Here is a 144,179-nt window from a genome sequence, read left to right as displayed (position 1 = left end):
GGAGGGAAGTGGCAGAGGCCGTCACCGCTGTGGCCCTGACACCACGGACAGGCACCCAGTGCCACAAGAAGGTGAACAACCTCGTCAGAGCAGGCAGGGTGAGCCTCCCCCATATCCCCCCTCCCCCATATCCCCCCTCCCCCATATCCCCCCTCCCCCATATCCCCCCCTCCCCCATATCCCCCTCCCCCATATCCCCCACCTCCCCATATCCCCCCTCCCCATATCCCCACCTCCCCATATCCCCCCTCCCCATATCCCCCCCTCCCCCCATTATCCCCCCTCCCCCATATCCCCCCTCCCCCATATCCCCTATATCCCCCCTCCCCCATATCCCCCCTCCCCCATATCCCCCCTCCCCCCATATATCCCCCCTCCCCCATATCCCCTATATCCCCCCTCCCCCATATTCCCCCTCCCCCATATCCCCCCCTCCCCCATATCCCCCCTTCCCCCATATCCCCCCTTCCCCCATATCCCCCCCATCCCCCCATATCCCCCCTCCCCCATATCCCCCCTCCCCCATATCCCCCCATATCCCCCCCTCCCCCATATCCCCCCTCCCCCATATCCCCCCTCCCCCATATCCCCCCTCCCCCATATCCCCCCCTCCCCATATCCCCCCTCCCCCATATCCCCCTCCCCCATATCCCCCTCCTCCCCCATATCCCCCCCTCCCCCATATCCCCCCTCCCCCATATCCCCAAGTGAATCCAGCCCTAACCTTAACCTCTGCAATGCACGCGCAACAGATGGCGTGCATTCATATACCTGCCTAACACTGTTGCCTTTTACCCCTGCCCCCCCCCCCCCCCACAGGAGAAGCGCGCACACAACAATAGGGAGCATGTGAGGACTGGAGGAGGGCCCGCTGATGAGAGGCCACTGACCGTACACGAGGAAAGGGCCCTGGAACTGGCTGGCGGACCTGAGGACCGGGAGGTTGCTGATGCAGAGATCGGGGGCGTACTAGCGAGTGAGCCACCGACAGCCCGTCCCCATATCCCCCCTCCCCTATAGCCCCCTCCCCCGTATCACCTGATCACTGCCTGATGTCTAACCATGCATGCTTTATTGTGTATCGCAGGACCAAACGTCCAGGCACCCATCCCCGCAGATGCAGACCGCCCGCAGGATGCCCCTCGGAGACCACAGGAGACGGAGAGACCCGCACCCTCCAGCATGCGATGCCCGCAGGATGCCCCTCGGAGACCACAGGAGACGGAGAGACCCGCACCCTCCAGCATGCGACGCCCGCAGGATGCCCCTCGCACACCACGGGAGACGGAGAGACCTGGAGCAACAGGGAGACGACACCCCCGTCACGTGCGGGAGCGACCACCCAGCGACAAGGGGGGCAGCCACAGACCCCCGTCACATCCGAGCCAGGACACCACTACCCAGGACACCACTACCCAGGACACCACTACCCAGGACACCCCTACCCGGGACAGCACTACCCAGGAAGACGAAATACCGGACAGTGACTCAGAGTGGATGGGTGGAGACGAACCCCCACCCCAAAGTGCCATGGACTCAGAGTGGGACGAAGAGCACGACACAACGCCACTGCTGTCACCAACACCCTCCACCATCGCAGAAACACTCACCACGGTTGGGCACTTTAGTGATGAGGCGTCTGGTACACTCACTGGTGCGCACAACACAGCCGTCCCGGTACAGCAGGTGGAGGTAGGAGCAGCAGAGGGACCGGGCGGTCGGAGGGCAGCCCAGCCCAAGCGAACATCTGCCGCCCAGATGGATCCCGGGTTCCTGCAGTTACCACACCCACACATAGATCCGATGCAACCACCGACCTGGAGACGAGCGAAGAGGGTGACGGGCGGCTTGCGGCGGCTGCGGTCGCAGGTGGAGGAGTCCACCCACGTCCAGGAGCTGGGAGTGGTGCCGGTCATGCGTGCCACCCAGGCCGACACCGCACGGGTGGCGTCCGCGGTGGAGGCAATGGGTGCGACGGTGTCAGACATGGGGAACGGTTTGCGAGGCCTGGGGCCTTCCGTGCAGGCGGCGTCTGTGGCCCAGGAAATGGCTGCCCTCTCACAGGAGGCCATGAGCCAGTGCCAGCGCCAGATGGCAGAGGCGCTCAATGCCATAGCCCAGTCTCAGCAGGCCATGGCCCAGTCTCTGCAGGCCATGGCCCAGTCTCAGCAGGCCATGGCCCAGTCTCTGCAGGCCATCGCTGAGGGCATCGGCGCCAGTGGCCATGTGCGAGCCGGCGTCGCACTGTCACAGACAGGGTTTGCCAACACCCTGGGCTCCATGGCTGCAAACCTGCAGACCCCTGTCGATACCAGCACGGGCCTCCAGGACTGGCAGCGCCAGATGTCGGGGGGGCGTCGGATGGCCAGTCCGTTCGCATCCCCCACCCATGTAGAGGCCTGGGGGCAATCGGGCACCCCGAGGGAGGAGGAGGTGGTGTGGTCCGTTCCGGCTCCCTCTGTAGGGGAGGTCCCGGTACACCGCGACACCTCGGACTCCCCCCCTTCCGTCCCAGGTGCATGGGGTGGGCAACGGGCAGGACAGGCTGGCAGCTCGCCATCCCAGTCGCCTGGGCCGCAGCCTGGGCCATCTAGGCCAGGACGCCCCAGGAAACGGCCGCCAAAGAGATCCAGTGTCAGAGGGCAGGAATCACAGGAGTCCACCTCCAGTTCTGCTGTACCGTCTGGGGAACCACGTAGAAGTAGTCAAAGGGCCCGTAAGGCCAAACAATTAGACACTGAGTAAGTTGGCACGGGTGCAGGGCACAGATGAGTTTTAGGGGCTAGGGCACGTGCATGAACTCCTTTGGTTATTAAAGTCAATGTTACACCTACCGAAGCTGCCTTTGTGCTCTGTCCAAAGTGTGCGGGGGTGTCATGTACGTTGAGCGCAAGTGTGTGTGTGAGGGGTGGTCTTACCTCAGCCCCAGGTGAGTCTGCCCCCTTCCCCCTGGGCCGCCATCAACATCCCCCGGGCAGAGGACGGGACCGTGCGCTGCAGTGTCACAGCTGCTTGCAGGGATGGTCCGGGTGGATGGTGGTACTGTGGCCATGGGTCAGACATAGTCCAACGATGTAGAGCCAGGAGCTCATCGCAGGGCGGGTTGTCATCATCCTCCATGGCCTGCGATAGACACGCGTCCACCCGCAACTGTGTGAGCCCGGCCCGTTGTGCCGCAGGTGGATCGGCAATGGGGGGGGGGAGTGGTGTGCATGCGGGTGGGGTGGGTGGGGTTGGGGAGGGGGGTGAGGGTGCTGGGTGGGTGGATGGGTGGGGGGGGTGGGTGGTCGGCTGTTGCCATGGTGTGCGGTCTGTGGCCATACTACCCGATTCCCACGCCCATCTAGTCAGTGAAGCAGGCGTCTATCAGTCTGTCCCGTGCCCGCTGGGCCAGCCGGTAACGGTGGACAGCCACCCGCCTGTGTCTACCCCGTCTGCCCTGACCATTGCCCCCATCCCCCTCATCTGGGGAGGACTGAGCCTCTTCCTGCTGCTCCTCCACTCCGCCCTCCTCTGCCTGCGGCACATCGCCCCTCTGCTGGGCTATGTTGTGCAGGACGCAGCACACCACAATGATGCGGCCGACCCTATCTGACCGATACTGGAGGGCGCCCCCAGAGAGGTCCAGGCACCTGAAACGCATCTTCAGCACGCCAAAGCACCTCTCGATCACTCCCCTTGTCGCTACATGGGCATCATTGTAGCGGTTCTCCGCCTCATTGCGTGGCCTCCGTATAGGCGTCATCAGCCACGATCGCAATGGGTAGCCCCTGTCGCCCAGCAACCAGCCCCTCAGCCGGGGATGGCGTCCCTCGTACATGCCAGGGATGGATGACCGCGACAGCACGAATGAGTCGTGTACACTGCCTGGGTGACGGGCGCAGACGTGCAGGATCATCATGTGGTGGTCGCAGACCACCTGTACGTTCATCGAATAGGTCCCCTTCCTATTAGTGAACACGGCCCTGTTATCTGCAGGTGGCTGCACGGCGACGTGCATCCCATCGATCGCGCCCTGGACCATGGGGAACCCGGCCACGGCAGAGAAGCCCACGGCCCGGGCATCTTGGTTGGCCCGGTCCACGGGGAAGCGGATGTAGCGGTGCGCCATGGCATATAGGGCATCTGTCACTGCCCGGATGCACCGGTGCACCGATGTCTGCGATATGCTGGACAGGTCCCCACTCGGTGCCTGGAATGACCCTGTTGCATAAAAGTTCAGGGCCACCGTAACCTTGACGGACACGGGGAGAGGGTGTCCCCCGCCAGTGCCACGTGGTGACAGGTGAGCCAGCAGGTGGCAGATGTGTGCCACGGTTTCCCGGCTCATCCGGAGTCTCCTCCTGCATTCCCGGTCCATGAGGTCCTGGTATGACTGCCGGGGCCGGTACACACGGGGCGCCCTCGGGTGCCTCCGTTGCCGTGGGGCCGCGATGTCCTCCTCCCCCTCCTCGTCCTTTCGGTCAGGTGTCCCTCCAGCCTGGGCGGCTGCCGCCTGCCCCTCTGCGGCAGCCTGCACCGTCTCTCTGGCACGCTCCTCCTCCTCCTCCTCATCCAGGGCAACATAGACATGAGCGGCTGCCACCACGGCGGCCAACATCGCTGGATGATCTGAAAACATGACGGCCTGGTGGGGGGGAGGGGAACGACGACATGTCATCATTGCCCATATCCCCTCCTCCCCCCAGCCAGGTGGCATGGACCGCATGGGTCCAACTGTTGGAGTCTGGCACCTGGCCAGGTGGACCAACTCACTTGCCCTCCCATCCCCCTCCTCGGCACGGACCCCCCCCCAACCTCCACCCCAGCACGGACCCCCCCCCAACCTCCACCCCAGCACGGACCCCCCCCCCCCCCAACCTCCACCCCAGCACGGATCCCCCCCCCCGCAACCTCCACCCCGGCACGGACCCCCCCCCCAACCTCCACCCCGGCACGGCACGGACACACCCCCAACCTCCACCCCGGCACGGACCCCCCCAACCTCCACCCCGGCACGGACCCCCCCCCCCCAACCTCCACCCCAGCACGGACCCCCCCCCAACCTCCACCCCAGCACGGACCCCCCCCCCCCCCCCAACCCCCAACCTCCACCCCGGCACGGCACGGACCCCCCCAACCTCCACCCCAGCACGGACCCCCCCCCAACCTCCACCCCGGCACGGACCCCCCCCCCCCAACCTCCACCCCGGCACGGCACGGACCCCCCCCCAACCTCCACCCCAGCACGGACCCCCCGTCCCCCGCAACCTCCACCCCAGCACGGACCCCCCCCAACTTCCACCCCAGCACGGACCCCCCCCCAACCCCCAACCTCCACCCCGGCACGGCACGGACCCCCCCCAACCTCCACCCCGGCACGGACCCCCCCAACCTCCACCCCAGCACGGACCCCCCCCAACCCCAATCTCCACCCCGGCACGGCACGGACCCCCCCCCCCCAACCTCCACCCCGGCACGGCACGGACCCCACCCACCCTCCACCCCGGCACGGACCTCCCCCCCCCCACAACCTCCACCCCAGCACGGACCTCCCCCCAACCTCCACCCCGGCACGGACCCCCCATCCACCTCCCCGGCACGGACCCCCTCCCGGCACTCCCCCGGAGCCCAGCCTACTCTAACCACCCCACCCCCCCCCCCCCCCACCGCACACACACACACAACCCGAGACACACCTCTCCTCACGCATTCAGACTGCGGCCACGCCATCGCCTGACCAGAGCCAACCCCCCAGGCCGTCACTCACCTCCACGCTGGTCGGCGTGAGCCTGGAGCACCGGGTCACGCCGATGAAAAGGAGGTTTAATTTACGTCGACGTGAACGGTCATCACGTCGACGGGACTTCGGCCCATCCGGAAGGGAGAATATCGGCAGGCCGCAAATCAGCTGCCTTGCGCAGACCCGTGACATTCTCCGCGGCAGCGGCGACATCAACGCCCCGCCGACTTTTCTCCCTTCGGAGACTTCGGCGGGCGGCGGGGGCGGGATTCACGGCGGCCAACGGCCATTCGCCGACCCTCTGGGGGGTCGGAGAATGACGTCCCTTATAACTCAAACCATCAAGTCCCGGCAACATCCTAGTAAATCTTTTCTGCTCTCTTTCCAGTTTAATAATATCCTTTCTATAATAGGGTGACCAGAACTGCACACAGTATTCCAAGTGTGGCCGTACCAATGTCTTGTACAACTTCAACAAGACGTCCCAACTCCTGTATTCAATGTTCTGACCAATGAAACCAAGCATGCCGAATGCCTTCTTCACCACCCTGTCCACTTGTGACTCCGCCTTCAAGGAGCTATGAACCTGTACTCCTAGATCTCTTTGTTCTATAACTCTCCCCAACGCCATACCATTAACTGAGTAGGTCCTGGCCTGATTCGATCTGCCAAAATGCATCACCTCACATTTATCTAAATTAAACTCCATCTGCCATTCGTCGGCCCACTGGCCTAATTGATCAAGATCCCGTTGCAATCCTAGATAACCTTCTTCACTATCCACTGTGCCACCAACCTTGGTGTCATCTGCAAACTTACTAACCATGCCTCCTAAATTCTCATCCAAATCATTAATATAAATCACAAATAACAGTGGACCCAGCACCGATCCCTGAGGCACACCACTGGTCACAGGCCTCCAGTTTGAAAAACAACCCTCTACAACCACCCTCTGCCTTCTGTCGTCCAGCCAATTTTGAATCCAATTGGCAACCTCACCCTGGATCCCGTGAGCTTTAACCTTCTGCAACAACCTACCATGCGGTACCTTGTCAAAGGCTTTGCTAAAGTCCATGTAGACAACGTCTACTGCACTGCCCTCATCTACCTTCTTGGTCACCCCCTCAAAAAACTCAATCAAATTTGTGAGACATGATTTTCCACGCACAAAGCCATGCTGACTGCCCCGAATCAGTCCTTGCCTCTCTAAATGCTTGTAGATCCTGTCTCTCAGAATACCTTCTCGCAACTTACCTACTACAGACGTTAGGCTCACCGGTCTGTAGTTCCCAGGCTTTTCCCTGCTGCCCTTCTTAAACAAGGGCACAACATTCGCCACTCTCCAATCTTCAGGCACCTCACCTGTGGCTGCCGATGATTCAAATATCTCTGTTAGGGGACCCGCAATTTCCTCCCTAGCCTGATGGTACAGGGACTGGGGACATGGATTTGAGGTTTTGAACAGGAGAAGTATGCTGAATTTGAACCACCTTCTTCTCATACAGTATAAAGTTGTTGTTTCTCCTGACAGAGGTATTGTGTGAATTGTCCTGGTGAAACAAGACAAAAAGATTTGACAAAATGTCTTTTTTCAGCAATACTCAAGTTCTGTACGACGAAACACCTATATCTTACAGTAGTTAATTACAAAGTAATCTGCATTCAACTGCTAGTAATGAGTGGGGTGATATAATTTGATAATGCAACTGTTGCATTGTATCCTGGAAGAAAAATGACTTTATTGTGTATGTTATACCTCTCCTCCCAGCTTATTCACCAATAATTATTTTGGGAAAAAATACTATCAAAATAAATGAGACTTCACTCTGCTCTTTTTCGCCATGCTTTGTGCATGTTTGAACGGATGTAACTGGACATAATGGGTGGGATTCTCTGAAAATGGGGCTATGTCCCCACGCCGGCGGGAAAACTTGCGCCAACCACTCCGGCATCAACAGCCCCCGAAAGTGAGGAATTCTCCAATTTCTCGGGGGCTAGGTTGATGCCGGAGTGGTTGGCGCCGCTCCAGCCAGCACCGAAGGGCCGGCGCAAGTTTGCACATGCGCAGAACGGCCGGCGTGATTTCACTCTTGCGTGGACCGGCCGGCATATTTCCACGCATGCGCCCCCCTTCTCCGCATCGGCCCCCGGGCAATATGGCGGAGCCCTACAGGGGCCCAGCGCAGAGGAAAGAAGGCCCCACCCGGGGTTGGATCCCGCCGTGCCCCCCCAGGACCGCCCCTGCACAATTACCTGCCAGGTCCCGCCGTGTGTGGGGTGAGTAATTCACGCCGGCGGGACTGGGCAAAACTTTACGACCATTCGTCCCATTGGGGCCCGGAGAATCACCGGGGCGGGGGGTCCCACAGTCTACCATGAGGGACCTTGTCATAAGGTGGGAAAGTGGAGTTCAGGATTATCATTTCAGATCATCGTGATCTAATTGAACGGCAGAGCAGATCCGATGGGCCGAATGGCCTAATTCTGCTCCTACATCTTATGGTCTAAGTCCCCTTAGACTGTTACATGGTGGAACAAGATCACCTCTCGTTCTTCTAAATTCCAATGAGTACATACACAACTTGATATAAATGCATTGGATGCGGTTCAGAGGAGGTTTATTATTAGCTTGATACCTGGAATGAGCAGGTTGTCTTATGAGGTAAGGTTAGACTGACTGGGCCTTTTTCCACTGGAGTGAGGGGTGACTTGATTGGTTTCTCCATTGCAACTTTCTAGATCCCCATACCTTCCTCACACAATCACATCCTCTTGTCTCTGACCACAGAACAAATCTGAAGTACCTAACCTGGGGATTTGTATGTGTGACTATCTCCAGGTAACATTCCTCCTCCCTGATGCAGGATGGAGTCCGAAACTCGGACTCCAGCTCATCAATTCTGAGCCGAAGCCCCTTGAGCTGCAGACACCTACTGCAGTTGCGGTTGCCGTGGATCACACTGGTGTCCATTAGCACAAAGTACAGCCAATTGCATTCTTCAGCTGCAACATCACCTGCCCTGCATCTTTATTTTGTTTTTATTTCACTAATTAGGTTTAAGCTTTGAACATCACTCAATGATTATCCATAATTATATTATGGAGTTTAACTAGTTACACTATAAAAATTAATATATTTATATCTCCCCAGTACCAGTTTAAACTATTGCCTCAGTTCAGAGGTGAAAAGACTTAAATCTCACCAATTACCCGCCTGCACACCGAATTAATGCTTCATAGATATATCAAATGCCTAAGCAGTTAGACTGGCCTCGAGTTGTTCGCACTTCCATGTCTTTCGAGATATTTCTTATATTCAAGAATCTACTATTTCCTGAGCTATCATTACATTCACATAAAGGCTGGTTTTGAACTAGTCTCATTATACAAATTGTATAATTGATCATTTTTATAGAATGCAATTGGCTGTACTTGTGCCCTTGTTCCTCCTCCTCCTGGATATTTACATGGGAGTTGGGACGGGGTGCGGGGGGGGAAACCATACCTGCTGATGTTGCTGAGATTTGTTGATATGGTGTATGTGCATGAGTTTGTGGTAAAACAGGATTGAATTGGGGGGTTCCGGATATGGTGGAAAGCAGGGATTAAGAAGATGGGGGATATGTTTATAGAGGGGGCTTTCCGAGTTTGAGCGCACTGGAGGAGAAGTTTGGGTTCGCGAGGAGAAACAAATTCAGGTATCTGCAGGTGCGGGACTTCCTACGTAAACAGGTGTCAACCTTCCCGTTCCTACCGCGAAGGGGGATTCAGGACAGGGTAGTTTCCAGAGGGTGGGTAGGAGAAGGGAGTGTCTCGGACATTTACAAGGAACTTATGGGGTCAGAGGAGACGCACACCGAGGAGCTGAAGCGCAAGTGGGAGGAGGAGCGATAGAGGATGGTCTATGGGCGGACTCATTGAGTAGAGTCAACGCGTCCGCAACATGTGCCAGGCTAAGCCTGATACAATTCAAAGTTGTTCACCGGGCTCACAGACAGTGGTCCGGATGAGCAGATTCTTTGGGGTGGAGGACAGGTGCGCAAAATGTGTGGGAGGACCAGCGAACCATGTCCACATGTTCTGGGCATGTCCGAAGCTTAGGGGATTTTGGCAGGGGTTTGCGGATGTCATGTCCACGGTGTTAAAAACAAGGGTGGCGCTGAGTCCAGAGGTGGCGATTTCCGGGGTGTCGGAAGACCCGGGAATCCAGGACGAGAAAGAGGCAGATGTTCTGGCCTTTGCTTCCCTGGTAGCCCGGAGACGGATACTATTAGATTGGAGGGACTCAATGCCCCCGAAGTCAGAGACCTGGCTATCGGACATGGCTAGCTTTCTCTGTTTGGAGAAAATGAAGTTCGCCTTGAGAGGGTCACTGTTAGGGTTCGCCCGGAGGTGGCAACCGTTTGTCGATTTCTTTGTGGAAAATTAATCGTCAGCAGAAGGGGAGGGGGGGTGTTAGTTTAGCTTAGAGTAGGGGGTTAATTAAGGTGGGACCTGTAAGGGAGGGAGATGGCTTTTGCACTATGTTTATAGTTTCATGTACATTGTTTATTGTGTTGTTGTTATAATACCAAAAAATACCTCAATGAAATGTTAATTTAAAAAAACCCAGGATTGAATTATCTCCTTCATCAACTGGTGTTATATCCCCCTTGGATGCCTGGAAAGACCATACAGCATAAAAATCGAGTCACAATGGCCTTCACAAACCAGGGCAGAACACAATCATTACTTTACCGTAGTATCATCATACACTACATGTGTATGTCATCAGTTGCATAAGGATGGGTGCATTTGTACTATGGAGTAAAGCTGAAGGAAGGAGATGTACGTGTTTCCTATTGAATCCTTCAGTCAAGGTGTCTCAGCAAATGCTGGATGGAAGCTGTACAAATCTCCAGCAGAACAGAGGGACATCAGCTGCAGTTATCCCCCATAGACTATCACCAAGTGACTGGCCAAGCCGGCTGCGGCTATGCAGAGCTAAGCCGCACGATTTGGCAGCTCCCGCAAAAACGGACTTTCGGGCTCGATAGAAGAGCCCCAACGGAACTTTTTTCACAGCCAACCCCATGGGGAAGAGAGGAGAGAGGTCCCCTACTAACTTGTATGGACCGGACCCGCAGCGAAACGGCCAAAAAAGTGGCATTGGAGCAGCGGGAGAAGAGAGGGAAAACAAGCAAAATGGCGGCGACGGGGACAAAGAGGAGATGCAGGAATTCATCAAGCACTGCTTTGAGGAGCTGCGTAAGGAGATGGTGGCGCCTATGTTGGCAATAATTGAAGGACTGGGGGCAACCCAGAAAGCCCACGAGGTGAAGATCCAGGACAAAGTGAGTGAGAATGAGGACGAGCTCTTGGGCCTGGCGGTGAAAGTGGAGCGGCACGAGGCGCTACGCAAGACGTGGGCGGGAAAACTCGAAGACCTGGAGAACAGGTCGAGGAGGAATAATGAGGATCCTGGGTCTCCCAGAAGGAGTGGAGGGGGCTGATGCCGCGACATATGCGGGCACAATGATCGGGGTGCTGATGGGCGCGGAGGCCCCCCCCGGGATTGCTGGAGCTGGAAGGGGCGCACCGAGTGCTGGCGAGGAAGCCCAAGGCAAATGAGCCGCCAAGGGCGATGGTGGTGAGATTTCACCAGTTTACGGACAGAGAGGGTCCTGAAATGGACCAAGAAGGAGCGGAGCAGCAAGTGGGACAACGCAGAGATCAGAATATACCCGGACTGGAGCACGGAGGTTGCAAAACGGAGAGCGGGTTTCAACCGGGCCAAAGCGGTGCTGCATCGGAAAGGAGTGAAATTTGGAATGTTGCAGCCAGCGCGACTGTGGGTTACACATAATGGCCAACACCACTACATCGAAACGCCCAAAGAGGCGTGGACCTTTATACTAGCTGAAAAGTTGGACTCTAACTGAGGGTTTGTGAGGGTGGGGGGTGTTTGAGGGTTGAAGTACGATGGTTGTTGTATATCGGGGGTCAATCACGCGCAGGGAATGTTATATGGGCTGGGGGAGAGAGACAAGGCCGCGACAGGAGCTGCGCCAGAGGGGGCGGGGCAGGCATTGGAAAGCGCGGGGTTCTTTTCCCGCGCGCGGGAAGAAAGGCGGGAAAGGGAACGCAGGAACGTATATTGAATGGGAGACTCCCACACGGGGGGGTCAAAGGGATGGCGGGGGAAGCCGGGGTCAGCAGGTGTCAGCTGACTTACGGGAGTGATATGGGGGGAGCAAAAAAGCTAGACAGGGGTCTAGCGGGGGGGGGGGGGGGGGGTGGGGGGGGGGGGTGAGAGCCCCTCCGATCCGGCTGATAACGTGGAACGCGAGGGGCCTGAATGGGCCGGTGAAGAGGGCTCGAGTGTTCGTGCACTTGAAGGGACTGAAGGCAGACGTGGCTATGCTCCAAGAGACACACCTGAAGGTGGCGGACCAGGTCAGGTTAAGAAGGGGATGGGTAGGACAAGTATTTCACTCGGGACTGGATGCGAAAAATAGAGGGGTGGCAATTCTGGTGGGAAAGCATGTGTCATTTGAGGCCAAGACTATCGTAGTAGATAATGGAGGGAGATATGTGATGGTGAGTGGTAGGTTGCAAGGGACGTGGGTGGTGTTGGTAAATGTATACGCCCCGAACTGGGACGGTGCTGGATTCATGAAGCGCATGTTGGGACGCATTCCGGACCTGGAGGTAGGAGGACTGATAATGGGACGGGACTTCAAAACAGTGCTGGATCCAGCACTAGACCGCTCCAGATCAAGGACGGGAAAGAGGCCGGCGGCGGCCAAGGTGCTCAGGGGGTTTATGGATCAGATGGGGGGAGTGGACCCATGGAGGTTTGTAAGACCGCAGGCCAGGGAATTTTCTTTCTTTTCCCACGTGCACAAGGCCTACCCCTGGATAGATTTCTTTGTTCTGGGCAGGGCGCTCATCCTGAGGGTGGAGGGGACGGAGTATTCGGCCATAGCCATTTCGGACCATGCCCCGCACTGGGTGGAAATGGGGCTGGGAGAGGAGAGTGACCAACGCCCACTGTGGCAGCTGGACGTGGGACTGTTGGCAGATGAGGTGGTGTGTGGGAAGGTGAGGGGGTGTATCGAAAGGTACTTGGAGGCCAACGACAATGGGGAGGTGCGAGTGGGGGTGGTATGGGAGGCGTTGAAGGCGGTGATCAGGGGAGAGCTAATCTCCATCAGGGCTCATAGGGAGAAGACAGAGGGCATGGAAAGGGAGAGGTTAGTGGGGGAGATTTTGCGAGTGGACAGGAGATACGCAGAGGCCCCGGAGGAGAGATTACTTGGGGAAAGGCTACGGCTCCAGAGGAAGGCGGAGGCACAGTGGAGGAAGGCGCAGGGGGCGACCTACGAGTACGGGGAAAAGGCCAGTCGGATGCTGGCACACCAGCTCCGTAAGAGGACGGCAGCAAGGGAAATAGGGGTAATCAAAGATGGAGGGGGAGCCACGGTTCGGAGTGCAACGAAAATAAACAAGGTATTCAAGGCCTTCTATGAAGAGCTGTACAGATCCCAGCCCCCAGGGGGGGGAAGAGGGGATGAGACGATTCCTAGACCAACTGCTGTTCCCAAGGGTGGAGGAGCAAGAGGCGGCTGGTTTGGGGGCACCAATCGTGTTGGAGGAGCTGAGTAAGGGTCTGGGGAGTATGCAGGCGGGGAAGGCCCCAGGGCCGGATGGGTTCCCGGTGGAGTTCTATAGAAAGTATGTGGACCTATTGGCCCCGCTACTAGTGAGGACCTTTAACGAGGCAAGAGAGGAGGGGATATTTCCTTGATTCTGAAGCGAGACAAGGACCCACTGCAATGTGGATCGTACAGGCCGATTTCGCTCCTCAATGTGGACGCTAAGTTATTGGCAAAAGTGCTGGCCACGAGGATTGAGGACTGTGTACCGGGGGTGATACATGAGGACCAGACGGGATTCGTAAAGGGCAGGCAATTAAACACTAACGTGCGGCGGCTCTTAAACGTGATGATGACGGAGGAGGAGGGAGAGGCGGAGATAGTGGCAGCTATGGACGCGGAAAAGGCCTTTGACCGAGTAGAGTGGGAGTACCTCTGGGAGGTGTTGCGTAGGTTTGGGTTCGGGGGAGCGTTTATTAGCTGGGTTAAGCTCCTTTACAGTGCCCCCGGTGGCGAGTGTGGTGACGAACCGGCGGAGGTCGGAGTACTTTCGGCTGTACCGAGGAACGAGGCAGGGGTGCCCCCTGTTGTTTGCATTGGCAATTGAACCCTTGGCCATAGCACTGAGGAAGTCTAATAAATGGAGGGGGTGGTCCACAGGGGAGAAGAGCATCGCTATATGCGGATGATCTGCTGTTGTACGTGGCGGACCCACTGGAGGGGATGGTGGAGGTCATGCAGACTCTGAGGGAGTTTGGGGAGTTTTCGGGCTATAAGCTCAATGTAGGAAAGAGTGAGCTTTTTGTATTACAGGCAGGGGACCAAGAAAGAGGGATAGGGGACCTACCGCTGAGAGGGGGACGGGGAGTTTTCGGTATCTGGGGATCCAGATAGCTAGGAGTTGGGGGGCCCTACACAAATTGAATCTGACGAGGTTGGTGGACCAAATGGAGGCGGACTTCAAAAGATGGGACATGTTGCCGCTTTCGTTGGCGGGTAGAGTGCAGTCGGTCAAAATGGTGTTCCTTCCGAGGTTTTTGTTTGTGATTCAGTGCCTTCCCATCGTGATCACCAAGGGCCTTTTTAAGAGTAAGTAGGAGTATTATGGGGTTTGTGTGGGCGAATAAGACCCTGAGGGTAAGGAGAGGGTTCCTGGAACGCAGTAGGGACCGAGGAAGGTTGGCGCTGCCAAACCTAGGGAGCTACTACTGGGCAGCAAATGTGGCGATGATCCGCAAGTGGGTTATGGAGGGAGAGGGGGCGGCATGGAAGAGGATGGAGATGGCATCCTGTAAAGGAACGAGCTTGGGGGCGTTGGTGACGGCACCGCTGCCGCTCTTGCCGACAAAGTATACCACGAGCCCGGTGGTGGAAGCAACGTTAAGGATCTGGGGCCAGTGGAGACGGCACAGGGGTGCAGTGGGAGCCTCGGTGTGGTCCCCGATCAGGGGTAACCACCAGTTTGTCCCGGGGAAGATGGACGGGGGGGTTCCAGGGCTGGCATCGGGCGTGGATTAGAAGAATGGGGGACCTGTTCATTGACGGGACATTTGCGAGCCTAGGGACTGGAGGAGAAGTTTGAGTTACCCCCGGGAAATGCATTTCGATATATGCAGGTGAGGGCTTTTGTGAGGCGACAGGTCAGGGAATTCCCGTTGCTCCTGGCACAAGAAATTCAAGACAGGGTGATCTCGGGTGTATGGGTCGGGGAGGGCAAGGTTTTGGCAATACACCAAGAGATGAAAGAAGAGGGGGAAGCCCTAGCAGAAGAGTTGAAGGGTAAATGGGAGGAGGAACTGGGGGAGGAGATCGAGGAAGGTTTGTGGGCTGATGCCCTAGGTAGGGTTAATTCCTCCTCCTCGTGTGCCAGGCTCAGCCTGATACAATTTAAGGTGGTTCACAGAGCTCACTTGACGGGTGCGTGGTTGAGTAGTTTCTTTGGGGTAGAGGACAAATGTGGAAGGTGTTCAGGGAGTCCGGCGAACCATGTCCACATGTTTTGGTCATGCCCGGCACTGGAGGGGTTCTGGAGAGGAGTGGTGGGAGCAATATCTCAGGTGGTGAAAGTCCGGGTCAAGCCAAGCTGGGGGCTAACAATATTCGGAGTAGTGGATGAGCCGGGAGTGCAGGAGGCGGAAGAGGCCGAGATTCTGGCCTTTGTGTCCCTAGTAGCCCGGCGAAGGATCTTGTTATTGTGGAAGGAGGCCTGGAGGCCTGGATAAACAACATGGCCGGGTTCATTAAGTTGGAGAGGATTAAGTTTGCCTTGAGAGGGTCTGCGCAGGGGTTCTACAGGCGGTGGCAACTGTTACTAGACTATCTCGCGGAGCGTTAGAGGAAGGCCGGTCAGCAGCAGCAGCAACCCTGGAGGGGTGGGGGGGGGGGGGGGCAGAGGGGGGGAACGAGAGACTGTTTGAGGGGATGGATGAGCGGGAGATAACATGGAGGGTGGGGGAAACTGGCACGTGCGGGCGAGAGCCAGTGTATAAAGCTATGTAAATATACAATTTTGCCATGTATATATCTTGCTCAATGCGATTTTGTGTTATTTTGTTACGGGGGGGGGTTAATAAATATATATATTTTTAAAAAGTGACTGGCCAAATCGGATTCTTCTGGCAGAGGCTCTTTTGTAAACAGAGGCAGAGATTGTGGGACCTTCAGATTTAAGTAATAAAAACAACAAGGACAAGTGTCCTTTGTTAGAGAAAAAATATTCCTGAGAAGCAAACTCTCCATCTGTCCCTGGCTTGCACCTTTTATTTTGCTCCACTCCACCACTCACTGTTAGTCTGCATTATCACCCGCTACAAACCTATCCAGCAAGTTGCTACATTCCAGACCAACTGCTGATAACACTGAGTAACTGTGAGAAGCACTTGTCAAATCCTGAATCACTTACGCAAAAAAACTGAGTTAAAAAAAATCGAGATTCTGCTTGTGACTCAGCGGTTACACCAGTAAATAGTCAAATCAATCAGAGCACAAGATTACAGCTCCTGTTCTCAGTTAATGTAGTGTTAACTGAGCTAGCATTTGGGTATTGCAATAGACCTCAGTCCTCTCAGCTAGCCAGCTGAATATCTTGTCTGCATACATGTAGGGTAAGGAAAGGATTGGGTTCTGCTGTGATGCCCCTCCTATTCGAATAATTACCCAAAATTCACTGTCTGGGCTTTTACATAAAGAAAGAGGCAGCGATGTGTTGGAGGGCAAATCAATTTCCTCTGGTGGGGGCACTTAGGCAAAGGGGCATAACGTCACAGTTAGACCTGGGCCATTCAGGGAGATGTCAGGAAGCGTTTCACACAAACTCTCTCCCCTGAGACGCTATTGAGACTGGAAGTGAACTGAAAATTTCAAAACTGACAATTGACAGATTTTTGTGAAGTAAGGTTATTTATGGTGTTGTGGAAGTAAGATGCCATAATCCAATTGAATGGCAGTGCAGGCTGAAAGGCCGACTCCTGTTCCTCTGTTACTTAACTAGGAGCAGATGGTTTATCCTCCTGCGTGTTTTGTTTTATACAGATCCAGTACCACTAAAACCACAAGTGTGTCCCATCCACCCAAATAATAAGAGGTACTAATAAAATGATATGGAAGAACTGTGTCAACTAAAATCAATCCCATGCCATTTCCAAACTACAAATTGCCTGATTCAAATACAAAAAAACGGAAAGTGCTGGCAACTCAGCAGGCTGACTGCATCTGTGGAGAGAGCAACAGAGTAAACATTTCAAATAAGGCAAAACTCTTCTTTAGTATCATATTCAACTACAAACAACAACTATGTTTGTCTCTCCACAGATGCTGCTAGCCTGCTGAACATTTCCAACACTTTCTGTTTATATCTCAGATTTCCAGCATCCGCAGCATTATACTTTTCTTTTAATTGTCTGATTCAGTTTAGTGATGCAGAAGTTACTCAGTCATCTGCCTTGACACATTATAAAAAGTCTGAAATTGGGAAATGCAAAGGTGGGCATCTCCACCTGGTGCTCTGGGCCTCTGTACAATTGACATCGCCAAGCTCAAGGGATAAGTGTACCAGAAATTAGACACGTTTGCTTTAATCTCAAGGGGGTTGCAATTCAAATGGGAGGAAGTTATGCTTCAATTGTACAGAGCTCGACTTAGACCTCTTCTGATGTACTATATTCAGTTCTGGCACTGCACCTCAGGAAGGATATACTGATCTTGGGTGGTGTATGGCACAGATTCACTGGATGGTGCTGGGGTTTAAAGTGCTAAATCATAAGGGCAGGTTGGATAGATTAAGCTCGAGTAAAGAAGATTAAGGGGTGATTTAATCTCGGTGACCAGACAAGATAGGTTGGGGAACAATCCGACGCAGGAAACACTGTTTCACATAAAGGATATGGCAAATTTGGGACTCTCTATCTCTCTCACTCCCCAAAAGACTGTCTGCATGGAGTTGGAAGAGTGGAATTTTTTTGATTAATGAGGCGTGTCAAAGGAAGCACTAAATGGTGCAGATCGATCCTGGCAGTCATGGTGTGATTGAATGGCCTCCTGCTGTGCCGTCCAGCCCGAGGGTGAGTGAGGGGTCCTGGTGGAAGTGACTAATGGACATCAGTCAAATACTATGGGGAGAACACAGGAGAAAGTGGGTGGCACAGTGGTTACATAGGAATTAGGAGCAGAAGTAGATAATTTAGCTCTTTTGAGCCTGCTCTGCCATTTAATCAGATCATGGCTTATCTCTTCTTGGTCTTAGATCCACATCCTTACCGTTCTCCAAATCCCTTTGACCCATTTTAAAAATAAGAAATATGTCTATCTCCTTGAAACCATTCAAGTTAGCCATGCAAGTTAGCACTGCTCCCTCGCAGCGCTAGGGACCAAGTTCAATTCCCACCTTGGGTACTGTCTGTGTGGGGTTTCCGCTTTCTCCCCGTGTCTGCGTGGGTTTCCTCCGGGTGCTCCAGTTTCCTCCCACAGTATAAAGATGTACGGATTAGGTGGATTGGCCATGATTAATTGCCCCGTAGCCTAAAGGTATGGGCTAGTTTAGCTCAGTGGGCTAGACAGCTGGATTGTGATGAAGAACAAGGCCAGCAGCGTGGGTTCAATTCCTGTACCAGCTTACCCGAACAGGCACCGGAATGTGGCAACTAGGGGCTTTTCACAGTAACTTTATACTTGTGACAATAAAAAGTTAAAGAAAAAAAGTTAACGATCATGTGGGGTTCAGAGGTTGGTGTAGACTCAATGGACTGTATGGTGTCTTTCTGCACTGTAGGGATTCAATCATATGGCATTGAGAAGAGGATCAGCCATGATGATATTGAATGGGGAAAGCAGGATGGAAGGGCCGAATGGCCTGCTCCTCGTTTCCATGTCAACACAAAAGACGCGCGATTCTAAAGTCTCCCAATTGAAGCATGAGTGGGAGATGAAGTTGCAAGGACTACGTTGGTCAGAAGAGTAAATCCGAAACTGTACCTCACTGCCCGCCTGAATCCACCACCACAACAACAACAACAACAAAAGACCCTAGCAACTACCCCTGGACGGAAGTGCGTCAGCCGGCAATCGTCACTTCCTGTAGCGCAGAGCTCGAGGTAGGTGCCGTCGGTTGGTGCTCTGGCGCCCAGCTTTTGTTTTTTTTCCATCCCTTTCCCCCTTCTTCCCCCTCCCCCTTCAATAGTTTGAAGCAATTCGTTTTCTTAGCTGCCAATATGAGTGACACCGAAGAACAAACCTATTTGGAGAGGGTGAGTTTTTGTCGAAGTACTGTCAATTTTTTTTCTAAATTCATGTCGGTCGCTCTCGGAGGGAGGGAGGGGAGGGTTGCTTGGCGAATGTTCTGGTGAGGACCCGCCCCTCTCCTTCGCGCCGATTGGCTCGCGCCAGAAGGCCGATAGATGCGCGCGACGTCTGGGGAGGGGGCGGACGTGATTGGTCTATGCGGGAGCCTGTCAATGCCGGGCTGCACCAATGAAGAAGCGGAGAGGCCGGCCTCCCGAGGCACCTTGCGCTCTTGCGCCTTGTGATTGGCTGCATGTGGGTGAGGGCGGGCGCGCGCGCGCAGCGATGGTGGAGCTGGCTGGGCTCGTGGGGGAGCCACCTTCCTTCACGCCTGACTCGTTGTTGCTGCATTTCGGCGCTCGTCGGTGCATTCATTTAAAAGCCCGTTTAAAAAAAAACTGTCTCCTTATTTAATACGGGGTGGAGTTTTGTCTTCATTATTTATGATTGGGGGGGGGGGGGTGTTGTAGGTTTTGTTTTATTGTGGGAAACGCCGCACCCCCCTGTGCAGTCGTGATCCACGTGCAAACCAGCTGCGTTGCAGCATCAGTTCATATTGGCAACAGGCAATAATCTAAGGGGAGTCTCCGTGATTTTGTTCCCTGAGAATAATTAGGGGGTGAATTGCAGTATTTCGATTAAAATATAGTTCTGCTTTTCAGATGGGACTCTTGAGGGATGTAGAGGAAAAGAAAACTTAACCATGCGTTTCCTGTGTTTTTGTTTGTGGGGATGGGGCAGGTTGGAAAGGAAGCTGCAGCAAGAATTTGCAAGTGATGGCATAGCTTTCCAGCTTTTTGCAGTGTACCAGGATCCTTGGGATATAAACCAAATTTAGTCGAGTCTTAATATTGTTTTGGTAATATCCAGAACTGCCTCCTGAAGTTGTGTAACTAATTGAAGGGGGGGGGGGGGGGGTTGATGAAACATTAGTTCGACAGTGGAAATAAACAGTAGATGTTGGCAGTTGGTGAATGTGGCTTGTGGGAAACCAGAAGTAAAACATTAAAATTCTGTTTTATGGAGTTGTCAGTTTGCAGAGTATTTAACCTCAAGTGCACAGGTTTACATGATTCAATAATTTCCCCCCAAAGTAACTAGCTTTTTAAATCCTGTATTAATATACCTTGTTTATATTTTATTTCTAATTAAACCTCATTAATATTAATGGATGGTATGCATTTTCTTCAGTTATGTTCCTGCCCTGGACATGCAAAATAATGTTAGAAGTCTAGGGCTTGATGGGGGGGGGGGCGGGGTGCATACAGATTACATTTATGCTGCCTTGAATCTGCAGTTGCAATCTGAAAGCAAATTTAATTTGGGTTTAGTGCCAAACATACATTTAACAGGTTTTGCAGCTTTTAATCTTTAAGATTTGAATACTGAACCGTTGTACAATACCTGCAAGGAGCAGTTTCCATGATTTTTACTGACAAATGTATTTTACCAAATCACTGTGCGAATATTTTTCTCTTTAACCCCCTTTTCCCAAAACCCTGATATATAACCGAAGCTACCGACAATAGAAGACAAGGGGGAGGGAGTTCCAAAATGTAAGTAAGATATTAGGGCTCAGCGTTAATACTTTCCATTTAAGAATAGCAGTTGCCCACTTTCCTCTGGGTCTTCTGATGCTTTTGTGAAAAGTTGAACTCAGCTGTAAAGAGCTTTCCCACCAGCGGAAAGTGCTTATACTCCGCTCGCCCCCTTTTCGCAAAACAACATAGGTTGAGATTAGGAATTTGTAGTATTGGTAATTTTTCCCCTGCCCCCTGCACTTTGCATGTCCATGTTTTGTTTCCTTTGCACAGTGTTGTAACTTCATTGTGCCCTGACTGCAACTTGCAGAAGAACCTGGACAGTCACTATTTCAAATATTTTTTAAAAAAAAATAATTGGTTAAAATTGGCCTTGTATTTCCTTCCAAATGTATTGCTTTGAAAATTTGACATGTGAATCCATGCACCAAGCCCAACAATAAATGCGCCAGAATATGGTTGTGGAAATACTTGCTTGTATTTTTTTACCACTGCGCAAGATCTTATTTTGATCCGACCCTGTTCTTCATATGTCTGGAAGTTTATTTTTTGTTATCCTGCATATATAGAGAGGCTTAAAAAATGTTGGAGCTCTAGTCCCTAAAGTGTTTGTCAGAGCTTCCTGTTATTTTACATTTATTAGTAGTGTCACTGACATTGATGAGGGAAGAGTCCCAAGACAAAAGAAGATAGAAGCATTAAAGGTTCGTTGTTTTTATTTACATACTGTACTATAGGTTGATATTAATTTTAAGGTTTTCAGTATTTGTGTACTTTGCAATTGTTGAAATCGTGGCTCATTTATTTACCCACTGAAACCACTTAGAGTTAATTAAATTTGGTTCCTTTGTGGTAATCTTGTTCCCTGAGACATGGGAAAACTTTTAATTCCGAGTCCTTTTTCAAAATCTGTTATTTCAGCACATGTAGAATGCACTTTACAAATGTGCATCAAATGTCTTCGGTATTGATACCGTGGTCCAAGCAATTAAAATTTGAACTAGTTTGCACTGCTTGAGAAATTTCATTAAACATACAAATGCTGGAAATCTTTAATAATAGAAAATGGTGGAAGCATACAGTGGGTCAGTGTAATCTGGGAATCAAGTATTGATGTTTTTAGATGGAACCCATTTTTAGAATTGATGAAGTCTGAATTTTAATGAAGGTTTATGCCTGCAGTGTCAGTCATCTTTCTCTTTCAGATACTATCTGATTTGTGCAAAACCATTATTTTCTATGTTCATTTTATGGACAGTATAATGGACTCTACCTCACCATCAGGGCTACTGATTTGCTGTGACCAAGTCAAATCCGATGTTTATTGCACAGGAATTTTACCAGTGTTTTGGATCATAATCTGCAAACCCTTCATTATTTAGTTGTCACACTCCAGGATATTGTCACATTTTTCTGTGAAAATGTAAATGGAAGTCTTTGGTCATGATTTATCTCTGGTCTCACTGAAGCGCAGAGCTATGAGGTCACTCATATAACTTAGCGCGTTCGGTGGATTGTTTTGTTCCAAGACATTTTTAATACGTTCTGATGAAAGGATATGCTTATATTTGTGTAGGATATTATTTGAAGATGACATGAGAGGAACAGGAGCAGGCCATTCAGCCCATTGAGCCTGCTTTGCCATTGAATATGATCATGGCTGATCGGACACTTCAATATTTTTACACCAACTATCCCCATTCATTGATGGCTAACCTGTCAATTGGGTATTAGTTACAGGGCACACTCATATTGGTGGCTATTTTTGAGAATTCTGGGAGAATAAAGGTAATCTGCGTACATGCTCCATACTTTACAGTGATGAAATGCAGAAAGGGAAAAAACATTGCATATATTGAAAATCTGAAAAAGAAAATGCTGAAAATACATGTTAGGCAGCATCTGCAAAGAGTAAAGACTATGACATTTAATGCATTTAATCCTTCATCAGATTTAATGGTTGAGGTGAACATACATTTAAGAAAAATTGGAAAATTTAGTAAGGTGGACAGAACCGGCAGATATCATAGATTATCATAGAATTTACAGTGCAGACAGAGGAAGGAAGAATGGACTGTGATCGATTAATTTACAGTTTTTGGTGAAATTACGTTTCAGTTCGCTAATCTGTGCCTCATTAACATTTGTACTGTACAGTTTATTTTTACTTTTGTTAAATGGGACATGTTTTCACTTCTACACTAATCTCAATGCACTACCTTGCCTTTGTCCTGACATAGCCATAATTGTCTTCCTGACATAGGTAGTCACGACTGTTAGTTAAATGATGTACAGTATTTAAGACCATATTAAAATAAAGAATTGGAATTTTTCTGCATTTAGTGTAGTATGTATATTAAGACAGTATTTGGCGTAATTCTAAATGCATGCAGCAGGCAATATAATTTTCTTTCCCCTGATAATTGCTAGTCCTTCCATGGTAGTAAAATATCATTTAAAAGTTGCCAATATCTCCTTTATTTTACAACATGGGGACTTGTTGCCTGCATTGGTGATGTAGATACAGCATGATTGAGGCTTTTATCTACAATGGAACAAGTAGATCTGTCTCCCAAGAATTGATATTGGTAGAAACCGTGTTCGAATCGTGCAACAAGAGTATTGATGACTCGAGGGTGAAAGCAAATGTCATTCCATTTTGGAGCCCCCTCCCCCACAATTGCATTCTCACAAATTTGGAATTCAATTTTACCCAGCCGTGAACCGTATCCTGTAATATTAAATGGTATTTACAGACATGGCCATTATTCCCTGTGTACATTGCAGTAGTTGGGCACAGTGCATTCATACAAGGGCCAGAGAGAAAACAGATCTTCAGTGGTTTTGCACGTTGTTTAAAATTCCTCCACATACACAAATAACACCAATTTCTCAGATATTGATTGTCTATGGGTACAGTAGAAAAAAATGTAACTTTTCCCCCATTTAGTGAATGTGGCTGTCATTGACAGCAATGCATGTTGCCATGTTCGTCTTGAGTACAAATAATATTTCGTAACTGGGTGAATAAAAAATATAACTTGACAAATGTAAGATCAGGATCACTTGGTATTAATGCTGATTTGGAGGTTATTGCATCTTTCTCTGAATTGAATACCTATGGTTCCACAGCTTTCCATGTTTCTAAGTATTTGACTTTGGGGTGTTGTGAAGTGTTACACTTTGAATTTTAAAAAGAGTTCAAATTTTTAGAGATAAAGTATTGCTAATTATGAGTCCAATGAGCCAAGTTTCCCTAAGGCTCCTCTGCCCTTGCTCTGAATATCGTAATTTTCTTTCTCCCCATATGTCTACAAAATTATCGACCATGAGGCCGATCTCCTGCTATCTCACCTCTGTTTCCAATAAACTGCTGATCACCCATTTTAACTGATACTGCTGCTATGTCTCGCTGGTGATTGTGACAAGGGTAAGCTATCTCTCCTCATTCTTAAGAACATAAATTTACGCATAGAAAGCGAACATTTAGCCCACTGTGTTGGCTGAAAAAGAGCTTTCCATCTTAACTGGTTCATAGGAATTAGGGGCAGAAGTAGGCAATTCAACCCTTTGAGCCTGCTCCGCTATTCATTCAGATCATGGCTGATCTCTTCCTGGTCTCAAATCCACCTGTTCTCCATATCCCTTTAACCTGTTTTTAATCAGAAATATATCTAGTTGATTGGTAAACTGCAGCATACAGTTTAATTTACGCACATGCCATTCTGAATTGGAACTATACTTCGTCACTGGGTTAAAATCCTGAAACTCCCTCCCAACAAGCACTTTAGGAGCACCTACACCACAAGAACTGCAATGAATCAAGGTTGCAGATCCCTACTACCTTCATGGATAGATAGAGATTGACAAATGTTGCTTTATACATTATGGGGTAAAAACAAAAAAAGCAATATAACAATCTCCCTCAAAAATTGGCATTTCATCCAGAATGTTTACCCATCAGTTTTTAACTTGCATATCATGGCAATTTCAGCAAACATATCAACGTCAAAATTTGAGGAAAAGGCCAAATGGGGAGGGGTGCAGAGTTAATACAGAGGAGGACTGTGACAAAATATAGGAAGGCATAAATAAACATGCAGAATGGACATCTAATTGGTAAAGGGAGCCACTAGTCCAGGTGCACAAATCATTAAAAGTGGCAGCACGGTGGCGCAGTGGGTTAGCCCTGCTGCCTCATGGCGCAGGTCCCAGGTTCGATCCCGGCTCTGGGTCACTGTCCATGTGGAGTTTGCACATTCTCCCTGTGTTTGCGTGGGTTTCGCCCCTACAACCCAAAAGATGTGCAGGCTAGGTGGATTGGCCACGCTAAATTGCCCCTTAATTGGAAAAAATGAATTGGGCACTCTTTTTATTAAAAAGAAGTAGCAGCACAGGATCAGGCCATCATCAAAACCCTCAACGTAAGAATTGGGGTACAGTTTTAGAGGAATAAAATTCAAAAGCACATTGTTATGTTAACTTGTACAGAGTCATAGTTGGACAGTTCTGATCGCCATATTATAAAAAGGATGTTGAGGCACAAGAGAAGGTGCAAAAGTGACCAGAAGTGTGAGGTTGTACCCATCATGAAAGACTGAACAGGCTGGGGCACTTTTCTCCAGAAAAGGGGGGTGAGTAGCCCATTAGGTTCTGACGGGTCGAGTGAATATCAAAGTATTTTTCTCATACGGGGAGGGTTTATGTCTCTGTCACAAATTAGGCTGAGAATTCTACCATATGGGTGAAAATATTTCTCCTGACCTTAACTAATCATGAAAATCCGGTAAAAAAGCAAGCTTCTGAAAATGTATGTTAGGCAGCATTTGTAAAGAGTAAAGACTGTCTATGACATTTCATGCATTTGATCCTTCATTAGATTTCTGTCAGTTACTTTGCCCCATGGTAATTCGTCTCCCTGCCAAGGTGGAATATTCGCTATCATCAATTAAATCTTTTTTCAGCCTGTGTTCCAAAGAAAATAACTGCAGCCTATTTGATCTTTCAACCTGTCTAAAATCCTCCTTCCTTGCAACATCTTGTAATTCTACTTTGTACCCTTCCCAGTGTGATCATATGCTTCCTGTAATGTGGTGACAGGAACTTAGTGCAATAATTTAGCTGTGGCCTAGCTAGTGTTTTATACAGTTCAAGCATAACCTCCCTGCTCTTATATTCTGTTTCTTGCTTAATAAAGAAAATTATTCCATGTGGATGTGCTCGCCAAAGTCTTCTTACCTGACATTTGAATATCCTACCATTTTGTGTTTGTCTTCTGCAGATGCATTACTTGACACTTCTGGCTTGAATTCCATTTGCCACTTTTCTGCCCACCTAATCGGTCTTTGATATCTTCCAACACACTTCCTCACTATCATCCATGCAACCACATGTTGTCATTTGCAAACTTCTTAAGTATGCCCCTGCAAGTCTAAATAATTGATATATGCTGTGAAAAGTAAAGGATCGAGCACTGAGACTGCTGCTTCTTGCCCCTGAACCAATTTTGGATCCAGCCTACCACTTGCCTGTGGGTCCTGTGGGCTCTTAGTCTGGCCAATCTATAATGTGGCACTTTGTCAAAAGTCTTGCTGAAATTAGGTGGGCTACACTAATTACACTAAGTGTTATCCCCATCCCTCCACATAACCTTCTCAAAATATATCAAGTTAGTCAAGCACAGCCTTCTCTTAGCAAATTATGCTGGTTGCCCTCCATTAATCTGGACTTTTCTGAATGGTGATCTATACTGTTGCAGATTTTTTTTTCAATAATTTCGACACTGGTTGACTGGCCTGTAATTAATCAGGCTATCGCTTGCTTACCTGGGCTTCCCTTTCCTCCCTTGCTAAACAGGGGTGTAATATTTACACTCTTGCGGCACTCTGCCAGGAGCCGGAGGGTTGGAAAGTAATGGCCAGAGCGTCTGCTATTTCCTCCCTTGGCAGCCTGGGATGTCTCTCATATGGACCTGGCAAACTATCCACTTTCAAAGATGCTGAACCTCTTTAATATTTCCCCCTCGCTATGTTTATTCCATCCAAACATCCTCAAGTCCAATGACTGCATCGTCCACCTCTTTTGTGAAGGCTGATGTTCCTTAAATGCATCTCACTATGCTGGCATTTCAAATAGCGATTTCAAGTCCACTTTTGTCAAGTCTTTGGCTCAGTAAAATTATTCTTTCCCTAATTTGGATTGTTTATTCTTAGTCTATCTTTATTCCTTTCCATAACTATGCTACAACTGAATTATTACCACTACCATCAAAATATACTCTGACTGATGACAGTTTCATTCCCTAAAAAGTCCAGAATTGTCCCTTCTTGTTGGACTTATTATGCATTCGTTTAAAAATTCTCCTGAATGTATTTTCAGAATTCTGTGTCCTCTGTACATTTTACACTGACTTTGTGCCAGTTAATAATGGAATTGAAATGCCCTATTACAACTGCGCTGTTCCCTCTGCATTTTTCTGCGCTTTGCCTGTATACTTGCTCTTCTATTTCCCTTTGTTTTGATATGTACTGCACTCCTAGCAGTGTGATTGCGTTTTGTGTTCTACACTTCAACCCACAGAGCCTCATTAAAAAATTTTTTTTAATTGTAACAAATTCATTTTTTCCCAATTAAGGTGCAATTTAGCATGTTCAATCCACCTATCCTGCACATCTTTGGGTTGTGGGGGCGAAACCCAGGCAAACACGGGGAGAATGTGCAAACTCCATACGGACAGTGACCCAGAGCCGGGATCGAACCTGGGACCTCGGCGCTGCGAGGCAGCAGGGCTAACCCACTGCGCCACCGTGCTGCCCCACAGAGCCTCATTTGATGATCCTTCCAGCATGTTATATCTCCTCATAGCAAGCTTGTTTCTTTAACCAATATTGCAATTTCCCCACTCTATCTGAAACCCTCTGACTGGGAATGTTGGCATGCTGTTCTTGCCCTTGCTGGCTATATCTTCCTTTCCTATGTGCCCAAGCCTTATTCACCAGTCTCCTTGTTTTAAAATCTATAACACTGTTCACTGACAATTTCTTTATCTAGTTTCTCGCCTTTATTTAGCCTGCCATCCAAATTCTCTTGCTAATTTTCTGCCTTCAAATTCCAACTTTGCTTCTGCTCTTTCTGAATTCATGCTTGGGTTTCCACTCCCTTCAAACTAGTTCTACCTATGTCGTTGGTACCAAAGTGGACCACAACAACTGGATCTTTACCCTCCCATTCCAAGTCCCTCTGCAGCCCAGATGAGATATCCTGAACCCGAGCACCAAGTAGGCAACACAACCTTCGGGATTCTCGATCCTGGTCACAGAACAGTGTCAATGCCCCTAACTATACCATCCCCATTAAGTGTTTTCAAGATAAAGATAGGTCGTTTTTTGAAGAATAAAGGTGTTCGGGTGGGAAAGTAGAGCTGAGTCAACACAAGATCGGCCATGATCTCATTGAATGGCGAAGTAGGTTCGAAGGGCCAGATGGCCTACCCCTGCTCCTAGTTCTTATTATGTTATATTTCCCCCCCACTTGAATGGCTGCCTGTGTCACGGTGCTGTGGTCAGTTTGCTCAACCGTCCTGCAGTCTCCATTCGTGTCCACACAGGAAGCAAGAATCTCAAACCCAACTCCAAAATGCACTCTCACTCAGCCAAAGCGGCACTCCCAGTGCAGACCAGGGCCTCGACAGGATGGACATGGGAAGGATGTTTCTTCTGTGGGCGAACGTTTAAGACAGATGAGGAATTTTGAGGTTCATGTCTTTGATCAAAATGCAGTGGACACGGAGTCTTTGAATATTTTTGAGGCAAAACCAAGTAGACTCTTAATAAGCAGGGGGATGGAAGATTATCGGGCATGGTTGGAATGTGGGGTTTAATTTACAATTAGATCAGCCATGATCTTATTGAATGGCTCGAGGGGCCTACTCCTCCTAATTCGTATGTTTATATGTAATCGCTCTACCTCTGGCAACAGGTTTTCAATGCCTGTGCCCCAAGTCCCAGAAAAGGCTGACCATTTGTCTCTTCCCCCTTCAGACACCGCTTAATACTTAACCACTTTGACCAAGCTTTTGATCAACTGTCTTAATATCTCCTTTATGTGCCTTTGCATCATTGATTATTTGTTAGGCACCTTGGAACATTTTCACTACATTTAAAGGCCTTATTTACATATAAATTGTTAGATTAATAATTTAAATTCTTTCTCTCTGCCATTTTCCTCCACCATCTGAGTCCAATTTATAGAATCAAAGAATTTACAGTGCAGAAGAGGACATTCGCCCCATCGAGTGCACTGGCCCTTGGAAAGAGAATCCTACTTAAGCCCACGCCTCCACCCTATCCTGTAACCCAGTAACTCCACCTAACCTGCACATCTTTGGACTGAGGGAGGAAACCAGAGTACCGGGGGAAGCCCACGCAGACACGGGAATAAAGTGCAAACTACACACACAGGCTGGAATTGAACCCTGGTGCTGTGCGGCAGTAGTGCTAACCATTGTGCCAACCCCCAGTTGGTGTTATTTAATGGAATAGCATCTTGTTCTTTAATCGCAGGCACTTGGGTCTGAATGCAGCAGAAGTTTGTGGTATGTTCTTGTTCTCTCTATATTCTATACTAAAATGATGGAATGGAATGATCAGTTAGAAATTAGCTGTTTATTAAATCAAGATGGCTGTCTTCCGTATTGGCAGGGCTGTGATTGATTCCATCTCATCTCCTTTCCCCAAACTCTTTTCGCAACGAGCAATGGCCATGCAAGATGGCTGCCAATACCTGACTGCACATGCGCAGTGGTCCACACATGCGCAGCAATCCATCAAGTCCTTGTGGGACAATGTCGACATCAATATCAGAATTTAATCCCCCACAAAGACACAACCTCCTTCACTTGCCTGGGGAAGACCATGGGAAATGTTGCAGCTGAGGAGCAGTGATATTAATGTTGCAGCTGGAGCGCAACACGGTGGCACAGTGGTTAGCACTGCTGCCTCACAGCGCCGAGGTCCCAAGTTTGATCCTGGCTCTGGGTCACTGTCCATGTGGCGTTTGCACATACCCACGCAAACGGGGAGAATCGCCTCCACAACCCAAAGATAGCCATGTCAGATAGCCAGATCTCCGACTTCGGGGGCTTTGAGTCCCTCCAAGCTAATAATATCCGTCTCCGGGCTGCCAGGGAAGCAAAGGCCAGAACATCTGCCTCTTCTGGATTCCTGGATCTTCCGACACCCCAAAAATCGCCACCTCTGGACTCGGTGTCACCCTTGTTTTTAACACTGTGGGACATGACATCTGCAAACCCCTGCCAGAATCCCCTAAGCTTTGGACATGTCCAGAACATGTGGACATGATTCGCTGGCTGTCCCGCACACTTTGCACACCTATCTTCTACCCCAAAGAACCTGCTCATCCAGGCCACTGTCATGTGAGCCCGGTGAACGACCTTGAATTGTATCAGGCTGAGCCTGGCACATGTTGTGGACGCGTTGACTCTACTCAACACGTCTGCCCAGAGACCATCCTCTATCTCTCCTCCCAGCTCCTCTTCCCACTTGCGCTTCAGCTCCTCAGTCTGCGCCTCCTCTGACCCCATGAGTTCCTTGCAAATGTCAGAGACCCTCCCTTCTACCACCCACCCTCCGGAAACTACCTTGTCCTTTATCCCCCTTGGTGGTAGGAGCGGGAAGGTTGAAACCTGCCTATGTAGGAAGTCCCGCACCTGCAGGTACCTTCATTCGTTTCCCCTCGCCAATCCAAATTTCTCCTCCAGCTCCCTCAGGCTAGGAAAGCTTCAAAATATGCATTTATTTAGTACTATGTTGAAGCTGAAACAATGGACTAATAAGGTCTCATGCAATTATAGTAATAATGATCAACATTCCTATTACAGTTAATATTACATTAAATTCCAAATTTATTATTTCTATTTCCTAATTTATACAAGAGGATTCACATTGGCAGGATTCAAAACTCATTAAGACAGTGAAAAAAAATTCAATTTCTGGTTTCCGGCCCTGATTAAAACATGGGAACTGCATGCATGGCGCTGGCAACAAATTCAGCTGAACAAAATGGTAGCTCCATTGGTGTTCTTACTAAGATTTGGAGCAGATGTTGCCTTGAATTAATATTTCATCCAAAAGTTCAAGTCTTATTGGCTGAGTGGTAGGAAGCAGAGGGTGATGGTCGAGGGGTGTTTTTCTGATTGGAAGCCTGTGTCCAGTGTGGTCCTGCAGGCATCAGTGTTGGGGCTCATGCTGTTTGTAGTTTATATCAGTGTTCTTCAAACTCTGGGGTGCGACCCGCGGGTGGGTGTCGGCAGGGTCGCGGAGCGGTCCTTCACGGCGCTCCAGATCGCGCAAATCCCCGGGCAGCAGCTGGCTTTTAATACGCCGGCTGCAAGCGGCCTTTAAAATGGCCGCGAACATGTAAAAAAAATTCGCCCGCAGTGCACATGCATGACCATCGGCGCTCATGTGCAGTGCAGCCGCTATTTTTTTAAACGGTCCCAGCTTTTTGTTTTACAAGTTCGGGGTTTTTTATTCACTTTTTCATTTATTTTATTCATTTTTGTTTTTTTATACAAGTTTGGGGGGGGGAGGTTTATTTGATAAAATTTTACAGGAAATAAATGCAGAACTTTGGACAGATGGAGACTCCATACTTTCTGACATCGGAAGGCTTCACCTTCATCCAACAGGTTCCATTGGAGGAGCGTGTACGAGGGCGAAAGGGAGCCAAAACCATTTCCTCCATTTTTATCAGCAGCAAACAAGGTAAGAGAAAATGGTGGGTCGCGAAGGTCGGCTGGCGTGGGTCGCGAAGGTCGGCCGGGTTGGGTCCCGAAGGTTGGCCGGTTGGTTAAAAAATGGGTTCCCGGAAAAAAAGTTTGAAGAACACTGGTTTTTATGAATTATTTGGACATGAATGTAGGAGAGTTGATCAGTAAGTTTGTGGATGATACAAAAATTGGTGGCGTAAATAGTGAGGAGGGAAGATTACAGGAAGATATAGATGGGCTGATGAGTGGCAAATGGAATTCAATCCGGATAAGTGTGAGGTGATGCACTTGGGCAGGACAAACCAGACAAGGGAATAGATGATGAACGGCAGGGCCCTGGGAAACACCGAGGATCAGACGGACCAGGATATGAATGTACACCATGTCCCTTAAGGTCGCAGGGCAGGTGGATAAGGTGATTAAGAAACTATTAGCCGAGGCAGAGAGTTTAAGAACAGTGGATTATGCTAGAACAAACATTGGTTAGGCCACATCTATTGTGTGTAGTTCTGGAATTCACATTTCAGGAAGATGTGGTAGCACTGGAAAGGGGGAGAAGGTTTCCCAGAACGTTGCCTGGGTTGGAGAGTTTATTAAGAGAGACCGGATTATCTGGAGTTGTTTTCCTTGACGCATTTCCCCTTGGTGGAATGATCCATGACCAGAGCCCATAGATTTTAAAGTAAGGGGCAGGAGGGTTAGAGGGGATGTTCTCACTCAGAGGATTGTGAGACCCTGAATCTCACTGCCTTGAAAGGGTGGTGGAGGCAGCATAACATTAATTCCAAGGCATAGAAATCTTTGGATTAACTGTTGAAAAATGGGATTAGAATAGTTGGTTGTTTCTGACTGGCACAGGTGTGATGGGCCAAGGGCCTTTTCTGTGTTGTAGACCTCGGCGACTATGGTGTTGGACTCTGAAGTGAGGTTATTGCTAACTGAGACAACCTGAAACGGAGGAGGGAGGTGGTCAGTGAAGAGTGTTTTCTACGTGAAAACTAGCACTGTTCCAGTGCAGTGAAGAGAATAATGCCCCAATGCTTTATGTTCAGAGAGGCTTTAGCAAAATGTTGTCCCAGGCTGCCTTTTCCCAACAGTATAACACTGAATTCCTGCATAGCCAGCCCTGTGTGTGTTTTTACTTCAAATGAAATTACTAGCAAATTTGTTCTCTACAGAGCAGTTTAGCTGCAGAGACAGTGTATTATGTTTTAAAACTAGAATTTGCAGTAGTTTTCAGGAGCATAAGTTTCTGCAGGTTAAAATGTGATGCTGTAAAATGGAATATGTTGCTCAAATGGATTTGAGCTATTTATATTATCTGAATCTTGCTGACGTGTTCTTAACAAACAAAATTATCTTTGAGCATTTTGATAGAATTAGGGATTTGGGAAAATTCAAATAGAAAAGTAATTTTTTTTAAATGCAGTAAATTTCACAACTGTAAAATGCCACCAAAATCATTAGCAAAGTCAAGAACCTCATTGTGTCAGCTGAAGTTAAGTTGGTGTTAAACTTTTATTGATATTTGACCTCTGAATTTACATTTGTGAAAGCTATTTTGAAATTGGTCAACAAAATTTAATTCAGTTTCTATGGGGAAGGTCTCAAGGTTACAGCATTTGTTAATGCTCTTCATGTCACTTCAGTACATTCAGACAGGTTCATTTGAGATTGGTATAGTCAGCAAAATAAATTGGTAGGGACAGTGAAGAGCCAGTCAGCAAACCATGTCCAGCTTGTAGAATGTAGTTAGTTTATTGCACAGTTTTTCTTATCTCACTTTTCAAGCAATTTCTTAAAGTAAGCAAACTACCTGCATGGTACTCAGCAGATCTCTTCATATTTACAAGTACATATTTCCAAATGGTATGTTTATCGTATAAAGTCCCTAGACATGTTTAATACTTAATGAGGTGGTGCTGAGAGTTGCTGCTTTGTTGCTTCGTTTTGTTGTTTTCGGCAAGAGTTGAGACCAGTGGTGGGTAGCCTGTGGACAATTTGGGTTCTCAGTGCGACCCACAAAGCATTTTGTTGACCGTTCTGCTGATTTCCATCTGCATAGTTTTTTTCCCTTACTGGTGTGACTGAAGTGATAGGCACGTAAAGCAAGGGCAAGTGAAATAGGTGCATACTAATTGTATATGCATTGACTGAGAGTCGTGCACTCCTGTGTCCAAAGTGTAAATCAGTAAGAAGTCTTACAACACCAGGTTAAAGTTCAAGAGGTTTGTTTGGAATCACCAGCTTTTGGAGCACTGCTCCTTCATCAAGTGTTTTGAGCAGGTTTTAACCTGGCGTTGTAAGACTTCTTACTGTGCCCACCCCAGTCCAATGCCGGCGTCTCCACATCGAAGTGTAAATGTTACTTTTGTTTTTACCATTTGAAGCTGATGGGTTTACTAAAATATAAACGATTAAGCATTTTATATAACTCGTTATGAAATATCGGCGTGTATTTAATCTTATTTATGTGCACATGGTTAGGGAACACACCTGATTTCATTCTTATGGCCCACTGAGATGAAGGATGGCCACTCCCTAGTCTGGGTTTCCCGTGACTTAGACTGTTTGAAGGGTGTGTCTGGCTGAACTCCAGTGACCCATTAATGGTAACTTTCCAGTGGGTCAGCAATGTCCTTTGAAAAATACAGAGACTTCAGCAATTTGGCAAGTGGTATAGCAAAGCAGTGGATTCTTTTTTAAATTTATTTGCTTATGTGGTCGAAACAAATTCAAAAAACTGAAGTATTTTTTGGCTGGCTTGGTGTTTTATTTTCTCATGGCTCTTTTATTGCTCATATATTTCAATTGTTATAAAAGTTGAATAAGGGCAGCACGGTGGCACAGTTGTTAGCACTGCTGCCTCACGGCGCCAAGGTCCCAGATTCGATCTCGGCTCTGGGTCACTGTCCATCTGGAGTTTGCACATTCTCCCCGTGTTTGCGCGGGTCTCACCCCCACAACCCAAAGATGTGCAGGGTAGGTGGATTGGCCACACTAAATTGCCCCATAATTGGGAAAAAATGAATTGGGCACCGTAAATTTATGAAAATAAATAAAAGTTGAATAAATAGCTTGAGTGATTAAAGATATGTTGCTCTACTATGATTGTTTGCTAAACCCACCACAGCAGTAGGTTCAGAACTTGCAATACTGACTGCTCAAGGCCTGTCCTTGGCTAATGTTTGGTACACTATTAAACCGAAAAATAGTGTTACATAGCCACGTTGTACGACGTGCACCACATTAGTCAAATAATGGTGCAGATTGCTGTTACTGGATCAAAACTCAGCAAATCGAAAGCTTTTAAGAGGCATTCTCTGCCATATCAGAAGCATTGGTGCAATATTTATTTATTTTAAAAATAAATTTGGAGTACCCAATTCATTTTTTCCAATTAAGGGGCAATTTAGCGTGGCCAATCCACCTGCACTGCACATCTTTGGATTGTGGGGGTGAAACCTACGCAAACGCGCGGAGAATGTGCAAACTCCACGCGGACAGTGACCCAGAGCCGGGATCGAACCTGGGACCTCGGCCCTTGAGGCAGCAGTGCTAACCATTGCACCACCGTGCTGCCTACATTGGTGCAATATTGACCATTTCTCCACCACTAATACAGCAAACTAAAACTAACACAGCTGTCATAGAATCTACTGTGCAGAAGGTGCTTGTATATTATCAGCTATAATTTAAAAACAGAAAATGCTGGAAATATTCAACAGGTCTGATGACCTCTGTGGAGTTAATGTTACAGGTTGTGATGTTGACTCAAAAAATCATTAATCTTGAGTGTTAACTCTTAATTTCTCCGTAGTTGCTGTCTGAGCTGGTGAGTCTTTCCAGCGTTTCCTGTTTTTGCTTGGGATTTCCAGCATTTTTGTGTTATAACTTTTATTGAAAAGAAGTCTATGCATTTGATGTATACTCTGAACAAATCTATGCTTGGGGTGACTGTTCTCAAGCTGGATCCTTGTGGCCCACTGTATGTGTTCATTTTTTGGTAAACCACAAATCTTTGTTCCTTGTATTTCAGTCAGTTTAACAGAAGTTTACTGAAAAGGTCCTCGCTGGTTCTGTCAGACAAGTCAATAAGCTGGTCTACAACTACATGTTACTAGTAGGAATAAGAGAAAATATGCCCCTGAAATCCAAGCTAACCTGAATTTGGACTGCTTTTATCGGTCCTAAGATTATAGTCACCCTGTTTTCTTTAAAACAATGGAATTCCAGTTGGTCCAATGTGTTGATTTTCATTCCCATCCACCTTTCCTCAATGGGAAGCATCTTTCTATGAAATTGGATCTGATCAACGTCTATGAACTTGGATTTGTTCAGATCAAGTAGTTGAATAAAGAGTACATAGTGTCCCAGTCTGAAGAAGTCAACTCATTTTAGCAGTTGTATAGTAAATTTATTGTACAGTCAATTTATTCATAAACCTCCTTCACTGGCACACTGTTGAACAACTTAAAATACATATGGCTGAAGTAAAATTAATGGTTCAAATTAATGATCTAACTTGCTTAAAAAAAAATTAGTGTGGAACAATTTTCTTGTTTTTCATTCACAGAATGCTGCACAGATATGAAATCTTGATTACAAAGAAAATAGTGCAAATCTAAAGTTGTCTTCGGACTAAATTTTGGTGCTAAATTTGTACTTAGTTTATTATGTTGAAAGGGTTACATCAATTTGAAGTGTGGCCACTGCTTTCAGGATATGACACTAGCACTCAACTGCATGATGCATGTACTTCTAAACTGTTTGTTCAGTGACATGCTAATTCCAAGGTGAATGATGAGGGAGTGGTGCAGGCCTTTTCTTTTGGTGCCATGAAGATCTGGTTCTATGAATAACTGTTCAGCTGAAATGAGTTGCTCTTCAGTTTAAATTATGGTTAACGGGTTTTTAACATTTCAGCATTGTGTGCACCTCCAGGTAAGAAACAAATGGTGTAGGAGATTAGGAGATGGTGAGTATCAGTCTGATAACATGTTTACAATGACCATTGACCATTTTGGTGATTTATACTGGCATTAAGGTCTTTAGGAGCTCTTGACCCCAAATTGGAAGGTTGAGACAATCTGAGTTGCCTGTCAATCCAGTTTGTATGTTATAATTCATCTTGAATTGTACCTCATACTTGCTGACCAGAGTGAAATTGACAACTGGTGTGGGGAAGCCCATTCCCAGATTGTTCAACTGGAGGAGGATGCGTGAGATGCAAACAAAATCAGAACAATAGCTGAGATGATACCATTCTAAAGTTTAATCATTGCCAGTTACAGACATTAAAGCACGAGTGTCTTGGGTCACTTAGTTTGTAACTTGAGTACCCAAGTGTTCACCTTAACCATTTTGTTGCCCAGTTAATCCTGCCTATGGCTGTTACTAGAGTCGACTGGCAGACTTTTATTTCCTATAACTACAGTTGTTGCAGATGAGAATCTTTGAAAGTTTCACTGGTTGTTACTGGTTAATCTCAGCACAGGTTTTCTCTGCAATTACATGCCTCATCCTGTTCTTTTTTTGTTAAGGTTAATGTTCATGAAGAAAAGAAATGTGGAAGAAGTCAATTGACAAGTTTTGTATAATAATTGAAGCTCAGGAATAAGTGAAGCTGAATTGGGGAAAAAAAAGAATGCATGCTAAAAAAAAAAAAGACACGAAGTCCCACAAATAGAATGTGTGCAGTGTGTGAAGTGGGAAGATGAACCAAGTGAGAATTTGAAACTGAAGAATGAAGAAAAGAAATAGAATGAAGTTAAGATCAGAAGTATCTGGAATCAGAAAGCACTACGCTAAGTAATTTCTAGTCTGTTTATGTGTACGTGCGGGGCTTGCGGTAGTCTCACGAAACCTTGAGTGAAACTTCACTCGAGGGACTTTTTATTTTTGAGTGAAATTTGGTTAAAAGTAGCATGAAGACGAGTTTAGCTTCTTGAATACTTTCACATGGCAGAACTTTAATTTTAAATTGAATTGTAATATCTTAATAAATTCACTCGAATCGTTCAGCTAACGTAAGCCCGTACCTGTATATTGTACTTTAAAAAAAAAAAAAAGAAAAATGCATGCACTGTACAAACCAAGGTAGAAGAATACACCCTAGGGCTGTTAGTGCATTCTAGGATAGTATTTAATGCCTGGGCAATCCTAATTGAAACTGCACGGGCTAAACAGTGGGATACAAGTTAGGTTGCCTGTTTATTCCATTTCAGATACTTTGAGTTTAATCACATTATACTTAAGTTAATGGAACCACCTTTTAGACTTCTAAAAATTTAATACATTTATCTTTAAATATAGGATTCACGTTCCCTTTCTAAATCACCAAGTGAAAGTCTGCATGGATCTGGCAAGTCTGCCAGTCAGTCTCCAGAAAATTCTGCTGAGCGCTCCCGTTCCAGAGATGGATCGAGACACTCCAGGTCCAAGTCACGATCTCGCTCAAGATCCAAATCGAGGTGAGTGACTGTTTTACTTTGCAACTGCAAACCACTAGTGATTTGTTTTGTCACAATGGTGCAGAATCTGACTGCCATTTGCTTCAGTACAGCACGTTACTACAGTGAAGCCCAGATAGTAGAGCTCGGAGAAAAAATCTACCACAACACAGTAATTGGTTGTTTCACATGGAAATACTGTTCAACAAAGAGCATTAAGGAAAGAACGAAGGGAAATTAGTCATTTTGATCAAATTCTAAAGGGGATGAAGGAGCAGAGAGACCTGGACGTATATGCACAAATCATTGATGGTGATAGGGTAGACTGAGAAAGTGATTAAAAAGGTGTGCAGGGGAATGTCTGGCACAGCATGTAATGGAGCGGCTGTAAAAAGGGGAGCTCCGTCCAACCGGCAATGGAATGTGCACCCAAAACTTTTTTTTTTTTTTTTTTAAATATTTTATTGAAAATTTTTGGTCAACCAACACAGTACATTGTGCATCCTTTACACAGCATTGTAACAATACAGATAATAATGACCTTTTTAAATTTAAACAAAAACAACAACAAATAAATAAATATTAAATAACAAAAAATAAAAACTAGCCCTAATTGGCAACTGCCGTGTCTCAGGCCACCACCCCCCCCCCCCACCCCCCCCCCCCCCCCCCCCCCCCCCCAAGTCCTGGGCCGCTGCTGCTGCCTTCTTTGTTCTCCCCTATCTATCTTTCCGCAAGATATTCGACGAACGGTTGCCACCGCCTAGTGAACCCTTGAGCCGACCCCCTTAGGACGAACTTAATCCGCTCTAACTTTATGAACCCCGCCATATCATTTATCCAGGTCTCCACCCCCGGGGGCTTGGCTTCTTTCCACATTAGCAATATTCTGCGCCGGGCTACTAGGGACGCAAAGGCCAAAACATCGGCCTCTTTCGCCTCCTGCACTCCCGGCTCTTGTGCAACCCCAAATATAGCCAACCCCCAGCTTGGTTCGACCCGGACTCCTACTACTTTCGAAAGCACCTTTGTCACCCCCATCCAAAACCCCTGTAGTGCCGGGCATGACCAAAACATATGGGTATGATTCGCTGGGCTTCTCGAGCACCTCGCACACCTATCCTCCACCCCAAAAAATTTACTGAGCCGTGTTCCAGTCATATGTGCCCTGTGTAATACCTTAAACTGAATCAGGCTTAGCCTGGCGCACGAGGACGACGAGTTTACCCTGTTTAGGGCATCCGCCCACATCCCCTCCTCAATCTCCTCCCCTAGCTCTTCTTCCCATTTCCCTTTTAGTTCGTCCATCATAGTCTCCCCTTCGTCTCTCATTTCCCTATATATATCCGACACCTTACCGTCCCCCACCCATTTCTTTGAGATGACTCTGTCCTGCACCTCTTGTGTCGGGAGCTGCGAGAATTCCCTCACCTGTTGCCTCGCAAAAGCCCTCAATTGCATGTACCTGAATGCATTCCCTTGGGGCAACCCATATTTCTCGGTCAGCGCTCCCAGACTCGCGAACTTCCCATCCACAAATAGATCTTTCAGTTGCGTTATTCCTGCTCTTTGCCACATTCCATATCCCCCATCCATTCCCCCCGGGGCAAACCTATGGTTGTTTCTTATCGGGGACCCCCCCAGTGCTCCGGTCTTTCCCCTATGTCGTCTCCACTGTCCCCAAATCTTCAGTGTAGCTACCACCACCGGACTCGTGGTATAGTTCCTTGGTGAGAACGGCAATGGGGCTGTCACCATAGCCTGCAGGCTGGTCCCCCTACAGGACGCCCTCTCTAATCTCTTCCACGCCGCTCCTTCCTCCTCTCCCATCCACTTACTCACCATTGAAATATTAGCGGCCCAATAATACTCACTTAGGCTCGGTAGTGCCAGCCCCCCCCTATCTCTACTACGCTGTAAGAATCCCTTCCTCACTCTCGGAGTCTTCCCGGCCCAAACAAAACCCATGATACTCTTTTCTATCCTTTTGAAAAAAGCCTTCGTGATCACCACCGGGAGACACTGAAACACAAAGAGGAATCTCGGGAGGACCACCATCTTAACCGCCTGTACCCTCCCTGCCATTGACAATGCTACCATATCCCATCTCTTGAAATCTTCCTCCATCTGTTCCACCAACCGCGTCAAATTTAGCCTGTGCAATGTGCCCCAATTCTTAGCTATCTGGATCCCCAGGTAACGAAAACCTCTTGTTACCTTCCTCAACGGTAGGTCTTCTATTTCTCTACTCTGCTCCCCTGGATGCACCACAAACAGCTCACACTTCCCCATGTTCAATTTATACCCTGAAAAATCCCCAAACTCCCCAAGTATCCGCATTATTTCTGGCATCCCCTCCGCTGGATCCGCCACATATAGTAGCATCATCCACATATAAAGATACCCGGTGTTCTTCTCCTCCCCTAAGTATTCCCCTCCATCCCTTGGAACCTCTCAGCGCTATCGCCAGGGGCTCAATCGCCAGTGCAAACAGTAATGGGGACAGAGGACATCCCTGCCTTGTCCCTCTATGGAGCCGAAAATATGCCGATCCCCGTCCATTCGTGACCACACTCGCCACTGAGGCCCTATACAACAGCTGCACCCATCTAACATACCCCTCTCCGAACCCAAATCTCCTCAACACCTCCCACAGATAATCCCACTCCACTCTATCAAATGCTTTCTCGGCATCCATCGCCACTACTATCTCCGTTTCACCCTCTGGTGGGGCCATCATCATTACCCCTAACAACCTCCGTATGTTCGTGTTCAGCTGTCTCCCCTTCACAAACCCAGTTTGGTCCTCATGAACCACCCCTGGGACACATTCCTCTATTCTCATTGCCATTACCTTGGCCAAGACCTTGGCATCTACATTGAGGAGGGAGATTGGTCTGTAGGACCCGCATTGTAGCGGATCCTTTTCCTTCTTTAAAAGAAGCGATATCGTTGCTTCTGACATAGTCGGGGGCAGTTGAACCCTTTCCTTTGCCTCGTTAATGGTCCTCGTCAGTAGCGCGGCGAGCAAGTCCAAATATTTTCTGTAAAATTCAACTGGGAACCCGTCCGGTCCCGGGGCCTTTCCCGTCTGCATGTTCCTAATTCCTTTCACCACTTCTTCTACTGTGATCTGTGCTCCCAATCCCATCCTTTCCTGCTCTTCCACCTTGGGAATTTCCAGCCGATCCAAAAACTCCATCATTCTCTCCCTCCCATCCGGGGGTTGAGCTTCATACAATTTTTTTATAAAATGTCTTAAACACTTCATTCACTCTCTCCGCTCCCCGCTCCGTCTCTCCATCTTCGTCTCTCACCCCCCCTATTTCCCTCGCTGCTCCCCTTTTCCTCAATTGGTGTGCCAGCAATCTGCTCGCCTTCTCTCCATATTCATACTGTACACCCTGCGCCTTCCTCCATTGTGCCTCTGCAGTGCCTGTGGTCAGCAAGTCAAATTCCACATGCAGCCTTTGCCTTTCCCTATACAGTCCCTCCTCCGGTGCTTCCGCATACTGTCTGTCCACCCTCAAAAGTTCTTGCAACAACCGCTCCCGTTCCTTACTCTCCTGCTTCCCTTTATGTGTCCTTATTGATATCAGCTCCCCCCTAACCACCGCCTTCAACGCCTCCCAGACCACTCCCACCTGAACCTCCCCATTGTCATTGAGTTCCAAGTACTTTTCAATGCATCCCCTCACCCTTAAGCACACCCCCTCATCCGCCATTAGTCCCATGTCCATTCTCCAGGGTGGACGCCCTCTTGTTTCCTCCCCTATCTCCAAGTCTACCCAGTGTGGGGCATGATCCGAAATGGCTATAGCCGTATATTCCGTTCCCCTCACCCTCGGGATCAATGCCCTACCCAACACAAAAAAGTCTATGCGTGAATAGACTTTATGGACATAGGAGAAAAACGAGAACTCCTTACTCCTAGGTCTACTGAATCTCCACGGGTCCACCCCTCCCATCTGCTCCATAAAATCCTTAAGCACCTTGGCTGCTGCCGGCCTCCTACCAGTCCTGGACTTCGACCTATCCAGCCTTGGTTCCAACACCGTGTTAAAGTCTCCCCCATTATCAGCTTTCCGGTCTCTAGGTCTGGGAAGCGTCCTAGCATTCGCCTCATAAAATTGGCATCGTCCCAATTCGGGGCATACACGTTTACCAACACCACCATCTCTCCCTGTAATTTGCCACTCACCATCACGTATCTGCCCCCGTTATCCGCCACTATAGTCTTTGCCTCGAACATTACCCGCTTCCCCACTAATATAGCCACCCCCCTGTTTTTCGCATCCAGCCCCAAATGGAACACCTGCCCTACCCATCCTTTGCGCAACCTAACCTGATCTATCAGTTTCAGGTGCGTTTCCTGTAACATGACCACATCTGCTTTAAGTTTCTTAAGGTGTGCGAGTACTCGTGCCCTCTTTATCGGCCCGTTAAGCCCCCTCACGTTCCACGTGATCAGCCGAGTTGGGGGGCTTCCCCCCCCCTTGCCGGTTAGCCATCATCTTTTTCCAGCTTCTCGCCCAGTTCCCACGCAGCTGTATTTCTCCCAGACGGTGCCCCCCCCGCCCATCCTTTCCTGTACCCACTCCCCCCTTTCCCCAGCAGCAGCAACCCAGTAATTCCCCCCCCCCCCCCCCGCTAGCGTAATTACTCCCCCCATGTTGCTCCCAGAAGTCAGCAAACTCTGACTGACCTCGGCTTCCCCCCGTGATCACGGCTCGCCCCGTGCGGCGCCCCCTCCTTCCTGCTTCTCTATTCCCGCCATAATTATCATAGCGCGGGAACCAAGCCCGCGCCTCTCCCTCGGCCCCGCCTCCCATGGCCAATGCCCCATCTCCTCTCCCTCCCCACCTCCCCCCATCACCACCTGTGGGAGAAAGAAAAGTTACCATACCGCAGGATTAATCATACAATCCCTCTTCGCCCCCCCCCCCCCACTCGTCCCACCACTTTGTCCAAACGTTCATTTTCGTAGTCCAATCATTCCAATTTTTCTTCTACAATAAAAGTCCACGCTTCATCCGCCGTCTCAAAGTAGTGGTGCCTCCCTTGATATGTGACCCACAGTCTTGCCGGTTGCAGCATTCCAAACTTTATCTTTTTTTTGTGAAGTACCGCTTTGGCCCGATTAAAGCTCGCCCTCCTTCTCGCCACCTCCGCACTCCAATCTTGATAGACGCGGATCACCGCGTTCTCCCATTTACTACACCGAGTTTTCTTCGCCCATCTAAGGACCATTTCTCTATCCTTAAAACGGAGGAATCTCACCACTATGGCTCTGGGAGCCTCTCCTGCTCTCGATCCTCGCGCCATAACTCGGTATGCTCCCTCCACCTCCAACGGACCCGTCGGGGCCTCCACTCCCATTAACGAGTGCAGCATCGTGCTCACATATGCCCCGACGTCCGCCCCCTCCACACCTTCAGGAAGGCCAAGAATCCTCAAGTTGTTCCTCCTTGCGTTATTTTCCAGTGCCTCCAACCTCTCCACAGATCGTTTCTGGTGTGCCTCCTGTATCTCCGACTTCACCACCAGGCCCTGTATATCGTTTTCATTCTCTGCTGCTTTCGCCTTCACGACCCGAAGCTCCTGCTCCTGGGTCTTTTGTTCCTCTTTCAGCCCTTCAATCGCCTGTGATATCGGGGCCAACAACTCTTTCTTCATTTCCTTTTTTATCTCCTCCACGCAGCGTTTCAAAAACTCTTGTTGTTCAGGGCCCCATATGAAACTGCCACCTTCCGACGCCATCTTGGTTTCTGCTTGCCTTCCTTGCCGTTGTTCCAAAGGATCCGCTGCAATCCGGCCACTTTCCTCTCCTTTTTCCATCCGTGTCCAGGGGGAACACCCTTCTGGTTTACCGCACGGTGTTTTCAGCCGTTAAAATTGCCGTTGGGGCTCCTATCAAGAGCCCAAAAGTCCGTATCACAGGGAGCTGCCGAAACGTGCGACTCAGCTGGTCATCGCCGCACCCGGTACATTCACATGACAATCGCTAGTTCTGGACTCCCCCACCATTGGAAACATTCTTTTCGAATCTACCCTGTTTAATCCTGTTTGAATTTTATAAGTTTCTATGAGATCCCTACTCTTCTGAACTCCAATGAAGATAATCGTTTAAAAAAATTTAGAGTATAGTATCCAATTATTATTTTTCCAATTAAGGGGCAATTTAGCATGTCCAATACGCCAAATCTGCACATCTTTGGGTTGTGGGGGTGAAACCCAGGCAGACACTGGGAGACTGTGCAAACTCCACATGGGCAGTAACCCAGAGCCGGGACCGAACCTGGGACCTCAGGGTCGTGAGGCAGCAGTGCTAACCACTGTGCCACCGTGCTGCCCTCTATGGACCAAAGTTAATTGGTTCCTGTAAAACAATAGTTTAATAGATAAGAGCACAGATTTGTTAACGGTAAATTGTATTTGACTAACTTGATCTCTATTGAAGTAACTTGAGAAGTTTGATTAAGGTAAAGCGGTTGATGTTTTAAATACTTTCAAAGTCATTGAATAAAATACCACTTATTAGTGCAACTAAAATGCATGGGGTTAGAGGAACATAGGTGTTGTGGATCCAAAATTGGCTCAGGGACAGAAAGCAGGTTATGGTGAATCTGTGCTTGTTCCGACTGAAGGAGTATACAATGGTGTTTCCCAGAGGTTGGCATAAAAACTACCAAAGGGTGCTGTATTGTTCTTTGTTTTATTGTTCTATTCTCTGACGTACATTGATAACCTAGATTTAGGTATACAGGTGAAATTTCAAATGCCTTAACTGAAGTCGTCATAATTTAAGTTGCACATTATCTGTCAGCACAACTTGAGGAAATTAATTGTTTGAAGATGGCTGGACCTTTGTGTCAAAGTATGTGCAGTATTTCTTTTTTTTGTTAATATAAATATTTTTATTCTCCTTTTTCACATTTTCTCCCGAATTTACACCCACCAACAATAAACAATAATAAGCAACAGATATGTCAATCCCCATAACAATAACAACGATCCCATCCTCCCACCAACCCCCAAACATCAGCCCGCATGTTTACATAAACAAATGACAAAAAGGAATCAGAAATTACCCATAGTCATCCTTAATATACACAGCCCCCCTCTCCCCCCAAACTAATGTTCGATGTTATCCAGTTCTTGAAAGTGCATAATAAATAGTGCCCATGATTTGTAGAACCCCTCCGAGCTTCCCCTCAGTTTGAACTTCTCAAGGGTCAAGTATTCCAACAGGTCCCCCTGCCACGCCAGGGCACAGGGTGGAGAGGCTGCTCTCCACCCCAGCAGGATCCGCGTTCGGGCAATCAACGAGGCGAAGGCTATGATATCCTCTGCACCCGTTTCCAACCCTGGCTGGTCCGACACCCCGAATATGGCCTCCCGGGGACCTGGGTCCAGTTTGTATGTGTAGTATTTCGATCCCATTTAGGGGAATGCTGTCTTTTCAAAGTATATCTCTAAAATGTTGATGCATATGATATTTTTTAAATGTTAAATTAACCTCCTTACCACTTGTTGACTGGGATAAAGCTGTCTTTAATCCAGGAGGTGGGGATTTTGTATGACATTTCTCATTTTGTATTTGGACTGGATTGAAGGCCAGCCTGGAGCTGCCTGATCCCAGGAAAGCATGCTACACCCTTGAGCCTCTGGTTCTTGCTGAAGTGTATGGTATACACCCCATCAGTGATATCTCAAACGAATAGGGGCTGCTGGAAAAACTCAGCCGGTCTGAGTGATCGATCAGGCAAGAAAGAGTTCATGTTTTGAGTTCATAGGCTCTTCGTCAGAGTAATATCTCAAAATGACTTTGGAAAATAGATCAGAAAAAGGCATATTGTAAATACTTTTCAAAAAAAAAAAATTAAAAATGTCTGAATGTTTTTCTTCATAAAAGATTGAAGCAAAGAAAACCTTCTTGCCCCATCAACTTTCCTTCTCTCTTCAGAATAACTGCCATTTGTATCTCGAACTAACAATGCACTGATTTTCTAGGTCTGTATCCAGGAGGAGTTCTCGCAGGCGTTATTCAAGGTCTCGATCCCGTTCACGTTCTCGACGTAGGAGATCCAGGAGCAGATCCTATAGCCCTGATTATAGGCGCCACCGCAGCCATAGTCGATCTCCTATGTCAAATCGAAGGCGTCATATTGGCAATCGGGTATGAAGCAAATCTACATTTATTTTTGGAGTCCTATGGTCCCTTCGTATATATTTATGTTCATGCAGGAGCTTTTTACTCCATTCACGCTTCCTCCCATTCTTCATCTAACCTCTTCAAATATCCTTCCATTTCCTTCTCCATATGCTGATCTCACATCCGCTTAAATGCTTCTATGCTGTTTGCCTCAATTACAGTGGTAGTGAGTTTCCATTCCAAAAACAGAGTACAAAGGTTTCTCCTGAATGCCCCTGTTGGATTTATTTGTGACTGTCTATTGTTATGACCTGGTATTCAGTTAGAAACAATTTAGCCTATCAAATCCTTTCAAAATGAAGAACGCCTATTAGGGCTCCTCTCCTCAGTTGTTTTGTTTTCTAAGTAAGGAAGCTTCTATCAATATTTCCTGATGGCTATAAGTTGGTTCTGTAATATTTTTAATTCGTTCATGGGATGTGGGTGTCATTGGCTGGACCAGCATTTATTGCCCATCCCTAAATACATTTAAGAATTAACCACATTGCTGTGGGTCTGGAGTCACACGTAGGCGTAATCGGGTAAGTGACAGATTTCCTTCTCTAAAGGACATTAGTGAAACAGATGGGTTTTTACAACAATCAACTGTTGTTTCACAATCATTAGACTTTTAATTCTATATTTTTATTGAATTCAAATTTCACCATCTGCCAGCATTACCCTGGGTCTCTGTATTGCTCGTCCAGTGATGAATCCACTATGTCACTGCCTCCCCATATCATTCTAGTAAATCTTTATTGCTCCTTCACCAGTGCCTCTGTCCGGACAGGACTCCCAATTTCTATACAAATTTAACTAGAGCCTTCTGATTTTCAATTTTGTCCCTCTTGAAATGAACCCCAGTGCTTTCTTTGCTGTTTTATGACCATATTAACCTGCATTGCTACTTTTAATGTGTGTTGAACCCTCAGGTTTTTTTTTCATTCTTTCACAATGTGTTCTTTGCTGGCTGCACCAACATTTGTTGCCTGTTCCTACTTGTCCTTGAGAAGGTGGTGGTGAGCACTGCCTTGAACTGTTTACAGTCCATGCCTCTGTTCCTCCACCACATTTGGGCACTTATTTTTCTAGGAAACGGTGACCTATTCCAAAAGGTATCACCTCTGTTTATCTATATTGAAGTTCATTTGATAATTGCATACACATCCTGCAAATTATTTCAACGTCGTCTGTATTTTATTGCTGTTCTGTTTGAACCACATCCCCGCAATTTAGTATCATTTGCAAAAAATTGAAATTGTACTTTGATTCCCAAGTCCATATTGTTTATGTAAATGGTGCACAGTATTCCACAAGGGCCATTGCCACTTCCCACCTTTTGCGAGTCTGAATAACTATCTTTTAACCGTGACTGTTCATTTTGTAGCTAACTTACAACCTATTCTGGTACTTTTCTGAATTCCATATTCTGACCGTAGTCCTGTCTACTATGTGATACCTTATCAAAAGCTATTAAATTCAAATACATTACATCTATATAATCTTTATTGTCACAAGTAGACTTACGCTAACACTGCAATGAAATTACTGTGAAAAGCCTCTAGTCGCCGCATTCCGGCGTCTGTTCGGGTACACTTGAGAATTTAGAATGTCCAAATTACCTAACAGCATTAAACTTGTGGGAGGACTTCATTACCCTTATCTACTTTCTGTTTCTTTGAAGAATTCAGTAAGGTTCATCAAAGAACTTCCCTTTTGGAATCGGTGTTGACTTTTTAAAAAATAAATTTAAAGTATCCAATACTTTGTTTTCCATTAAGGGATGATTTAGTGTGGCCAATCCACCTACCCTGCACATCTTTGGGTTGTGGGGGTGAGACCCACACACACACACTGGGTGAATGTGCAAACTCCACCTGGACAGTGACCCTGGGCTGGGAGCAAACCCGGGTCCTCAGCGCCGTGAGGTGACAATGTGTGCTGACTATCTTTAGCCTCCAGGTGATTTGAGTAAGAATGACATTGTTCCTACCATTGATGTTCAGCTGATCTGCCTGTAGTTCCCTAGATTTGTTTAACCTCATTTTAAAAAAAATTAGGAATCAAATTAATAGTCCTTTGGTCCTCTGGCATTATTTTGTTTTAACAGATTTTTCCATATGTGGAATAGTGCCTCCTCTATCTCCTTCCTTGTGTGCATGGATGCAAATGAATAGTCAGGTCTAGAGGTGACAGTGAATGAGTTTCAGCAGCAGATTAGCTGAGGAAGTTGGACAATGTAATAGAGGTGGGAAAATAATGGTTTTGGCGATGGCACAGATATGTGGTTGATTGCTCATCTTGGGATCAAATGTGACACCATTATTGTAAACAGTCTGGTTTAGTTTTGTACTGTTGGCAGGGAATGGGGCAGGGATTCAAGGTGATGGCTCAATAATCCTAGTATTTAATTAGAAGAGCTGTCTCCTCATCCAGTACTGATGCTGATAAGCAGCCAGATAATTTAGCAACATTGGAGGAGGTGGTGATGAGGTAGAGGTTTGACATCGTACATGTGGAAGTAACACTTATATAAAAAAATAAATAAATAAATAAATGTTTTTTAAATGATGTTGCTGATGTCGTCATTTGCAGCCCGAAAAATAAGGGTCAAGGATAAATCCATGGACACCAGAGGTAATGCTGCAGGAAGGATAAAATAAACCATTGCAAGTGATACTGTCTGGTGGCCATTAGGTAGATCAGAATGAAACAAGGTGGGAGCAGTCCTGCCCAGCTGAATGGCAGTGATGAGGTTTGGGGGATGGTGTGGTCAGCTATTTGCTGACTGATTCAAACTGGTGAAGAAGGGTTGTTTGTCAATGCTAATAGTTAAATAAAGTCATTTGTGACATCTATTGGCGTCTATGAAGGAGTAAGTCGCACATTTGGTGGCTCCTGCTCTGGTCGTACTTTTGGAACTTTTCGCCCAATTTTCTACCGGACTTGAACTGTAAAACTGAAGACTGAGGCAATTGTGTACTGAATTCCCACATCGGTGCATGGAGAGAAGGACTAGAAGTGTTCGTAAAGGCAGAAACAGAAAGACAAGAGAAGGCTTGGGCTGAAGTTGCAGCGGGAGACAGCATGGTGGAGGACCGGACCTCTGGTTTGTCGACCCAGCGGTCAACGGAGCAGCTGATGCAAATTATTCAGAAAGGCTTTGCTAAGCAGAAACGGGACTGCTTGGACCCGATAAAAGTGTCGAGTGAGCGGTTGGAGCTTGGATTGGACGGCCAAGATTGGGCGATCCAGAAGGTGCTGGCTGAGCAGGAGGAACATCAAACTGCAGTGGAGCTGGAGCTCGGGATGCTGAGAGACCAGCTCCCGGAGGGGTCCAAAGGAGCTGACGCTGGGGCATACATCGCAGATATGTTCGAGAAGCTGCTGGAGGATGGGACATTCTCCCGGCCCTTGGAGGTGGACAGGGCTCACAGAGCACTTGCGAGGAAGCCGCGAACGGGAGACCCCCCCGAGGGCAATGGTGGTGAGATTCCACAGGTACTTGGATAAGGAGCGCATTCTACAGTGGGCCAAGCAGACATGGAGCTGTAAGTGGGACAATAGTATCCTAAGTTATTACCAAGACCCGAGTGTGGAGGTGGCCAGGACAAGAGCAGGCTTCAACCAGGTTAGGTCGATCCTTTTTAAGAAAAAGGCGAAGTTCGGACTGCTGTATCCGGCCCTTCTCTGGGTCACGTACGAGGAACACCCTTTTTACTTCAAGTCGCCTGAGGACGCGCTGGACTTGGTGGAAAGGAAAGGTTGTTTATCTGTCCTTTTTTTTAAAAAAAAAACAAGTTTTTCGTTCTGTATTGATTTGGGAGCAGTGGCAGAGCTGAGTGAGTTAAGGTTTTAATTTGCGCTGTTGGGGGATGGAGGTGTGGTGTGCTTGTTTAGATTTTGGTGTTTTTCTGTCATGCTTGTGTGGGGATTGTTTGTCATTGGAGTATGTTTGTATGAGCGGGCGGGGGCGGGGTGGACAGTAGGTGGGAGACTATCCGGCGCCAGGGATGGGGCCACCAAGCTAGCTGGGTGGGCTAGCTCACGGAAGCACAGTGGGGCGGGGGGTGCATATGTTCGGTTTTCAAAGGGGTTGGGTTACAGAGTGTTGTTCCTGGGGGGGGTGGGGGGAGAGCGGGGTGAATGTTCTGCTGACGAGGGAGGGACTTGGGCCAAGGGACAGAGAGGAGGTTGGGCCGGTGGAGGCCTGGAGCATGGGCTGGAGGCGGGCCCAAAAAAGGGAATGGCTGATCGGCGAAGGGCGGGGGGGGGGCAGGCAGGCAGGCAATGAGCCCACAAAATGGGCTGATCACCTGGAATGTTCGAGGGTTCAATGGATCGGTCAAGAGGGCATGTGTGTTCGTGCTTCTTACGGAACTGAAGGCGGACGTGGTAATGTTGCAGGACACGCACCTTCGAGTAACTGACCAGATTAGATTGAGGAAAGGCTGGGTCAGTCAGGTCTTTCACTCGGGACTGGATTCAAAGACTAGGAAGGGTCGCGATCCTGATCAATAAGCGAGTGGTGTTTGAGGCGGTTAGAATAGTTTCGGATGTGGGAGGTCGATACATTATGGTCAGTGGGAAACTGGAGGGGGTGCAGGTGGTAGTAGTAAATGTGTATGTGCCAAATTGGGATGATGTGGAGTTTCTAAAAGAGGATGCTGGGGACGTTACTTGACCTGGACCCGCACAGGTTGGTCATGGGAGGGGACTTCAACACAGTTATTGACCCTGGCTTGGACCGATCAAGCTCAATGGCAAAGGAACGAAAAGGGTTCATGGAGCAAATGGGGGTGGGGGGCTGGATCCATGGAGATTTGGGCAGCCGAGGGTGAAGGAGTTCTCCTACTCACATGTGCATAAAGTGTACTCCTGGATCAATTTCTTTATTTTGAGCAGGGCCTTACTCGCAGGGGTGGTGGACACTGGGTACTCGACGATCACAATCTCAGTCCGTGCTCCGCACTGAGTTGACCTGCAGGTTAGTAAAGACAGTAACCAGCGCCCGCACTGGAGGTTAGATGTGGGACTTTTGGCTGACGAAGGGGTGTGCGTGCGGCTGAGGAAATGTATTCAGAACTACCTGCAGGTCAACGACGCGGGGGAAATTTCAGCAGGGATGGTCTGGGGAGCTGATCTCGATACGGGCCCATGGGGAGAAGATGGACAGGACAGAGACGGACCGACTGGTTAAGGAGATACTACAGATCAATAGGAGGTATGCGGAGACCCCAGAGGCAGGGCTTTTAATGGAACGGCGGAGGCTACAGGCGGAGTTCGGCTTGCTAACCACAGGGAGCAGCTGAGAAAGGCGAGGGGGGTGATCTGAGTATGGAGAGAAGACCAGCAGAATGCTTGTGCAGCAGCTCAAAAAGAGGGGGGTAGCCAGGGAGATAGGGAAAGTAAATGACGGAGATGGGAACCTGGTTGGAGATTCAGCAGGGGTGAATAAAGCGTTTAGGGATTTCTGCAGTAGGCTGTATGGGTCAGAACCCCCTACGGGGCCGGAGGGGATGAGGCCCTTCGTGGGGGGGGGAGGGGCTGAATTTCCCAAGGTGGGCGGGGAGCTGGTAGAAGGGCTGGGGGCCCCGATCGGGTTGGAAGAGATAGTGGAGGGTCTGAAGGCCATGCCGGCAGGTAAAGCCCGCGGCCGGACGGGTACCCAGTGGAGTTTTATGAAAAGTTCTCCGGGATATTGGGGCGGATGTTGATGAGGATGTTCAATGAGGCAAGGGAAAGAGGGGTGCTGCCCCCAATGATGTCACAGGCCACGATTTCTCTGATTCTGAAGCAGGGCAAGAACCCGGAGCTGTGTGGGTCCTACAGGCCGATATCCCTGTTAAATGTGGACGCCAAACTGCTGGCCAAAATGTTGTCCTCCAGGATTGAGGATTGTGTTCTGGAAGTTATTGGGGAGAACGAAACGGGGTTGTTAAGGGTAGGCAGTTGGAAGTGGAGGTAATGCTTGCCATGGATGCAGAAAAGGCTTTTGATCGGGTAGAATGGGATTTTCTATGGGAGGTACCGGGACGGTTCGGATTTGGGCAGGGCTTTATTGACTGCGTCATGTTGCTGTATCAGGCTCCTGTGGCAAGTGTACGGACGAATAGCACAACAGTGGACTATTTTAGACTGCACCGTGGGACGAGACAGGGATGCCCCCTCTCATCACTGTTGTTCGCGCTAGCTGTAGAGCCGTTGGCAATTGCTGTGAGAGCCTCAAGGGGCTGGAAGGGGCTAGTCTGGGGTGGGTGGTGGAGCGCAGAGCCTTGCTCTATGCAGACGACCTGCTTCTGTATCTTATTGGACCCATTAGAGGGGATGGAAGAGATCATGAGGATTCTAGGGAAATTTGGCCGGTTTTCGGGGTATAAGCTAAATATGGGGTAAAGTGAGATGTTTGCGGTCCAGGAGAGGTGATTGGGGGAGCTAAGTAGTGGCAAGCTTTAGGTACCAAGGCATTCAAGTGGCGCGGGAATGGGACCGGCTGCATGAATTAAATCTGGCCCGGCGAGTAGACCAAATGAAGGATGATTTTTGGAGATGGGATGCGCTCCCGTTGTCATTAGCTGGGAGAGCAGACGGTGAAAATAACTGTCCTCCCGAGATTCCTGTTCGCGTTTCCTGTTTACGTTAATGATGGAAAGGGATAAGTATACACCGCAGGGCAAGAGTTATAGCTGGGGGAAGGGCAATTATGATGCCATTAGACGTGACTTGGGGGGGATAAGGTGGAGAAGTAGGCTGCAAGTGTTGGGCACACTGGATAAGTGGGGCTTGTTCAAGGATCAGCTACTGCGTGTTCTTGATAAGTATGTACCGGTCAGACAGGGAGGAAGGCGTCGAGCGAGGGAACCGTGGTTTACCAAGGAAGTGGAATCTCTTGTTAAGAGTAAGAAGGAGGCCTATGTGAAGATGAAGTGTGAAGTTTCGGTTGGAGCGATGGATAGTTACAAGGTAGCGAGGAAGGATCTAAAGAGAGAGCTAAGACGAGCAAGGAGGGGACATGAAAAGTATTTGGCAGGAAGGATCAAGGAAAACCCAAAAGCTTTCTATAGGTATGCCAGGAATAAGCGAATGACTAGGGAAAGAGTAGGACCAGTCAAGGACAGGGATGGGAAATTGTGTGTGGAGTCTGAAGAGATAGGCGAGATACTAAATGAATATTTTTCGTCAGTATTCACTCAGGAAAAAGATAATGTTGTGGAGGAGAATGCTGAGCACCAGGCTAATAGAATAGATGGCATTGAGGTACGTAGGGAAGAGGTGTTGGCAATTCTGGACAGGCTGAAAATAGATAAGTCCCCGGGACCTGATGGGATTTATCCTAGGATTCTCTGGGAGGCCAGGGAAGAGATTGCTGGACCTTTGGCTTTGATTTTTATGTCATCATTGGCTACAGGAATAGTGCCAGAGGACTGGAGGACAGCAAATGTGGTCCCTTTGTTCAAAAAGGGGAGCAGAGACAACCCCGGCAACTATAGACCGGTGAGCCTCACGTCTGTAGTGGGTAAAGTCTTGGAGGGGATTATAAGAGACAAGATTTATAATCATCTAGATAGGAATAATATGATCAGGGATAGTCAGCATGGCTTTGTGAAGGGTAGATCATGCCTCACAAACCTTATTGAGTTCTTTGAGAAGGTGACTGAACAGGTAGACGAGGGTAGAGCAGTTGATGTGGTGTATATGGATTTCAGCAAAGCGTTTGATAAGGTTCCCCACGGTAGGCTATTGCAAAAAATACAGAGACTGGGGATTGAGGGTGATTTAGAGATGTGGATCAGAAATTGGCTAGCTGAAAGAAGACAGAGGGTGGTGGTTGATGGGAAATGTTCAGAATGGAGTACAGTCACAAGTGGAGTACCACAAGGATCTGTTCTGGGGCCGTTGCTGTTTGTCATTTTTATCAATGACCTAGAGGAAGGCGCAGAAGGGTGGGTGAGTAAATTTGCAGACGATACTAAAGTCGGTGGTGTTGTCGATAGTGTGGAAGGATGTAGCAGGTTACAGAGGGATATAGATAAGCTGCAGAGCTGGGCTGAGAGGTGGCAAATGGAGTTTAATGTAGAGAAGTGTGAGGTGATTCACTTTGGAAGGAATAACAGGAATGCGGAATATTTGGCTAATGGTAAAGTTCTTGAAAGTGTGGATGAGCAGAGGGATCTAGGTGTCCATGTACATAGATCCCTGAAAGTTGCCACCCAGGTTGATAGGGTTGTGAAGAAGGCCTATGGAGTGTTGGCCTTTATTGGTAGAGGGATTGAGTTCCGGAGTCGGGAGGTCATGTTGCAGCTGTACAGAACTCTGGTACGGCCGCATTTGGAGTATTGCGTACAGTTCTGGTCACCGCATTATAGGAAGGACGTGGAGGCTTTGGAGCGGGTGCAGAGGAGATTTACCAGGATGTTGCCTGGTATGGAGGGAAAATCTTATGAGGAAAGGCTGATGGACTTGAGGTTGTTTTCGTTGGAGAGAAGAAGGTTAAGAGGAGACTTAATAGAGGCATACAAAATGATCAGGGGGTTGGATAGGGTGGACAGTGAGAGCCTTCTCCCGCGGATGGAGATGGCTGGCACGAGGGGACATAACTTTAAACTGAGGGGTAATAGATATAGGACAGAGGTAGGTTCTTTACGCAAAGAGTAGTGAGGCCGTGGAATGCCCTACCTGCTACAGTAGTGAACTCGCCAACATTGAGGGCATTTAAAAGTTTATTGGATAAACATATGGATGATAATGGCATAGTGTAGGTTAGATGGCTTTTGTTTCGGTGCAACATCGTGGGCCGAAGGGCCTGTACTGCGCTGTATTGTTCTATGTTCTATGTTTCAATGTCTCCCCATCTTTATTCCTTGGTCCTTTTTTAAATGGGTCAACAAAGTGATCTCTGGTTTTGTTTGGGCGCACAAGACCCCGTGGGTAAGGAAGGTAATGCTTGAGCGGAGTCGGGGAGAGAGCGGGCTGGCGCTGCCGAATTTTAGTAACTTACTGGGCAGCGAATATAGCCATGATCAGGAAATGGGTGGTGGGGGAGGGATCGGCATGGGAGCTTATGGAGGCGGCTTCATGCAAGGGCACCAGTTTGGGTGGGTTGGTAACTGCGCTTCTGCCGTTCCCGCCGGCATGGCACTCCACCAGCCCTGTGGTGGTGGTGACCCTGAGAGTCTGTGGGGCAATGGAGGAGACATGTGGGAGCAGAGGGAGCATCGGTCTGGTCCCCAATCTGTAGTCCCAGTTTGCCCTGGGAAGTATGGATGGGGGGTTTCGGATGTGGCAGAGAGCAGGAATTGAGAGGATGAGGGATATGTTTATAGAGGGGGCTTTCTGGGTATGAGGGAGCTGGAGGAGAAGTTTGTGTTGGCGAGGGTAAACAAATTCGGGTATCTGCAGGTGCGGGACTTCCTACGTAAACAGGTGTCAACCTTCCCGCTCCTACCGCTAAGGGGGATTCAGGACAGGGTAGTTTCCCGAGGATGGGTCGGAGAAGGGAGCGTCTCTGACATTTACAAGGAACTTATGGGGTCAGAGGAGACGCGGACCGAGGAGCTGAAGCGCAAGTGGGAGGAGCCATAGAGGATGGTCTATGGGTGGACACGTTGAATAGAGCAATGCGTCTGCAACGTGTGCCAGGCTCAGTCTGATACAATTCATGGTCGTTCACGGCTTACATGACAGTGGCCCGGATGAGCAGATACTTTGGGGTGGAAGACAGGTGTGCAAAATGTGTGGGAGGACCAGCGAACCATGTCCACATGTTCAGGGCATGTCCGAAGCTTAGGCGATTTTGGCAAGGGTTTGCAGATGTCATGTCCACGGTGTTAAAAACAAGGGTGGCGCTGAGACCAGAGGTGGCGATTTTCGGGGTGTCGGAAGACCCGGGAATCCAGGAGGTGAAAGAGGCAGACGTTCTGGCCTTTGCTTCCGTAGTAGCCCGGAGACGGATCCTATTAGCTTGGAGGGACTCAAAGCCCTTCGAAGTTGGAGACCTGGCTATCAGATGTGGCCAGCTTCCTCTGTGGAGAAAAGATAGTTCGCCTTGAGTGGGTCACTGTTGGGGTTAGCCTCCCTGAGGTGGCAACTGTTCCGTCAACTTCTTCGTGGAAAATTAATCGTTAGCAGAAGTGGGGGTGTTAGTTTAGCTTAGAGTAGGGGGTTAATAAAGGTGGGACATGTAAGGGAGATGCTGTTGTTTGTTTGTTGTTATAATAGCAAAAATACCTCAATAAAATGTTTGTTTTTTTAAAGTCATTTGTGACTGATTAGAGCTGATTTGCTGTGTGGGACAGAAACCTCAGTGGAATGATTGAAACTCTATTTTGTGGAAGGATGGACACAAATTTTGGAGGCTGCAAAATGTTTCTAGGGTTTTGGAGTGGAAAGGGAGCTTTGAGATGAGATTTGAGGGTTTGCAAGGTCAGAGGCAGCTTTGAGGGTGTACCTGCATAAAAACAGATTGCATTTTAAAGGTAGATGTAAATGAAGACCTCTTTGGGATGTCATGGGAATGCTACATAGAAACAAATTAGTTTCATAAGGTTCTAGCTGCATGCTAGTGTAACAGTTAATTTGCTTTTTGACCTGCTTGCGAACTTTGGATCTACTTGTAATATTTTATGTAAAAATGTTATTACTTTGTTGCCCATTCTGTACAGTTAGTTCAGAAAGTCATAGTGGGTTTCCAGGGAAACAGGAATTTATTATATATCGATCATTAAATCCCCCATTTGCTTTCCTATTCTTCTTAATTAATGGGAAAGTGCTGTCGCTGTAAATTGGGTGCAACAGATCTATTCTAGGGATGTTTAGTGGGTGGCTGGGAAGTGTCTGGTTTCTGTTTTTAGCTTTTTAGAGGGAACAAAAGCCCTGAAGCTGGTGACGGTGTTACCGTTAGCATCATTGTTCCTCCACAGCTGTAACCTGGTATAAACATCCAAATAGTATTCAGCAATTACAGTTCAAAAGTACATGGTTAATTCTAAATTGTTTATAGCTGTCTTGTGGTTGTGCAAGGCCCTGTACAAACTGCAAGTCTTTAATTATTTTGTTGATGCTGCTAACTGTTTTCATGCTCAATTTATCTGCTTTTAAAATTTACTTATGATGAGGACCAACTCTGAATTGAATTCTCATGGTCATGGTCCCAAGGTGTATGGTCCAAATGTTTAGTTACTTCAAATTAGCTTCAGGCCAGTTTCTTGAGAGGATTTGTTAAACTTCAGATATACCTGCTGAGGTACCTTTTGCAATGTTATCTATTGGTCCCTGTAGTTCAGCTTGCAGCCAGTTACTGTTGCATGGCAAGACCTTTAATAGTGGGTGTGGCGACCGTAGGTTGGTTGGCCGCACTCTTCAGTCAGGTTCTAGTCCTGTTACAGAACTTGAGTGCAACAATCTAGGCTGACATTCCAATGCAGTACTGAGGGAGTGCTGCACTCAGAGCTGCCATCTTTCAGGTGAGATATGAAACCGAGGTCCCGTCTGCCTCTGGTGAGTCTAAAATATTTTATGGCCACGTTTAAAAGAGCAGGGGAGTCATTCCTGGTGTCTTGGCCACTATTTATCCCCGAGTCGCTATCACAAAATTGCGGAGTATCTGTTGATTATCACTTTGCTGTTTGTGGGAGCTTGCAGAGCATAAATTTCCTATATTATGATAACGGTGGTGACGCTTCAAAAGTATTTCATTGCATGAAATGTACTTTGGACGTCCAATAGTTGTGAAAAGCAGCATCTAAATGTAAGTCTTCAGGGCGGCACGGTGGCTCAGTGGTTAGCACTGCTGCCTACAGCGCTGAGGACCCGAGTTCGATCCCAGCCCCGGTCACTGTGGAGTTTGCACATTCTCCCTGTATCTGTGTGGGTTTCACCCCACAACCCAAAGATATGCAGATTAGGAGGATTGGCCACGCTAAATTACCCCTTAATTGGGAAACAAAAATAATTGGGGGGTACTTAAAAAATGTAGAATTTTTTTAAAAATGTAAGTCGTCTTCTATTCTGGATATACAACACTCTGCTCCAACAAGAAACGTCTAAAGATCAATTGGACAATATTCTGGGGGCTTCCGGTTGCGGCTATGCCTTGGTAGGTCGCATGGTCGGCAGCTCCCGCCGATAACGGACTTTTGGGCCCTTTTTAGGAGCTCCAGCGGCATTTGGACGACGATTCCCGGTGAGGGAAGGAAACAGTGAGGGTCCCCCAGCACTGTATGGAGCGGAGCGGTCAAAAAAGTGGCTTTAGAGAAGAGAGGAGAACGGGCGCGAAGAAACGAGATGGCGGCGGGCGGTGATCTGGCAGCGTCACCGCGGGCCCAATGGTCTCGGGAGCAGCAGGAGTTTTTGAGAAGCTGCTTTGTGGACTTGAAGGCGGAGGTGTTGGCCCCTATGAAGGCATTGATCGAAAGGTTGGTGGAGACCCAGAAGATGCAGAGGACGGTGATTAAGGAGGTGCAGCAGAAGGCCTCTGAGAATGAGGACAGAATTCTGGGCCTGGCGGTCGGAGTGGAAGCGCACGAGGCGCTGCACAAAAAAATGGCAGGAGAAGCTGGAGAACCTGGCGAATAGGTCGAGGAGGCAGAACCTGCGGGTTCTGGGTTTCCCTGAAGGTGTGGAGGGGTCGGATGCTGGGGAGTATGTGACCACGATGCTGATGGGCGCCGGGGCCTTCTCGAGGCCCCTGGAGCTGGATGGGGCGCACCGAGTCCTGGCCAGGAGGCCAAGGGTGAACGAGCCGCCAAGGGCTATGGTGGTACGGTTCCACCGCTTCACCGACAGGGAGAGTGTCCTGCGATGGGCGAAGAAGGAGCGGAGCAGCAGGTGGGAGAACACCGAGATCCGGATTTACCAGGACTGGAGTGCAGAGCTGGCCAAGAAGCGGGCAGGACTCAATCGGGCCAAGGCGGTCCTCCGCGGGAAGGGGGTGAAGTTCGGGCTGTTACAGCCGGCGAGGCTGTGGGTCACATACCAGGACCGACACCACTATTTTGATATGCCGGATGAGGCGTGGACTTTCATCAAAAATGAGAAGTTGGACTCGAATTAATGGTTTGCAGTATGTTATGAGGGTTGTGGGTGAGGGAGATGGGGTGGGGTTTTTTCCCCGCGTTTATTAGGTCTGGGTGGGCCTGGGGCCCTCTGGGATTGGGGCGAGGTCGCAGTTGGGAGGAGCTGTCATAGGGGGTGGGGTCGGCCCAGGCAGGGAGTGCGGCTTTGCTGTGCAATGATGGGGGCGGTACCAGAAGCGTGGGGCGGTACTGTGTTCGATGTCCGCATTGGTTTATATGGAGTGTAGGGGAGGGGGGTGGACTCTTTTTACCCCACTTAGGTGGGAGGGGGGGGCTGGAGATTTGGATGGGGAATCCAAAGGGGCATTGGAGGCAGAGGCGGGAGCGGCCGGGGTCAGCATGAGTCAGCTGGCTTACAATTGGGGGGGGTGGGGGGTGGTGTTTGGGAGTGGGGAACTGGGTTGCTGCTGTGCTGATTGAGGGGGAATCGATGGTAAGAGGGAGAGTCGGGGCGGGGAGCCTCCGCCTGGGAGGCGCGGGCACGTGGCTGGCCTAAAAAAGGAGATGGCTAGGAGGGGGGGGGGGGGGGGGTCGGGGAGCCCACCGATCTGGCTGGTGTCGAATGTGAGAGGCCTGAGTGGGCCGGTCAAGAGGGCCCGGGTGTTCTCGCACTTAAAGGGGCTGAAGGCAGACGTAGCCATGCTACAGGAAACACACCTGAAAATTGCGGCTCAAACCAGGCTGAGGAAGGGATGGCTGGGACAGGTTTTTCACTCCGGGCTGGATGCAAAGAACAGGGGGGTTGCAATCTTCGTGAGTAAGCGGGTGGCATTTGAGGCGGTGGGTATTGTGGCAGATAAGGGGGGTCGATATATTATGGTGAGTGGCAGGCTGCAGGGGGCCTGGGTGGTGCTGGTGAATGTGTATGCTCCGAACTGGGACGATGCGGGGTTCATGAAGCGGATGCTGAGTCGGATTCCGGATCTGGAGTCACGTAGTTTGGTAATGGGGGGGGGGGGGGGGAGGGGAGAGAAAGACTTCAATACGGTCCTGGACCCGACTCTGGACCGGTCGAGGTCAGGTAAGCGGCCGGCAGCAGCCATGGTCCTGAGGGGGTTCATGGACCAGATGGGGGGAGTGGACCTGTGGAGATTTGCCAGGCCAAGGGCGAAGGAGTTTTCCTCCTTCTCCCATGTGCACAAGGCTTACTCGCGGATAGATTTTTTTGTGCTAAGCAGGGCGCTGATCTCTAGGGTGGAGGGGACTGAGTATTCGGCCATTGCGATCTCGGACCATGCCCCACACTGGGTGGAGCTGGGGGTGGGGAGGAGCGAGGCAAACGCCCGCTGTGGCGAATGGACGTGGGACTACTGGCGGACGAGGAGGTCTGTGGGCGGGTCTGGAGGTGCACCCAAAGATATGTGGAGGCCAATGATAATGGGGAGGTGTCGGTGAGTGTGGTCTGGGAGGCGCTGAAGGCAGTGGTCAGGGGGGAGCTAATCTCAATCAGGGCCCACAGGGAGAAGAGGGAGAGGTTGGTGGGGGAGATACTGAGGGTAGCTAGGAGGTATGTGGAATCACCCGAGGAGGGGCTGCTGGAGGAGCGTCGGAGCCTCCAAACGGAGTTTGATTTGCTAACCACGGGGAAGGCTGATGCCCAGTTGAGGCAGGTACAGGGAGCAGTGTATGAGTATGGGGAGAAGGCAAGTCAGATGCTGGCGCATCAGCTGCGGACGAGGGAGGCAGTTTAGGGAGATTGGGGGAATTAGAGATTGGGGGGGGGGGGGGGGGGGCACATGGTGCGGAGTCCCGCTAAAATAAACAAGGTCTTTAAGGATTTCTATGGTAAACTGTATGAGTCAGAACCCAGAGGGTGGGGAGGGGATGAGGCAGTTCCTGCCCCAACTGAGGTTCCCAAAGGTGGTGGAAGGGCGGATAGAGGGACTGAGGGCCCCGATTGGGATGGAGGAGCTAGTTAAGGGGTTGGGGAGTATGCAGGCGGGCAAGGCCCCGCGGCCGGATGGGTTCCCCGTAGAGTTCTATAGGAAATTCTCGGAGGTGTTGGGCCCGCTGTTGTTGAGAACTTTTAATGAGGCTAAGGAAAGGGTATCCTTCCCCCGACGATGTCGCAGGCTCTGATCTCGCTTATCCTCAAGCGTGATAAGGACCCGCTGCAATGTGGCTCCTATAGGCCGATTTCACTTCTTAATGTGGATGTCAAGCTCTTGGCCAAGATCTTGGCCATTGGGATTGAGGATTGTGTCCCGGGAGTGATTCATGAGGATCAGAAGGGGTTTGTGAAGGGCAGGCAGCTGAATACGAATGTGCGGAGGCTCCTGAATGTGATCATGATGCCCTTGGAGGGTGGGGACGTAGAAGTGGTAGTAGCAATGGACGCGGAGAAGGCCTTCGATCGGGTGGAGTGGGAATACCTCTGGGAGGTGTTAGGCAGATATGGATTTGGGGAGGAATTCATAGAGTGGGTCAAATTGTTGTACCAGGCCCCGGTAGCAAGTGTGTCGATGAACCGGCTGCAGTCAGGGTACTTTAGGTTATATCGTGAAACGAGGCAGGGGTGCCCTTTGTCCCCCCCCCTGCTGTTTGCCTTGCCGATTGAGCCGCTGGCCATAGCGTTGTGGGAGTTCAGAATCTGGAGGGGATTGGTTTGGGGGGGGGCGGCGGGGAGCACCGTGTTTCGCTGTATGCGGATGACCTTCTGTATATTGTGGATCCGGTGGAGGGGATGGGGGAGGTCATGCAGGTTCTTGGGGATTTTGGAGACTTTTCGGGATACAAGCTAAACGTGGGAAAAAGCGAGCTTTTTGTGGTGCATGCGAGGGGCCAGGAAAAGAGGTTGGGAGAGCTACCTTAAGATGGTGGAGAGGAGCTTTCAGTGCTTGGGCATCCAGGTGGCCAAGAGCTGGCGGGGGGTCTTGCACAAGCTCAACTTCGCGTGGCTGGTGGGTCAGATGGAGGAGGGCTTTAGGAGGTGGGACATGTTGCCACTCTCCCTGGCGGGCAGGGTGCAGTCGGTAAAGATGGTTCTCCCTAGGTTCTTGTTCGTGTTCCAGTGCCTGCCCATTCTCATCCCAAGTCCTTTTTCAAGCAGGTAAATAGGAGTATCATGGGGTTTGTGTGGACAAATAAGACCCCGTGGGTTAAGAGACTGTTTTTGGAGCGCAGTCGGGTGGGGGTGGGGTGTTGGCACTGCCGAACCTGGGCAGCGAATGTGTTGATGATTCGGAAATGGGTAATGGAGGAAGAGGGGGCGGTGTGGAAACTGTTGGTGGTGGCGTCCTGTATAGATAATAGTTTGGGGGCACTGGTGATGGCAGCGTTGCTGCTTCCGCCGATGCTGTATACCACGAGCCCGGTGGTGACGGCGACACTGAGGATTTGGGGGCAGTGGAGACGGCACCGGGGGGAGGGAGGGGCCTCAGTTTGGACCCCGATATGGAACAACCACAGGTTCGTTCCAGGTAGGATAGATGGTGGGTTCCGAGGCTGGCACAGGGCAGGAATCAGAAGGATGGGACTTGTTTATCGATGGGACTTTTTGCCAGTCAGAGTGCGCTGGAGGAGAAATTTGGGCTACCCCCGGGGAATACCTTTAGGTACATGTAGGTTCGGGCATTTGTGAAAAAACAGGTGGGGTAATTTCTGCTGCTGCCTGCCCGGAGGATACAGGACAGGGTCGTCTCGGGCGTGTGGGTGGGGGATGGCAAAGTATCGGACATATACCAGGAGCTGCAGTCGGGGGAGGAGCTGGATGACGCCCTGGGCAGTGTCAATTCCTCCTCCTCTTGCGCCAGGCTGATCCTGGTTCAGTTTAAGGTGGTGCACTGGGCGCATATGACAAGGGCGAGAATGAGTAGGTTTTTTGGGGTAGAGGACAAGTGCATGAGGCGTTCAGGGAGTCCAGCAAACCATGCCCATATGTTCTGGACATGCCCGGCGCTTAGGTAATTTTGGAAGGGCTTTGCAAAGGCCATGTCCAAGGTCTTGGACACTCTGGTGAAACCGAGCTGGGGAATAGCGATATTTAGGGGATCGGACGATCCGGGAGTGCAGGAGTCGAAGGAGGCCGGAGTCCTGGCCTTTGCCTCCTTGGTAGCCCGGAGAAGGCTCTTGTTAATGTGGAGGGACGCGAAACCCCCAAGCATGGAGGCTTGGGTCAATTACATGGCGGGGTTTCTCAGGTTGGAGAAGATAAAGTTTACCTTGCGAGGGTCTGTGCAGTGGTTCTCCAGGCGGTTGCAACCATTCCTTGACTTTCTCACGGAACGTTAGGTGGAGGTCAGCAGCAGCAACTGGGGGTGGGGGGGATTTCATTTTATTTGTAAGGGGCGGATGCCCTACTTTGCTTTGTTTTTGTTTATTGAATTCTTAGTTGGTTAGGGGGTTAAGTTGTTTTGTTGGCACAGTGTTTTGCCTTTTTTGCATTATATTTTCTATTGTCGTGTTTTGTTAAAAAAATTATGGAAAAATCTTGAATAAAAACATTTAAAAACATTTTTTAAATTGGACAATATTCGCTCTAAATTTTCTTTTGATGTGGCCTGTTTATTTCAGTGCAAAGTAGCGTTAAACGTTTTGAGTGGCTGCGCTCACGTAGTATTTTGCAGGGAATAGGTTTTGAGCAGCCAATGCGGTACCTGCCGGGTTGCTGCACTGTTGTGCCTGCTCCCGGAAGCCTAATGGGAAAACCAAGTGGAGATGGGTCACGTGGTTGGGTGTTGAGGAGTTGAAATCCTTGTGCCACCAATTTATTTGGCTCGATTGAGCTTGAAAGGTGTCCATGGGGTCAGATTTTATACAAACAATACTGTGGATACTGGAAATCTGGAATAAAGAAGAGAAATGGTGGAAATACTCGGGTCAGGCATTATCTAGAGAAAGGCATTTTGGATTGATGACCTATTGTCAGACGAGCTCTGATGAAAGGTCATGGGGCTGAAACCTTAATGGTTCCTGTCCACGCAGTTGGCCCTTCTACTGAGAACCCATTTGGTCATAGAATTTACAGTGCAGCAGGAGGCCATTTGGCCCATCAAGTCTGCAACGGCCCTCTTTCCGAGCACCCTACTTAAGCCCACCCTAGCCCAGTAACCCCACCTAACCTTTTGGACAGTAAGGGGCAATTTAGTATGGCCAATCCACCTAACTTGCAAATATTTGGACTGCTGAGGATTCACTCCATATGGCTACACTCCTTTAGGGCATTTCACTCTAGCTAGTACCTCAGCTGAGCCCAGAGTTAATGTTGGTGTGTAGCAGTTCGTTTTGAATACTGATAAAATGATGGTATGCAAGCACCATTAGATCCAAAATGAGTCCTGGAAATATGAAAATTTGCTTCTTAGAAGAGCTTTGCTTTACTAATTCAGTGTGTATTCTCTGTGCAGGCTAACCCTGACCCTAACACTTGTCTGGGTGTGTTTGGTCTAAGTCTATATACCACTGAGCGAGATCTGCGAGAGGTCTTTTCGAGGTACGGTCCGCTTGCAGGGGTTAATGTCGTGTATGATCAACAGTCAAATCGTTCCAGAGGCTTTTCTTTTGTCTACTTTGAGAATGTAGACGATGCTAAGGAGGTAAGAGTGTAAAAGAGTGTTCTTGAAAATTTTCATACCACCATTGGCTTACTGGGTTCAATCTAAAACCCATAAGTTGTAATAAGACACTAATTGGGCCTCATCTGGAATGCTGGGTCCAGTTCTGGGTGCGACACTTTAAGGATGTGAAGGCATTGCAGAGATTACAGAGGAGATTTACAAGCAGGATTCCAGCGATAAACAACTGTAACCTATGGGAATAGATTGAAACAGTTGGGTCTGTTTACCTTAGAGAAAAGAAGACTGAGGAGACTTCATAGAGGTATTCAAAATCCTGAGCGGTATGGCCAGGGTAAATAGTGAGAAATTGTTCCCTCTCGGGAGTACATCAAGTACTAGAGGGCACTGATCCAAAGAATGGACAAAAGGAGGAGGATCCTGAGGGTGGTTGAAGCCTCGATGGAATTTTCTGAGGTGGTAGAGGCAGGTTCGATGGAGTTATTCAAAGGGGAATTGGATTGCTATTTGAACAAGAATATGCAAAGTTATGGGGACAAGGCAGGGGAGTGGGACTTTGTAGAATGCTCTTTCAGAGAGCTAGTGCAGAATTGATGGGCCTCCAAGAATGGCTTCATTCTGCCCTGTAAGGATTCTGTGATTCTATACATGGGGCAGTGAATTTTTGAGTGTTATTAAATTTCTGTTCCACCACATAACCAGAGCAAAAGCTTAATTTTCAATTGATCCTTTCGACAGGCTAAAGAACGTGCCAATGGAATGGAATTGGATGGGCGTAGGATTCGTGTGGATTTCTCTATTACTAAAAGAGCCCACACACCGACTCCTGGAATCTACATGGGCAGACCGACCTAGTAAGTTGATTTGATTTCGGGGCGGCACAGTGGTGCAGTGGTTAGTACTGCTGCTTCACGGTGCTGAGGACAGCGGTTCAATCCTAGCCCCAGGTCACTGTCCGTGTGTAGTTTTCACATTCTCCCCGTGTCTGCATGGGGGTCACCCCCACAACCCAAAGATGTGCAGGGTAGAATTGGGTACTTGAATTTTTTTTTTTTTAAGAGAAAACGTTTATTAGAAGTTTATTTGATTTGACACTTGCCAGAGAGGACAAGATTAGAAATCAGTGCGCCTGTTGGTCCTAATAAAATAATTCAGTTAATGATTATAAAGCAATTATATTAATGTAAAGGATATTAATCATATCCGTACAAATTTTTCAAATAAATTATATAAATACGCACATGCAGAAAATATGGCATGACAATTTGGCTGACTGTGCCGTCCTTTAGTCTACCATCCAAGAGATGTTGTGTTGGGGTGTGCTCAGTTAAAATGGTGATGGGTTTGAGTCCTGTTATGTAGGCGAAGTATTGAACTGCCGAAAAAACTGCAAGCAGGTGCCTTTCGCAGGCAGAAAATCCTTGCTCAACTGGGTCGAGAACTCGTGAAGCGTATGCTACGGGACCTAAACGATCTTTCTTGGAGGAGCACGGCCAAAAGGGTTTGGTTGGTGGTGGAAACTTCAATTGCGTATGGGGAGAGTGGATCTGGGACCTGTAATGCGGGAACTGTGCTGAGCTAGTTTTAATATATCCACGGCATCCGTGTGCTGTGGAAGCCGTTCCCATGGTGCTTGCTTCTTTAGGAGTTCGGAGAGGGGCGCTGCCTTTATGGCAAAACCGTCGATGTGATTCCTGCAGTCCCCAACCAGTCCTAGAAATGACCGGAAGGCTGTGACATTATGGGGCAGGGGTAATTTGACAATGGAGTCGATGCATTTCTGCTCTATCTTGCGTTTGCCATGGGTGATCACTGTTCCTAACAAATGGTCATTGGATAGACATATGGACAATAAGGGAATAGTGTAGATGGGCTTTAGGGTGGTTTCACAGGTCGGCGCAACATCGAGGGCCGAAGGGCCTGTACTGCGCTGTTATGTTCTAAATAAGCTATTATTATTATTTGTGTAGATTGTATAGTACAAGAGTGGTAGTAATTTAACTCTTGTTATACGTGGAGTATGATGTTAGCTTTCCACACAGCTGGGAACCTGTCTTGTTACTATTTTCAACTTTGCAGTGCACAAAAGTGTCATGAGTTAACTCTTCGATGTCTGTCTCTGGAGCTGTGGCATGACCAAGCGTTTGTCTCAATTCACGTGACAAGTCCTCACTTAGCCTTGATTCAGTCAACATTTTTATTATAATCTTTACTGTCACAAGTAGGCTTACATTAATACTGCAATGAAGCTAGTGAAAAGCCCCTAGTCGCCAGATTCCGGCACCTGTTCAGGTACACTGAGGGAGAATTCAGAATGTCCAATTCACCTAACCAGCACGTCTTTCGGGACTTGTGGGAGAAAGCCAGAGCACCCGGAGGAAACCCACGCAGACAGGGAGAACAGGCAAAACGTTGCTGACGTGAAGGGAACGTATGTCCCTTTAACATTGTGACATTTGCTGTTATTTTGTTTGCCAGTGGACCCCACAAGAGAATTTGAATATAGATGTTGGTCTCACTCTTTATTGAATTCAGCGGTCACAGAATTTAAAGCACAGTTTTAAATCGTTGTCATCGGTGAATAACTGATTTTAATTTTATTTATTTAGTCTGTAAGTAAGGAACTTTCTCCGAAACAGACAGAGGACCTGATAGGGATAGACACACAGGCAGCGAATCCAACAATAAAACTCACCCAAACTGTCGATAACCAAATAACAACTCAACTCACTTTCCTTTTTTTTTTAAAAACCAAACATTTTAAGGTATTTATAACATTTTAACAATAATTTCAAGAGGAAAACCTCCGGTCAAACCCTAACATCGATCCTCTCAGGGCGAACTTGATCTTCTCAAGCCTGAGAGTCCTGGCAATGTCACTAACCCATACCCCTGATTTCAGGGGTTCGGAGTCCCTCCATGCCAATAAGATCTGTCTCCGGGCTCCCAGGGAGTCAAATGCTAAAACGTCAGCGCCTCTCTCCCCCTGAACTCCTGGGTCTTCCGACATCCCGAATATCGCCACCTCTGGACCACCCGTACCATCAATACCATGGACATGACATCGGCAAATCCTTGCCAGAATCTCCGAAGCTTCAGATATGCCGAAAACATGTGGACACCGCCCACACCTATCCTCCACCCCTTCAAAGAACCTGCTCATACAAGGCACAGTCATATGTGCCCTATGGACCACCTTGAATTGTATCAGACTAAGCCTGGCACACGACAAGGACGCGTTAACCCTACTCCATGCATCCTCCCACAATCCCGCCTCTCACTCCTTGTCCAACTCTTCCTCCCATTTTCGCCTTACGTCTCCTATTGGGGATCCCTCCCATTCCATGAACTCTTTATAAATTTCCGAGACCTTCCCCTCCCCCATTCCCATTTTTGACACGACCTTGTCCAGTATCCCGTGGGGCGGTAGGAGCAGAAAGGTCGAAACCTGCCTCCGTGCAAAGTCCCTCCCCTGCAGATACCGAAACCCATTCCCACCTGGCAGCTCAAACTCCTCCTCCAAGCACGGGAAGCTGCCGTCAATAAATGGGTCCCCTAACTGCTCATTCCCAGCTTGCTGCCACCTCCGAAACCCCCCATCTAGCTCCCTGGCACACTGGTGATTGCCACAATTAGAGCCCATAACTACACTCCCTCCACTCATGTGCTTCTGCCACTGTCCCCACACCCTCAAAGCCGGCACTACCACCGGGTTTGTGGAGTACCGAGCTGGTGAGAACGGCAGAGGTGCCATTACCAGTGCTGCTAAACCTGTGCCCCTAAATGATGCTGCTCCCACACCAACCCCCCCCCCCCCCCCCCCCCCTTGCTCCAGCAGTACCTTCTTTACCCGTGGGGATTTACCCGCCCATATGAACCCAGAGATCACCATGTTCACCCTCTTAAAAAAGCCTTTGTGATTAAAAATAGGCAGGCACTGAAATGTAAATAAAAATCTCGGGAGAACCGTCATCTTTACTGTCTGCACCCTCCCTGCCAGTGACAACGGGAGCATATCCCACCTTCAAAAGTCCTCCTTCATCTGCTCCGCTAACCAAGCCAAAATTCAACTTGTGTAGCTGCTCCCAATCCCGCGCCACCTGGATTCCCAAATACCGAAAACTCCCTCCCACCGCCTTGAACGGCATCTCCTCGCCTGAATCGCAAAGACCTCTCTTTTGCCCATATTTAATTTGTACCCTGAAAACCGGCCGAATTTCCCAAGGATCCCCATAATCTCTTCAATCCCCCAGCGGGTCAGAAATATACAAAAGTAGGTCTTCCACATATTATGAAACCTTGTGCTCTCCCCATCCCCCGCACTATCCCCTGCCAGTCCTTTGATGCTCTCAGCGCCATCGCCAGTGGCTCTATAGTCAAGGCAGACAACAGTGGGGAGAGTGGACATCCCTGCCTCAGTCCCCCGGTGCAGCCTAAAATAATCCGAGCTCACTCGGCTCGTCTGCACGCTCGCCACCGATGCGTGGTGCAGCAACCGGACCCAGTCCACAAAACCCTGCCCAAATCCGAACCAACCCAGGACCTCCCACAGGTATTGCCACTTCAGCCAATCAAAGGCCTTCTCCGCATTCATGGCGACCACCACCTTCACCTCCCATCCCTCGGAGGGCATCATAATCACGTTCAGCAGTCTTCTGACGTTGGCCGTTGGCTGCCTCCCTTTCACAAATCCCGTCTGGTCCTCCCCTATCACCCCTGGCACACACTTCTCTATTCTCGAGGCCATGGTCTTGGCCAGCCATTTGGCATCTACATTTAGGTGGGAGATTGGCCTGTATGACCCACATTATTCCGGGTCCTGAACCCGCTTCAGGATAAGAGAAATTGAGGCCTGTAACATCGTTGGGGGGGGAAATACCCCACGCTCCCTAGCCTCATTAAACGCCCTTACCAGCAAGGCCCCCCAGCACTCCTGAGAACATTTTATAAAACTCCACCGGGTACCCGTCTGGCCCTGTGGCCTTGCCCGACTGCATAGCCTCCAGCCCATCACCACTTCGAACAGCCCAATCGGGGCCCTTAGGCTCTCCACCAGCTCTTCCTTCCTCGGAAACTCCAGTACCTCCAAAAACCGCCTCATCCCCTCCACTCCGGCTGGGGGTTCCGACTTGTACAGCCTACCATAAAATTCCCCAAACATCCTGTTCACCCCCAATGGGCCCAAGATCATGGTCTCTCTCTCTTCTCTCCCCCCCCCCCCCTGGATTTTATCCTAATGTTTGTGCTTGAATGCTGTTCACTGCCCCCCCCCCCCCCCCCATTTAATAATTCTATTCTTGCCATCAGTTTGTTCAGTGGTGAAACCTTTGAATAATTGAAATTGCTTATGTTTAGAAATTTATATGACTTTTAAAAGTTATTTCATTTAGTAATGTTCTGTACATGCACAGTAGTGTTGCATGTTTTTTTATGACAAGAAATGACCAAAACACACCAACTCTAGTTAATCCATCAGTTAAAAAAAATCTGATTTGTTTACTATAGTTTTGCTTAGACGCACTTTTTGAGAATGTAACTATGGCATTGAGGAGTTACTTTGGTTTATAAATTGCGTGAGAGAGGAATCTGTTTAACAATTCATGTGTTTATTTCACATTGCAGTAGTTCACGCCGCAGAGACAGTTATGACCGATATGACAGATACGATGACCGAGAGTATTGCAGCAGATCTTACAGGTATGCAGGCAGGCATGAAGCAACTTTTTTTGCGCGCGCATGGTGGGGGGCTTCACGTGCAATTCCAATGTTGCCTCATTTAATTACACCTCATTCTGTTCAGTGTTTATTTTTTAGAAACCAGTGAAGTTGCAAGACTTTGAAATCTGTATTAATGCACTAATTGTATCCTATGGTGTTTTTTTAAAAAAAAAATGTTATTCAAATTTTTTGGCCAAACAAAACAATACAAAGGTTTTCCTTTTTACAACAGTAAAACAGTATAAATAACAGTGGCCGTTTTTAACAAATAAATAAATAATATAGAAACTAAATTGCAACTGCCCTATCAAAAATAATAACTCTCCAAAAATAAAATCAAACAATCCAATATACATAGCCTAATACAAATATTTATACAAAAACACCCCTGAGGACCCGCCCGGGCCCCCCCCCCCACCCCCTCTCCTGGGTTGCTGCTGTTACCTTCCCCTTTCCTTTATCTTTCTGCGAGGTAGTCAATGAACGGTTGCCACCGCCTGGTGAACCCTTGAGCCGAACCCCTTAGTGCAAACTTTACCCGTTCTAGTTTTATAAACTCTGCCATATCATTTATCCAGGTCTCCACGCCTGGGGGTATGGCTTCCTTCCACATAAGCAATGTCCTTCGCCGGGCTACTAGGGACGCAAAGGCCAAGACATCAGCCTCTTTCGCCTCCTGCACTCCCGGCTCTTCTGCAACCCCGAATATAGCCAACCCCCAGCTTGGCTTGACCCGGACCCCCACCACCTTCGAAAGCACCTTTGCCACCCCCACCCAGAACCCCTGTAGTCCCGGACATGACCAAAACATGGGTGTGGTTTGCTGGGCTTCTCGAGCATCTCCCACACCTATCCTCTACCCCGAAAAATTTACTGAGCTTTGCTCCGGTCATATGTGCCCTGTGCAAAACCTTGAATTGTATCAGGCTTAGCCTGGCGCACGAGGACGACGAGTTTACCCTACGTAGGGCATCAGCCCGCAGCCCCTCCTCAATCTCTTCCCCCAGCTCCTCTTCCCATTTCCCCTTCAGCTCATCCACCATGATCTCCCCCTCATCCCTCATTTCCCTGTATATATCCGACACCCTACCATCCCCCACCCATGTCCCTGAGATCACTCTATCTTGAATCTCCTGCGTCGGGAGCTGCGGGAATTCCCTCACCTGTTGCCTCGCAAAAGCCCTCAGTTGCATGTACCGAAATGCATTCCCTTGGGGCAACCCATATTTTTCCGTCAGCGCTCCCAAACTCGCAAACGTCCCGTCTACGAACAGATCTCTCGGTTGCACAACCCCAGCTCTTTGCCATGCTCCAAATCCCCCATCCATTCTCCCCGGGACAAACCTATGGTTATTTCTTATCGGGGACCGCTCCGAGGCTCCCGTCCTTCCCCTATGTCGTCTCCACTGCCCCCAAATTTTTAGTGTTGCCACCACCACTGGACTTGTGGTGTATTTCTTCGGGGAGAACTGCAACGGCGCCGTCAGCATTGCTTGTAGGCTGGTTCCCTTGCAGGACGCCATCTCCAATCTCTTCCACGCCGCTCCCTCCCCTTCTCCCATCCACTTACACACCATTGAGATATTGGCGGCCCAGTAGTATTCACTTAGGCTCAGTAGTGCCAGCCTCCCCCTATCCCTGCTACGCTGCAAGTACCCCCTCCTCACTCTCGGGGTCTTCCCGGCCCACACAAAACTCATGACACTTTTCTCAATTCTCTTGAAAAAAGCCTTCGTGACCATCACTGGAAGGCACTGAAACACAAAGAGGAATCTCGGGAGGACTACCATTTTAACCGCCTGCACCCTACCCACCAGTGACAGGGGCACCATGTCCCAGCTCTTAAAATCCTCCTCCATCTGTTCCACCAATCTTGTTAGATTAAGCCGGTGTAAGGTTCCCCAACTCCTGGCTATCTGAATCCCTAAGTACCGGAAATCTCTTGTCACCTTCCTCAGCGGTAAGTCATCTATTCCCCTGCTCTGCTCCCCCGGATGCACCACAAACAGCTCACTCTTACCCATATTCAATTTGTACCCCGAAAATTCCCCAAACTCCCTGAGTGTCTGCATTATCTCAGGCATCCCCTCCACTGGGTCCGCAACATTCAGCAATAAATCATCTGCATACAAGGATACCCGGTGTTCTTCTCCTCCCCTGAGCACTCCCCTCCACTTCCTGGAGCCCCTCAGTGCTATGGCCAGGGGCTCAATCGCCAATGCAAACAGTAACTGAGACAGGGGACACCCCTGCCTTGTCCCTCTATGAAGACGGAAGTAGTCAGACCTCTGCCTGTTCGTGACCATGCTCGCCACCGGGGCCCTATACAGCAGCTGTACCCATCCGATATACCCTTCTCCAAAACCAAATCTCCTCAGCACCTCCCACAGATAATCCCACTCCACTCTGTCGAATGCTTTCTCGGTGTCCATCGCCACCACTATCTCCGCCTCCCCCTCTGGTGGGGGCATCATCATTACCCCTAGCAACCTCCGTATGTTTGTGTTCAGCTGTCTCCCCTTTACGAACCCAGTTTGATCCTCGTGGACCACCCCGGGAACACAATCCTCTATCCTCGTCGCCATCACCTTGGCCAAGAGCTTAGCATCTACATTTAAAAGGGAAATGGGCCTGTAGGACCCACACTGCAGCGGGTCTTTTTCCTTCTTCAAAAGGAGCGATATCGTTGCCTCCGACATAGTCGGGGGCAGCTGCCCCCTTTCCCTAGCCTCATTAAAGGTTCTCGTCAGAAGCGGGGCCAGTAAGTCCATATACTTCCTATAAAATTCCACCGGTAATCCGTCTGGTCCCGGGGCCTTCCCCGCCTGCATGCTCCCAATCCCATTTACCACCACCTCCATCTCAATCTGTGCTCCCAGTCCCGCCCTCTCCTGCTCCTCCACCTTAGGGAATTCCAGCTGATCCAAGAAACACATCATTCCCTCCTTCCCTTCCGGGGGCTGAGCCTGATATAACCTCTCATAAAATGCCTTGAACACCCCGTTCACTCTCTCCGCTCCCCGTTCCATCTCTCCCTCCTCATCTCTCACCCCACCTATCTCCCTCGCTGCTCCCCTCTTCCTCAATTGGTGGGCCAGTAGCCGACTCGCCTTCTCTCCATACTCATACTGTACACCCTGTGCCCTCCTCCACTGTGCCTCCGCCCTACCCGTGGTCAGCAGGTCAAACTCCACATGTAGCCTTTGTCTTTCCCTGCACAGTCCCTCCTCCGGTGCCTCCGCATATTGCCTGTCCACCCTCAAAAGTTCTTTCAGCAATCGCTCCCTTTCTTTACCCTCTTGTTTCCCTTTATGTGCCCATATGGATATAATTTCCCCTCTAACCACCGCCTTCAACGCCTCCCAGACCACTCCCACCTGAACCTCTCCATTATCATTAAGCTCCAAGTAACTTTCGATACACCCCCTCACCCTTAAACATCCCCCCTCATCCGCCAATAAGCCCATATCCATTTTCCAGAGTGGGTGCTGTTCTTTTTCCTCTCCTACCTCCAGGTCTACCCAATGTGGGGCGTGGTCCGAAATAGCTATGGCCGTATATTCCGTCCCTGTCACCTTCGGAATCAGTGCCCTTCCCAAGACAAAAAAGTCTATCCGTGAATATACTTTGTGAACATGGGAGAAAAATGAGAACTCCTTACTCCTAGGCCTACTAAATCTCCAGGGGTCTACCCCTCCCATCTGCTCCATGAAGTCCTTGAGCACCCTGGCTGCTGCCGGCCTCCTCCCGGTCCTGGACCTCGATCGGTCCAGCCCTGGATCAAGCACCGTATTGAAATCTCCCCCCATTACCAACTTTCCTGCCTCCAGATCCGGGTTACGTCCCAACATACGCCTCATAAAATTTGCATCATCCCAGTTCGGGTCATATACGTTCACCAGAACCACCGCCTCCCCTTGCAATCTGCCACTCACCATCACATATCTACCCCCACTATCCGCCACTATGGTCTTTGCCTCAAACAGTACCCGTTTCCCCACCAAGATAGCCACCCCCCTGTTCTTCGCATCCAAACCCGAATGAAACACCTGCCCCACCCATCCTTTACGTAGTCTAACCTGGTCTATCAGTTTCCGATGCGTCTCCTGCAACATAACCATATCTGCCTTTAATTTCTTTAGGTGTGCGAGTACCCGTGCCCTTTTAATCGGCCCGTTCAGCCCCCTCACGTTCCACGTGATCAGCCGGGTTGGGGGGCTCTTTACCCCCCCCCCCCCCTTGTCGACTAGCCATCCCCTTTTTTAACCCGGTTCCCACGTACCCGTGTATCCCCCTGACGGCGCCTTCCCGCCTCGACCACCCCATCCCATAACAGCTCCCCCTTCTCCTTAGCAGCAGCAACCCAGTGAACACCCCCCCCCCCCCCCCCCCCGGCTAGATCCCTTCCTAGCGTAGTTGCACCCCCCATGTTGCTCCCAGAAGTCAGCGAACTCTGGCTGACCTCGGCTTCCCCCCTTGTCCTCGGCCCCCACTGTGCGAGGCCCCCTCCTTCCTGCGTCCCTGTTCCCGCCATAATTACCATAGCGCGGGAACAAAGCCTGCATTTCCCACTTGGCCCCGCCCCTAATGACCGGCGCCCACAGTTCCTCATACTCAGTCACCCCCCCCCCCCAAACATGGGGAAGAGAGAAAAGTTGCAGGATTGCAAGATTAACAAACTGAAAAATCATCTCTTCCCCCCCCCCCCCCCCCCCTTTTCCACGCCCCACATAATCACCCCACCACTTTGTCCCAAAAGTTCTTTCTCTCGCCAGACTATTCCAGCTTCTCGTCCACAATGAATGTCCACACCTCTTCTGCCGTCTCAAAGTAGTGGTGGTTCCCTTGGTGTGTGACCCACAATCTCGCCGGTTGTAACATTCCAAACTGGATCTTCTTTTTGTGAAGCACTGCCTTAGCCCGATTAAAACTTGCCCTCCTTCTCGCCACCTCCGCACTCCAATCCTGGTATACGCGGATCACCGCGTTCTCCCACCTGCAGCTCCGAGTTTTCTTCGCCCATCTTCGGACCATCTCTCTGTCATTATAGCGGTGAAACCTCACCACTATGGCTCGAGGTATTTCTCCTGCCCTTGGTCTTCGCGCCATAACTCGATAAGCTCCCTCCACCTCCAAAGGGCCCGTCGGGGCCTCCGATCCCATTAGCGAGTGAAGCATCGTGCTCACATATGTCCCGACGTCCGCCCCTTCTACGCCTTCGGGAAGACCCAGAACCCTTAAATTCTTCCTCCTCGAATTATTCTCCAGTACTTCCAGCCTTTCCCCACACCTTTTGTGCTGCGCCTCGTGCGTCTCTGTCTTCACCACCAGGCCTTGTATTTCATCTTCATTTTCAGCAGCCTTTGCCTTCACGACCCGAAGCTCCAGCTCTTGGGTCCTCTGCTCCTCCTTTCGCCCTTCGATCGCCTGTAATATCGGGGCCAACAGCTCCTTCAATTCCTTTTTCAGCTTTTCCACACAGCGCCGCAGGAACTCTTGTTGGTCTGGGCCCCATAACAAGCGGCCACCTTCCGACGCCATCTTGCTTTGAGCTTGCCTTCCTTGCCGCTGCTCCAGAGGATCCTCCGCAATCCAGCTGCTATCCTCTCCTTTATCCATGCGTGTCCGGGGGGATTCCCTTCTAGTTTACCGCAGTGTTTTTGGCCGTTTAAATTGCCGTTGGGGCTCCTATTAAGAGCCCAAAAGTCCGTTCCACCGGGAGCTGCCGAAACGTGCGACTTAGCTGGTCATCGCCACACCCGGAAGTCGGCTCCTATGGTGTTTTTATTTCTCGTGAGGGTCTGAGTAGTAACTTAGACTGTGCCAGTTTGAGCTGCTTTCTCCCAGATGAGCGCCGCACTGCGCATGCGTGCAAAACTATGCGCACCGATGATCGGGCACGCATGAGCAGTGCGGCTGCACTTTTTTATACTGTCGCAGCCTTTTTTAACACGTTCAGGAGGCCAAAGGGACCCAAAACCATTTCCTCCATTTTTGTCAGCACCAACAAGGCAAGAGGAAATGGTGGGTCACGAAGGTCGGCCGCGTTGGGTCGCGAAGGTTGGCCGGTTGGTATAAATGGGTCCCCGGAAAAAGTTTGAAAAACACTGTCATTGCCATGGACAACAGGTCCAACTGCATTTGCAGCTTTTTCCTGCATGCCCAAAGCTCTGTTGGAGGATCACTCGCAAACTCCCGATCCACCAACTCCTGGCTCTCCTGCCTTGCCTCCCTATTCATATGAGCCTTGTATGCAATGACCTCCCCACAATCACCGCCTTTAATGCCTCCCACATGTAGATGGCAAGACATTCCGGTTGTCATTCCATGCCACATTGTACCCAATGACCCTAGAAATCTTGACACAAAACCTGAGGTCGGCCAACAAACCAACATCCAACTACCACCTGTACGCTGTGCCTGACCCACCTACAGCTTCAGATCCAACCAATGTAGCGCATGGTCTGAGAGGGCCACTGCTGAATACCCCAGGGAGCAAAGTCTTACCCATAACTAAGAAGCCGATCCTTGAGTATATGTTGTGTGCTGGCAAAAAAAAACTAAAATTCTGTACCCTCGTGATCCACCCCTCCTGCCTCGTCCATAAATGCAGACAACATCTTTGCCATTCCTGAAAGAGACCGTGACCTAGCCCTGAAGCTATATAACTTTGGATCTAAAACACAGTAAAAATCCCCCCTAAAATCAACTGGTGTGTATCCCAACTCCGGAATGGCAGCCAACAACTGTTTCATAAACTTAACATTGTCCCAATTTGGGGCATATGCATTCACTAGCGCATTGCCTTACCCTCCGGTGTACCCGTAGGCATCATACAATGACTCCCGGTTTACCGTCAGCACCTGAAAATGAACCCTTTTACTAATCAAAATCGCCACACCCCCTTGACTTACTGTCGAACCCAGAGTGAAAAACCTGGCTCACCCACTCTTTCAGCAACCTTATCTGGTCCTGCACCCGAAGCCACCTCCCTTGCAGGAATACCACATCGAGCCCCAAACCTTTTGAATGGGGAAATTCCCCAACCCCCCCACACTGGTTAATGCTATACTCGAATCAACTGTGGGCAGTTTTACGTGGAGGGAACTAGAATAATGTCTGGTCATTGACAATATTTAAAATGTTAATCTCTCTGCTATTTGGTTAACCCCCCCCCCCCCCCCCCCCCCCCCCCCCCCCCCCCAAAAAAAAAAGTGGCAGGCCGGTCTTTAGGCTAAAAGTTGCTAGCCACCCTTTTGCCGTTGGTTGTAACAGATGCAAGCGCAATCTGTTCCTGTGAACGTGAAGGTTGCCGTTTACCTGGGCAATAAGATTAATCCTGTACGTCATATAAAACCATACATGAAAGGTCTTGCAGTTAGTGACACTATCAGAATAGCTGTTGCTGGATAATCTTGGAAGAAATTAGATCTATCGTCCATCCCGATTGTCAAAGCAGTTCCAGATTTGCCAGACACTAGCACAAAAACATTATTTATTGGCATCAGAATAAGCTGAGATCCCCGAGTCACTGTCTGTGTCGAGTTTGCACATTTTCCCCGTGTCTGCGTGGGTCTCGCCCCCCACAACCCAAAGATGTGCAGGGTTGGTGGATTGGCCATGCTGAATTGCCCCTTAATTGAAAAAAAATATTTGGGTCCTTTAAATTTATTAAAGAAAACGAACAAGCTGAGATTCCGTGGCTCATTAACCACCCTTGTGTTATAAAATACAAATTGTGGCAACTTTTCGTCCTGTTGCAGTAGACCACCACTACATTCCATTGCCACGAGTTTCAGGTATGTTGCATTTCCTCTGGTATCGTGACTAATGAGATTTTTTGTTTCAGAAGACGTTCTCCCTCTCCCTATTATAGCAGGGGTGGCTATCGTTCTCGCTCAAGGTCACGTTCTTACTCTCCACGTACGTTCAATGTTCGCTAATAGATAAGTACTTGTTATGAATGATTTTGATATAACGATACAGCCATTTAAGGAAGTTGGGGAAGACCGAAAAGAATCTGGTCAAGGTTCCCTTGCTCCATCGTGGGGGTGCGGATGGTGTAGGAACAGGTCATTCTCCAATCCTGAGCACAAGTGATACCAAGTAGAATTGGTTTACTCTGATTGGGGGATTAGTTAAGGTGACATACCATGTTTATGGCTTAAATTATATTAATTTCAGAATCTTCCTGTATGTACCGAAGCAAATTGTACAGAATATCTTTTCATTAAAATTAAAGCAAATTTGCTTTCTGCTAATAAATAGTCTGAACAATTCATTCACTGTGAATTTAAAATCTCACTCCAGACTGTGCCAAAACAGCTGTTAGAACTTCACTCGCCTCCAATGGTAGCCATGCAAATTACATCAAAAGAGAAAATCTGGGTTCACCAAACTGGCTTAGTCCTTGAACCCTGGCACCTCAGTCCTGGGTCTCCTTGCATTTCTTGGCTTGTCCTATAAATTTTGTGGCCTAAAAATTAAAGCCAAGTCTAAGCAGAATATATTCTCAGTAATAGCTTGTGGTTATAGAAATTCTTAGGATTTTAACTTCACACGCTACCTCGGAGGTGCTATGTTACTTAAATTCCGGAGATGAGAAGCTTGGATAATCTTGTACTGATACAAGAGATTTTAATGCTTTGAATGATATCTCTTTCAGGTCGCTACTGAAGATCTGATGTATTCAACTTTCAACCTTTAAGGCCAGCTGACCTATTTGCTGAAGATTTCTTTTATATGAAACAAATTTTTTAGTCATGTTTGTGTAAAGTTTTTTTTTCCTTTCAAAAAGTGTTTAGTAATGTTCTGGTTGTATTAGGTTGTTATCAATAAAGCGACCATTGTTACACCTTTCCGTTAGACCAACATAAACTTTGTTTTCCCAATCTTGAGCAGCTTTGAGTGTAGATAGGAACATAATGCGATGGTGAATGACTTTGTAGCTGCTATTGTCTCATTTAATAAGATGTATTTTCTTTGAAGTTTGGTGATGGGAACTAAAATTGGACTTGTGTAGGACTTGACATGTGTGCAGATTCCAGATGTGTACTTGTAGCAACATTGGTTTCCCATGCTCTCATTTAGTCCATGAACTCAGTGAAGGACTTTTTTTTACTATAGTGTGGAGTAAATTAAAATCCTAAATTTTAAACTGGCAAAATGGTACTTTCAAGAATTACATACTAGTAATTGAACAAATTAAATGGAAACTATATGTAGAAAATAGTGTTGGATTTCTGACTGAAAGATTTTTTTAAAATTCCACATCAAAAAGACATGTTTCACCATCAGCCTCAAAAATACTGGGGACATGCAGCACTTAAGCCTGGCCTTAACACTCAACTAATTGTGATTAGCTGAATCCAGTTAACTACTGATATTTTTTAGTTCCTTTAGATTAAGTTATTTGATCTTTCATGGGACTATTTCCGTATCCCATCAGTAATATTCGTGTCCATAAATCTTCTGGATTCATGTTGTGAAGAGACTGTTCAGTTAAATGAGGATTTTTGTATCAGTGCAAAACCTGTGGCACTGAATAAAAGTGTGTGAAATGCTTTTAAATATCTAATGCAAAATGAACATTAAACTTCAGCAAAAACTGCCTTTTCTTTGTTTCATGTTTCTCTTATCTGCTACAAGGTCGTCATTTTATTAGTTGAACTAGCCCTTTACAATCCTTGCAAGAGTTTATTATTCTCCAACTGAAAGAGAAAATGCTGGAAAATCTCATCAGGTCTTGCAGCATCTGTAGGAAGATAAAAGAGCTAATAATAATCTTGAGTCATAAATAGACTTACATTAAATAGACTTACAATGAAGTTTCTGTGAAAAGCCCCTAGTCACCACAGTCCGCCGCCTGTTTGGTTACACCGGGAGAATTCAGAATATCCAATTCACCTAACAAGCACGTCTTTCGGGACTTGTGGGAGGAAACCGAGCATCCGGAGGAAACCCACGCAGACACGGAGAATGTGCAGACTCCACACAGATAGTGACCCAAGCCGAAATCGAACCTGGGACCCTGGTGCTGTGAAGTAACTGTGCTAACCATTATGCTACCGTGCTGCCCAAAGCTTTGACAAAGGGCCATCTGGACTCGAAACGTTAGTTCTTTTCTCTCCCTACAGATGCTGCAAGACCTGCTGAGATTTTCCAGCATTTTCTCTTTTGGTTTCAGATTCCAGCATATACAGTAATTTGCTTTTATTATTCTCTAATAACGTTGAATAAAAAGCAGTGTAATAGTTGGAATAATTGACTGAATGCCAAAATAGTCTTGAGTTGCCAGTGTCAGGTGAATCTTTTGTTTAGATTGTGCCTTGTTTACTGCATGACTAGCAGATTTATATTTTGTTTAGTCGGGTACTAAGGATGTGGACTCAATGAACAGGGCTTGTGCAACATCAGGGCAAATTTGCCATGGCTTCCTTGACTTGTTTTTTTGTGCCATGTGACAGCTACCCTGAGACACAAAATAGAAACCGGTGCAAAACCACACCTTGCTATTGTCTTAGTCTACTTTAGTACTACTTGAAATGCTTTACATATCCACTTGATTGAATTTGTTAGTACAGATGAGATCTGATCCCTGTGTGGAGACAACTTCTTAAACAGAATCTGTATGCTTTCGAAATGGTTATTGCATATAATTTTGTTTCTACAGAATCCAGACGAAATATTACTTGATTTCTTCCCCTTCCTATAACTCATGCAGTATGTGGTATTGTTGTTTGAGCAGTTCAACCCAAATGCTCATAAAAGTAGCATTGGGATTGCAGGATTGGTTTTACTGTTTGTGATAGTAGCAAGGGCAGTACATCAAACACTTGCATTAAACTACGTCAAACTCCATTGTCAATGTGCATTTTTATTGACTACTAAAGCACCAAAAAGTTTTACTTAATGCTTGATTGAATTTTTTCTTCCCTCCTGAGCTACTGCCCTCTACACTCCTCTCTGCATTCATTACTCTTGGAGTTCAGAGTCCTCGTAAACCTATTGCAAGAACACTTGGGTGAAGTAGTAGTAGGTGTCTAGTGGAGACTAATTTCGGGCTGATAAATGCAACTTCAGTAAGATGTGGTTAATCCTTCTGTGTATTTGACTGTCTCCCCTCAAATACTTTGACTCTAGAAATGAGCAGGTGTCTACCTCCACTGATATCAGTCGTCTAGGCAAGCTGTTTGTACTAATAAAGCAACTTGCATCTGATTCTGTCTAGGTGCCTGCTAATCATTAGTGGGAATGTTGTAGCTCATGTGTTTTGTATGCTGGCTCCTGCTTTTGCTGGGTAGATTTCTAAGTATTGTTGTTCTATTATGCCTTGTTAAATTTGTTTTACTGCTGTTACTTGGCGGACCCAAGACAATGGGTAAAGATGCATCCAGATCAGTGGTGAATGGCTGGATAGCAGATGTCCAAACACAGTGAAGGGAAAAAAGCTAAACAAACTGAACCAGCAAAATAATGGAGGTAGAGGTTGTAATCACTGTTTTGAGTCTAGAAGGCTAAAGAGCCATGCTGAAAGCTGAGGTGCTTTTCCTCCGTTGCATTGAGTCTCATTGGAATGTTGTCACCGGTCGAGGGCAGAAAGGTGAGTGAGCAAGTGTAAAATTGAAGTAATATACTACAAGAAGTCTAACTGGCACTGTGGTCTCAGTTCCATAGACAATGGACAGGTTGGATCACACGAAAAGTCGTTCCAGATACCATACTGCAAAAAAGAAAGCATTAGAACCAGGCTTGCTGCACTTAATGTGAAATTGATCTAGTTGATTTAGCTAGGGAATTGAGATTTACAACCCAGAAAGGGCTTACAGGGATCTCATTGAACACCAAATCTTCCAGTTGAGAATGATAGAGGCAAGGTTGGTCATATTCTAAGGAAGTAGAGAATTGGAAAGGGGTGGCACAGTGATTAGCACTGCTGCCTCACAACGCTAGGCACCCAGGTTCGATTCTTTTACAAAAAATTAAAACAATTTTTTTTTAAAGAGTACCCAATTCTTTATTTATCCAATTAAGGGACAATTTAATGTGGTAATTCACCTAGCCTGCACATCTTTTGGGTGGTGGGGGGAGCGGGGTGAAACCCATGCAAACACGGGGAGAATGTGCCGGGTACGATTCTGACCTTGGTTGACTGGAGTTTGCACATTCTCCCGTGTATGCATGGATTCCTCCGGTTGCTTCGCTTTCCTTCCACAGTCCAAAGATGTGCAGATTAGGTGGATTAACTGCTAAATTGGCCCTAGGTGTGGTTACAGGGATATTGTGGGGATTGGGCCTCTTTCAGAGTGCCGGTGCAGACTCGATAGCCTGCATAGTCGTGATTCTATGACTTCAGTGGATTTTCCGAGGGAAGAATTGAGGTACCAAAGGGATAAACTTTGACCGGCCTAATGCCTTAACATTGCCCATTCTTTGTTTCAGATTGGTGAAAAATCTATATCTGCAGTGCCCGTTGGCCATTATTTAAGTATGCAGTCCAGTGCAAAATGGTGCATTGGATTACACGCTCAGTGATGGGAGAAGAAGTAACTTGCCTGTCACATGACCAAAGAAGCTGATCTTTGGATCAGAGTAATGAGCAGTTGCTTTATCCAACTGGAATTTCTAATGTGCACTCAAGACACAAGCTGCCAATGTTGTACTGGTGATGCTTTATGGTTTTTCGCTGAGGCAGAAAATACTTTTGGCAATATACTGCATCTGCCACTAATATGTTTCAGTCAGGTTTTAGTGCAATCTTCAGCCCAGTACAGATTACATCTTTGCATAAAATTGCTTATGGAAATCTTTCTAGTGCTTCCTTGAAATGCCAGGATATGCTTGGAGTCCACATGGTGATACAAAATGGTGAATGGGATGCCCTCAAGTTCTTGAGTTATGTTCTCCATTATTCTTGATGTGGATCAGTGAATGAGATCCCAATGGCCTCCAAGAATGACTTATTCACATTGTTAGGTTGGTTAAAACTTGGAGCCCCTCTGATAGTCTATTGCTTTTTCTATGTTCCTCACAATGTAACTCGGCTTGTTCTGTTATTCAGTACACGTGACTGATCATCTGTCTCAACTCTATTTTCATCCTGCTCCTGTTTCCATTGATTTGGTGAGGCACCAAAAATCTATTTTCTTGACCTTCAGTATAGTTAATGGAACATTCGCAGCTCTTTGACAGAGAATCCCAAAGATTTACAACCCTTGAGTAAAGAACTTTCTCTGTATCTTACTCTGGTTGACCCCTCATCCTGACTGGTTCCCCAGCCAGTTGAAACAATCTGCCTATCCATGGCCAGTCCTTTCAAAATCTTGTATGTTTTGAAAAGATCACCTCTTGCTCTTGAAAACGTGAGAGTTTGGGCCCAACTTAGCCTCTCATCATGGGACAACCCTCATCCCAAGAACCAATCTACTGAATATTGGCTGTACTACCTCCAGTGCAATTATATCCTTTGATCTGGAGGTTAAAACTGCACAGTATCCCAGATGTATCTTTGTTGAAGCCCAATACCATTGTAGCAAGGCTTTATTTTGTACTTCACTTTGTTGTACCTGCTAACTTTCAATCATTGAATCCCTACAGTGCAGAAGGAGGCCGTTTGTTTCATCTAGTCTGCACCAACTCTCTGAAAAAGCCTAGATCCACTCCATTGCCCTGTCCCTGTAACTGAACCTGCACAGCTTTGTTTTGTGGGAGGAAACCCACTGAGAACGTGCAAACGCCCCACACAATAACCCAAGGATGGAATTGACCCTGGGGCTGTCAGGCAGCCGTGCCAACCACTGCCCAAACATTTTGAAATTTCATGCCTTTAGAGCTTCATCTGGGTGCAAAATTATTTTCTGCTGCTCAAAAGTTTAGTGCTGAGGTTACAGCAAGTTACTGTACCATGCTACCCCAAATTTTCTTTCTTTTTTATCAAATCTTTTTATTGGCATTTTCAACCTTATGTACATTGACATTCATGTTTATTTATTGTACAGTGTAATGGAAAAAGGCTTTTTATCTTGCTTTACTTTATTTACAGGTTGCTGCCGTCTAGTTTGGCGTGTCTCCCCCGCCCACCCCCTTGCTGTCCCCTCTGGTTGATACGGGGTGTTTTTTGTTTTTTTTGCCTCCCCCACACCCCTGGGTGCCCTCCTTGCCCGTCTCAGACTTTCTGCCCCTCTCCCTTCCAGGGTTGTGTCCCTGGCGTTGCTCCTTGTCTTTTGTTTTTTTCCCTTTCTATTCTTTCCAGTTCTCCCCCTCCTGGCTGTTGCTGGCCTCAAACAGGTTTTGAAACAGACCGACAAATAGCCCCATGCAGTAAGGAAGCCTTCCTCCGACAATCGGATGCCGTATTTTATCTTCTCCAGGTGGAGAAATTCCGAAAGGTCAGCAAGCCAATCTGCAGCTGTGGGTGGTGCTGCTGATCGCCAGCCAAGCAGGATTCTCCGGCGTGCGATTAGGGAAGTGAAAGCTGGGGCGTCGGCTCTCTTCCCCATGCGTATCCCTGGCTGCTCTGATACCCTGAAGATGGCCACATTTGGGCATGGCTTTACCCACAGCCCCACAACCTTGGACATTGCCTCCAAGAAGCCTGCAGAACCCGGCAAGTTTGGGGCATGTCTATAACATGTGGGTGTGGTTGGCCGGGCCCCTCTGGCACCTTTCACATTTATCCTCCATCTCTGGGAAGAACCCACTCATTCGGGGGTCTGGTCAGGTGTGCTCTATGCACCACTTTGAACTGCATGAGGCTGAGCCTTGCGCAGGAGGAGGTGTGGTTGGCCGGGCCCCTCTGGCACCTTTCACATTTATCCTCCACCTCTGGGAAGAACCCACTCATTCAGGGGTCTGGCCAGGTGTGCTCTATGCACCACTTTGAACTGCATGAGGCTGAGCCTTGCGCAGGAGGAGGTGGAGTTGGCCCTGCTCAGAGCCTCGCTCCAGAGTTCCCACCCCACTTCTGTCCCCAGATCGTCCTCCCATTGTCCAGTGGTGTTCGGGCTCTGTCCAATAGCTGTCTGTATATTTTCCCCACAGAGTATCCCCATCTTGCTATCTGTGGTCATCAGGTCCTCTAGTAGTGTGGTCCCCAGGGCACTGGGGTATCCTTCTGTCTGCGGAGGAAATGTTTTATTTGTAATGTCTCATTTCCTGTCCTGCCGGCAATTCCCATTCCTTGGTCAGTTCGTTCAGCTTCGCTAGTCTGCTCTACGTAGAAGTCCCTGACATGAGTGTTCTCCTGTCCTGTCCATTTTTAAAATGTTGTGTCTAGCATAGCTGGTGGGAATCTGTGGTTACCGCAGATGGGGGCCATCGGAGACATCCCGGTCAGCCCGAAATATTGTCTTAGTTGACCCCACGTTTTCAGTGTGTCCATTACCACTGGGAGAATGGGAGTGCGTTCCATCTCTGTAGGTCCTTTTTGACTTCCTCTAACCAGGCTGGTCAGGTTCCATTTGTGGATCTGTGTCCAGTCTCTGGCTATTTGGATCCCCAGGTATCAAAATCTGTTTTGGGCTATTTTGAACAGGAGTCCCTCCAACTCTGTCCCTCCCCCGCTTGGGTTCACTGTGAATGCCTCGCTTTTGCCCAGGTTGAGTTTGTAATCAGAAGATTCCAAACTTTTTCAGGATCCGCACGATTGCTTTCAGTCCTTCCTGCGGCTTTGAGATGTACAGGAGCAGGTCATCTGCATAGAGCGAGTTTCTGCTCTCTGTCGTTTCAATGGCTGCCCTTCCAACTTTTCGCACCCGGTCGGGCTATTGCCAAGGGTTCGAGTGCTAATGCAAACAGGAGTGGGCATCCTTGCCTTGTGCCTCTTTGTAGCTGGAAGTATTCCGAGCTGGTGGTGTTAGTTCGGACGCTCACCGTGGGAGGGTTGTACAGGAGTCTCACCCAGCTGGTGAATCCTGCTCCTAGCCCAAACCGTTGTAGTACCTCGAAGAGGTATTTCCATTCGACTCTGTCGAAGACCTTCTCTGTGACCAGGGAGACGATCACCTCTAGTGTTCTCGCCCCAGACGGGTCATTGTTACGTTCATCAGCTGCCTAATGTTCGAAGTGAGTTGCCTACCCCAGACAAAGCCCACATTCAGCAGCGAAATGGGACTACGTGATCTACATGCCGTCGGGTCTTGTCTTTTTGGGGGAATTAGTAAGATTCTGGCCTGCGCCAGCGTAGGAGGCAAAGTGCGCCTTGCCAGAGAGTCTGCAAACATGTCCCTTAGATGTGGGGGCCAGGGCCGGTGCGAATTGTTTGTAGAAATCCCCCGGGAACCCATCAGATCCCGGTGCCGTCCCCGCCTGCATCGAGCTGATGCTCTCCATGATTTCTCCCAGGTAATATAATAATGTTTATTGTCACAAGTAGGCTTACATTGCAATGAAGTTATTGTGAAAAGCCCCTAGTCGCCACACTCCAGCACCTATTCGGGAAAATTCAGAATATCCAAATTACCTAATCTCCAAATTACCTAACAGCACGTCTTTTGGGACTTGTGGGAGGAAACCGGAGCACCCGGAGGAAACTCATGCAGACACTGGGAGAACGTGCAGACTCCGCACAGACAGTAACCCAGTTGGGAATTAAACCTGGGATCCTGGCACTGTGAAGCCACAGTGCTGACCACTGTGCTACCGTGAATATAACCCTAACCAACTAAACCTCTCCTCATATGTCAGACCCATCATCCCAGAATCAGTCTTTTAAATCTTTGCTACACTCCCTGTATGGCAAGAACATCCTCCCCCCCCCCCCCCCCCCCACACACACAGCAGAGGAACTGTTTCATCCCTGCGCCCCATCGGGAGGTTCGGAGGTGTACAGTCCCCAGTAGGGTCTCAAATGCTTGATTGACCTCTTGCTTTCCTGGTCCCTGACTGAGTGTTCTCCTGTCCTGTCTCCATCTTTTAAATGTTGCATGTAGCACGGCTGGCAGGAATCTGTGGTTACCTCAGATGGGGGTCATGGGAGACATCCCGGCCAGCCTGAAATGTTGTCTTAGTTGACCCCACGTTTTCAGTGTGGCCATTACCACTGGGAGAATGGGAGTGCGTTCTATCTCTGTAGGTCCTTTTTGACTTCCTCTAACCAGGCTGGTCAAGTTCCATTTGTGGATCTGTATCCAGTCTCTGGCTATTTGGATCCCCAGGTATCAAAATCTGTTTTGGACTATTTTGAACAGGAGTCCCTCCAGCTGTGCCCCTCACCCGTTTGGGTTCACTGGGAATGCCTCGCTTTTGCCCAGGTTGAGTTTGTAATCTGAGATGGTTCCAAACTTTCAGGATCCGCACGATTGCTTTCAGTCCTTCCTGTGGCTTTGAGATGTACACGAGCAGGTCATCTGCATAGAGCGAGTCTTTGCTCTCTGTCTCCTCTATGGATGCCCTTCCAGCGTTTCGCACCCCATAGGGCTATTGCCAAGGGTTTGATTGCTAATGCAAACAGGAGTGGGGGCAGTAGGCATCCTTGTGTTGTGCCTCTTTGTAGCTGGAAGTATTCAGAGCTGGTGGTGTTAGTTCGAACGCTCGCCTTGGAAGCGTTGTACAGGTGAATCCTGCTCCTAGCCCAAACGTTCCAGTACCTCGAGGAGGTATTTCCATTCGACTCTGTCGAAGACCTTCTCTGGTGTTCTTTCCCCAGAGGGGGGGGTCATTGTTACGTTCATGAGCTGCCTGATGTTCGAAGTGAGTTGCCTACCCCTGACAAAGCCCACATTCAGCAGCGAAATGGGACTACATGATCTACATGCAGTTGGGTCTTTGTCTTTTTTGGGTATCTGTGAGATTGTGGCCTGCTCCAGCTAGTCTGCGAACATGTCCCTTAGATGTGGGGCCAGGGCTGGTGCGAATTGTTTGTAGAAATCTGCTGGGGACCTATCAGATCCTGGTGGCTTCCCCGCCTGCATCGAGATGACGCTCTCCATGATTTTTCCCAGGTAATAATATAATAATGTTTATTGTCACAAGTAGGCTTACATTGCAATGCAGTTATTGTGAAAAGCCCCTAGTCGCCACACTCCAGCACCTATTCGGGAAAATTCAGAATATCCAAATTACCTAATCTCCAAATTACTAACAGCATGTCTTTCGGTACATGTGGGAGGAAACCGGAGCACCCGGATGAAACTCATGCAGACATGGGGCGAACATGCAGACTCCGCACAGACAGTGTCCCAACTGGGCATTAAACCTGGGACCCTGGCGCTATGAAGCCACAGTTCTGACCAATGTGCTACCGTGAATATAATGCCAACCAACTAAACCTCCTCGTATGTCAGACCCACCATCCCAGAATCAGTCTTTTAAACCTTTGCTGCACACCCTGTATGGCAAGAACACCCTTCCTCCTCCCCCCGTCTGTCCTCCCTCACAACAGAGGAACTGTTTAATCTCTGTGCCCCATCGGGGGGTTCGGAGGTGTACAGCCCCCGGTAGAAGGTCTCAAATGCTTGATTGACCAATTTTGGTTCCACTACCAGCCTGCCTCTGCCATTCTTTACCTGTGCTATTTCCCTTGTGGCTGTCTGCTTTCTCTGCTGGTGAGCCAGTAGGTGGCTAGCCTTTTCACCGTGTTAGTGACTGCTTTCCTGGTGGATAGCAGGTTAAAGTCCATTTGTAGCTTTTTCCTCTCCCACCAGCAACTGAACAGTCGGGGCCTCGGGGTATTTTCTGTCTACTTCCAAGATGGAGTCGATCAGTTGTTGCCTGGCCTCCCACTCTTCCCTATCTCTGCGTGCCTTGTAGGTTATTATTTCCCCTCAGTGCCTCCCAGAACGTGAAGGTGAGACTTCCCCGTTCCGGTTGTTAGTCACATAGTCGCCTGTGGTCTGCGGTGTTTTTTGGCAGAAGGCCTTGTCGGCCAGGAGGTCTGTATCCAGCATCCCATGTGGGGCGCTGGGCACAGCCCGTCTCCAACTTCACATCCATGTCGAGGTCAGAGTTGACTATCGCGGAGTACTCCACTCCTGTAATTCCTGGAAGCACTGATTTCCCCACTGCAAAGAAGTCAATATGGGTATATAACTTGTGCACTTGTGAAAAAAATAATTTGTTTTCTCCCGGGTGCAGCAACCTCCACGGGTCCATTGCCCCCATGTGCTCCATAAATGCTCCCAGTTCCTTAACCATGCCTGTCTTTTCCCCAGCTCTGGGGTTTGATCGGTCAGTCAGCGGGCCCTGTACGCAGTTAAAGTCGCCCACCCATAATCAGTCGGTGTGTGTTAATATCAGGGACTTCTGCCATAGTTTTTGTTATGAGTTCTGTGTCATCCCAGTTGGGAGCGTACACAGTTACCTGTACGACCGGTGCCCCTTTCAGGACACCACTGACCATGACGCACCGTCCCCCTGGGTCCATAACTGTCCTAGTCTCAGTAAATCCCGTCCGCTTGCAGATCAATATGGCCACTCCCCTAGCCCTCGTCCCGTAGCATGAATAGTACGTCTGTCTCACCCAGCCCTTCCTTACCAGTAATCTGCCTTCTCCCTCGGGTGTGTCTCCTACAGGTAGTGTCTCCCGCAGGTAGACTATGTCCACCTTCAGGCTTCTCAGGTGGGCGAAGACTCGATCTTTTCACTGGGCCGTTAAGTCCCCTTACGTTCCAGGTGACTATCCCGGTGGGCGTTTCTGACCCTTCCTGTGGGATCAACCATACTTTCCTGGTGAACATGCCCCTGCACTTCGGGGTTTCCCTTTGTTAGGGGACCGTCCAAAATGGCCACGGTCGTCGCTTTCACCATGAGGTCGGGCCCCTGCACTCCTGGATTTCCCCTTGTCCAGGAGGCACCTAACATGGCCAGCAACTGTGTGTATGCCATGTGGGTGCACCACTGCACTCTGGGGTCTCCTTTGTTCAGGGACCCTCCAAAGTGGCTGCTTGCCAGGCCATCTTGATTACTCGGCCTGCTCCATGCCTACTGAGGCCTGTGTCTGACAACCCTTCTGTTCTGTGAGTCCCCCCTTCCCCTCCCTATCCTCCATCCCTATCCTGGGCTGGTCTCACCCTGTCTCCATTCCCATCCTCGCGCCCCCTCGCCTGTTTCCCCTATCCTCACTTCCCTCTCTGTCCTCCTATTAGTCCGAGAATGAGGCAGCACAGTCCTGCGCAAACACAGAGTCCATACAACAGATCTTGGTCCCGTTTCATCCTCCACTTTCCGTCTTTTTCCCCGCTGCCCTCACCATTGTTGTGTCTCTAGACCGTTGGTTTTAACAAACCCCTTGGCCTCCGCCCAGGTGCTGAAGTAATGTTCTTTTCCTTTATAAGTAACCCAGAATCTGGCCGGGAACAACATGCTGAACCACACCCCGCTCTTGTAGAGCGTCGATTTTGCCTTATTGAATTCGGCCTTTTTTTTCACGAGGTCAGCCCCAATGTCCTGATAGACCCTTACATAGATCATACAGTGCAAAAGGATTACATTCGGCCCATCGAGTCTGCACCGACCAACTTAAGCCCTCACTTCCACCCTATCACCGTAACCCAATAACCGCTCCTAACCGCTCTTTGGACACTAAAGGCAATTTAGCATAGCCAATCCATCTAACCTGCAGGTCTTTGGACTGTGGGAGGAAACCGGAGCACCCAGAGGAAACCCACGCAGACACGGGACGAACGTGTAGTTTCCGCACAGACAGTGACCCAGCGGGAAATCGAATCTGAGACCCTGGCACTGTGAAGCCACAGTGCTAGCCACTTGTGCTACTGTGCTGCCCTTATTCTGTGTCCTTCCCACAACTTTGTCCGTTGGGCCCACCTCAGGATCTTTTCCCGGTCCTGGTAAAGGTGCAGCTTCGCAATGATCTCTGTCGGCTGCTCCCCAATCTTAGGTTTTGGCCGGAGCGACCTGTGTGCCCTGTCCAGTTCTGGGGGGTTTGAGAAGCTGTTCCTCCCGACCAAGTTGCCCAGCATTTGGGCGATGGAGGCCTTTCCAGGTTCAGGATCATCCTTTTTGTGGTGATGTGCATCAATGTAAATGCATGTAGGCTAGCTAGACACTAGATGGAGCACCAGAGACAACACCCACACACACTCAACCAATAGATCAGTTAGATAGGACACGACCAATGGACATTCACGATACACACAGAGGTGACACCACAGGAGGGCATTACACCAACCCATATATAAAGGACACCACACACATGATCTGCCACTTTCCAGTGGAGACAGTCAGTGAGTAAAGACACAGGGTTGATTCAATATTACACCCACCACGTGGATTGCAGCAACTGGTTAGTCAGTCTGGGTAGCTATAGTAGGATTAGCAGTAGTGTCGAACCCGAGTAATAGAATTGTAAATAGTTTAATAAACGTGTTGAAGTTATCTCCACGTCTGAACCTTCCTTTGTCAAGTGCACCACAAGGAAGCCGCTTATGTTACACCTAGAACATAACAAATCATGGTACCAGCAGTGAATTGTTTCAATCCATATAGCCATACCTCAGCGTACAGTGACAACCAGCAACAATACCCAGGCAAGATGTTCGAGATCCAGGTTCCGCGGCGGCTCCAGTGCCACGGCGATCTCTGCGAAAACTGGCGGGCATTCCGGCAAATGTTTGAAATCTTCCTGGTAGCAGCCAAATTAGAAGAAGTGGCCAATGCTGAAAAGACAGAGCTTCTGCTCACCATCGCCAGTGCCAAAGCAGAAGAAACCTTTTAAAAATTCAAGTTCTCCAAAGGGCAAAACAGGAGCGACTTCCAGGCAGTCCTGGACAAATTCGGCAAATACTGTGAGGAAAACACACTGCAACCAGCAAGAAAAGGTAAGAGAAGCGGCAGTACTCCCCACGAGGCCGAGATCCTGGAGCAGAGAACAATTTTGATCGGCGGCCATCTTTCTAAAGGGACTGCAGTTGCGCGAGAAGCGCACAGAAGGGGAAGGTCTGTTTGCGCATGCGCAAACGCTTCCTATGTGAGATGTCACATGCGTCATGACGTCAGAGGCCCCGGACCACGCCCATTTAAAGGGGAAACGTCCCAAACCAAAGAAAAAATATTTTCAAGCCGTAAAACAACCTTCTTTCACCTGGAATTACAGCATAATGCCTCAAATTGAACCAGGAAATGAAATTAACCTCTGAAGAACCCTGCAACAAGCAGTTACCTACGCCCAAACCATTGATTCCGACCTTGAATACTTCGAAACCGACCTTTACATTTTCTCTGGACCTCGCGAGCCCAATGCCAGCTCCGACGCAAACAGTGATGATATGGTCCTAGACAAAAACGACTCAGACGAACCTTTCACCTTGGGTGGCTACCCCAGTACCAAATCCGAACCGCAACTAGACTTGTTCCAAATTGGCGATCCCCGTATTGAATCCGATGCAGACGCGGATTCGTTCTTCGGGTTTGAGGATCTTCAGCCCAGCAGATATGATATCCCGACTCGTGATTGCAGGATTATGCTGCGGCCTGACACCAAGAGACAGAGAGCGGTACAAGCCCAAAGAGATCGGCCTGCTGCCACACAGAGCGTGGTCCACGCACCGCTCAGGGTTCCCGACTCTACGAAACAAGACACGCAAGACTCCACACCGCAGTCCTTGCACGAACAAGAAGTGACTCCAGTGTCACAAGCCTCCACAGCGAGCTCATGGACAGACTCCACGATAGAAGCAACGCAAGACTCTGACGCGCAGTCCTTGCAGGAACAAGACCATGAGGGTCTAGCGACCTCCTCTGACCAACTAGTGGCAGACGATGCAAGTCCGTCATGCTCAAGTAAACAGCAAGAAGACTATGATAGTCTACCATGCTCCAGTGCACAGCAGGACGACCATGACAGTCTATCATGCTACAGTGAAGAACAAAGCAACGATGACAGTCCAAGCCCAAATGAAGGACAACAGCAAGACAATGACAGTCCACCCACATTGCTTGCACCACCAGATGAAAACTCTGACAATTTACCCAACCCAAGTGAACAACAAGCAGCTACTGAGGCTCTACCCACGGTATGTGAGACGAGTGACGCCAGCATCCCACTGCCCATGCAAGATGTGCAAAGTGACAAACCTCAGCTAGTGTGTACAGAGGCACTCGACGATCACTGTGAGACCACTGGTGACTCCGGTGACACCACGATACTTCCACCCTCATTCACTCAAACCTCTCCACAAGTCAATGCATTCCTGCATGTTCCGACTCCAGATGTGCAGCTTCAAGAAATCTCAGCTGACTCCAGTGAACCTTCTAAGATTCTGGATGGGGAGCATCAACAAACCAACACTGACTCAGTTAAAACAGACCAGACTCCAGATGGGGAGCAACCAAACGACGACTCTGATTCACGTAAGCCGGACTTTACTCCAGACAGGGAGTGCCGCAACCTCAGAGATGGCATGCTCAGGGTGACAGCAGATGCCACAATGACAGGAGATGGGTCACTTAACAATTACACTGGGTCAGTAATAACAAGCAGCAGCTACAGTCCAAGAGGAATATACCAATATTCACCACAGCTCTATCCACATATTTTTTCCACACCAGCAGTGCAGCCAATGACAGCTCATGCTGGACAAACCCAGTATTCAGGCATGCAGCAGCCAGCAGTCTATGCAGCATATTCTCAAACAGGCCAGCACTGCGGATTGCCCACTAATGGAATCAAGACCGAAGGAGGACTACCGCCAGCGCAATCTGCACTACAGACTGGATGCCTTAGTTACAGCCCAGGATTTGCTGCACCCCAGCCTGGCCAGACGGCATATTCCTATCAGATGAAAGGTTCTAGTTTCACACCATCACCAGGTATTTATGTGAGCAGCAATTCTGTTTCCAATTCGACAAGCTTCAACAGTTCTCAGCAGGATCACCCATCCCGCACAACATGTGGCCAGAACCAGTATGTACAGTCTTATCCAACTTTAGCATATGGCACATCCATGACCTCGAATGATACTGTTGACGGTACCTCTTCAACGTCAACACCTTATCAGCTACAAGATGCCATCCGACAGCATCATCACAAACATCGAAAAAGAAAGGGACTCCAAATCAGACAGCGAAGTGATATGACCACTTTTTGGTTCCTGTGGCACAGGGGCGATGATGGCGTTCATAACCAAGAGAGACATTTGACCATGATGATTGATGGTTTTTGGACTCACACGAATGATTTGGACTTGTTTAATTACTGTTCCCATGACTTGTATACACCTTACCTTATCTACCTGTTCTTAGTTCAATTTTCTCAAAGTGTACAGAAAATATGTAACATATAAAAAAGGGGGATGTGGTGATGTGCATCAATGAAAGCGCATGTAGGCTAGCTAGACACTAGATGGAGGACCAGAGACATTACACACACACACTCAACCAATAGATCAGTTAGATAGGACACGACCAATGGACATTCATGATACACGCAGAGGTGACACCACCACAGGAGGGCATTACACCAACCCAAAGGACACCACACACATGATTTGCCTCTTTCCAGTGGAGACAGTCAGTGAGTAGAGACTCAGGGTTGATTCAATATTACACCCACCACATGGATTGCAGCAACTGGTTAGTCAGTCTGGGTAGCTATAGTAGGATTAGCAGTAGTGTCGAACCCGAGTAATAGAAGTGTAAATAGTTTAATAAACGTGTCGAAGTTATCTCCATGTCTGAACCTTCCTTTGTCAAGTGCACCACAAGGAAGCCGCTTATGTTACACCTACAACATAACAAATCACTTTTCTGTGCTTGCAGCTTCTTTCCAGTCCGTCTATCGTGCACCGAAGGGCGGCCATTGCTTCCGTCACCACCTCCTTCACCACCTCTTTCATCACCACCTGAAGTTCCATTTTGATCGCCTTCCTCATGGCAGCCAGTTCTTTTTTACATCCCCCAAAGTAAAAGGGCGTCGCTGCCTGTTCATGTTCCTCTGTTCGGGTCGCTGGTCGCCCACTCTCTTGTTTCGCTGGAGCCTCCGCCTCGCCTCGTGCTTCCGCTGGTCCATCTGCTCGTTGCTCCTGCCCCTTGCCACTGCTTCTGCCTTCTCGCCGGCCCTTTGAACTACTGTTTGCCGGCACCTTCTCTTCTGCTTCTTCGCTACTTGTGTTTTTGGGGTTTTTAGGTCTTTTGCGTGGGTTTCTGAGCCAAAAAACCTGGAAAATGTTCTACTTTGGGTGTGATTATGAGGAGAGCACCCGGTGTGCGTCTGCTCAGCACATCACCACCACCGGAAGTCCTCCCTCCAATTTTCTGTGCCAGCTGGAAATGTTTGCTATGGCTTTGATTCCATGCAAGTTTTATAAAGCAAAACACATTTGTCCATTTTCTTACAGCTCTGATGCAGTGAAGCTTTTATATTTTTGCTGATCTTTCAATGAGCTTTATTTTATTGACCATAAATCACATTTATGAGTGATCAAACACACTTAATCGTTTGGTTTCCAGTTCTGAGATTAGAGAAAAGCTAGGTAGGTGTCCAACAGCCCCATTGGTCTGCCATCTACTGGCAAATTCTAGCAAGTGGAATTTAATGATTGGAATTCGAGTTTATTTTCAATCTATTTGAAATTGCAAAGTAAATCTATTGAAACTTTCTACCATTTAAAATTCATATGCTCCGATCTAGATTGAAAGGGTTTTAAAAACTTTTTTGGAGTTCTATTTTTACAATACAATAAACCCTCAAAACAACATGATCAACGTCAGGAGGAAACCCACGCGGTTGGTTCTGCAAACCTGGCGCTTCCACATATGCAGGGACCATACCCCCTGATATACCCTGGTCCACTCCATCTCCCCATCACCTCACCCACTTGCTATACAATCAAAGAAAGTGCAACACCTTCCCCTTTCCTTGCTCCCTGCTCACCACCCAAGGGCCTAAACACTCATTTCATGTGAGGCTGCACTTCACGTCCACCTCCCAATCTGGTGTATTGCATAATAATATTTATTCGTGTCACAGGTAGGCTTACATTCACACTGCAATGAAGTTACTGTGACAAGCCCGTAGCCGTCACATTCCGCCGCCTGTTCGGGTACACAGAGGGAGAATTCAGAATGTCCAAATTACCTAACAGCACGTCTTTCGGGACTTGTGGGAGGAAACCCACGCAGACACGGGGAGAACGTGCAGCCTTCGCACAGACAGTGACCCAAGCGGAAATTGAACCCAGGACCCTGGCACTGTGAAGCAACGGTGCTAACCACTGTGCTACCGTGCCGCTCATTGGGAGCATTTGCTGCACCCAAAGCGGTCTACTCTACATTGGAGAGATTAAATGCAGATTGGGTTCCCGCTTTGCAGAACATGATCGGTCCATCCGCAACCAGGACTCCGACCTTCCTATTACTTGCCATTTCAACTCATCGTCCTGCTCTCCTGTCCACTTATCATAGAATTTACAGTGCAGAAGGAGACCATTCGGCCCATCGAGTCTGCACCGGCTCCTGGAAAGAGCACCCTACCCAAGGTCAACACCTCCACCCTATCCCCATAACCCAGCAACCCCACCCAACACGAAGGGTAATTTTGGACACTAAGGGCAATTTATCATGGCCAATCCACCTAACCTGCACATCTTTGGACTGTGGGAGGAAACCGGAGCACCCGGAGGAAACCCACGCAGACACGGGGAGAACGTGCAGACTCCGCACAGACAGTGACCCAGCAGGGAATCGAACCTGGGACCCGGCGCTGTGAAGCAATTGTGCTATCCACAATGCTACCATGCTGCCCCAATCCTTCTCCACCCTTGCCCTGCTGTAATGTTCCAGTGAAGCCCAGCGCAAACTGGACGAACAACATCTCATCTTCCGATTCGGCACGTTACAGCCTTCCGGACTTAACATTGTGTCCAACAACTTCACACTGTGAACTCGCTCCTCCACCTTCACCCCATTTTTATTTCTATCAATTTATTTTCATTTCTTTCATAGGTCGATTTTCCCCTCACCACTGGCTTCCCTCCCCCTACACCACCCCAGTAGGGCCATCTGTTTCCTGTTCCAAGTTGTCCTGTATATGTTGTTTACCTCTGGTATACTATTAACACTTTCTGATCTCTTTATGTGTCGCGATCAGCACTCCTCTTTGTCATTATCGCCACCATTTACATTCCCTTTGTCATTTTGTCCACGGCATCTTTGTCAACCTCTCCTCAGTCTCCCCTATCTCTGATCCTCGATCAAGCGCCATTGCCCCCAGTCCACATCAGTATAAATCTCATCCTATTTCCAGTTCTCTTTAGCTTTGACAGAGCCATCCAGACTTGAAATGTTAGCTCTGTTCTCCACAGATGCTGTCAGACCTGACATTTTCCAGCTTTTCCTGTTTTTGTTTCAGTTTCCAGAATCAGCAGTCATTTGTTTTTATTTTTATTTTGCTATTTAGTTGCTTTGGTTCTGTAGATAGCAGGATTTCTTCCACCGCGGAGACCCTGGCATCATGTTGCAGAGATGTCTTACTCAGAATAAAATCTTTTAAATTGAAGATGTCCGAAAAAGGAGAATCTGAGGGTGTCATATTGTTGACACAGTTGCTCAAAGGATAACAAGGAAGCGCCCCTAAACATATCCCCTTGCCTAATAAGACCCCTTTCCTTCCAAATATCAAAACCAAATGATGCGATTCTCCTCAAACATTTCCAAGTTAATTTGTGGCGGGTTTTTCAGGGAGTTGCCCAGGGGCTCTCGCGGTGAGTTCCCCACCGCTATTCAATGGCACTTAGTCACTTTTGTTGGCCCTGGGGAGTTTTTACCGGTTTAGCCCACCCCGGGACCCTCCATTCCCTCACTGAACCCCCCTACCCGGAACGCCCTGCCCACGTACTCCCGGCCGCAGCAGGCCCCCTTCACAAGGCCCCGTACCCTGTACCCCGGACACCCGCACACAACGCCACCCGCACCAGGTACTGGCCCCCTCCAGCAGCACTCACCCAACCTCTGGACGTGGACATGTCGCTGGAGCTGTGCCCCATCCCCTGGGTGTTCGAATGTAAGCTGCTGCTTGTGTCATGTTGCCTCCCGGTGTGATTGGGATGCTAGGCAATGACTCCCACATGCTGCATGGCCCGCCCACCCATGGGAATACACTTGGGTTGTGTGAAGTGCTCACTTAACCACAATTGCCAATTCCCTATTGGCGATAAACTTCAGCTGCACGGCCAGAAGCCTTAGCAGTCAGTGGGGGTTTTGGGTGGTCCAGGGGCAGACGGGCAAGGGCAAGACTTGACCCCAGAACGGGTACACACGATCGAGGGATTAGCATGGAGGTGCAGCGAGTGGTTGCCCCCCTCCCCACCCTCCCATGGCAGCGCACCCTGGAGAGGGTCCCCTCAGCCGAGGGACCCCATCGAGCATGGGGTAGCAAGCCCAGCGCCCCCGGGCTCTTCGCCTGTGAGCAAAGATGGTCACTCACCTCCTCAGCTCCCCACAGAAGCCCTTCCATCAGGTGCACGTTTTTCAAAAGGATTACTAATCAGGGCCAGCGTGAGCCCTTACTGGAGAGGCCGCTGAATGACGGGAGGCTATTGAATGACGGGAGGCTATTGGATGACAGGTGGCTCCTGTTAATTGAATGGAAATGGGGTTTAAGTGGTGATAATTAGTTTCTCGCCACGCTATGGTGAGAATCCAAATTTGCCTCTGTGAGCAGGCCGGCTGCATCGCAAACTGTTTCCCGCCTGTCCCAGTTCCCGTTTTTGGCCTCTACTGCTATTCACCGGCCTCGTTACGCTTGAGCGCGAGTGTGACGAGGCCGGCAGATCGCGCCCTTAGAATTTCTTTTAGCACTGAGAAGCTGGACTCAGAGATCGGGCCGCAATTTTTGAAAGGGTGCCCCGATCTCTAAGTACGTTTGTGGGTTCCCCACATCACATACTCCCCACCCATGGATAATGTCACCCCTCACACACATGGATGCTAACATCCCCCCCCCCCCCAAGTGAGGATACCCTGGTTTGGGGTCCCCCTCTTCAGGCTCCCCCAAACCCCCTTACAGTACTCCCTTCCTTCTAGGCCCCCCTCCCCACCCTCAATTAATAGGCATAGCCCCCCTAGCCAGTGTCATCCTGGCACTCAGGCATCCTTGCATTGGCACCCAGGCAGTGCTCCTGCTAGCTTGGCAGTGCCATCAGGGCACCTTGGCAGTGTCAGGGTGACAGTGTCAAGGTGCCTGCATTCCAGCGGCCACCCTGCACTTACCCTGACCCCTCAAAGATCTCCAGTGGCCCGGGAGACTCGCCCGGGTGCCGTTCCACCTGGTCCACGTTTGTGTGGACCAGCACTGATCGGCGCCCGGCTGCAGCCAGGCCGAAGAATCGAGCGAGGCCGGTGGATCCCGGGCAGGTAGGTCGTAAGTAGGTTTATGACCTACTTCTGTGTGCGTCATTCGGTCCAACCCATGCGGGACAGAGTTTCAACACCAACATCTCGCAGGGCTTTGGAGAATCTCTCGGGGCGCGGAGCCTGTCAAGAGGCCCACTGCAGGCCTCTCGCGGTATTCTCCGGCCGCGTCGTGTTCTTGCTTGAGCGCAACGTGACCAGAGAATTGCGGCCATAGTCTTTAAGACCTGGTGGGAAATCTGGGTTACCCTGAATGGGAAGAGAGCAAAAGTCAAATCTACTTTCCAACTCACGGACCATCCTCCACGCTCAGAGTTTTGATGATTATTGGAGTCTCACACTTTTTCTGCATAGTCCTAAAATCCCTAAGAAACAACCAGTGACTGGTTATTGGCTGTGCCCTTCAGAAGCCAGTATCACGATCTCAAGTTTGTAAGGAGTATTCAGACTGGCCAAGTTTCAATACCAAGGCAAATGGAGATATGGTCCCCTCTTTTTTTATATAAATTTAGAGTACCCAATAATTTTTTTCCAATTAAGGGGCAATTTAGCATGGCCAATCCACCTACCCTGCACATCTCGTGGCAATGGAATCTAGTGGTTGCCTGAGAAGAGGATTCTACTGCAACAGGATGAAAAGTTGCCACAATTTGTATTTTATTACACAAGGGTGGTTAGTGAGCCACGGAATCTCAGCTTATTCTTTTTCTTTAATAAATTTAAAGGACCCAATTATTTTTTTTCAATTAAGGGACAATTCAGCATGGCCAATCCACCAACCCTGCACATCTTTTTGGGTTGTGGGATGAGATCCACGCAGACACTCCACATGGACAGTGACCCGAGGCCGGGATCGAACCCGGGTCCTCGGCGCCCTGAGGCAGCAAGGTGTGGTCCCTTTTTATACCCATTCTCGTATAAATCTGGCACACAAGGTGAATTGATAAATCTTATTATGTGGCAACCCAGATCTTCCTTTGATCTTGGAAATTTGGCCATTTTTAAGTGAGGTCTCTTTTTATTCCCTACAATTCCATGGGAGCTAAATACCCCATTAATTTCCTTTAATTCCTTAGCAGGAAGCAAAATTGATCGCATCTGTAAAGTTTATAACCCGAGGCAATACATTCACCTTAGCCCGTGCTATCCTACATAGTCACAATATTGGTGAATGTAGGTCCCATTTTATAGACGCAAGTAAGAGGGGAGAGGGGGGTTTGCCTTATATCGCTGTCGAAATGAAAAGATAATGGATATACCTGAATAAGTAAACCCTAAGGGATACCATCTAAAGGGGAAGGGAGTGTGGGAGCTCCCCCAAAGCCTTCCCCCAAAGATTTCACAAAGTTAGTTTTATAGCCCAAGAAGGAGCCAAACCTACCCACGATATCAATAATAGCAGGGACAGAGATGTCTGGCTTAGACACGAATAGCAACACATCATCCGCATATGATATGATCTTATGTTGCTTCCCACTGCTAGACAGCCCAAATACTGAAGGGTTCTCACTAATTGCAAACAATAACAGGCAACTCTAGTCCTGTGGTGTACTTTGTGTTGCTAATTCTAGGATGGTTGGCGTGGTGTTCTCAAAGATCACGAAGACAATATAAAATAGCTTTTATATTGAACAAAGCTATAAATTTATTTACACTATTTAATTGGATTTGACACTTATACCAAATTATACCAAACAGTTGACAATAAACATACAATCTACACTCATCTACTATTAATCTCTACACTAATACAATAACTATGATCTGCTCTAACTCACACTATCTTTCCTACAGTCTGTCCTCTCGCTTTCTCCTGAACCTCTCACCCACAAGGCTGAGCATCGATGCGTTATATAGTTCTACATCTAGCTCCCTATAGTGGTTGATTTGGACATAACATTAATCCTTACAGTTTTTTATATATTTTTTTAAATGTAGAGTACCCAATTCTTTTTTTCCAATTGAGGGGCAATTTAGCGTGGCCAATCCACCTACCCTGCACATCTTTGGGTTGTGGGAGCAAAACCCATGCAAACACGGGGAGAATGTGCAAACTCCACACGGACAGTGACCCAGAGCCGGGATCGAACCTGGGACCTCGGCGCCGTGAGGTAGCAGTGCTAACCACTGCGTCACCATGCTGCCCAGATTTTTACATTTATGATAATGTCACATCCCCCTTTCTTTGGAAAAAAAGGTTTTAAACTCGGTCTGTAACATTTTTTCTTTGAACATTACATTAGCAAGCATGAATCATTAACTTGTTTTACATTAAGTGCAAAAATAAATGTTAAATCACATTGGTGATGGCAGATGAATAGTTATTAAAGTCATTACAAATTCAATCTGTTCGGTGGTTTCCTCGTTCTCATTGATCTTCTCAGTGGTTTTGTTGAAGTATGCATGTTATCTTCCAAATTGTCTTGAAGCATCGGTTTGGAAAGTCAATGTTTTGGAAAATGGCATCCTGAGCAATAATGTTCTGAGTTTGAAATGGAACATGTTTTTTTATTTGCAGTAATGCTCTTCTATTTCTTCTAAACATTGAACCTTGTTCAGTCTGTACCAGATATGATCTTGGTGCAATTTTAGCTTTCTGTTGCCATCCATCATCAGGAATTTGTATTTGAATGTAGTCTCCTTCTTTTAATGTCAATAAAGGTTTTGTGTGCTTGTTGTGGTAGTCTTTTTATATTTGTTTTTGTAATGTCAGGTGGTTATGTATTTCTTGATCATCTATATTCTGAATTGTGATTTCTGGTAACATGGTGCAAATTTTTCTTCCCATCAACATCTGAGCTAACGATACACCGCATGACAACGGGGTAGCTCTGGATGTCAACAGTGCCAAAGATAAATTCTTGTTGTCATCCTTGTTGTCATCCAGTGTTTTGCTGAATAGCTTTTTGACTATTTCTACGCCTTTCTCTGCTTTGTCATTAGATTGGGGGTACAATGGGCTCGATGTGATGTGGTTAAAATTATAACATTCTGCAAATTGTGTCTACTCCCGCTGGTGAAGCAAGGACCATTGTCAGAGACAACGTGTAATGGAATTTTATGGCGAGCAAGACCAGATTTTGCTGTTCGTATTATAGATTGCGTTGATGAATCATTCAGCGTAATCACCTCGGGATAGTTGGAATAGTAATCAATTATTACTTGATAGTCATGTCCTTTAAAGTAGAACAGATCCGACTTCCGGTGACGGCGGGCGGGAGGCGGCCGCACAATGGAGAGCCCCCGTTCGGCAACGACATTTTCAGGGCTTTAAGCCCGGTCCCAGGGTCCACGGAGGCGGCAGAAGCAGGGAGAAGGCACGGAGGAGGCACAGTGAGACACAGGAGGAAAAAAAGAACAAAGAAAAATGTTGAGGGTGAGCAAGAAAACGGCCTGAAAAAAAACAGCTGAAGGTCCGTCGGGGAGTGGAAAGGTCACCGCGGGGTCACCAAGGAAAATGGAGGCTGGAGCACCAGGGAAGGCCGCACTGCTTACGGTTGAAGAAATAACTAAGCTGATGGCTGCGGAATTTGAAAAGCAGTTGGCGCAGATTGCGAAATGCATGGAGACGGTGAGGAAGGAGATGAGGGAGGTTTTGAGTGTGCTGGTGGAGGAGGCGGTTTCCCCGGTGAGGACGGAGGTGGCGAGCGCAGTGGCGGAGGTGCCAGAGCAAGGGGAGGCGCTGAAGGAAGTGGAGGAGACGTTATTGCAGCACCGTGATCAACTTGCCTCGATGGGGAAAGAGATGCGGAAGGTGATGGATACTAACAAGGATCTGCGAGGAAAAATGGAAGACCTGGAAAACAGATCCAGGCGACAGAATTTGAGGATTGTGGGGCTGCCCGAAGGAGTTGAAGGACCGAAGCCGACTGAGTATTTTGCCGCGATGTTGGCAAAACTATTGGGGGAGGGGGAGGATCCCTCCCGATATGAACTGGATCGGGCTCATCGGTCGCGGAGGCCTGTACCAAAGGCGAGTGAGCCGCCAAGGGCAGTGACTCTGTGCTTCCGTAGGTACAGTGTGAAGGAGAAGGTCCTGAGCTGGGCCAAGCAGAAGCGGGTGGTGCAGTGGGCTGGAGCTGGTATACGTGTATACCAGGACTTTACGGTGGAGCTGGCAAGGAGGTGGGCTGCCTTCAACCTGGTGAAGAGGGCACTGTACATTAGCAAGGTGCGGTGCGGCATTGTATATCCAGCGAAGCTGAGGGTGACTTACAAGCTCAGGGACTTTTATTTTGGAACGGCGGAAGCAGCGGAAGAGTTTGCGAAAGCAGAAGGACTGTGGCAGAACTGACAAATTGAGGAATGGCCATGTGCCGATGTAACCTCATGACTGTATTTTCTTCTTTTTTGTATCACTGCGCGCGGGTGTAGAGACTAAAGGAGCCAATGTGGTATATATTTGGACAAGGGAAGGGACGGGACTTTCACTCGAAATGAGGGTTCTTTGGGGTGTAGGTGGATATGCGGGGTCGGTGTGCTAAAAGGGGATCTTTGGGCTTTCCTGGGGCCGGGCAAGTGGGAAAGGGACCCGGGCGGGGGCCTCCACGCTGGCCGGTTTAAGCCGGCCAGTGAACGGGAGTGAGGTGGGGGGAGGGGCTGCGGCCATCGGAGCCTGGCAGAACAGGGTCTGAGTGGTCTAGCCGGGGTGGAAAGTTGGGGGGAAGGAACCGAGGTTGGGAGGAGGAGTTTTACAAGAGGCAGTGGACAGGAGGAGCTGGAGACCTGCGGTGGGGGGTGGGGGTGGGGTGGGGTGGGGGGGCGGGGGGGGGGGGGCAGAGCTGTGTAAGATTAAGGGTGACTACGGGTAATCTCTGATTCCTTTTTGTCATTTGTTTATGTAAACATGCGGGCTGATGTTTGGGGGTTGGTGGGTAGATGGGATCGTTGTTATTATGGGGACTGACATATCTTGCTGATTATTGTTTATTGTTGATGGATGTAAATGTGGGAGAAAATGTGGAAAAGGAGAATTAAAAAAATTTATAAAAAAAAAAAAAGTAGAACAGATCCATACCAACTTTCATCCATGGATTGGTGATGAGTTCATTTTCTTCCAAGCTCTCTTTGCATCGCACCGATTGATGCATCTGACAAATGCTGCATTCCTGCACGCGATTGTCCACATCCATGTTGATTCCAGGCCAGTACACAGATTTTCTTGCTCACCTACAACATTTTTCAATACCTTGGTGATTCTCGTGTATCTTTCCAAGATGCCCTGACGGAGGCATGAAGGAATAACCATCATGTCCACTTTTAGTAATAATAATAATCTTTATTGTCACTAGTAGGCTTACATTGCAATGAAATTACTGTGAAAAGCCCCTAGTCGCCACATTCCAGCGCCTGTTCGGGTACACAGAGGGAGAATTCAGAATGTCATGTCCTTTAAAATAGAACAGATCTATACCAACTAATTCACCAAAGAGTTCACCTAACAGCACATCTTTCGGGACAAGTGGGAGGAAACAGGAGCACCTGGAGGAAACCCACGCAGACATGAGGAGAACGTGCAGATTCTACACAGACAGTGACCCAACTGGGAATCGAACCTGGGACCCTGGCGCTGAGAAGCCACAGTGCTAACCACTGTGCTAGAGTGCTGCCCGGTAGGAATCCGTCAATTACAGTGAGGTCACCTTTGATACTGCGAAAAGTGGAGCAACATCCATTGGGCCATCCTTCTTTCAGGTATTTGATTACCCTTTGGAGTGTCAAGCCCTTTTCTGATTCTTCTCTTATGATTCGTAGTTTTCTGTCAGACACTGGTAGCATTTCAGCAACAAATGAAGCTTGTACTTCCACAATGTGTACTATATCTGAACCCGTGGTATCACTATCATATGTAGCCCTTGATAAGGTATCAGCAACAACTCAGTCTTTTCCTTGCTTGGAGACTAGTGTGAAATCGTAGTGTCACAGCTTCATCATCATTCTCTGAAGAGATGCAGACATCTCGTTAAGGTCTTTCTTGATGATGTGAACTAAAGGACAGTTTCAACGATAAAGTGTGGTAAACCATAAACATAATTATGAAATTTGGTGATGCCTGTTAAGAGACCAAGGCACACTTTTTCTATTTGTGTACACCCTTGTTCTGTAGGAGTCATCGAGCGAGATGCATACGCTTCAGGTTTTCACATATCCTGATCATTTTTCTGAAGTAGGGCTGTGCCTATGCCCTGTTTGCTGGCATCAGTGGAGATTTTCATTTCCTTTGTCAGGTGGTAAAACACTAACACTGGAGCAGTGGCCAGAGATGTTTTCATGTCTTGCCACTCGCTGCGTATTCGGGTGTCCATTTAAAGGCAACATTCTTTTTGATGAGGTTGCGCAGAACCATTGTTCGATTGGATAGGTTGGGAAAGAATTTCCCCATAAAGTTTGCAACACCAAGTATTCGCAGAATCGCTTTCTTGTCCGTTGGAACCAGCATTTCACCTATGGCATTGATTTTGTCTGGACCCGGTTGAATTCCTTCCCGCGATATAACATCACCTAAAAATTTCAATTTGTGGATCCAAAATTGACATTTGTCACGATTCAATTTCAATCTATTGTCGAGCACTTTCTTGAGCCTATCACAGTTTTCCTCTGGAGTATTAGATCAGATGATTACTTCATCAATGTAGATTTTGACACCCAGAATCTCATCGATTTTTTTTTTTTTTTTTTTTTAAATAATATTTTATTGAAAATTTTTGGTCAACCAACACAGTACATTGTGCATCCTTTACACAACATTATAACAATACAGATAATAATGACCTTTTTTATTTAAACAAGAACAAAAGAAAACAACAACAAATAAATAAATATTAAATAACAGAAAATAAAAACTAGCCCTAATTGGCAACTGCCTTGTCTCAGGCCACACCCCCACCCCCCCCCCCCCCCCCAAGTCCTGGGCCGCTGCTGCTGCCTTCTTTGTTCTCCCCTATCTATCTTTCCGCAAGATATTCGACGAACGGTTGCCACCGCCTAGTAAACCCTTGAGCCGACCCCCTTAGGACGAACTTAATCCGCTCTAACTTTATGAACCCCGCCATATCATTTATCCAGGTCTCCACCCCCGGGGGCTTGGCTTCTTTCCACATTAGCAATATTCTGCGCCGGGCTACTAGGGACGCAAAGGCCAAAACATCGGCCTCTTTCGCCTCCTGCACTCCCGGCTCTTGTGCAACCCCAAATATAGCCAACCCCCAGCTTGGTTCGACCCGGACTCCTACTACTTTCGAAAGCACCTTTGTCACCCCCATCCAAAACCCCTGTAGTGCCGGGCATGACCAAAACATATGGGTATGATTCGCTGGGCTTCTCGAGCACCTCGCACACCTATCCTCCACCCCAAAAAATTTACTGAGCCGTGTTCCAGTCATATGTGCCCTGTGTAATACCTTAAACTGAATCAGGCTTAGCCTGGCGCACGAGGACGACGAGTTTACCCTGTTTAGGGCATCTGCCCACATTCCCTCCTCAATCTCCTCCCCTAGCTCTTCTTCCCATTTCCCTTTTAGTTCGTCCATCATAGTCTCCCCTTCGTCTCTCATTTCCCTATATATATCCGACACCTTACCGTCCCCCACCCATTTCTTTGAGATGACTCTGTCCTGCACCTCTTGTGTCGGGAGCTGCGGGAATTCCCTCACCTGCTGCCTCGCAAAAGCCCTCAATTGCATGTACCTGAATGCATTCCCTTGGGGCAACCCATATTTCTCGGTCAGCGCTCCCAGACTCGCAAACTTCCCATCCACAAATAGATCTTTCAATTGCGTTATACCTGCTCTTTGCCACATTCCATATCCCCCATCCATTCCCCCCGGGGCAAACCTATGGTTGTTTCTTATCGGGGACCCCCCCAGTGCTCCGGTCTTTCCCCTATGTCGTCTCCACTGTCCCCAAATCTTCAGTGTAGCTACCACCACCGGACTCGTGGTATAGTTCCTTGGTGAGAACGGCAATGGGGCTGTCACCATAGCCTGCAGGCTGGTCCCCCTACAGGACGCCCTCTCTAATCTCTTCCACGCCGCTCCTTCCTCCTCTCCCATCCACTTACTCACCATTGAAATATTAGCGGCCCAATAATACTCACTTAGGCTCGGTAGTGCCAGCCCCCCCCTATCCCTACTACGCTGTAAGAATCCCTTCCTCACTCTCGGAGTCTTCCCGGCCCAAACAAAACCCATAATACTCTTTTCTATCCTTTTGAAAAAAGCCTTCGTGATCACCACCGGGAGACACTGAAACACAAAAAGGAATCTCGGGAGGACCACCATCTTAACTGCCTGCACCCTCCCTGCCATTGACAATGCTACCATGTCCCATCTCTTGAAATCTTCCTCCATCTGTTCCACCAACCGCGTCAAATTTAGCCTGTGCAATGTGCCCCAATTCTTAGCTATCTGGATCCCCAGGTAACGAAAGTCTCTTGTTACCTTCCTCAACGGTAGGTCTTCTATTTCTCTACTCTGCTCCCCTGGATGCACCACAAACAGCTCACTCTTTCCCATGTTCAATTTATACCCTGAAAAATCCCCAAACTCCCCAAGTATCCGCATTATTTCTGGCATCCCCTCCGCTGGATCCGCCACATATAGTAGCAGATCATCCGCATATAAAGATACCCGGTGTTCTTCTCCTCCCCTAAGTATTCCCCTCCATCCCTTGGAACCTCTCAGCGCTATCGCCAGGGGCTCAATCGCCAGTGCAAACAGTAATGGGGACAGAGGACATCCCTGCCTTGTCCCTCTATGGAGCCGAAAATATGCCGATCCCCGTCCATTCGTGACCACACTCGCCACTGGGGCCCTATACAACAGCTGCACCCACCTAACATACCCCTCTCCGAACCCAAATCTCCTCAACACCTCCCACAGATAATCCCACTCCACTCTATCAAATGCTTTCTCGGCATCCATCGCCACTACTATCTCCGTTTCACCCTCTGGTGGGGCCATCATCATTACCCCTAACAACCTCCGTATGTTCGTGTTCAGCTGTCTCCCCTTCACAAACCCAGTTTGGTCCTCATGAACCACCCCCGGGACACATTCCTCTATTCTCATTGCCATTACCTTGGCCAAGACCTTGGCATCTACATTGAGGAGGGAGATTGGTCTGTAGGACCCGCATTGTAGCGGATCCTTTTCCTTCTTTAAAAGAAGCGATATCGTTGCTTCTGACATAGTCGGGGGCAGTTGTCCCCTTTCCTTTGCCTCGTTGAAGGTCCTCGTCAGTAGCGGGGCGAGCAAGTCCAAATATTTTCTGTAAAATTCAACTGGGAATCCGTCCGGTCCCGGGGCCTTTCCCGTCTGCATGTTCCTAATTCCTTTCACCACTTCTTCTACCGTGATCTGTGCTCCCAATCCCATCCTTTCCTGCTCTTCCACCTTGGGAATTTCCAGCCGATCCAAAAACTCCATCATTCTCTCCCTCCCATCCGGGGGTTGAGCTTCATACAATTTTTTATAAAATGTGTTAAACACTTCATTCACTCTCTCCGCTCCCCGCTCCGTCTCTCCGTCTTCGTCTCTCACCCCCCCTATTTCCCTCGCTGCTCCCCTTTTCCTTAATTGGTGTGCCAGCAATCTGCTCGCCTTCTCTCCATATTCATACTGTACACCCTGCGCCTTCCTCCATTGTGCCTCTGCAGTGCCTGTGGTCAGTAAGTCAAATTCCACATGCAGCCTTTGCCTTTCCCTATACAGTCCCTCCTCCGGTGCTTCCGCATACTGTCTGTCCACCCTCAAAAGTTCTTGCAACAACCGCTCCCGTTCCTTACTCTCCTGCTTCCCTTTATGTGTCCTTATTGATATCAGCTCCCCCCTAACCACCGCCTTCAACGCCTTCCAGACCACTCCCACCTGAACCTCCCCATTGTCATTGAGTTCCAAGTACTTTTCAATGCATCCCCTCACCCTTAAGCACACCCCCTCATCCGCCATTAGTCCCATATCCATTCTCCAGGGTGGACGCCCTCTTGTTTCCTCCCCTATCTCCAAGTCTACCCAGTGTGGGGCATGATCCGAAATGGCTATAGCCGTATATTCCGTTCCCCTCACCCTCGGGATCAATGCCCTACCCAACACAAAAAAGTCTATGCGTGAATAGACTTTATGGACATAGGAGAAAAACGAGAACTCCTTACTCCTAGGTCTACTGAATCTCCACGGGTCCACCCCTCCCATCTGCTCCATAAAATCCTTAAGCACCTTGGCTGCTGCCGGCCTCCTACCAGTCCTGGACTTCGACCTATCCAGCCTTGGTTCCAACACCGTGTTAAAGTCTCCCCCATTATCAGCTTTCCGGTCTCTAGGTCTGGGATGCGTCCTAGCATTCGCCTCATAAAATTGGCATCGTCCCAATTCGGGGCATACACGTTTACCAACACCACCATCTCTCCCTGTAATTTGCCACTCACCATCACGTATCTGCCCCCGTTATCCGCCACTATAGTCTTTGCCTCGAACATTACCCGCTTCCCCACTAATATAGCCACCCCCCTGTTTTTCGCATCCAGCCCCGAATGGAACACCTGCCCTACCCATCCTTTGCGCAACCTAACCTGATCTATCAGTTTCAGGTGCGTTTCCTGTAACATGACCACATCTGCTTTAAGTTTCTTAAGGTGTGCGAGTACTCGTGCCCTCTTTATCGGCCCGTTAAGCCCCCTCACGTTCCACGTGATCAGCCGAGTTGGGGGGCTTCCCACCCCCCCCCCCCCCCTTGCCGGTTAGCCATCATCTTTTTCCAGCTTCTCGCCCAGTTCCCACGCGGCTGTATTTCTCCCAGACGGTGCCCCCCCGCCCATCCTTTCCCGCACCCACTCCCCCCTTTCCCCAGCAGCAGCAACCCAGTAATTCCCCCCTCCCCCCCCCCCCCGCTAGACCCCCCGCTAGCGTAATTACTCCCCCCATGTTGCTCCCAGAAGTCAGCAAACTCTGGCTGACCTCGGCTTCCCCCCGTGATCACGGCTCGCCCCGTGCGGCGCCCCCTCCTTCCTGCTTCTCTATTCCCGCCATAATTATCATAGCGCGGGAACCAAGCCCGCGCCTCTCGCTCGGCCCCGCCTCCCATGGCCAACGCCCCATCTCCTCTCCCTCCCCACCTCCCCCCATCACCACCTGTGGGAGAAAGAAAAGTTACCATACCGCAGGATTAATCATACAATCCCTCTTCGCCCCCCCCCCCACTCATCCCACCACTTTGTCCAAACGTTCATTTTCGTAGTCCAATCATTCCAATTTTTCTTCTACAATAAAAGTCCACGCTTCATCCGCCGTCTCAAAGTAGTGGTGCCTCCCTTGATATGTGACCCACAGTCTTGCCGGTTGCAGCATTCCAAACTTTATCTTTTTTTTGTGAAGTACCGCTTTGGCCCGATTAAAGCTCGCCCTCCTTCTCGCCACCTCCGCACTCCAATCTTGATAGACGCGGATCACCGCGTTCTCCCATTTACTACACCGAGTTTTCTTCGCCCATCTAAGGACCATTTCTCTATCCTTAAAACGGAGAAATCTCACCACTATGGCTCTGGGAGCTTCTCCTGCTCTCGGTCCTCGCACCATAACTCGGTATGCTTCCTCCACCTCCAACGGACCCGTCGGGGCCTCCACTCCCATTAACGAGTGCAGCATCGTGCTCACATATGTCCCGACGTCCGCCCCCTCCACACCTTCAGGAAGGCCAAGAATCCTCAAGTTGTTCCTCCTTGCGTTATTTTCCAGTGCCTCCAACCTCTCCACAGATCGTTTCTGGTGTGCCTCCTGTATCTCCGACTTCACCACCAGGCCCTGTATGTCGTTTTCATTCTCTGCTGCTTTCGCCTTCACGACCCGAAGCTCCTGCTCCTGGGTCTTTTGTTCCTCTTTCAGCCCTTCAATCGCCTGCAATATCGGGGCCAACAACTCTTTCTTCATTTCCTTTTTTATCTCCTCCACGCAGCGTTTCAAAAACTCTTGTTGTTCAGGGCCCCATGTTAAACTGCCACCTTCCGACGCCATCTTGGTTTCTGCTTGCCTTCCTTGCCGTTGTTCCAAAGGATCCGCTGCAATCCGGCCACTTTCCTCTCCTTTTTCCATCCGTGTCCAGGGGGAACACCCTTCTGGTTTACCGCACGGTGTTTTCAGCCGTTAAAATTGCCGTTGGGGCTCCTATCAAGAGCCCAAAAGTCCGTTTCACAGGGAGCTGCCGAAACGTGCGACTCAGCTGGTCATCGCCGCACCCGGAAGTTCTCCAGAATCTCATCGATGATGGTCTCCATTGCCCTGTGAAAGATTTCTGATGGTGATATTATTCCCAATGGAAGCCGGTTGAAGCAATATCTTCCAAAAGGCGCGTTGAAGGTGCAGAGTTTTCGGCTTTGAATGTCGAGTTTGAGTCGCCTAAATCCTTTAGAGGCATCCAATTTTGTGAAAAGCCTGGCACTAGCCATTTCAGATGTGATCTCTTCTCTCTTGGGTATTTAGTAGTGTTCCCTCATAATATTGTTATTTAGGTCTTTTGGCTCTATGCAGATTCTTAAGCCACCGTTAGGTTTGCTTACGCATACCATCGAACTGACCCAGTCCGCCGGCTGGGTGACCTTGGAGATTACATCTTGCTGTTGCATCGGTCAAGCTCAGTCTTTAGACAATCTCTCAATGGAGCTGGGACTCTTCTTGGCGCATGTATCACAGGTTTGGCATCCGTTTTTAGTTTGATAGAGTACGTAAAGGGCCCATTCCCGAGAAAACATGTGCAAATTTGTCCAAACGTTGGCCAATTTCATTCTGTAGCCTGTTTTTTTTTTTCCCCCTCTATTCTCAACACCCCCCTTTATTCTCAACCCCCCTCCCCCTCTATTCTCACTCCCCCTCTATTCTCACCCCCCACCCCCTCTGTTCTCGCCCCCCTCCCCCTCTGTTCTCGCCCCCTCCCCCTCTGTTCTCGCCCCCCCGCCCCCTCTGTTCTCGCCCCCTTCCCCCTGTTCTCCCCTTCCCCTCTATTCCCCTCCCCCTCTATTCCCCTCCCCCTCTATTCCCCTCCATTCCCCTCCCCCTCTATTCCCCTCCATTCCCCTCCCCCTCTATTCCCCTCCATTCCCCTCCCCCTCTATTCTCGCACCCCCCTTCTATTCTCGCCCCCTCCCCTCTATTCCCGCCCCCTCCCCCTCTATTCCCGCCCCCCTCCCCCTCAATTCCCGCCCCCTCCCCCTCTATTCCCGCCCCCTCCCCCTCTGTTCTCGCCCCCTCCCCCTCTGTTCTCGCCCCCCCGCCCCCTCTGTTCTCGCCCCCTTCCCCCTGTTCTCCCCTTCCCCTCTATTCCCCTCCCCCTCTATTCCCCTCCCCCTCTATTCCCCTCCATTCCCCTCCCCCTCTATTCCCCTCCATTCCCCTCCCCCTCTATTCTCGCACCCCCCTCTATTCTCGCCCCCTCCCCTCTATTCCCGCCCCTCCCCCTCTATTCCCGCCCCCCTCCCCCTCAATTCCCGCCCCCTCCCCCTCTATTCCCGCGCCCCTTCCCCTCTATTCCCGCCCCCCTCCCCCTCTATTCTGTAGCCTGTTTTTCAAATTATCGGTTGTGTGTATCCACCTAACTAGGTTTAATTTATCACAAACATCTACCCCAAGTAGCAATGATTAATCATCTTCCACTATCTCAAAGTCGATTGGCACACTGATGTTGCCATTCCGAACAATGAGACAGCAGGAACCTCTCGTGGCTATGGTATTCCCATTGTAGTCGGTCACTCGACAGGTCGATTTCTGCATTTGCGGTGAACTGTATGCTGATCTTAAACTCTTTTTGGTTATTAAATTTGCGTATGCTCCTGTATCTACCTTAAATGGAACTTCTGACCCATTTATATCAAGTAATACAGCCCACTCCAATAATTTTTGAAAGCTGTTTGTTACCACAGTCCAGTGCATTAATCCTAGTAATTGCATCAACCATGAAAGTATCCTTTAGTGTGTATAGGGAGAATCATCATTATCAGTTAAGATATTTTGTCGTTTTCCTTCACTCTGAACATTTTGAGTTTTTCTGTAGGATTTGGCTGGATGCAAGCATTAGAGCTTTATAACTCCTTTGAATTTGCTGAAAATGAGGATAAAGTGAAGTGTAACACCGTGCTACAGGAAGGATTTAAAAAATGTGTTTGCTGGAGAAGCTGTTGAGAAACGACACTGTGCTTCAAAGTGATTGAATTTGCAACAATTGGAACATTGTTTGCATTTTGCCAAACAGTTTTTTTTAACCGTGGGCACGGCCACAGCGTGTGCACGTCATCACGCTCGTGACGTCACTCTCAAAATGGCCACCAGCCATTGTACACAGTTTTCTTTTTTCTTTTAAAAAAAATTTAGTGTACCCAATTCATTTTTTCCAATTAAGGGGCAATTTGGCGTGGCCAATCCACCTACCCTGCACATCTTTGGGTTGTGAGGGCGAAACCCACGCAAACACGAGGAGAATGTGCAAACTCCACACGGGCAGTAACCCAGAGCTGGGATCGACCTTGGACCTTGGTTCAGTGAGGCAGTAGTGCTAACCACTGCACCACCGTGCTGCCCTTGTTTGCAGTTTTCTGTGCTGTGACACAGCATTAATGGCATCAGCCATGTTTCCCGACTTTGGGTCTTTTCGTTTGCCCTGCACTCCGCATATATCAGAGGATGATTGTTCACTGGCCTTGCATATATTAATCGCTTCATCCAGCGGCAAAATCGGTGGTCTCAGCAGTTTTTCTCGCAAACGTCGTCGTTAAACCCAAATACAACTTGATCGTGAAGCATTGGATCAGCAAAGGAGGAGAAATTACACGACCACGCTCTTAATTTTAAAGCAGTAATAAAAGAATCTACAGATTCCCCTTTGAGCGCAGCCTTTTTCTGAACATGTAGCGCTCATAGTCTTGTTCACCTGCTTTTTTGCAGTGGGCATCGAATTCCTGTAGCACAATGTTACACTTCACTTTATCCTCATCTTCAGCAAATTCAAAGGAGTTATAAAGCTCTAATGCTTGCATCCAGCCAAATTAACAAGAAGCGCTATTTTTCTCTGATCGGAAGCATTTGCTAGCACAGAGGCAGATAGGAAAACTTCAAACTGCTGTTTGAATAATGCCCAGTTTTGACATACTTTACCATTTGTTCTGAAGTAGTCAGGTTTCTTTAGACTCTCCACCTTATGATTCTTCATCTGTGTAGATGTTTTGATCAGTGTAGCGGCGTGATTGCTTTCTTCAATCTTCTTAAAGCTAACCTGGCTAATCTAACTGCTTTATTTGTAGAAATACACCCCTGGTACCATGTGATGTTCTTTGTGTTGCTAATTCTGGTATGGTTGGTTCACAAAGACCACAAATAGCTTTTATATTGAACAAAGCTATAGATTTATTAACACTACTTAATTGGATTCGATATTTACTCCTATATAACAAACATTTGATAATGAGCATACAATCTACACTCATCTACTACTAATCTCTACACAAATACAATAACTATGATCTGCTCTCACTCACAGTATATTTTTTTTTACCAAACAATTTTATTGAGGTATTTTTGGCATTGTAAACAGTTACAGATTACAGAAATATGCAAACATCAATGAAAAACCAACACTTCAACCAAACCATAATGCACATACCCGCTCATCTACCATAGACACTAACCGCCTATTTATCCCTCCTACTCTACTCTAATCGCCACCCCCCCCCCCACCCCCCGCTGCTGACGTTCACTCTCCCGCGAAGAAGTCGATGAAGTTCACCTTAGGGTGAACCCCAATACAGACCCCCTCAAGGCGAACTTGATTTTTTTCCATACCGAGAAAACTTGACATGTCCGAAAGCCATAGTTCGGTCTTCGGGGGTTTTGAGTCCCTCCATGCCAGCAGTATTCGCCACCGGGCTTTCAGGGAAGCAAAGGCCAGAACATCTGCCTCTTTCTCCACCTGGACTCCCGGGTCTTCCGAAACCCCGAAAATTGCCACCCCTGGACTCATCACCACCCTTGTTTTCAGCACCCGAGACATGACCCCCGCAAATCCCTCCCAGTACACCCTAAGCTTAGGACATGCCCAAAACATGTGAACATGGTTCGCTGGTCCTCCCGCGCATCTAGCGCACTTGTCCTCTACCCCAAAGAATTTGCTCATCCGAGCCACCGTCATGTGGGCCCGGTGAACGACCTTAAACTGAATCAGGCTGAGCCTGGCGCATGTTGCGGTTGAGTTTACCCTACTCAGGGCTTCCTCCCATACCCCGTCCTCCATCACCCCACCAAGCTCCTCCTCCCATTTGCGTTTCAGTTCCTCCGTCTGGGACTCTTCTCCCTTCATGAGCACCTTGTAGACATCCGAGACTCTTCCCTCTCCTCCTTCTCCTCTCGAGACTATTCTGTCCTGGATCCCTATAGGCGGGAGGTGTGGGAAGGATGGGACCTGTCTGCGGACAAAGTCCCGCATCTGTAAGTACCTAAAGTCATTTCCCCTTTCCAGCCCAGCTTTCTCCTCCAACTCCTTCAAACTCGCAAAGCTCCCCTCCAGGAACATATCGCCCACCCTCCTCACCCCCGCCGCCGCCATGCTCGAATCCCTCCATCCATGTTCCCAGGGGCGAATCGATGGTTATCACAAATTGGAGCCCAGACAGACGCCCCCACCTCCCCTGCATGCTTTCTCCACTGGCTCCAAATCCGCAGGGCTGCCCTCACTACCGGGTTGGTGGAGTACCTGGCCGGCGCAAGCGGTAGGGGAGCCGTGACCAGGGCTGCCAAACTGGTGCCCCTGCACGAAGCCGCCTCCATTTGCTCCCAGATAGACCCCGTACCCACCATCCACTTCCTTATCATGGCTATGTTAGCCGCCCAGTAGTTGTTGATCAGACTCGGCAATGCCAGTCCCCCCTCGCTGTGGATCCTTTCAAGCATCGCCTTCCTCAACCGCGGGGATTTTCCCGCCCAGACAAAGCTCATGATGATTTTGCCAGTCCTTTTGAAGAAGGACCGTGGGATAAAGATCGGGAGGCACTGGACACTGAACAGAAATCTAGGGAGGATTGTCATCTTTACAGTCTGCACACTCCCCGCCAGTGACAGCGGGAGTGCATCCCATCTCCGAAACTCCCTCTTCATTTGTTCCACCACCCTAGTCAAATTTAACTTATGCAACCTGCCCCAGTCTCGTGCCACCTGTATCCCCAAGTCCCGGAAACTTTCCTCCACCAGCCTAAATGGCAGCTCCTTCAGTCTATTCTCCTGGCCCCTTGCCTGCACCACAAACATCTCACTCTTGGCCATATTTAATTTGTACCCTGAAAACCGGCCGAACTTCCTCAATGTTTCCAGTATATTGTCCATCCCGGCCAGTGGGTCTGACACGTACAGGAGCTGGTCATCCGCAACGAGAGAGACCTTATGTTCCACCCCCCCCTAGTCATTCCCTTCCACCCCTTTGCAGCTCTCAGCGCAATCGCCAACGGCTCTATGGCCAGCACGAATAGCAATGGGGAGAGTGGGCACCCCTGTCTGGTCCCGCGGTGTAGTCTGAAGTAATCTGACATTATCTTGTTCATCCTTACGCTAGCTTTTGGGGCCTGGTACAATAGTCTGACCCAATTAACCAGTCCCTCCCGAACCCAAACCGCCCGAGTGCCTCCCACAAATAGTCCCACTCCACCCAGTCGAAGGCTTTCTCAGCGTCTATTGCCACCACTTCCTCCACCTCCTTGCCCGTCGGGGGCATCATGATCACATTAAGCAAACTTCTCAAGTTGGCTGTCAGCTGCCTGCCTTTCATAAACCCTGTTTGGTCGTCCCCAATCACCTCCGGTACGCAGTCCTCAATTCTAATCGCCAGGACCTTGGCCAGGAGCTTGGCGTCCACATTGATCAGAGAGATTGGCCTGTATGACCCGCAGGATTCCGGGTCCTTGTCCCGCTTTAATATCAGCGAGATGGTGGCTTGCGACATCGGCGGCGGCAGGGTCCCTCTGTCTCTTGCCTCATTAAAAACCCTTGTCAGGACTGGTCCCACTGTGTCCGAGAACTTTTTGTAAAACTCAACTGCGTATCCATCCGGTCCCGGGGCTTTCCCCGACTGCATTGCCTTTAGGCCCTCCAATACCTCCTCCGCTCTAATCGGGGCCCCCAGCCCGTCCACTAGTCCCCTGCCTACTTTTGGGAAGGTTAGTCCATCCAGGAACCGTTTAATCTCCTCCGGCTCCTCCGGGGGTTCGGAAGTGTAGAGCTTACTATAAAAGTCCCGAAACACCTTATTCAGTCCTGACGGGTCCTCCACTCTGCTCCCCTTCCCGTCCACCACTCTACTTATTTCCCTGGCCGCCTCCCTCTTCCTGAGTTGCTGCACTAGCAATCTGCTGGCCTTCTCCCCATGCTCATACACCACTCCCCTCACCTTCCTAAGTTGTTCCACGGCCCTACTCGTGGATAGTACCCCCAGTTCCGCCTGCAGTCTTCGTCTCTCCCTGAGTAGGTCCTCCCCCGGGGACCCCGCATGCTCCTCGTCTATCCGGTGAATTTCCCTAACCAATCTGTCCATTTCTGCTCTGTCCGCCCTGACCCTGTGAGCCTGAATTGAGATCAGCTCTCCCCTCACTACTGCCTTCAGCGCCTCTCACAGGGTCGCTGCTGAAACCTCCCCTGTATCGTTCACCTGCAAGTAATTTTGCATACACTTCCGAAGTCTCTCACACATCCGCTCCTCCGACAACAGTCCTACGTCTAATCTCCATTGCGGGCGCTGGTCATTCACCCCCCCCCGACCTGCAGGTCCACCCAAGGTGGGGCATGGTCCGAAATAGTGATTGCCGAGTATTCCGTATTCTTTACCTCCCCTACACAGTCCCTGATCAAGATAAAGAAATCAATCCTAGAATATACTCTATGAACATGCGAATAAAACGAGTAGCCCCTTCCCGTTGGCTGTCTGGCTCTCCATGGATCCACAGCCCCCATTTGCTCCATGAACCCTTTCAGCTCCCTTGCCATTGCTGGGAGTCTGCCCGTTCTGGGACATGACCGGTCCAGCTCCGGGTCAAGGACCGTATTAAAGTCCTCCCCCGGCATCATCAACTTACCTGAGTCTAGGTCTGGGATCTTCCCCAGCACTGTTTTGATAAAGTCAGCATCGTCCCAGTTCGGAGCATATATGTTCGCCAGCACCACTCTCCTCCCCTCCAGCTTGCCCCTTACCATAAGGAATCTGCCACCGCCGTCTGCGATTACGCCCTCCGCCTCAAACTGAACCCGCTTATTGATCATAATTGCTACCCCCCTGGACTTAGAACCCAAGCCCGAGTGGAAGACCTGGCTGATCCAGTCCTTCCTTAGCCTAGTCTGGTCCGACACTTTCAAATGTGTCTCCTGCAACATAATTACGTCCGCCTTCAGAGCCCTCAAGTGCGCGAACACACGTGCCCTTTTGACTGGCCCGTTTAGTCCTCTGACATTCCAGGTGATCAGCCTGGTTGGAGGCCCCCCCCCCGCCCCCCCCCCCCCCGCCCCCCCCCCCCCCCCCCGCCCCCCCCCCCCCCCCCCCCCCCCCCCCCCACCGGTCAGCCATAACCTTTCTTGGGCCCGCCCCCGGCCCATGTGCCGCGCCGCTCTTGGCTCGCCTCTTGGCCGCCTCCACCCCCGACCTCCTCTCCATTACCTACTTCAGACCCCTCCCATGTCAGCAGAATAACTTCCCCCCCCTCCCCTCCCTTGCAACATCTCCCTATAGCCCCACCCCTGCCATCTACTGGCTGTATTCACACCCCCCCCCACCTGACTCCCTTGACTAGCCAATCTGCTAGCCCGGGGACTCACCCCTCCTGCGCCCACTTGTCTCACTTCCATTGCTTCCCCGACCTCATCTCCCCCTCCCCAGCACACCATCCCCCACTCCGACCCACTGGAGCAGTCTCACTAAAATGGGAAAGATCAAACAAGATGGAAACATCAAACAGCACCGTGAGGCTGCTCCAGGTGCAATACAGTTCCAGCTGTGTACACAGATGTTAACCCACGTCCCTTTCTGAGCATTAATAACATAGCAACACAGTAACACAGTACCCGTATATCACCCACCCGAAACAAACATAAAAACCATAGACATAAAAACCCCCAACCAACATCTTTAATCCCCATTGCTTACCGGCCACCTTTATGTTACAATGACGGCTCCAGCTCACCCAGAGAACACGGCGTAAGGTACCAACAACAGCAGAAAAAAGAGAAAAAAAGAGCATACGAGAGGGGGATCCCCTGCCCCCCGCACCTCCTGTAGGCAAAAGCTGCCCAAAAATACAAGACATGGCACCTTTAAATCAGTAAACAGTCGACCGTCAGTCCAGACACAGTAGGCATCCCCCCAAGCGATGACTCTCGGACCCTAGCTTGCGTCCGTGGGTCCTTTTTTCGGGACCAGCCCCTGATCCCTCGCGAAGTCCAGCGCTTCTTCGGGCTCGGAGAAGTAGTGGTGTTGGCCCTGATGCGTGACCCAAAGACGAGCCGGGAAGAGCAGACCAAACTTCACGTGCTTTTTAAATAACACCTCCTTAACTTGTTTAAAGGCTGCTTGCCACCTGGCCACCTCCTGGCTTAGGTCGTGGTAAATGCAAAGGACACTGTTATTCCACGTGCTGCTCTTAGCGCTCTTTGCCCACTGCAACACCCGCTCCATCTCCACAAACCTGTGGAACCTAATCCCCATCGGACGGGGGGGACCCCCCGGACGCACCTGTCTCGCCTGTACTCTGTGTGCCCCTCCAGCTCCGGCGGTCGCGGACAGGCTTCAGCCCCCATCAGCTGCATCAACAGGTCCGCCACGAACGATGTGGCTTCAGCTCCCTCCGCACCCTCCGGGAGGCCGATGATCCTCAGATTTTGTCTACGGGCTCTATTTTCCAGCTCCTCCACTCTGTCCAGCAGTCTTTTCTGTCTCTCCTTCAGCCCATCGACTTCTAGCGCAGCAATCGTCTGCGCGTCCGCCTGCCCCTCCACCGCCTCCCCCAGCTCCTTAACTTTTTCGTCCTGGGCATCCAGTCTCTGGTTCAGCTGATCCACTGCCTTCTGAAGTGGGTCCAAGTTATCCCGCTTCAACGACTCAAAACTGCTCTTTATCACCTGCAGCATGTTTTCCAGCGCCTGCTGGATCGCCGGGTCCGCGGTCCGTAGGTCCGCCACCTTTGCCCCCGGGTCAGCTTCCCCTGCACCTTGCTTTTGTCCTTCCCGTTCCTGTTTTTGCTGCTTTCTGCTCTCCCGCGGTTCCATGCAGCTCTGCCCGTTCCTCAGCACCTCCGTGGCCGTCTTTCCAGCGCTCCACAGTCCCCGCAAAACCGGGGAACCAGGTCCTCAAATCCTGCCGGAGTGAGAGCCACTGAATGTGCGGCTCACTCACTCATCGCCGCCCCCGGAAGGTCCCACTCACACTATTTTTTCCTTCAGTCTGTCCTCTAGCTTTATTCTCGACCTCTCACCCACAAGGCTGAGGACGATGCATTATATAGTTCTACATCTAGCTCCCTCTAGTGGTTGATTTGGACATATGTTAATCCTTGCAGTTTCTTACATTTATGATAATGTCACAGAGTGTATTGGTATGATACAGTCGGGGAAGGCACTGAGGCAATAGCTTTGCAGTGGAATTTTATAAACAATTCGTGATGGAGTTGGGCCCCCACCTTTTGGCACATTTAGCGGAGCGGTGGAACAGGATGAGTTGCTGGAAATGTTGGCGCAGATGTCGATTTTGCTGATCCCAAAAAAGGAGAAGTATCCTTTGGGGTGCGGGTCCTAAAGGCCCATCTCGCTGCTAAACACGTGAAAGTCCTGGCAACGGTATTGGCAAGAAAGTTGGAGGGGTGTGTGCCGAAGGTGGTTTTGGAGGACCCAATGGGCTGTGTTGTAGCCACCTAAATTGGCCAACTCACGATTTAAAATGGCAAAGGCTGAAGGGAAATTCAGCCAAACAAGGCAAAAACCAGCAGGTGCAGGTTTACTGTGTATTTAACTCTGCAAAGCCTAGACAGCATCGATACCAGCGACCATCAGCATAATAATGTAGCAGCCACCTCCATACTAATGAGCAATCCCCGGGAACAATAGTAACATTTGTGACACACAAAACTAAGCCAGACTCCCCGGCGCCAGCAGGAGCCAACACAAAAGAGGTTAACGAACACCTCAAGACCGCCCATCGATCAGGGAACCGCTCCAGTATTGGAGAAATCGAACCAAGCGATTGGAACAAAGTCCAATCACCTAGAACCAGGTACAGGGTCGATCCAATTGGGAACAGAAAACCACAAGCGTTCAAGCAGTTCTGATCAATCCTCATAATTCGGAAGTGTGTGTATGCATGCGTAACTAACAGGGCGATAAGGTAAAACTGATAGATTTTTTGTTGCGACAAAACTGTTAGGAGTTTGTATTTCGGAAAGTAGCGAAAGCCGTACCCGTATTTACAGCACCGCCTTAATACCCCTGTCCCAAATTTGAAGAGCAGCATTCGGATAGGAAAGATGGCAATGCAGGCAATACAACGCCTCATGAACCCCGAGGAATTTGCGGTCGCAGCGACCAGCAGTAGTAGAGTGGGACAATGTCATTTGGGAAGAGGAAATCAGGAAGTACCTCAAAGGGAAAGGATGGCCCCTTTGGAGCGAATTCTGTGACAATGAGGAATCAGGCCCCAGGAGTATAGGACATACTTGGTGGGAGACCCTGAGCGAGATTCACAAAAAGAGCTTAGGGAAAGCTCGCAAGCCGATGGCAATCGTGTCCTGCTTGGCACAATTGCGAGGCACAGAGGAGGTTGTTAGGACGCTCCGGAAAGAGGTAGAAGGCATACATCGAATGAGTAAGGTCGATGTAAGCGAGGTAGAAAGAGAGAACTTAGAGTTAAGGAGGAAGTTGGCAGCAAAAGACGGAGAGGTGGAGGATGCCAAGAGAGCACACCAGTCTTGTCTGGTGCACTTAAGCAGCTTCCAGTCCCAGTATGAAAAGGCCTATCAGGATACGCAACGTGCAGTCCTGGTACGAGAAGAAACCGAGAAGCAGGTAGAGACATTGCAGAGGCAGTGTAGTGACCTGAAGGCAGCGTTAAGAGCACTCCATGCTGCCACCACAGAGCAAAGACAGAGCTCGTTAGACCACGCAAAGTGCCGGAAGCAGATTGCAGAGCTGCAATCTCTGCTTTCAGTCCAAAAAGGATTCCAGGAAACCTTTGGAGCAAAATTAGATAAGGAAGACGGCCCTGATTGGGAAGAATTAAATGAGACAGCGCAGAGATAAGTTCAGCGAACATGTGCGCAGGGAAAGCCACAAAAGAGGAAAGCGCCCCACCCCCCACAGAGCAGATAGTTCAGGCTCCAATTAACCCAGTAACCACCCACAGCACAGCCATATCGGACGACGCGGAATTTTTATACACCACCCCCTTAACAGTGACCCAATTACGGGATGCGTGCGAGAAAATCACACCGTTCCTCCCCACCTCAGACCCCCACCATTTCTTTGCCAGAGTAAAGCAGCAGGCGACCATGTACGGCCTGGATGAGCGAGAGCACGTGAAGCTCACAGTTTTAGGTTTAGACCCTTCAGTCGAAGCAGCCCTTCCTGACCCACAGAATGTAGTAGGTGGCACCCTTGCAGAAATGCATACCGCGATCCTGGATGCGATCGGGTATAACCGGGGTGACCCGTAGATGGCCTCAACAAATGCAGGCAAAAGAAAACTGAGCACCCCACAGCGTTTGCTGGACGCCTGTGGATCCACTTTGCAGCAGTCTTTGGAGACTTAGACCGCGCCCATTTTTCCCCAGACGACATGGCCAAATGGACCCGCACCCTTATCTCCCATGCCACAGAAACAGGACAGAAAGCATGCGCGAATTATGATCCCTCAGAGGAGGCTCATCATGAGAAATGGGTCATAAAAAGATTGTCCCGCGCCTGGGAGCAGTCTGTACAAAGCAAACCCGCAGTTAAAAATCCCGAAGAAAAGCAGGCCGATGCAGATATACAGGCAGTTAAAGCACACCAGAACCCCGCATGGGTAAATGAAGGAAAGAACAGCCCCCCACAAAAGTCACAGGAGTGTTACAACTGTGGACAGTTGGGACACTTTGCAAGAGAATGCAATGCCCCACGAAAGCCACAGAGAGCCCAGCAGACAGACACTCTGAGTAAGAAGAAGACAGAGCCCATTCATACTGTTAGCACCCATTCGGATCAGACGGACCTGACCGGAACGGACTGACTGTGTACGGGCTCCCCCAGTTGGGTCTGCGACATCCTTTGGGATAGGTCCAGACGACCAGTAGTTGCAGCGAAAATTCGGGGACAGCCCATCGAGTTTCTCTGGGACACAGGAGGGTCCCGCACCACAATAAATTCCTCCACCATGTTCCAAAAAGACACATGGCCCACTACAGCCACCATCACCCTCAGCGGCTTCACAGGCCACTCACAGCAGGGACACATCACAGCCCCTGTACCAATTCAAATCGGCAACATCACCACCAAGCACCCCGTGGTTTTAGTCGATCTACCCCACACAGCAGAACACATTCTGGGAATCGATTTTATGAATTCCCATAATCTTTCATTCGATCCAGTCAACCAGTGTGTCTGGAAAATGGCAAAATCCGCAAACGCCCCCGCAACGCTCAACATAGGATCAACATCAATACGCGAACAAAATTAGCGCAGTAGGCAAATTTTGGTTCAACCTGACCACGATTAGCACAGACAAGTAGGTTAGGGCAGTTCTGCAAAAGAACAGGACAGCATTCGCGACCCACAAACACGACTGTGGACGGATGACTGGCTCCGTACAGATAGGACCTGATCCTAGACCCCAAAAGCAAATGGATTTCCCCAAGAGGCAGAGGGAGAAATCTCCAAGGTAATAGAAAGCTTATTAGAGCAGGGCGTACTTAGATCAGTAGCCTCCACTAATAATGCCCCAATTTGGCCAGTGAGAAAGCCCGATGGATCATGGTGACTGACCATCGATTACCGGGAACTCAACAAAGTCACCCCCGCAGCAGCCCCCACATTAGCAACAAGTCCCGAGACCATGCTCAAGCAGGGACTCAATTCCTGATTCTTTACGGTTTTGGATGTCAATAATGGATTCTGGTCCATTCCATTGGCAAAGGCGTGCCAATACAAATTTGTCTTCACCTTTAAAGCACAGCAGTACACGTGGACATGCCTGCCACAAGGATTCCACAAATGCCCCTCCATTTTCCACCGACAGCTGGCAAATGGTTTAGCCAAATTCTCTCGCCCCGAATGTCTGGTCCAGTATGTAGACGACCTACTACTGCAGACAGACACCAAGGAAGAGCACATCGAGCTTCTGTCCGAACTCCTGGAACTCTTACACTCAATTGGTTGTAAAGTTAACCCCAACAAGGCCCAGATTTTGGAAGATAAGGTGATATATTTGGGAACAATTATCACGCACGGTAAACGCGAGATCGAGCTTAAAAGGATTGACTCGATTGCTAAATTGCCCCTTCCCCAGAACGTTTCAGCCCTCCGGTCGATTTTAGGACTGGTTGACGACTGCCGAAACCACATTGACGGTTTTGCCAGCAAGGCAGCGCCCCTCTCAGACCTCCTAAAGAAAGGAGCCCCTTGGGAATGGCTTCCGCAGCATACGGATGCTGTGGATGCGTTGAAACAATCACTCTTAGCAACCCCCGCACTACAAGTTCCAGACCCGCTTTCCCCCAATGCGATAGAGGTAGCGACCACAGACCGCACCCTTTCGGCTGTGCTCCTTCAGGAACGACACGAACAGTTAAGGCCCGTGGCTTACGCCTCCAGAGTTTTAGATGCTGTCGAGCAGGGATTTTCAGCCTGTGAGAGGCACCTGCTCGCAGTATTCTGGGCAGTACAGTATTTTTTGTACATTACCGGACTCAACCCCATCAGAATTCTCACCAACCCCCCCCCCCCCAACTTTTACAGGACGGACGACTCAAGGACGGTACAGTCAGTCAGATTAGAGCAGCTAGATGGACCCTTCTTTTGCAGGGACGGGACATCACTGTTAAAAGGATCACTGTTTTTTAGCCGACAACCTACAGTACCCCGGAACCCCCCATGAATCTGAAATTACCTCCCCACAACACAACACAGGCCCCTTTATTGCTAAACCCCCCCCCCGAAAGATAGGTAGTTCACCCAGAGCCCGAAGCACACAGACACGTGCAAACACATTAGGATATATGTGGATGGATCTTCCACAATATTAGAAGGGAAGCGCATAACAGGATGCGGTATTTATGTCAAGGACGCGCCCTAGAAGAAACAGCAATAAAACTTCCAGGACACTTAGGCGCACAGGCAGCAGAATTTGTGGCCATCGCGTATATAGTGGAACACCCAGATTCCTTCCCCAGCCCAGCAGACATATACTCGTACAGCCTCTATGTCTGCAACAGCCTCACAGAATTCCTACCCCTGTGGAAAGCAAGAGGATTTGTTTCCGCAGATGGAAAACCCCTCTCCTCAGCCCCATTGCTCCGTCACATTTTAGAGAGAGCACAGAACAGGACTTTTGGGATAGTCAAAGTTCGAAGTCACCATCGTTCCTCCCCCCCTGGAAATGTAAAAGCCGACGCACTGGCTAAGGCAGGTTCCAGGCACGGATATTTTTGGACACCCCCCGAAAGTGCACCAGTGAATGCAATTCAGGTCTCGCAGACTAATATCGAGGATTTAGTGGAGGCCCAGAAGCAGGACATGAAATCTCAGGGAGATTTTAAAAGGAAACTATCCAGCACCCTATGAGAGGTTTAAGAATGCTCTGACCACACATGACGGTGTGGTGTTAAAAGACACCCTTTATGTGGTTCCTGAACAGGACAGGAATCAACTGATTTGTTTATTCCATGACGGTCATGGACATCAGGGAATCGATCCCACTACAGCCCACCTCGGGCAGCTTTGTTGGTGGCCGAATTTAAAGGACGATGTAAATCACTACATTGAGAATTGTCTTATCTGTGCCCAGAATAATCCGGACAGATATGCCAAAAAGGCTGAGCTTAGTCACACCCAACCCGTTAATGGCCCCTGGACTAACCTCCAGATTGATTTTATAGGACCATTGCCCTTGCAGGAAAGGTTATAAATATGTACTCGTGGTGATAAGACACGTTTACAAAATGGGTGGAAGCATTCCCATCCAGGACAAACACTGCAAAGACCACAGCCAAGATTTTAACCCACCGCATCTTTACAAGATGGGGACTCCCCCGCAGCATTGAATCTGACCAAGGTTCCCATTTTACGGGACGTGTCATGAAGAACGTCCTCACGATATTTGGCATTACCCAAAAATTCTACATAGCATACCACCCACAGTTGAGTGGTATCGTGGAGCGAATGAATCGGACCCTAAAGGCAACCCTCAGAAATATGGTCCAGCAAAACAACACCACTTGGGACTCAGTCCTCCCTTTTGCGCTGATGTTTTTGCGAAATACAGTTTCAACTTCCACTGGTTACACCCCACACACTCTCATGACCGGACGCCCCATGAAAGGCACAGAATTTTTATTAGGTTTAGACTTGACCAGCCCCGAGGTGACGGCCCTCACACACGAGAACGCAGTCAAACAATTAGTAGAGAATGTTAAAACGGCTCAGCTTGCAGCCGCAGTGAAATTGGGCACAAGAAAGAAACAGAGCAAGGCCTGTTTCGACAAGACAGTGCATGCGACTGAGTTCAGTGTAGGACAGCAAGTCATGCTCTCCGTATACAACCCCAGCACATTCCTGTCACCAAAGTATTCGGGTCCGTACTCCATTGCGGACAAAGTAAGCCCTTCCGTCTACAAAATAAAGTACCCCAACGGTAAGACTGCGTGGTTCCATATCAACCAGCTGAAGGCATATGGAACACAGTCTAACCACGCACACCACGTCATGCTCGACGCAGCAGACCACGCCCCGCCCACAGCCAACGTGACCCTACCATCCCCCAACACGTCCAGCCCAGCCACGGACTCAACATCGACTCCACCCCTGAAAAGTACACTCCGCCCCGGAATACCCACAGACAGCAGCAGCAGAGACAGCGACTGTGACTCAGACGATAGCCACAGCACGCCTCCCTACTATCCCCATGCAACAGGACCCACACCCAGCGAATCTGACCACGATTCAAGTGATCCCTTCATGATCACTGTCCTAAACAAACCCCACCACCGACCACCGACCCACAATGACGACCCCAATTCCGACCCCACCCAACTAGACACCACCTATTGGCACAGAGATAATTCGTACAGACTCGTCCGGAATGACGAGAGCGATCCGAAATCACATCAAGCAGCCCTATCAGCCCTGATACACTCGAGAGTTTGGCATCCGGGAGAAGATGACGACCTTGAATCTGACTCCCAAAACGAGAACCCCTTTGCGACCCTGTTCTCAACCGATAACTGAGGTGTCCAGATGATGTTTTAAAAGGAACCGCTTGGGAGAAACGGTGTCCTTGCTGGTGGAACCTGCAGCATGTTTTATGTTGTTTGTAGTGTTTTGTTAAATGTTATACTTCAGACCAGGAAAAACATTTTTTCCACGGCCCTCTGACACCCACTGGCAGTCAGAGAAACTAGTTTGGCCAGACGCTAGTTCAGAGGAACTAGTTTGTCCGCAGAGACTTGTAAATGTCCCAGACGCCAGTTCATAACTGCTCTTCTGGTTCAAGGAAGGAACCAATACGGCAGCCCCCCACGATGACTACATTTCTTGCCCGTTCTTGTCGGTTGCTCAGGCAGTGGAGAAATGGCTTGGGACTCACCCTGCCTGGGAACCCCCCTCTGGTCAGCTACGCTCGGGTAGGGGACACACGGCATTGGTCGCCATCCTACCCGGAGACTCCATCCAAATCGTACCCGTCGCGGCCCATACGCACCTCATTTTGGAAAGTTTTAGTTCAAAACGTTTTGTTTTGTTTCAAGTGACCCTCAGGTTGCCAACCCTCTGCTATTTACATCTTCAGACATTTGGATGGTAAATCGCACAGTCTGCGAGACGGCTCGCACTGGTTCATTATTTGTACGTGTGTCTTGTCCTGAAATTCGGTTTTTGAAAAAAAAACTGAGGGAGTCACACATAGTGACCAATTATAAAGGGAGTAATTGGCACTAAAGGTCAGACAGGCTATCATACGAGATGTTAAACCAAGATAGTAACAGACATTATGCTTGATCCCACAGAACTCCAGAAGCTCCAGGACCAGAGAAGAGAAGAGAGGAGAAGAGAAGAGAAGAGAAAGAAGAAGAACCATGAGGATATCCTCCGCGTGGTTCATTGTTATAATGGACATTTGGTTGCGCGCGAACGTGAACCCCATGACCTCAACCCCCCCCAGCCGTTAATGATTCACTTCCCCACAGTACCCAGAGCCCAGTCACAAGCGACACCACACCATCTTGGTGTGCCAGGTTTATAACCTGGTATTCCCTGTCCTACGTGATAGAATCCTTATTGGTATTGGCGATACTCTGCTGCATCGTGCAGACTATCCGTCTCAGAAAATGGAGAAGGAGAGCCTACCGTGCTTGCACCCCGGTATATAGGATCAGATCCCCTATTTTCGGATATGACCAGACCCCCGAACCCCGCGATCTATAATAAAGAGCATTCATTTGCGATTTGTTGTAAATAAAGAAATGTTCATGAGCAATTGTACGATCCTGAGCTTGACTGCCAAGCCAGGAAAAATGTGTATAAACTGCTATGATTTTGTTTGTATGGTTGAGGAAGTCAGAGTGATGAAATGTTTAAGTGAGTGTAGTGTATTAAGAATAGTTAGAGGTTCCCATTTTCTTGTTTTGTAATGCATGTCCCTGTTTGACATAGCGCCCCTTAGAATTGTCAGTTAAAACATTTTTTGCATAGTTATGGTCAGTGTAGAGGCCATGAAAGAAGTGCTCACTGGGTCAGGGAATGAAAACAACGCTGTTATGTGATCCTTCACGCTTTGCATTAGGATCACAAGGAGGGAGTGTAGCCAACCTAAATTGGCCAACTCCCGATTTAAAATGGCGAACAGCAAAGGCTGAAGGGAAATTCAGCCAACACAGGCAAAAACCAGCAGGTGCAGGTTTACTGTGTATTTAACTCTGCAAAGCCCAGACAGCATCGAAACCAGCGACCATCAGCATAATAATGTAGCAGCCATCTACATACTAATGAGCAATCCCCGGGAACAGTAGCAACATTTGAAACACACAAAACTAAGCCAGACTCCCCAGCGCCAGCAGGAGCCAACACAAAAGAGGTTAACGGACACCTCAAGACTGCCCATCGATCAGGGAACCGCTCCAGTATTGGAGAAATCGAACCAAGCAATTGGAACAAAGTCCAATCACCTAGAACCAGGTACAGGGTCCGCCCCAAAAGGTGGGAAGCCCCTGGGGACTATAAAGTTAAGCCCCCAAGTTCAACTCGCTCTCTTCTTCCTGCCCGGGTCACCCAGCAACGCGAACCAACCTTGACCGTGACCGGTGCAGTGACCGCCGAAAGAAGTAAGTCTCAAGTCAACGCTCGCTATGAGATAGGCGCTCCTAGCTACCAATCCGTACTAACTTCGAATCCCGCAGACTCAGAACCCGAACGAAAGGCCATTTGTTCCCCTGACCTGGTGGGCCAGTCCGAAGTTAAGTATAGGCCTGTTAGTTGTAGAAGTAGCTTAGACGTAGAATTTGTGCATGAGTAGCGATTACTGTGTATAACAAATGTGCTTTGATTTGAATCTTACTAATCGGTGTACTGAGTTATTGATCATTACTTGGACTTGAACCTCGTGGCGGTATCATAAAGATACCTGGCGACTCGAGAGCAAAGGTAATAAAACAGAGCAATTGAACCAACCGAAAAGTTAGCAACAGTGTGAAGGGGAGGCAGCTCTCTAGTAATATTAGGAGGATGTTGAATGTAATTATGACCCAGTCAGGGGGCCGCGTGCCAGACGTGATAGTGTCCATGGACGCGGAAAAGGCCTTTGACCGGGTGGAGTGGAGGTATCTGTTTGAGATTTTGGGAAGGTTTGGGTTTGGGCCTAGGTTTGTGGCATGGGTTTGGTTGTTGTATACATCTCCCATGGCAATTGTGTGAATGTGTGTGAGACCAACTCAGGGAACAGGGAACACCGGGTGTCATTGTACACCGATGACCTGTTGTTGTTTGTGTCGGACCCGTCGGAAAGTATGGGCAGAATCATCGGCTTATTGTAGAGGTTTGGGGCATTGTGAGGTGCTGCGGGGCGAACCTGGGACTCTGCCATTTTGATTTGATTTTGATTTGATTTATTGTCACATGTACCGAAGTACAGTGAAAGGTATTTTTCTGTGGCCGAGGAACGTACACGGTACGTACATAGTAGACAAAAGAATAATCAACAGGGAACATTGACAGATGGTGCATCGACAAAACAGTGATTGGTTACAGTGTGGAACAAGGGGCCAAACAAAGCAAACACATGAGCAAGAGCAGCATAGGATGTCGCGAATAGTGTTCTTACAGGGACCAGATCAGTCCGAGGGGGAGTCGTTGAGGAGTCTTGTAGCTATGGGGAAGAAGCTGTTCCTATGTCTGGATGTGCGGGTCTTCAGACTTCTGTACCTTCTGCCTGATGGAAGGATCTGGAAGAAGACAATACCTGGGTGTGAGAGGTCTCTGATAATGCTGTCTGCCTTCCTGAGGCACCAAGAGGTGTATACAGAATCAATGTGGGGGTGGAAAGTTTGTGTGATGCGCTGGGCTGAGTTCACCACAGCCTGCAGTTTCTTGTGATCTTGGACTGAGCCGATGCCATACCAGGCAGTGATGCAGCCGGATAGGATGCTCTCTATTGTACATCTGTAGAGGTTTGTGAGATTCGATGCAGACATGCCAAATTTCTTTAGCTTCCATAGGAAGGGGCGGGAAGGGGTGTTGCTGCTCCCGAACGTGTTGGGCTTTCTTGACTGTTGCATCAACGTGAGTGGACCAGGACAGACTGTTGGTGATGGTGACCCCCAGGAACTTGAAGCTATCGACCATCTCCACTTCGGAGCCATTGATGCAGACGGGAGTGTGTGTCGTGCTGCGCTTCCTGAAGTCAGTTCCTTGGTCTTTCCAACATTTAGAGAGAGGTTGTTTTCGGTACACCATGCAAGATTTGTCTCCCTCCTGTAGTCTGATTCGTTGTTGTTTGAGATGCGGCCCACCAGTCGTATCATCCGCAAGGTGGCAAGGGAGTGGTTTTGGTATCTGGGGATCCAGGTAAAGCATGCGTGGGCCACAGTGCATAGGTGGAACCTGGCGGGGTTGGTGGAGGACATCAAGGAGGACCTTAAAAGATGGGTTCCGCCGCATCTGACATTGGCAGGAGGGGGAGGTTCAGGTGGTGACAATAAACGTGCTGCCAAGATTTCTGTTTGTCTTTTAGTCCCTCCCAATTTTTTCTCCAAGGCCATTTTTTGGAGGATGGGTGTGCAAATTTCAGAATATGCGTGGGCAGGGAAGGTGCCGAGGGTGAAGAGGGTTTTGTTGCAAAGGCAGAGGCGGGAAGGGGTGTTGCTGCTCCCGAACGTGTTGCATGATTATTGGGCAGCGAATGTGGAGAAGGTGAGATGATGGTGGGAGGGGGAGTCGGCGGACTGGACCAAGTTAGAGGAGGGCTCTGGTGATGGCCCTGTTGCTGCTCGCTCCAAAGAAGTATACGGGAAGTCCGGTGGTGGAGTCATCTATAAAAATAATGATTGGGATGTATAGGTTATGGAGGAAGGAGGGATTGGGGCGGTCAGGAACATGTTTTCGGAGGGGAGGTTTGCTGGGCAGGAGGAGCTGCAGGGGAGGTTTGTGTTACCAAGTGCGGGACTTTGCACGCAAGGAGCTGCCTTCATCCCCTCATGTACCAGAGTGTACGCTTCTGGAGAAATTGCTGCTCCCAGATGAGGTGGGGGATGGCAGGATTGGGGGTTTATATGAGTGGTTGGGAGAGTAGGGCAAGACATTAGTGAAAAGGATCCAGTGGAATTGGGAGGAATAGTTGGGGAGGGAGATAGGATGGGGACTTTGATGTGAGGTAATGGGGCGAGGCGGGTGTGAGAACTGTGAGAGGGGCCAGTGAGTCATGCTTGTATGATCGGGCTGTGAGGAGCTGGAGAACTTTTGAGAGGCAGTGTTCTGGACCCTATCAAGGATTGCCAGGTTGAGTTGAAGCAGAAGCCCATGGTGGTGATCTTTGGGGTGCTAGAGGTGATGGAGGTGCTGGAGGCAAAGGGGGCCGATGTGGTTGACTTTGCCTCTGTGATTGCCCGGCGACAGACACTTTTGAATTGGAGATTGGCTACGTCACTGGAGGTCACGGCTCTGCTGGGGGATCTGTACGAATTCCTCAGATTGGAGAAAATCAAATTTGCCTCGAGGGTGTCAGAGGAGGGCTTTGAGGTACGATGGAGTCCCATGGCTATATTTGAGGAGCTGTTTGTCAGGGGTTGGGGGTTTGGGGGGGGGGGGGGGGGGGGGGGGGGAATTAAAAGGGAGAAAATGTCCAAACTGTATATTTTGACTGGATGGTTAGTTTTGTTATTTTGTTAAATGTGGTTGGAATAAATGGGCTGGATTCTCTGTTTCTGAGACCCCGGGGCAAGGTTCGTGGACTTCTCTGACAGCAAGACAGACGCCACACCTGGACCAATTCACCGACTGTTAATGAGTTCGCACCGGTGTCACATTGAACACAATCGATTCCAACGAAAATCGGTGCGGGATTCGCCGGATTTTGGATTGACACTCAGGAGGCTGACAAGCTGCCGCTGTACAGACAGACCTCACTCCCCACACACACCATCCCACCAACAGGATGGCAGCGAGAGGAGCAGCCCCAAGATTCACCGACACTGAACTGGAGACCCTGCTGGATGCTTGGATGCTGTGGAGGAGAGGCAGCGACCCTGTACCCCGGGGTGGGAAGAAGGTTGCCAGTCGCCGTTGTTTGCCAGGCCTCGATGCAGGTGGCAGAGGTCGTCAGTGCCATGGGCAGCACCGTCTGGACCAGCCAGCAGTGCAGAAAAAAACTGCACAACCTCCTCAGGGCAGCCAGGGGGAGTAGGCAGCACTGTGCCCCAAGCACCAACCCCATCACACACACCTGTAACGCCACCGCCCCCCTTCCCTCCTCCCCCCCTGCGTTATCTATTTCCCCATCGCACCCCCCACCACCACCTCCCCACCCCCACACCACCCCCACCCCCACTCCCACACACACCCCACTCCCCCTGGCCTGCGATGCAATCATGCCACTTGTCTTGTGTCTTGCAGGAGCTGCAGGTGATGAGGCGGGCCCTTCTGGTGCCCCTGCCCCCAACGGCATCGGCAGGTGGCGAGCAGCGACGACAATGACGGTGGCACAGACGGCAGCCATCGACCTGCATCCCAGTACACCCCGGAGCTCGAGTCCGGGGAAGACACTGACTTCCCGACACAGCTGTCTGCGACACCTTCCACTATCCTAGAAACACTCACCTCAGCTGGGCACTTTAGTGAAGAGGGTCCTTGGACAATATCTGGTGCGCACCACACACATGGCAGCAGTGCAGCAGGTGGAGGCAGGAACCCCCAAGGGGGCGGATGGTCGGAGGCCAGGCCAAACCCAGGGACTAGCTGCCGCCCGGACAGATTTTGGGCTTCTGGAATGGACGATCCATCGATTGTTGGGGACGCAGTCGGAGAGCCAGGGACCACATGAGGGATTGTCGGCGAGCATCCAGTACCTGCAGGTGCAGTTGGAAGAATCCAACCACATGCAGGAGCAGGAGGTGGTGCCGACCATGTGGGTCACCCAGGCCAACACCACACAGGTGCCATCCGCGGTGGAGGCATTGGAGACGAAGGTCTCGGCCATGGGTCAAGATGTCCAAGGCCTGGGGCAATCTGTGCAGGCACTGGCCAAGACCTATGACAGGGCTGCCCCATCATAGACAACCATGTATCAGGGCCACCTGGATATTGCAGCGCCACTCCAGAACATGGCCCAGTCACAGCGGGCAATGGCTGAGAGTGTCAGCAGCATTGCCCAGGCGCTCGTCGACGTGGCCCAGATCCAAAGGGAGGTGGTTCAGCCCCAGAGGGAGATGGCGCAGTTGCTGGCTGATGTGGCACAAACCCAGAAGGTGGTGGCACAGTCAATGGGTGATGTGGCGCAGTCTCAGACGGAGATGGTCCACTCCCTGTGCTCCACGGCTGTGTGCATGCAGGTGAGAGCGACCTCTTTGACTGGCAGTGGCAGGTGGCGGGGGAGCCTCAGGGATTAGCTCCGCTCGCACCCTTGTCCCATGTAGTAGCCCGGGGGCCATTGGGCACCCCGAGGGAGGAGGAGGTCATGGGCCCCATGCCGGTGATTCCCGCAGGGGAGGTGCCAGAATACTGCCTCAGTTTCCCCCCTTCCTGTCCCTGGTGCATCACATGGGCAGCGGGCAGAACAGGTCAGCACTACGCCACCTAGTACACCCGAGCAACAGCCTGGCCCACCCAAACCAGATTGTCCCAGAAGACGGCCGCCATATGGGACCCAGGACACATGGCGGGAACTGCAGCAGACTGCCTCCACTCCTGATGTGCCACCCAGGGATTCACCTGGAGCCCATAAGGTCAGAAAAGTAGACACCAATTGAGTTGGCACAGGTGCAGGGCACAGTATAGCGTTAGGGTTTAGGGCACAAGGCTGTATATATTTGTTCACATTAAACACCTGTGCACAATGTTACAACCTGACTCTGTGCTCTGTCAGAAAGATGTGAGGGACGGGCTGGTCTGGGCTGGGTGCGAGGGGTGGGGTGTGGCGGGGAATGGGCGGACATTGCGGGTGGGCTTGGCCTGGGGACTGCAGTTCAGCCAGCGGCCACCACTCTGGTGTCCCCCGCCCCCATCCACCCAACATCTCCGCACCACCGTCCCCATCTCTGTCACCCCAGGGATTCGAGGGGACTGTGATATGGCATGGCCAGCTCGCGTGCAGGGATCACCCAGAGGAAAGTGCTACTGTGGACAAGTTGCTGAATGAGGCAGAGCAGCTGAGCTCATCGCAGAGCAGTTGTCATCATCCTCCATCCCATGGGCAGGGACCTGCTGTTCGTGCTCCTCATCCAGCACGTTGTCCCTCTGCTGTGCGATGTTGTGGAGGATGCAGCAGGCATCCACGATGTGGGAGACTATCCGAACGCTATACTGGAGGGCCCCTCCAGAGCGGTCCATGCACCTGAACCACATCTTCAGGATGCTGATGCACTGCTCGATCATGCCTACTGTAGGCCTTGCCCTTGGGTGGGCCACCTGACAGCCCGGCAGCGGGTGGCAGTCGATTGGCGGGGGTGGGGGTGGTGGTATGACGGAGGGTGGGGTGCGATGGTTGGTGGGACGGGGGCACCCATATGGCTCACTTGGCTAGACAGCTGGTTCGTGATGCAGAGCGAGGTCAGCAGTGAGGGTTCAATTCTCGTACCGGCTGAGGTTATTATTCATGAAGATCCCTCCTCCTCAACCTTGCACCTCGCCTGAGGTGTGGTGAGCCTAAGGTTAAATCACCACCAATCAGCTCTCCCCCTCAAAGGGGAAAGCAGCCTATGGTCATCGGGGACGATGGCAACTTTACCTTTACCACCCCGGGATTCTCAAATCCCCCAAACCTTCCCCACCCGTACGTGTCCCACCTTCTCTGAGGACCATCCACTGAGCCATGTATGCTGGAAAACCTTGCTCTGCGCAAGCAGGAGCCCCTAGACACCAGACCTGTCAGGAACATTCAGGAGACCGTGCTCAGGTGCCTCCGCCCATCCACACACTTACCCTTTGGCTGTGAGAGGATCCCCAGTGGCGAATCCCAGCTCTTTAGTGCTTGATTGTTGGTAGCTGCCTTTATGGTGCTGACATCCCTAGAGTTCATGCACTAATCATCCTCTGAGACATGGCATGTGTGCCCTCGCAAAGGCACTTGAGAGAGTGTCGTGCTCTCACAACTAACCAGGCTAAATTTGGGTGGAGGCAGTGTGCCGGAGGATGGGGGACAGGCAGTGGCAAGGATCCGACACTCCCGGAGGAACAGAGAGGCCCTCATCCTCACCAGATTCTCATAGGACAAGACTTTGTCCGTCAGCTCAACAACCCCCACCCCAGTTTCCCTCCCTTCCCCAATCCTTCCCTGCCCCAATCCCTCCTTTCCCCCCATGTTTCCCTCCTTTCCCTTCCTCCCCCCATTTCTTTCCTTCCCCAATCCCCCCTCCCCCATTCCCCAACCCTCCCCCTCACACAGCCCTCTCCCCGACCACCCTCCCAGGGTCTGTGTAACATCAGACCAGGTGATGGGCCTGTGTTGGCACTGTCAGCGGGACAATACACAAGGCAGGACAGTGATGATCGCTCACTGTGAGGAAAGCTCTGGTGCTCCTCAGTTTCTGCTGATGTCTGACTCCTGTCTTTCTGCTGACAGCGAGATCACACCTATTCTCTGAACAGGGTCTGCACCAGGGGCTTTTAATCTTGGACCACTGTGGTCGGTGGGTGAGGGGTGGGGGGAGTGGAGGGGAACAAGGGGTGGAAGTGCGGGCAGGCCCGCTGTGAAGAATAACGTGGCGGAGGCTGCATATGGTTTCATCGTGAACATTTGACATTTCCATTCCCCCTAGTTACAGTTAGTGAAACCCTTCCTCCCCCCAGCCCACTCAGTGCTCCTCACTCTTCTTCATCTTTCGTGGTCTACTGTTACGTCTAGGTGTCCCCCCAGGATGCACACCGGAGGTGCAGGCAGCCTGCTGCATTTCACGCCCTGTGGCCTTTAATGTCCTTGGCGGACGTCCTCTGCAGGTCCTGAAGCTGAGGCCAATGTACCGGTGCCACAGGGGACGCCGTGCCACTCTGTTCTGCCCGCTGCCCTTGAGAAGCGCCGGCATCGGAGGGGGAGATTCAGAGGAACTGAAGACCACTGTTGTCTTCTTCATGGCAGGCCCTGGGTTCGCCTCCAACGCTTCCTCCTCCCTGATGGTGCCATCGGGCCTTGAGGAACTCTATGGGATGGGGTGGCAGCTGGCGTGAGCTTCAGAAGCCTCTGAGGCATCTGATGCTGCCAGTGCTGGAGGTTCCCCATTGTCTGCACCCATGGTGTCAATGCCCTCAGCGATGCTCCTCAGTGACTGGGCCATGCTCTGCAGTGCCTCAGCAATGTCCACCTGTGTCTGGGACACATCCCTCAATGACTGGGACATGATGTTGAGGCCCTCAGCCATGGTCATCACAGACTGAGCCACGGTTTGGACACCACCACTCAAGACACAGACGGCGTGCTCCAGGGTTTCCACTGCAGTCGTCACTCTAGCAGAGTTGGCCTTGGTGCTGCAAATTTTTAGCACGTCACCTGCAACCGAAGCCTTTGAGACTCCTCCAATCGGCTATACTGTCGCTGGAATGTACCTGACATCCCCTCCTGTACGTCACAGCTGTGGGGCTGGATTCTCTGCCCTGCTGCACCTCATTTCTGCCTCACCACGCTGGCGGGATGCTCCGTTACGCCGGCCGGTCAATGGGGTTTCCCATTGTGGGGCAGCCCCACGCCGTCGGGAAACCCCCGGCGCCGGCAAAACGGAGCATCCCGCCGGCGGAGAATCCAGCCCCTGGTCTATCATCTGTATCAGCTCTGGGACAACCTTGTCCGGAGGTTCAGCATCTGACTGGGACACAGCTGGGTCCTGGGATCGAGCAGACCTCCGACTGTTGTCTCCCCTGGGGGTTCCTGCCTCCACCTGATGTGCATCAGCATCTGTGTGCTGCTCACCAGATTGTGTCCCAGTAGCCTGTCCACTAATGCCATCCACCGAGCTGTCTGTCGCTGCCCTGGTGGAAGGTATGGGTGATAAATATTATGCCTCGCCAGTGGTCTCATCGGAGATGCAGGTAGGGCAGTGGATGTTGTCTATATGGACTTCAGTATGGCCTTTGACAAGGTCCCTCATGGTACACTGATACAAAAGGTGAAGTCACACGGGATCAGGGGTGAGCTGGCAAGGTGGATACAGAACTGGCGAGGTCATAGAAGGCAGAGAGTAGCAATGGAAGGATGCTTTTCTAATTGGAGGGCTGTGACTAGTGGTGTTCCGCAGAGATCAGTGCTGGGACCTTTGCTGTTTGTAGTATATATAAATGATTTGGAGGAAAATGTAACTGGTCTGATTAGTAAGTTTGCAGACGACACAAAGGTTGGTGGAATTGCGGATAACGATGAGGACTGTCAGAGGATACAGCAGGATTTAGATTGTTTGGAGACTTGGGCGGAGAGATGGCAGATGGAGTTTAATCCGGACAAATGTGAGGTAATGCATTTTGGAAGGTCTAATGCAGGTAGGGAATATACAGTGAATGGTAGAACCTTCAAGAGTATTGAAAGTCAGACAGATCTAGGTGTACAGGTCCACAGGTCACTGAAAGGGACAACACAGGTGGAGAAGGTAGTCAAGAAGGCATACGGCATGCTTGCCTTCATTGGCTGGGGCATTGAGTATAAGAATTGGCAAGTCATGTTGCAGCTGTATAGAACCTTAGTTAGGCCACACTTGGAGTATAGTGTTCAATTCTGGTCGCCACACTACCAGAAGGATGTGGAGGCTTTAGAGAGGCTGCAGAAGAGTTTTACCAGGATGTTGCCTGGTATGGAGGGCATTAGCTATGAGGAGCGGTTGAATAAACTCGGTTTGTTCTCACTGGAACGACGGAGGTTGAGGGACGATCTGATAGAGGTCTACAAAATTATGAGGGGCATAGACAGGGTGGATAGTCAGAGGCTTTTCCCCAGGGTAGAGGGGTCAATTACTAGGGGGCATAGGTTTAAGGTGAGAGGGGCAAGGTTTAGAGGAGATGTACGAGGCAAGTTTTTTACGCAGAGGGTAGTGGGTGCCTGGAACTTGCTGCCGGAGGAGGTGGTGGAACCAGGGACGATAGTCACATTTAAGGGGCATCTTGACAAATACATGAATAGGATGGGAATAGAGGGATACGGACCCAGGAAGTGTAGAAGATTGTAGTTTAGTCGGGCAGCATGGTCGGCATGGGCTTGGAGGGCCGAAGGGCCTGTTCTGTGCTGTACTTTGTTCTTTGTTCTAGCTCCTGGGTGGGGGAGAGCGACTCCGGATGGCCCTCATCAGATGGCGATCCTGTGAGAGAATGGACATGTGGTGAGTGGGATGGAAGGATCATTTTGTCTGACATGAACAACTCACTTGAGCCAGGTCATCTGGGTGAAGGGGCAGTGGATCCTCACCTCTCTGGCGCAGACCAACCTCGCTGTTGATGACTGCTCTCTCCTCAGGCAACCTTGCTGTTTTCTGAGCCCCTTCCTCATTGGGGGTGAAGGATCTCTGACATCCGCCCCCCCCCTTCCCCCATCTTGGCTCTTTCCCATTTCTTGTGGGCTATCTTCTCCTGCGGGGACAAAGACAGGGCATGTGAGCCACCCACTTGAGGGCTCAGGGGGGGCCTACAGCAGGTGACCACACCTGGGCATGAAGAGGCTTGCTGATGGGTGCCGGGGGTTCTTAGGAGAAAATGCAAAGATTGGATGTGGGAAGGGTGTGAGGCGTCAGCCAGTGATTTGTGTTGGGGATGCTTGAGAATTTGAGGGGTGGCAGGCGTACCCGACGCCAGGAGAGAGGTAGTAACTCACCCTTGCAGCTCGGAGGGGGCTGTTGGTCTTCTTCCTACATTGGACAGAGGTCCGCCTGGTCATGCTGCCAGCACTGACATCCACTGCCTCCAGGTGGCATTGCTGACCCCTGTTGCTGGTCATTTGACACCCTTGAGGGAACAGAGACTTGGGAGTCCTTGTTCAAGATTCTCTTAAGATTAACGTGCTGGTTCAGTTGGCAGTTAGGAAGGCAAATGCAATGTTAGCATTCATGAGGGCTAGAATACAAGAGCAGGGATGTACTTCTGAGGCTTTATAAGGCTCTGGTCAGACCTCATTTGGAGTGTTGTGTGCAGTTTTGGACTCCGTATCTAAGGAAGGCTGTGCTGGCCTTGGAAAGGGTTCACAAGAATGATCCCTGCAATGAAGAGCTTGTCATATGAGGAACAGTTGAGGACTCTGGGTCTGTACTTGTTGGAGTTCAGAAGGATGATGGGGGATCTTATTGAAACTTACAGGATACTGCGAGGCCTGGATAGAGTGGACGTGGAGAGGATGTTTCCACTTGTAGGAAAAACTAGAAGCAGAGGACACAACCTCAGACTAAAGGGACGATCCTTTAAAACAGAGATGAGGAGGAATTTCTTCATCCAGAGGGTGGTGAATCTGTGGAACTCTATGCCGCAGAAGGCTGTGGAGGCCAAATCACTGAGTGTCTTTAAGTCAGAGATAGATAGGTTCTTGATTAATAAGGGGATCAGGGATTATGGGGAGAAAGCAGGAGAATGGGGATGAGAAAAATATCAGCCATGATTGAATGGCGGAGTAGACTCGATGGGCCAAATGGCCTCATTTTGCATCTATGTCTTATGGTCTTAACAGGGTGCCCCACCTCTCATTCACAGCGTCGAGAAGCCTGGCCAGGGCGGCATCACCAAAGCGAGGAGCAAGTCTGTGCGCTGCCAGGCTTGTGTGTTGACTGGGAGTGAGTGGTGAGGGAGGGTTTAAAAGCAGCTCCCCCTTGTTAGCGGCGAGAAGCTGAGGGACGAATGTAGTAAATCAGACGGTTAGACAGCCAGTAATAGCGGGGGGCTTATTTTCGGCACCAAGTGCCATTGAGTACAGTCACAATCTCGCCAATGCAGCTGTCAAGGAACACCCCGCCAAATGCGCCCAAAGTGACACTTCAAAATGTTTCCACTGAATCGCACCCTAGGAGATTGAACAAGCGGTAGTTTCCCATTCTAAAAACACTAACATTACAACCAGCATAAAGTTTGAGATCAAATTTTAGATTTAATGCCAATACATGTCAGATTAATATTGGGATTTTTCTATTTCTCACTCCAGGATGTTTGTATCTTTTTGCTCCATGTAGATAGATCAGTATGTATTTACAGGGTAACAATCAGCAGAGGGCTTCCTTACTTTGCTAAAGCTTTTCATCTGTCAGAATTCCCTAGAATCAGGAAGACATGAATACTATGGCCCCTACGCTACCCAATGTTAAACACATGGATACTATGGCCCCTACGCTACCCAATATTCTGTTAAATTAAGGATTGGATAGTGGAATAAAAGGGTCATTTTGGGTTGTGTCATGATATTCAGATAAACATCATGGTGCAAACACACATACAGACTGATGGACAGATCAACGGACCAATCAACACACACGCAACATCACAGCCAATCACAAGCAAGGGCACACACACTATAAAACGGGGAACACCACAGTTCCCACTCATTCCAGCAGGAGACAGCTCAGGGCACAGAGCTCACAGCGTGCCACTCAAACATTCGCCATGTGCTGAGTGCCTCTCCAAGATAGTGTTAGGGCTGGGTCCACAGGTTAAAGGGTAATGAACGAACCACAGTCACAAGTTTACAGATGTTGTTATTGTTAGTAATAAAACAGAGTTGTACCATCTGCAACTGTGTTGGTTCGTCTGTGTAGCAGAGCACCCAACACAACATAGTACCAGGATTAGAACCCAGCAATTGTGAGACCTACCTACACATCTTCAGGAATCCGCCATCCTGCGCCATGGACACCATCAGCCCGCCTTAGCCGCTCCAAATCGCTGGAAACCTCAGCGTCACCTGGAAGCTGTTTAAACAGCGCTTCCAGTTCTTCCTAGAAGCCACAGAAAGTGAGAATGCTTCGGACACCAGGAAAATCGCCCTCCTCCTCTCCACGGCAGGGCAACACGACATCCACATCTACAACTCCCTGGTGTTCGCGGAAGGTGAGAACAAGACGAAGTACAAGACGGTCCTTCTTAAACTCGAGCAACACTTCAGCATCGAGGTAAATGAGAGCTTCGAGAGGTACCTCTTCCAACAGCGCCTGCAGGGTAAGGATGAGCCTTTTCAATCTTTCCTAACACACCTCCGTATCCTTGCGCATTCCTGCGGTTACGAGGCCACCTCCGATTCCATGATTCGGGACCAGATAGTTTTTGGGGTCACCTCGGGCACCCTACGCCAGCAGCTCCTCAAAATTAAAAGCCTCACCCTAGCCACCGCCATCGAAGCCTGCGTCCTCCATGGAAACGCGACCAGCCGCTACTCCCAATTCCAGGCGGCCGAATAGGCACGGCAGGGGTCCCACACGGCCGAATCGGCAAGGCAGGGGTCCTACGAGGCCGAGCGGGTCCAGGCGATCGAATTCCTCCCGGCCTGAGGCCCGGACGAGGGTGGCCATTTTGCACGCTTTCCACGGCCTCGCGCGCTTGTACGCGCCAAAAGAGGCGTTGACGCAGAGGGGCGTGACGCGCAGGCGCGCTCTACGCAGGACCGAACTGCGCATGCGCGATGGCGCAACAAACGCCATGACGTCACGACGTGCGGCAACTGTGGATCCGCACATTTAAAGTGGCAATGTCCAGCAAAGAACCGACAATGCCTCCGCTGTGGCAAAATGGGCCACTATGCTGCCTGCTGTCGAGCAGCTCAACCTGCCAACGCTCCCCAATTCCGCCAGCCTCGCAGGGACGTGTGGACCATTCAGCCTCCATACACCGAGTCATACCCTGACGATATACAGACCGGTGATACAGACGACCAGGAAACACTTGTTTTGTTTATGGTACAAATTTGTTGCTATGTTGCACCTGACACCTTCCTATGTATATAGTTTAGCCTCATGTACATGTTGTAGATATTGCACACACACATTCAGCTGCGCTCACTATACATCTATATTTATTAACACATCGGCACATATTTTTGTAAAAAAAGGAGGGATGTCATGATATTCAGATAAACATCATGGTGCAAACACACATACAGACTGATGGACAGATCAATGGACCAATCAACACACACGCAACATCACAGCCAATCACAAGCAAGGGCACACGCACTATAAAACGGGGAACACCACAGTTCCCGCTCATTCCAGCAGGAGACAGCTCAGGGCACAGAGCTCACAGCGTGCCACTCAGACATTCACCATGTGCTGAGTGCCTCTCCAAGATAGTGTTAGGGCTGGGTCCACAGGTTAAAGGGTAATGAACGAACCACAGTAACATGTTTACAGATGTTGTTATTGATAGTAATAAAACAGAGTTGTACCATCTGCAACCGTGTTGGTTCATCTGTGTAGCAGAGCACCCAACACGACAGGTTGATGGGTCATAATTAGAAGGCGCAGTAAGAATCAGAGTTTGGGCTTCAACTGTTAACAATGTAGATCAGCGAGATCAAGGACCTGGAGGAGGGAACTGATTGTAAAGTTTGTTGATGTTGTAAAGTTAGGTGGGAAAGTAAACTGTGATGA

At 49.4% G+C, this 144,179-nt stretch overlaps 1 protein-coding gene across 1 annotated transcript; it reads left to right on the top strand.

Annotated features, from left to right (window-relative positions):
* Positions 1 to 24,069: 24,069 nt before the first annotated feature.
* tra2b (transformer 2 beta homolog) lies at positions 24,070 to 80,026 on the top strand (the record flags this gene model as incomplete). Its single annotated transcript, XM_072494843.1, has 10 exons — positions 24,070 to 24,105; positions 29,237 to 29,268; positions 31,384 to 31,459; positions 37,780 to 37,937; positions 45,930 to 46,095; positions 64,529 to 64,717; positions 65,435 to 65,550; positions 70,319 to 70,393; positions 78,264 to 78,337; positions 79,080 to 80,026. Coding segments are annotated over 10 exons (933 nt in total), but the record flags the coding sequence as incomplete, so codon positions are not given.
* Positions 80,027 to 144,179: the final 64,153 nt, after the last annotated feature.

The sequence above is a fragment of the Scyliorhinus torazame genome, chromosome 2, assembly GCF_047496885.1.
Source record: "Scyliorhinus torazame isolate Kashiwa2021f chromosome 2, sScyTor2.1, whole genome shotgun sequence".
NCBI lineage: Eukaryota > Metazoa > Chordata > Chondrichthyes > Carcharhiniformes > Scyliorhinidae > Scyliorhinus > Scyliorhinus torazame.
The sequence above is the reverse complement of the archived record's forward strand: the minus strand, read 5'-3'. Positions and strand labels throughout refer to the sequence as shown.